At 38.3% G+C, this 122,597-nt stretch overlaps 2 protein-coding genes across 3 annotated transcripts; both read left to right on the top strand.

Annotated features, from left to right (window-relative positions):
• The first annotated feature begins 7,677 nt into the window (after window positions 1–7,677).
• LOC124171642 (MAM and LDL-receptor class A domain-containing protein 1-like) lies at window positions 7,678–74,174 on the top strand. 2 transcript variants are annotated; one of them, XM_046550854.1, is made up of 18 exons: window positions 7,678–7,733; window positions 38,264–38,397; window positions 38,516–38,543; window positions 39,023–39,178; window positions 41,088–41,211; window positions 44,587–44,755; window positions 45,618–45,794; window positions 52,881–53,037; window positions 53,840–54,024; window positions 56,381–56,465; window positions 58,284–58,454; window positions 61,991–62,099; window positions 64,301–64,484; window positions 64,967–65,054; window positions 65,490–65,651; window positions 67,312–67,526; window positions 68,847–69,012; window positions 74,030–74,174. In XM_046550854.1, the coding sequence occupies exons 2-18, from the start codon at window positions 38,278–38,280 to the stop codon at window positions 74,071–74,073; spliced, it is 2,340 nt and encodes a 779-aa protein (XP_046406810.1). In that variant the 5' UTR covers window positions 7,678–7,733; window positions 38,264–38,277; the 3' UTR covers window positions 74,074–74,174. The 2 variants fall into 2 exon arrangements, with proteins under 2 accessions (XP_046406810.1, XP_046406809.1); XM_046550853.1 differs by lacking the exon at window positions 7,678–7,733 and adding an exon at window positions 29,870–30,478.
• Window positions 74,175–97,219: 23,045 nt separating this feature from the next.
• LOC124170573 (vitellogenin-like) lies at window positions 97,220–120,316 on the top strand. Its single transcript, XM_046549372.1, has 23 exons — window positions 97,220–97,302; window positions 101,828–101,851; window positions 102,153–102,298; window positions 103,095–103,232; window positions 103,884–104,051; window positions 105,694–105,930; window positions 108,029–108,900; window positions 110,703–110,871; window positions 110,979–111,589; window positions 111,701–111,920; window positions 112,018–112,285; window positions 112,375–112,627; window positions 112,717–113,011; window positions 113,096–113,327; window positions 113,992–114,147; window positions 114,256–114,419; window positions 114,499–114,645; window positions 114,743–114,913; window positions 115,003–115,288; window positions 116,737–116,918; window positions 117,005–117,277; window positions 117,374–117,817; window positions 120,047–120,316. The coding sequence occupies exons 1-23, from the start codon at window positions 97,269–97,271 to the stop codon at window positions 120,197–120,199; spliced, it is 5,643 nt and encodes a 1,880-aa protein (XP_046405328.1). The 5' UTR covers window positions 97,220–97,268; the 3' UTR covers window positions 120,200–120,316.
• Window positions 120,317–122,597: the final 2,281 nt, after the last annotated feature.

The following is a 122,597-nucleotide window of genomic DNA, read 5'->3' as shown; positions in this document are numbered from 1 at the left end:
CTATTCTTGCCCTATTTTGAAAGCTCTTGTTGTTATACTATCCGCAAGAGGATAGGACTTTACTTTAATAGGACTGATTAAAAGACATTCATTCAGCGTCGCCCGCGGCTGTGAAAAATATTTTTAACTAAATTGTTATAATTCTTAAAAATTATAATAAATTAACTTAACTCGCTGGTTTATTAATCAAATTAATAGTTTGATAAACTTATGTTGCATTATAAACATTCTTTAGTCTTCTTTCTACCATTTCAAAGTTTTTTATGCCCATATACAGGATAGTTCGCCTAATTGGGCCAGCCGCTTAATTGGGGCAAAGTGCACAAGTCCCAATATTTCCCAATTAACCGGAATATATTCTGTATTGACAATTTCCTATCTATGTTATATCTATTCCCAAGATAGATAAAGGAATGTGGTCATATCGCATCGCTCTATCGTCGGCGATGCGAATGGCGATTTTTATACCCAAGCGATGCGCAAATTAGAAATGAGAAGGAGAAAAATCTTATATGTTAATATCATCTCGAATAACTTGAGTGCTTGGCTGAACATGAACAGTGGTTCCTGTATCGATTTCCTACACAATGAAAGTATAGATCCAGATTGAAGTGCGTTGAAATATTCGTATTTTCATTTTAAAAGTAAAAAAATACTGTCTTGTGACGCACGTCGAGTCAACTTGCCGAGCGGTTCTCTCTTCTCTCCATAATCACGTTTATTATTTATTTCGTTTTGTACATATATTTTAGTTTTTTGTGCGCTTAGTTTCTAATTTCAATATATTCCGCCAAACGCAAGCAAAGGAAAGAAACGATCTACTATTGCAAAACCTGCAGTGATACGCCAGATACGAGGCAGATGTGGACAGGGGGCCCGGGGGTCTGGGGAACTCTCCCCTGCCGAAGGGCGATTCGGGGATATAAGCTGTTTGGTATTTTCAAGACTCGAAAACGGCGGTGTTTGGCGAATTATTTGGTAAAGAAAGACACTACGGTGCACATGTGGTTGGCCGTTTTGTTATTAAAAGTTTTATGGTGGGCATCTACGTCTGCATGCTACCCCGAAAGCTGTCTCAATTGGCGTGTGGCGGGGGATGTCAGGACACCCGCCGTATTCATAAAAATAGAAAATATTTTAACGAAATAGCGCCTAGCGTTTATCAAAGCCATTTGTCGTGCAGGGAAAAGAACTAATTCCTGCACCTATTCCTTCGCCTAAATATCTCTGTTGTTTTAACGTACCTGGAAATGTAGTGGGGTTCTAATATGAGGATCTCCGTGTCGCTCTTAAAGATATCCATTCTCAATTGCTGAAGCAATCTAAGCCTAACGTGCTGCTTCCGAGTCTCTAGCGGCTCCCAACCCAATTCGTTTAACAACTATGTAACGCTTTCTCTACGCCCGTAGCAGTTTTTGACGAAACGCGAATCTTGATAGGCTGGAGGGAATGAGGCCTTCAAGAGGAAGGACTTACGGAAACCTCTGTTGTCTACCTTAAAACTATCTCTGAAATAAAATGATCAAAAAAGGTAGGAAATTGATCTCCTGAAATATTCTTCTGGATTTTAAGCGGGCGCGTGGCTTCTGTTTCTTTGACGTATACATGTTCTCTGTGTTGATATTTCAAACCCCGGCTCATCAGCCAATTGAAGGGAGTTTTCGGATAGACTGCTGAATTCAAGTTCGGCTTCACGTAAAATATCAGCAATACTTAAAGAACTTCAATAGTGTAGAGTTGACTTAAATAGCTTATTTAGTATTTGCTACCTTAAGTGTGTAAAAGTTGTAAGTACTAATAAAGTTGTAATATTTATATTGTTAGTATTTTTTATGAGTCCCTGAACACATAATCACTCAGAAAGAAAGCAGAAAAAATATTTTAATTACTCAACGGGTCCATTAACATTTGAAAGTTACTGATAAAAAAAAACTTTTTAACATCAGCTTCTATATTATAAAATCAAAATAACTAAAAATATTAAAAATTTATCTTAACATTTTACCTGTTATTTTCTTCTCTACCCGACAGTTTAAATTGGTCAACTGATTTATGTGGACGAAAAAATTGTTAAAAATCATCCTTAAATAAATAGTTCAAGACATGTTTGTTAATTCAGGCTTCAATTTGTGTACAAAATTAGTACCTCAATTTTTGCTCAAGTTTACATCTACTCTTTGAAACAATAACCAACGAGTATTGATAAAAGCTACGTGCTTGTGACTATAACTAAATGCCATGCAAATATTAATCAGATATAGTTAATTTATAGCAACTAAAAGTCTTAATCTGGCCCCAAAATGTGCTTCGTAACATTTTAGATTTTTACTTTTGCTTTTTGGAAGGGTTTTTCGAATAGGTTATTTTGAAGGCTTATTATATTTCAGGGAATTTTAAAGGAACAAATTCGCTAAATAGATAATCGAACCATAATACATAATTAAATTTTTGAAGCGGTCGGGTTCTCACTTTTCATTATATTTTTTTCTAGCAAAATTTTATTTTTTAAATTATAACTTTTTTCTAAGAGCCGAAATAGCGTCAAAATCCATTTTCGGGCATATGAATTCCTAAAATTTCCGGGTGGGGGCGCTAATCTTCGGCTGAGGGGGGCCCCATCATCAGCTCCAGCCAACGGCCCCCAATCCCCCTCTGGCCATCACTCAGGGAAAACGAGAGGCCGTCAAAACCATTGAACTTGTTTCAACGCATACAGAAGTGTAGAGAATCAGTCGTACCATTGAAAGCGACCTTTGTACAGAGCTGCATCAGGTTGCGATGAAAGAGAACTCCCGCTTTTCAGACCTTATATTGGAAAGAGTCCAGGTCATCCTAATCCGACATGCTAGAACATCGATTACATCGCTTTCAAAGCAATTTCCTGTCCGAGTTTCTGGTCGCTTAGAAAACCGAAAATGGAAAAAAAAACTTTCGATGAAACAACATAACAGACTTCATTGTTATGCTCGGAGATAAAATGAGCCCTTTGACGTGAGCGGCTTTCGACAAATGGTACAAGGACGCTTTCCTTGTCAGCGGCTCTTCATTGCTTCGAAGCGGGTGCATCACCACTCACAGATTACGCTACATTTCCTAAAATTTTCCATAGATGCAGTCATATTCATTGCAAATTAAAATGTAGCAGAAAGAACAAACACGAAATCAAAGTGAATCGTCATGAATGAATGCTTTAATCCAGCACATGAGAAGCAACGATTACACTGTAATTACGTCATATAAACAGGTAAATAAAAAACGGTAAAGCGTAATATAAGATTAAATACGAAAAATTTGCACCAATGAAATTATTCGTCCGTTCTAATTTCTAGTGAATGGCGTGGTTTAGTTGTTTATCGCGCAATTAGTGAGAATAGTCATCCGTAGCCCCTCACTAGGAGCTATTCCCTTGCGTAACACCGTCTCCAGCAAATTTACGTAAGGTTTGCGCACGGGGATGCCAAGGTTGACTGCATTCTCCACTTTTCTGGCAATTAAGGAAGTCTATGAAAAATAGGCCAAAATAATAACAATAGTACGTCACAACTGTAGTTTTATTTTTTGATGCCAATAAAGTGAGCCTCATCAAAATGTATCTTCTTGTTGAATGAAAACATAATGGTAGCTCGAGTGGTTAAGTAAGATAATAAGATTTGAGAAAATGTCACCATGCCACCTATGGGGTCATGATCGGTCAACAGGGTTCACATATGCCTCTGACCTTGAAATGACCGCCCCTCATTATTCGAAGACGCGAACTGATCACGCGACACGGCCGCTTTCGCGACGTGAGCACAGCAACGAATCGCATTATCGGCCAGATATTTTTCAAGGTTTTCATACACAAAGCTCATAAGTACAGTGTCGACCAAGAGAAAGGCCTATACTTTTGTGTGGGTGAAGGAGCTGATATCACTGTTTTGACGACTCGATCGCGTGACTGCCTTTGCATGCTGGTCACTTCATGGTCGAGTTTCTCCAATCAGGCAGAGCAGCATTACCCCTTCTAGTATTACTTACATTCATCATCCTCTCTTCAAAATTGCAAACAACAATACCATGGATACAACTACTAAATGAGCCGATACGCGTACAAATCAGTTACTCTAACCAGCTTATTTATTGGTATTTAATGGCATACACTTATTAATCTTCAAGAGAGTATGTTTTTCACTTTTAACCATACGATAGTCAGCCGAATAAATATTGAAGGCGCCACTAGCATTTCAACGCTACATAGCATGTCGCATAGATATATCGCATGCATCTAAGGCGCATCAGCGAATATTCAGCGGATAAGAAACAGCATATGGAATCAACGTATGCCAGCGAGATAAATATATGTTTGAAAAAATTTCATGATACTGAAGGTAACTTAAGTGGCTCCACATTCACCATTATTAGAATCTTAGCATAATGGAATCACTTTAATTAAGCTAGCCAGAAATATGTTTCGAAAATATCTTACAATCACCGCTGCTACATGGTCAAAATTGGTAAATATATCGAATGCATTCAAACACGATGGAAGATAGGATTTACTAATGAATTAGGTAATGGAGAGCAATTGACAAGAGGCAATTGAGACAGTGACAATTCAGCTTTCACCAATAATATGTAAATAAAATTATCTCTGACAATGCTTCCAAATCTACAAATAATCAGCGCGCACAAATAATCATTTCTACGAATAACTGGCATTTTAAGTGAAAGGAGAGAAGGTCACGGCACTCATGAATATTTGATCCCACCATTCCGCTCCAAAAGCGCTCGGATCGCCATAAAAATTATCGATTGATGTTTTTAGGTTACCCACTGACTTATGCATACAAATATCAAGTATTCAGCCCTTCACTCCATCAACACGAAAATCTTGAAAAAATATTCCTCTTTTCACAGAAGTTAATTCAGGAGTATCATCAACCTAATATGGGTCTTACATTTGAACACCACCAAGAGGCTCGCCCCAACAAATCTATCCGTGGGAACTTCCTAGCCTATAGCATATTTAATTGTAAGTCATTAAACAAGCCAAATGTGGTCATACTTCTTTGGAAGCTGGAGAGTAGTAGTTGGAGTAATAGCACAGCAAATTTAACGCAAGGGCAACCTACGCCCAAAAGAGAATCATTTGGTCACATTATATTTCTAATTAGTAGAGGCGCCGAATTCCATGAGTTCAGCCAATCAATTTTTCTCTACACGATTGTGTAATTGGCTAACAGGAAACGTTAAATATTCTTCTCAGGTATAGTTCTTTCTCTTGGTCGCACCTATGAATACCAATATTGTTGAACATGTTGTACTTGCAATTGCTATTCGCAAGAACTCAGTTTCTCTACTGATAAGATATCAGATAGCAGCCAGCACTTGAAATATACTGGAGAACGCCGCATTCTTTTAAAATGTATGGACTAAAAAAGTCCTCTGAGACCGAAATGGAGATTTAAACTTCCCGTGGAAGTATCATTATATTAATCACATATAGTAGAGGGGGAATGTAAAGCATTGACAATGTCCATTCCAAAAATAAAAATATAAGAGTGAAATATAAATTCAGGACAGAGATGGCAATTAAATGAATTTCGTGAGATTCAAGGGGCTCAGAAATAAAAATGGAAGCATAATGGTTTTTCAAAGAACTTTGAATGTATTTGAATGCTGAAATTATTAATGAAATACAAAGCCATTATAGAAAAAAAGAATCTTTGAAACTTTTATTAGTTTTAAATGGAAATTTACCTTGCCACTGATGGTTAGAGGCGGCGGCAGTTGATAGTCTAGTTTCTTTTCTGCTATAAGCTGCTTCTTTCTGCATAAAAAAAGGTCCCAGACACGTTTTTTAACAGGCATTGCGTAGCCACAATACTTCTATGGTGGGGAATAAAGAGCTAACGCTCTGTAACGAAAGGAAGCGGTGACGCGAGCCTTTTCCACCAAACCCCAGGTGCACGTGGGTCAAGGGCGGCGGAGTGGAGAAGTCTCCGTGTGCATCGTTGGGCTGCATTCGCGCATGCTCTAAGCTGGACCTCGCCCACTTGCAGAACTCATCACAGGAGCGCCGAAGGGATTTTGAAAGAAAATCATCTTCATTCATAACGGTACGATGTGCTCGTTCACAGGGACCCGCATTGAGAATTTCCATAAAAGTATCCAGGGGATGGAAAGAAAAGGTAATTTATGGCCAAAAATCCCTATTTTCCATTATCATATAATTTCAAAAGAAAAATAACGCGAATGTTGCCGCCTACTTTTTATGAGTTGGCTACGTCATTATAGTTTCGCTTCATCAACTCGTTCAGTGAGAACCGCTCATTAATGGAAGGAATCGCTCTTAATGTTTCAGTAGTGTAGAAAACACTAGTTGTTTTTTCTCTTGTTTCAGTTTCATATAAAAAAGTAGCCCACTTTCATGAGTTGGTGATGTCATGAGAGTTCCGGTTCATTTACTCGTTCAGGGAAAAAATGTCTCCCAAAGACATAAACAGGTAAGAACCACGCGAAGCGATGCGCGAGGTGGAGGAGTAATGGAGAAACTGAACATAGTGGCTAGAGTTCGTGACGCCATCAACTTATGTGCGAACTGGTTGAAGCCATCGATTTGTCCTGAGTGTCGATCGAATGACTGGAGAAGAAACCGACGGACAGAAGTATGGATTAATATTGGTCACTTTATTTTTCAATCTCTATCACGATCGGGAGTGAACTAAAACAGTAAAAAAAAAGCAGTCGGCCTTTTTTCCCTTTTCCATTCTAAATTCTTTAGTTTCCTGATGCTCTTCTTCCTTATCACTCAGCTATAAGCACACATTTCTTTTTCTCCTTCAATTTTTCCCTCCATTTTAATGTTCGGGTCCATCACCGAATCTGATGACTCCTTTCTTGTGCATGGCGTTCCACAGTTTCTTCCCTTCTCCCAATCTTCGGTCGCTTCTCAATCCGTCCTTTCGATTTTCTCCGACCGTTACCAACACCAGATTACTCTCTGGGTCCCTAGCGATAAATGCATATCTGAATGTGTAACGATAGTTTTTCATGGAGACACTTTGCCCAAACCTTTGCGTCTCCATCCCGCCGTGAACTTTTCTCTTTGATTCTCACTCGGAGCAATTTCCTTAAATTCCATCCAAAAAATCCTATTTCCGTCCTCGCCTTTCATCGCTTACATGACATCCTTCTCTCCAACGCGGTAAAATGACTTTGAAGAATAAAATGAGTAGTAGCAAAGAAATATTTCCCTTCATAGCTGTAAATATGCCTCAAATAATTCAAAGTATTTATAATTTAGCATAAAAAGATGTAAATACAGGCAAAAAATCGCATGGGTCATTTCGGCCTTCCGTGGGGTAGGGAAAATCCGGGCCTTTTAGTATGGGTGTGCGGGAAAGATATAAAGTGACCAACAGTGAGAATAGTTCGCAAAATTTTTATTTTTGAAGTAGAATGCCGTTTTCTAGAGAAGCGTAGATAACTACGGTGATGATTTTTATGGCGATATTTCGACGGACACTTTTGGGAAAGGGTTGCGACGCCAAATATTCATCGTCCGAGCCCAGATAGGAGCAGAAATGGCGGCGGGAGGGAGGGGGCGGGCGTTGACCCGGCTTCGCGTCTCCTTGGCAACGCTCGGCCAAACAATGACGGCTCGGACGGCACAATACGTCCAGCGTCAGTGGGTCGCCACCAGCCCGCAAAGCGGCAGCGCGTCTCCGCCCGTCTCAACCGGCCGTCATCAGGTAAGAGGCTCTCCCCGCCCCGCGACTATCTATACTCCCTCACACGTGTAGCGGCTCCAGCCTCAACTTTCTAGTTCACTACATTCAATTATAATACATTCTAGCCGTCCCAGGTGTGACATGGTAGAATTTCCTTAAAATCTGTTACTGAAAAGTGACTTCGTAACTCCACAGAATGTCAATCGGCGCTGGGACTACAATTTGGAATATCGACATGTTAATGGGAGTAATGAGGACTTAGTAATTTTAAACAAAACGTTTATTTTATCCGACCGGTCCCGACACGTAATATGCCATTCCCAAGGGTATATATCCCTTGAAAATGGAGTTGTACCCTTAATAAAGACATATGAAGTGTCGAAACATCTAGAGTTGAATAAACGTTGTGTGGAAAAGTGCTAAGCCGTCATTGATTCCATTATGTGCGCATAATTTATCTAACCGACCTTAACTTCGACATTGAGCGCCATAATTAGGTGCAAAAACACAATCATATATGTACACACTTAAGGGTTTGCTACCTCATGTCTATACTAAGGGTGACATTCTACGACGAAATCATGGTCGATTATATGAATACGTGGATTTTATTCCCTATCTTCAATCACGACATTTGTAGTCTTCTACAACGTTTTATTTTCCGGACAAGTACCGTCAACTTGCGATATCTTTATAGTATTACATGATATATTTGCAGCATTTAGCCACTAGTAACCTGCTATATGTGCAGCGACATCAAGATATCACATGATGTATAGTGTGGCCAAGGTGATATATGTGCATGAAATATTAATTAGGGGATAAAATTATTTTGTAGCACAAGAATTGGAGATCGTGCGGAATGTCCACTGTGCCGTGAAATTCCAAGAATAAGCCTGTTATAACGATATGTACATTCAATTGGTAGGGCTACTAAGAGATTGAGATATATTTTAATTAAGGCATACACGTAAAGGCATATTAGGTATTAAGTCACGGTAAATTAATGAATCAAGTTATTGGGGATAAATGGTGATTTAAGTGGTAAAATACGACTTTTTCTAATCTTCAAGTTACACATTTGGCGAGAAACTAATAATTACTAAATTTTGTACAAAGAAATTTTTTTTCTTCGAAGATTGTGCAGAAAATAAATATCTTATTTACTAGGAATAAAACAGTGAAGTTATTTGTGTTTGCTGAAAATATTACCGATTTTTTTTTCAAAAAAGTTAACCTACGGCATCATTAAAAAACATAACACATTCCGAATCGTCTGTTAATATCATTGTGTCTTTATGTGTAACGCGAAAAGGAAATTTCACTCATGTCAATGGCGTCCAAATTTCATCACTACTTTGAATCGCGGAACCTAGGGTAACTGTATGAAGAGGGAGCAAGGCTGGAGAGGGATTGCGCGGAAGGATGGAAACGCTCTGGTCAGCACAGAGCCGCGAACTCAACTTGCGCGCCAAAGATTCGCCCGCTCGGGTAACTCGAGTTGAAGGATGTCATGGCCTTCCTTGCCTAGCGCTGCCACCTCATGCATTCGTGAAAATTTTATCGAATCGCTCCCTTTCTCACCCAAGTGACAAGTGGTAATCCTGAACACAAGGGAAGTGCCAAGATCGATAACTTCAGTCAATGACCGTAACGGAATATGGATCGTTATTCCCTTAATTTAAACAGGGACGGATCTTTGTAAAAAGATTAATGGCAACTCTCACTTAACCTTTGGATTCCGATTATCCTCACCCTTAATTCCAATTTCACTTCCCATACATATCGTTGCTGAAAGATTGTATTTCAGCATAAATTAATAATTATGAAAAAGTCTCAATTCTTTAAAAAATATAAATAGTACTCATTGAATGAAAAATGATCAAGTTCCGCTCATTCATCGCTAGTTTTCTTGAAATGAGAAATTTCTTGCATCATATTGATATTCATGGGATCAATTTAAACATAGGCTGCTTCTTTGTTTATTTCCTCATTTAAATGATGTTAGTGCCCCTCGAGTGTAAAACTGAGCTTCTTGGCCTTCTGGCATATTCAAATGATTTTTATTATCTATCATCATGAAAGAGATAAAATTGATGTCTTAGAACCAGTGTTTTTTTATTCTGCCGTCTTAATTTGTGAATTCTTATACTACTAAGGCTTTCTGTTACTGCATAATTACACTCCAGATAACTATTGGTTATATGAGGGATAGCGTTTGGATTTTTCTCGTAAAATTTGCTTCACGTAAACAAAATGTAAAATCACGTAAAAAGGCACAGGTGCCGGTTTCCGTCGAAGAAAGAATTATTTTTTCAATGCATGTATGAACCGCATTCATGTTAACATGGAACCAATTAACTTATATTTAAAAATATGTAAATGTGCTCTCGACGGTATTTTCTTAGATGATACACATTTTTATTTTTTCGGAACTATTCAAATGCTTGCAATGAAATTATGATCTAAAACAAAATGACGAAAATACTATGTGATTTGAACACTGGATACTACTTCTATAACTAATAATTCGTTTACTTTTAACTGAAAATGTTTTATCCCATTAGGAGGTTATTTTGCAATGGCCAAAATGACAGTCTTCAGCCTTTTCTATTGCCATCTGCCCAATCGGTTGACTCATTATTTCAAGAAAGGAAGTGTATTTTCTCATTTTTTTGTGGAAAAAGTACAATCAATTTAAAAAGTCGGTCTGCAAACCCGGCGCAGCCGTCTCCGTTATTTTCCGAAGTCCACCTTCGCGTATTGCTTACGCGGTCCTAGTCCACCGAGGATCGAATTGACTCAAACGGGTCGTGCAAATGGTGTAACTTGACTACTTTAACCCTCGCCTAGTACCCCAAGTACGATTTCAGAGGTAGGAAGGCCCCGTAAACCCTCCCCTCACCTAACTAAACAATGTCATCATCGAAGAAAGCGGAAAAGAATTAGAGGTTTTTGCAAGTAACCCATCGTGCGAGGAAGAGAGAGGAATATCAGAGCTGAGAGAATTGGGTAAACTTTGTACAGCACATATAGCAGAAATAAAATTTTAAAGCTTTTTGAGCATAAGTCTCCAATATGTTTCTCCACATCGTCTTGTGAAAAATACATAAATACGTACGCCAATGCTAATATTGTCGTTTCCGTCGCGGTTACCATCCGTGATCGGGTTCACCTGTGTCGGCGGCGAAGGGTTTTCAGCTATTTTCAACATTTATAAGTGAAATAGCAGTTACTCCACAAGTTTAATTTTATTCGGAATACAAATAGTGCATACATTTTCAATACCACAACTTATTCCCATCCTACAAATAAAAAATAAGAAGTGTTTTAGTTTTTTACCTGGCAAAAACTACCGGTAAGGCAATTTTTTTACGAGAGAATAGAATTTTTGCATTATATTTTTCAGATGAGCTATCGGAATGGCTTGAATTGCTTTTAGGATAAATATAATTTTTCACTGAAAGAAGTAGCGGGATATTTATGGGCATTGAGTAAATAGCACGCTTTTAGACCACAATGCGTAGTGCTTTTCTTTTAATGAGTTGTCCTTTTCTTTCTCAGGAATATTCTTACATAAGTATTTTTTAGTGTTTTTTAAAGAAAAATGGTGCAAGCAACATCAGCGTTGCATCATGGTTGCGAGTTAACCATTTTATGTCAGACATGGAAAAAACAAAATTTGCCTGATCTTCTGAAATGAAAAAGGCAGTATATTTGATTATAATTAAAGGTATCCTAATACTTTTGGATTACATGGAAGATTTAACGAATCACCCCGCCTGCGCCCCTCCCATCTCGAACTTACCACTTTAATTAACAGTAACGCCCATTCGCATTAGGCCCTTTAATTCTATCCATATCCTTACCTTCATCCTTCCCCTCCCCCTTTACCTCAAATCTTTCCACTATGGATAGAACTTCATCTCTTTTCCTCTCCGTCCATCTAACTTTCTCCGTTCTTAGTTATACTCATGTCTAGGATGCCTTCATTCTTTTCTTGTCCCTCATTCTTCGGTGTCTAGGTTTCCGCACCGTAAAGCGCTACATCCAAAATATTAGCATAGTTAGCATATTAGTATATTTGGCCGCTAATAAATATAGATTGTATCAATTGCGTAGAAATAGTCATCAGGTACCCAACACGGTATATTTTTATCGAATGAATATCATGCATGTGTAGTTTGTGTTCGCAGTAATATGATTAGCATTTGTTCACCTGCAACACTGACACAGGTTAATAACACATGCATTGACATGCCTGTCACAAGGTGCCAATTACGACTGATTCTAGCACAAAAAAAGAAATAAAAAAGGGGAAAGACTTAGTTTTACCTCTCAATGAAAGGGGAAAAAAGTAAAAGAAATGTTCCTTAAAATGGTAAGAAATTGGCAAATAAATCGTGTAATTAATGCTTCCAATGGCTTGTTAATTATCAAAAATATATTTATAACAGTAACTTGGGTATTAGTACTTTTGATGAGGGTTGATTACTTTTATCTGGAATATATTATTCAAATATTTGCTGAGGGAAATGTTACAATTGGAATGAACATGCCGAAGTAAACATGATAATTTAGCGCACATTAGTACTTTTTATTCCTCTTTCCTTACCTCTGAGTTTATTTGTATGTTTGCGCTTAAGGCGTCGCGTGAATGAATGAAGTAGTGTATCGGCCATATTGGCTTATTTCACTTGGGCTCAGCGTGCCCCGAAACGTATGTTCCTGTCTCTTTCCTGCTATCACATGAGTGTGTATCTTTCCCTTTATCCTTGTGTCCTCGTCCATTTCGTCCGTGCCTAACAGAGTGCCGTGAAAGAGTGTCTAAAATAATTAAAAACAGAGCAGTATGCATTGATGGTGTTTGGTAATCATGTGCTTAAAGCATAATCGAGAAGGCTATTTGTCGACAACTTTTGGAATCCTCTTTCAGACGTAAGTTCCGATTTTCATTTCTTCCTTATTTGTGCGTTGTGGTGACGACTTGATATTTTTAGTACAAGCCAGACTACTCAAACTATCTATCTCAGAATACTATCAAGGTGAGAATCGCATGACTGAGAACTTATGCTTCGCCTTGTGTTCTGCCACTGGGAGTCGGGAAAGTCGCGAAGAATTTAGGAATAGTGAAGAATGCCTCGGTAGGACTTAACGCGGCCGGTGAGAGTAATTCAAACTGGTCCTTTCAAGACACAGAAGGCATAGGCAATACACGAAGCTCTAGCTCAGCGAAAACATAGTTGTTCGCGCTGGCCGTGGGGACCGGCTATTGAAATTGATTGTACATAGGCCATCATAATTGCCCTTATTATTATTCTTTAACTGCTCCCAATACTTTTAATTAAACTTTTTGACATTGAAATCACTTTATGCTGTCCATTGTTTAAAATTTATCTTTGCATGTAATTACAAAGAAATAATAATTCAAAAAAAATATTTCTAGATCACTCTTGGCTATAGAATTAACAGCAGCTTCGTTTTAGAATGAGGGAAAATATATCTCTAGTGGTCCCATTGAAATGAAAACAATACATAAAACGCGTCTTACGTATACCTTTAAAATTAAGAAATATTGATCGGTAAGAGTTTTACTGGTTAGGTAATAATATTGGCGTGAAGGAATAAATAAAAACATTAGAGGTTAAGGAAGGTTGCCCATGAACGAACGCGGAGTAAAACGCGAAAGATATTCTGGTTAAAATCTAATTAAACTTATCTATGGATTGAGAGGGACTTCACGGCTAATAACTGCACTAACCTTACGTAAATACACGGTTAATATATTTTAAGAATGATCTCTGTGCCCCAAAAAAAACGATCCTCTAGCACAATTTAATGTAACCATAGTATATATCCCCGGAAAAAAACCGAAATCACGAAAATAGCAAGATCCGAAAAGAATGTGCAATTTTTCTTCCCATTTCTGCACAATTTCATGGCTTACATTTCTTTCCCGCTCAAGAATTCTTTAACTCTATGACAGAATACAGGAGTGGATAAACTAGCTGTCACTAACGAACGATTGAACTGTTCTCCAATCACGTAGTTCGATCACGCTCTTAGAGATAGCTATTACAATGATCCTGCTATGGGTGTCTTTCCTGGAGTTCAGCATACTTCTCCTTGAAAGCAAGGTCAACGGCTGAGAATTGCTTTCCATTGGATAAAAACGTTGGCCATTTTTTGCACGATTATTCCATGCTTCAGCACGTTTCCTTAGACTCCTCCAATCGCGACGTGCGAAATCAGGGCATGCGCCGAGTTCTTGTCCATGGCATTGGTTTTGCGGGTGCACAAATCTGCCGCTTCCGCGAGCGACCGGCCGACCGCAAGACAAATCAGGCAGCCTTGAAATCCAATCATGCATGGAAGAATCTCAAAGAGCCAGCACCCCATCACCCCATGGCTACTTCCAAAAAGCACCACGTAAATTTATTTTTTAGGGATGAGCGAGTACTCAAATTTCGAGTCGAGTCGAGTAGTTGATACTCCACTCGAGTGTTTCGAGTAGCAATACGAATGCTGAGTCAAGTAGTGTCGGTTACAGAGCTGTCGAGGGAGTAAGTTCCAAAGTTTGCCGACAGGAAGTCATGAAATCCAAGTAATGAAATCGCTTTTGAAGTCCATACGCCGTTGTAATGCCTTGGCCCGGAAATTTCAGCTTGCTGGATACGTAGCAGTCAGCCTCTATAGTCGTCGACGTGGGCGCCAAATACCTTTTCGTTGGCCGCGGCGGCCTACTGTCTTCCGACCCGGCGGCGTATTCGGAGTAATCCGAGTGGACTGCTGCATCGCTGATACTTTCTTATGTGATACTTTTGTACCTTACCCTACTTTCTTTATTCAAACGGAGAGAGAATAGGCTCAAATCGTTATGATATCTGAGAGAAAGAAAAAAAAACTTAAAAGCATAGGCAGACAATACCGGTTTCTCCCGATTTTGAGACAGTTACCATCAACGTTCATGATTATCATTTCCTTGTTACATCAGGCTAAGGATTCAGAACAGAAAATTCTCAATGGGATGGGAATAATTAGAATGAGTTGGAGAATGCATTGTTGTATTGCCTGTAGGGGCTTTCTCTAACTCGATAGCAAGTCTTATCGACGTTGCTACGTCGTTAGCTTATCGAAAATCTCAACCAATGGCAATTGGTTTTCTCTACGCTTGCTTAACGATATTTTCTCGGTGGCACTAACGAAAAATGTCGATAGCTTATCCGGGTGCTTGAGGGCACGTCTTAAGCTTATCGACTCCCGCCATAATGCTTTTCGGTATCGGTTTTAAAGTTTTAATTCTGCTACAACACAGCGATTAAGGTATTTTTACTTGAAAAATTATAGGAACACTTTTGCGAAGGAGGTGGAAAGCATTAAAACGTTTTGCAGTAATCAATGATTATCAAAAGTGGCAATAGAGATATTAGTTTTTTCGGGGGAGTAAACATGCTGTTTGAAGTAGATAATTTGTGTAAAAATAATATTTACACATTCCAATTATGGTGCTTCGATTATTTATAGTCGGTAGTTTCTTTCGGCTCGATTGATGGGACTTCACTTTTTAGGTAGGGAGCCAATCACTCTTGAGGAAAGAGCAAATGTAATCAAGCATCTAGTGCAGAGAAGACGACTTAGGAATACTCAGAATCCTAATTTTCGAAGGATATTTAATTCGGAACAACCTGTTGAATAACCCCCGATATGGCCCTAACACTGACGGATCTTTGACGCCTTTCTAAAGCCACCGTTCACGAAAAAAATAACGGTTTCCCTCTTTTACTCATTAGTCGTCACTTTTAACTTTTGCAATGCAGATAAACTAAGTCCCATCGAAAAATATGCCCGTGTTTTGATGGGTACATGCATACACTTATTTTAGTATCATTTGCAGTTGCTGATTGCAGTGATTTTCTATGCCTAATTGTGGCTACCAACGATTAACCTTTGCTACGTTTTGCTTTTGTGCGAGTTCAATCAGTAAAGCGATGCCTCAACATGGTGAGTGACTCTGAAAATATTTATATTATTTCCTTAAATGCACATTTTTTCTATGTTTACTTTAATGTGCTTATCTTCGCTTTGCGTAGAATATAATTATAAGTAGCAACAACACCAACAACATTAACACTTCCGTAATCTTTACTCAAGACACGAGTAAGTGACACGAGTTCACAATCATAACACTCGCGATGATTCCTTCCATGGCATCCGCGTAATCTCGGCATTTTTTATCAACGAATTGATTTCAAACATCCCGAAATATGATGAAAGCGTCAATAAGTTTTTCTAATTGAATAACTACCACTGCGGAAGTTGTGGACTCATAGCGGAAATAAGGCAAACGATGTAAACAAGCCGTGGCTGAAGATGCACTCCGAAATTTACATTGTTACAATACTAATAAAAATAATTTTGTCACTAGTATTATCACGAGAGTAAAATTATTATAGGCATAGGTGAACGAGTAAGTAGCTGACAAAGTCCTCTTCAAGATAATTGTACTTGAAAATTACGATACAAAATGCACCAAAAGTTGCCGATATTCTTCCATCGACGAATGTTGAATCCTTGAATATACATGCTTATTTACACTAATTTCCCCCATATTTTATTTTATTTCGTTCTTCATGGAAATATATTACGACACATCATAAAAACAGTAAATGAATCCACTACTAAAATAATACTCATCAGTTTTCTCCATCATTTATTATTCTTTTCCGAATCCACCGTTCTTTAGCAGCTTCTTGTTTATTTATGGTGACTATTTATCGTTTATTAGTTACCGTAGTTAGGCACTGCTTCTTGATGCTACCAAACGAATAAATCTAGGCATTGTGATTGGTTGAAAATTCTAGCCTCACTCGCAGGCGCCGACGGTGTATTGTTTGCTATCGACAAGCCGTGGTCTTGCTTTGCAACGACGAGCTGTCGTTAATGTGAGATACAGAAACACACTTTCGATAAGAGGGTGTCGTTGCAAGAGAGGACTTTCGTTAACAATCCGTTAACAACAATTCGTTAACGAGTTAGAGAAAGCCCCTACTGGTCCAAAATTTACCATGCTGGACTCGATACTCGAGAGTAGTTTTCAACCCAACTCGATACTCGACCCGAGATCAAAATATGCCACTCGTACGTCCCAATATTTTCTTTTTAAAAAGACTTGCAAACCACCCAATGTTGCTCGGGAAGGATGGTACCCAGGGGAGTGGGAAGCTTGGAACTTGGATTGATGGTCTTTTAGCAGGATTTTTAGGTAAACGAACAAACCAGGTATGATGATGGTTAACATATATAACAGCAAAAATTCGGAAACATGATTTCCGTCTACCACGCATGAGAGCGGCATGTACCTCTCTCCAAAACAGTGATCGTAATGCGTGTCCGTACGTGCGTAGGCCACAAACGTCGTGTGAACGCATACCCCAGCAAAAAGGTTAGCATGAAGAGTTATAAGCCGTTATAGAAGTTATAAGAGAAGCAAAAAGGTTAGCATAAGTTAAGAATAGATTCGTTTGAGTTATGTTTTCCTTTTGGGCATGTGAAGAGGTGTTCCTACCCGGCAGGATGTCCAACCACAGAAGTTGTTGGACGTACCTAGCGTGAAAATCGGTAATGATAAAACGACGCAAAGGAAGCGTCAGGCACAACCAGAAGTAGCACTACGGACTTTGGGAGCATGAGATGCACCTACGTAATAGCTTTGGTTGCAATCTGTGCAGCTGTATGGAAATGAATAGCGGACTTACAAACAAGCATCCTATTTTATACACACATATATATATAGATCTCTTGCCTGCGAGCATTTTAAAGTGTACTTTGTTACATTTGAAGTTTTATAACTGACTCAAAGACTCATTGATATAGGGTAATCATGTTTGGATGAAATTGATATGGATGAAATGTCCACGGTAATTTCATATTAGCATTTTGACTAAGGAGTAAATGAAATGTATAAAGAAGAGCCATGTTGCATTCTATACGAAATTAATGTTCTTAATTTGAGGCAGTGGAGAAAGGAAAAGTTTCTGTGGAAACACTATCCTCGAGATAATTAACATGTAAAATATTTGAGATGCTTCTTAGGCTTTACCTTATTTAAAGGGTGAATTTAATTTGTACCAACGAGTGCCTTGAATCAATCGGAACCACTGCGGAACAACCAATTTGTTATCTTAGATATGAGACTTGTTTTTGACAAATTTTGGGCTCTGGATAAAAAAATTAACCTCAGTTTTTATCTATCACGTCAATTTTTCAAGCTACAGGATATCTTCCTCTGGTCTCATGTGTCATACAAAATTTGCATATAAAGGAATTTAAAGGGAAATCTGACCTTCTATGCTGCTATTAGAGAATGATTGAATTTATACAAGGGTAATACACAATAACTGTAAGTAAAAATTGTGATCAATCAAAAAGTGATTTTCTTATCAAACATACGCAGACTTAAATACATATTATCTAAAAGCAAAAATATTAAGGTAAATATTTTTGCTTTTAGATATTTTCTGGAGTGCTAAATCTGTGGACGTTTATCTGTGACAATTTATTAGAGAGAGACTCAACTCTCGTACCAAATCATTCCACTCGTACTGATCAAATCCCTTACGAAAGGAATCATCTTCAATATCATTATCTTCGTTATTGGGGTCACTTAGACCTTCACCAGATTCGTATTCTAGCGTTTGCAAAAAGATACTTTGATAACAGGCTCAGGAATTTAAGCTAAATGAAGCACTGAACGTACATATGATGATTAAATAGGATACTATATTTTATATTTGATTTTTTTGTGTATAGACTTTTTTCTATTTAAAGCAACAAGATGAATGATCTTTGGGCTCTTACCAAATCAGGGGCGTACCAAGTAGAAACGAATCGTGTTCTCTTCCTCTAGGTTCGTTAACTCTTAACGTACCGCATTTTCACATTTCGAGGGGCCCTGAAGAGTGAAATGCCGTTTGTCTTTTGACGCTGGCTAGCCCAGGCAGGAAATCCGAAGATCCAAGCGTAATGGAGCGGCATTTTTCCATATTGGAGCTAACAAATTGAAGACAGGAAAATTTTCAGTAGTTCATATGGATGTATATGAAAACTTGAAAACGAAACTCGCAATCCACGTAAGAATCTAGTCTAGGAACCTCTGCCCTTCAATTTTGATATAGTTACATTTCATAATGCCTGACAATAACCAACGATGAATATCATTTTTAGCAATATTCAACCGAAATTTAAAGGCGATCTAATAAAAGGTTTACCGATGCGTATGAATTGACAACAAAATATTAGTGTATGCCACACGCTCAACACTGAAGCTCACTTTTGAGCAAACTTTGGACTAACTGCCTGCGTCTCAATAAAATATCTCCTTCATAACTAGACAACTATGCACCTTTCTCTGGAGCTCCTACGGAGACTGTCACTCGGCAATAGTCGCATAAGGTTAATGTCAGCCAATTGGAGAGCAATGATACTTCGTGTGGCCGACGCAGTGGTCACAATTGCACAAGGAATAGTGACAAGATTTGACGTGGTGGAAGAAACTACAGTTTTGAAACCAGCATGCCTATTTTACCGTAAACTAGCTCAAAAATTGAATTCAACAGAACATAAGTCACAAAATTTTCCCCAGTGTAATGAACCGTGGGGAAAAACAGATATCAAATTGTCAACCTTTCCATACTGTTACCCTAGCTACGTATTGATTGATACCCAGCCTTAGAAATAAAGGTAATGCAGGCACACTGGGCTAAATGATACCAATCTTAGGAATCCAGTACTATGAACGATGAATAAATTTAATGTTGGTGGCAAGCTTTTTAATGAATTTTTGAATTACTTAAATCCTTCGCGCTTTCTCTCTTCAAATTGCAGTCCGTAGCTGTGCGCACGACCCTCTATCCACACTTCGTCAATATCATGCTCCAAGTCACTCGTCACAACCTTTTAAAATGCCATTTCCTGACAAAACTCGAATTTTTATATAATAAGAAACCACAGAAGAAATTTAGAATAAAAAATGTATGCCGTAGAAAATAATATGATTTGTTACATAAATGCATTACTTATGATAACCCCATAGGTCTCGATGTCATGTCAAATGCTGTTATAAATGGATCAATTTGAAGAAAGACTCAGGAGCTCTCCGTTATTATCTCAGGAACTAAGAATATAATTTGAATAATTCATAAGAAAGGTGAGGTCCCAAATCCTGAATATTTTGAGGGAGACAAGCATAAAGTACAAAACACGGAAATTTTACACTCCACAGCCTTCACAAAGGTCTTTAGGGTCTTCAAAACTGAATTTATACTCCATGCAGCTGTCCTAACTATATAAAAAAAGTCAAAACTACGTTATTGCATTATTTTTTAAGTTTCGATTGGCCTAATTGATAGGAATAAAGGCTTTTAAGTTTAGTTATGGAGTAATTTATATTAAATTTTTGAAAATGTGAACATTTGCAAAACGCAGAACTAATTTTTAGCGCAGTTTCTTGGAATATGTATCTTCATCAGCCAGTTTATCACAAAACCGTCATGACAAGCGATTGGGAAATGAAATCGGGCGGCATATATTCTGTTGCCAAAATTTAGAAGAAAAAGATTATTACGCGGACCGTGATTGACAAAATCGTTGATTGCCTTCTCTCGCCTCAAAAGGTAAAACAAAATGGTGGATAGGCCATTCTTTCCTAAGACAGTAATTGGAGATATTAAACTACCCATTGAGTAATGTTTTAGTAAATTTTAGTAACTTAAAATTTATCCTGAAAATTTTAGAAGCTTTTGAATTTAGAAACATTAATACCTAAACTTATTACTGACAGTATAATGAATGAAATGAAAATCTAAGAAAATAATTCCTATGATTTTCGGAGAAAGTATTTTGCATTTTTTTCTAAGCAAATAAACGATGTACTTCTATACAGAATTACCATTACATTGTTAGGACTACCATCCCGTGCTCTTTTCTCAGCATTTGGTTGATTGAGCCTCGCAAAGTTTTCCTCGAATTTTTTATAATTATAATTATGATGTTACTTGAAAGCCATTGGCCTGGTGGTAACATGAAAATACGAGTAAAACATTTGACAACATTATAACAAACCTTTGAAACATAATTCTTTAACATATTTTTATTTTATTTGATTTTTAAAAATACATAACTTTTACGGGAAGGGCTCTAATATATTTGGTATGGCCCTGTTCAATAAGGAGAACTACTTGTCCTTAGTGATCATTTTTTCCAACTAAATTTTGTTTTACATGTCTTTCCAATTTGATCCTATGCTTTTCCTCATTCACTATTTTGAGCATCTCAAGTAGACGGCAGCTTTTTTCTCCTCCCCCGTAAATTCTCGTTTTAGCCAAACAATGTGGGCTGAATTGAAAATTTTCTAAGCTAATTGTTTGAAAACTCACTTTACCCAAACAAAAGAGAAAAATATGAACGTGTTTAGATCAATCTCTGCAAATTATTGCTCCTTAAATCATCGTAAATATCCACAGTGCAGAGATTGGCTATCTAGTTTTAGAAGCATGGTATCCCCCATTATTTTTATGAGAAAGTAATGTGTCCACTCAAGTTCATGCGAGGCATAAATCCTGGTTACATATCCTGGTTATGCTTGTAATTTTACAGAAACTTTTTTAACTGAAATCATAAATATATGAAAGCAGTCAAATCCAGAAACTCCCTGGAAAAATATCGTTTGGAAAGCATACAAGGTACTTCAGAGTGATTTTGAAAATATTATTCGGGTTATATGAATTTCTGTAGAAAACTGTTGCTCTCAGTAACTTGCAAAATAATTGTAAGGCTACTGATCCAACCTCGGTGATTATATGCTTTCAGTGGACTTTGGCCTGTGTCAGGAAGGCATTTGCATAATCATTTGGATACTCTGAGCTAAAGAGCCAAAAAAAACATGCAAATACCCGGAATGATGAGTAATTTGCTCTAAGGAGGGAGGAAGTAAAGAAAAATCGGTTGTTTTTCCAGTTGATTTTGGTTCAAGATGCGATCTTTTAGTAAATCAACTTGGTATCCTTTGCGCATGAGTAATTTTCATCAAAGTTTCGCCCAAATCCCCGAGCCCCAAAGGGACCCCATGAAAGCCAGGTGTGAGAATTTGGGTCAGTGTAATTCAACAGCACAGACGCGACGAGGGGAGGGGAGGCCCAGAGGGAAGAAATAAGCGCGGGAAGGGAATTCGACAAGAATGACCCAGTTACAATTGCGCCACTCAGCTCAGGTAGAGTTAAGCATTGACAACATCAGACGCCGTGACTAAGGTGACAGGAAGACCACAAATATTGAGTGGCATATGTTTTATCTAGTGTGCACGAAAAGTTCAGTGCAGTGAAGCGTTTATGGCCCGAATACATTGCTATTGGATCCACTTTGGACAGTCAAGATGACTGAATTTTTTAACAGAAACTAAAAGACAAACATTTTCTTGCCTTAAACATAAACCTTGCTAAATAACATGAAAAAAGTAATTCACAGTAATTTTACATAGACCAGGTATATAGAACCATAATTTACACGAACGCAATGAACAGTAATTTTATGGAATATCATGGCAAATGTACAAAAGATCGATTTTCCTCCTCTGCGCATAATACCAAAATTGAAATGGCAAAATCCGAGGTCATGTTATCCACAATGGGTATGATTGGATGATTCCAGTGATACCAATTGTTTTCATGTTGTTTATACCACCTCGAAATTTTATTTCCATTTAATTCGAAACCCAGGACTAAGGAGAAAATTAAGGATTTTAATACATCAATGTATTTAAAGCATCCAACTTGCTAGCTTTTTACATTTCCAATAATGATATCGAAGTTTAGGGATTCAATATTGTCCCGAGCTTTTTAATACTACGAAGCCACGTTGAGTGCACCTGCTTATTTTTACTTTGAGGTTACAACACAAATGATCATGCTGTACGTTAATCTATGGCTTCCGCGATAGTTTGCGAAGAGCGCCCAAATTGATCGCTGGACTTGTTCGTGCGAACTGATGGTGCGATCGAGGCTATTGTCAGGGTTGGGCGACGCCAGGAGTCTCCGCTTGACATTGCATCTTCCCCGAGGGCACGCCCCCTCCTGAATAATTCATTGGCCACGCGAGCATGAAGATGCTTCCGTCGAAGGTCCGCGCGCCATGACGCCGTTCGCTACGGACGAGTGCGCGCTAGCCGTGACGTCACCGTCCGCCCCCCCCCCCCACGTGCCCGCCGGCCGCAGTCCCGCAGCGCGAAATGCGAGCGGCAAATTTTGGGACTCGGCTCGGAGTCGAAATATCTACGAGAGCGCACAAGGTGACCGCACGGTAACCGGAAGCTGGGTATAACATCGAAACCCCAGAACCAGTGGTTATGGAAAGAGTTTGCTTGTTTATGGTAACAATACATAAATAGTTGCTTAGGTTCTCCGACATGTCAGGTCTCCCTTAGGCGACGTATCGATGCTCGACTCGCACATAGGAACGAGGACTATGGAAAATGTGATGCAGTGGAGAAGAATCATATTGTCACGCCAAACGATGCGGTCAGACATTAATGGTCACATTTTTTATTAAATGTTGGGAATTGATTGTTATATTATACCCATTATTTAGATCAAATAAAAGACCCGAGAAGAATTTCTGCGACTAGTCCTCCGGGAAAGCCTACGATCCTATTACAGTATCTAAATAGATTTGATTAAACCCTGACGAATCGCCTGATTCCCGAGCATTAAATTTAATGAAAAAATAAATCATCCGAAGAAAGTGAATGAAAACAAACGTTAGGTCGGATTCAGCCCCGCAGAGCCATCGCGTGAGCTCCGGTTGTGCCATTTCAGTCTTGGTCCAATGTGCCGGAGCAAGGAGGTTATTATCCTAGCATTATTCTGAGAGTTCATGTACCCGAGTGACCGGAAAGGTAGTCAACTGTACCCTCATGGTTTACTCAGACGAGTAACAATCGGCAGTGATGTATTTGCCGAGATGATTGAGATATCTGGCTCACATCCTCTCGGGTAAGCATCACTCTCTTCTCAGGAAGAGTTCACATTCGTACCGCATCGCATTGGCCCATTGACCGCCAATGTGAGAATTCGATACAGTGGTAAAAACATGATATCAATGGAACAAAATTCGAAGGAAACGATTGCACGTGATTGAGCCCATCCATATCCCAAAAGCTTCATATTTTTCCCCAAAATATGAAGCTTTTGGGATATAGATGTAAAGTGTAATTTTTATGAATAAAATTTAATTAAACCATAAAATAATTTCTCCTGGTCAACAAGATACGTTTTACTTAGATAATTTTGCCCATTATTTCAGCAATCAAAATAATATATTGAGTAAAAACTCGTTAGAGCTATTACTTTGATCAAATGAAATAATGAAATTTATCTTGTAAAGCCAATGAAAATACATAAAATATTTTAATTTGCTTTCTGCGATGCAACCTCCTGAAATATGAATATTCCCGAAGTAAAGTGTTGTGGATATCTACGAAAGCCAATTAAAAGTAATAAATATAATAATTGGCTTTAGGAGTTATATACTTAATTTCCAAGAATATATGTACTCAAAATGAAAATATTAATGAGCATGAGATCTGCAGAGGGATATCAAAATAGAGACTAACAATGGCATAGAGTTTTTGCCTCTGGGCAGCCTCAGATAGAAGACGAGAGAATGAAGATGATCCATTAAATGACGAAGAATACGGATTTTCAGCTGTTATAATTTTAGCTGATGGACAAAACTAACGTCTAAGTATATACTGTAATATTTTAACAGCATTTTGTGACAACAGCTTTAATTTTTCCATAAAAGACGCAAAAATATTTAATGATGTATATCTCGCCCACAAGCCCACTTTGCATACTTAATTAAAAATTTTATTTTACCTTGAGGTGATGACTTATGGTCTTACGCGTCTCAGATATGCATAACGCAAACTAACTTTAAACTATCTTAGTCATAAAATTCGTATGTTAGCAATAAAACTCGGAATAGGATTAACCTTTGATATGAAAATTGATGCTCAAATATCGTTGTTTAAAGCGAATTTTTCAAATTAAAAACAATTACTATGATATAATTACAAAATTAGCGACTTTAAAACATTGGTAAATAATTTTCAGCTAGGTTTTTTTCAGAAAAAGTATTTGCATAAAAATGAATTCCCTGAAATATATTGAAATAACTCTTCTTGAAATACATTTCATCTCGATTAAAGCCAATGTAACTCAGTGGGCACAAGTGTAAAGAAATTTCACTTTAACATCCGAGCTCTCGTCGCTAATACCTCCTCATATAAACTCTCCTTCTACTTGAGTGATAAATGCGTTATCAGGGTTGCACGCAGTAAAGACTGATTCGGAAGCTAAAATCTGCCAATTACAAATTTCATGCCTACCACATTTTTCTTGTAGAATCATGAACTGAATCAATTATGTTCATGCGCTGCGACAAATGCATGCAAAAATGAATAAATATCTACTGGTTATGATGCAAAATGTAAAATACTCGATTACTATCAATTTCTTTCAATTTAAACCATATTTACAAACATATGGCACTACAAGGAAAGAGTTATTTCATTTTCATCGTTTTCGTCCTTAAATTCGAATTGATACTCTTAGCTCGAGGTTTAAGGTCGAAGAATTGTTTGGTTCCCATCCTTATCCTCACTTCATTAGAAACGAGGGCAAACCAACTAGAAAGATTCGGAAATGCTCTCAAACCGACATCTTGGAAAATTTTCTCTCATTTATGCTTTAGTTTTGCGTGTTATCGTTCCTCAGTTTGAAAGTGGCGTGTATATCGTCTGTTTCGCAATTTAGCCAAAGATATTTCTGATATGCTGATTTCATTTTTTCATCCTGTTTGGTCTACTCGTATCTACTCCACTATTAGGGGCACAAAATTTTTTTATATCCTCACCTTCCATTATTGCAAATTTTAGTCTGATACAGTTCACACCAGACACAATTAAAAGATGGGATCAACCAGATCGAAGTTTGTTCATTCTGTTTGTAAGAGAGTAATAATTCATATTGAATGCGTACAATAAATGAAGTTCTAAATGCAAATTTTAAATTGGATTTTATACACAGGATAATATGTATTTCTTTCGAGATTTTGAAATCCAGATTAAATGTATGTATAAACCCTAAGGAGAGCCTATTTAATCCCATTCTCCTAGTTTGTAGGGGTAAGGCGACTTAAAGCATTGCCGCTAAATTAGTCTATGAAACATTCTAAAACTAAATTAAGGGCAGAATAAAACTGAAAAAAGGGGCCCGAGGCTATGGAATTCTTGGTCATGGTTTTTATTGTACTATCTATCAACCTATAGATCATTTAAATCCTAGGAATTATTTCCATAAAGTTAGTAATAATAGCCGTAAACCAATTTAAAAAAGATAGTAAAAAAGACCTTATGACCTCCAAAAACCTTATGACCTCGAGAATGAACACCTAGCTTCGAGGGAAATCTTTCAAGGTCAGTGTTTAAAGGTTAAACAAGTTTTTTTCATCGGGTAAAAAATTAAATTTAACACCTGGTCAGCCTACATTCTCTATCAGTTTATAGCTACTCGCATTAGCTCGTACTACTCAAACTCGCTAACATACAGACTGTCCCAAGGGTCGTGTGTCATTTTTGACCTGTAATTTTAGTAACTTTGCATGGAGCAATATTCATGAAAATTGTAACACTTATGGGGAAGGGTCCTAAGTTTTGTTGAGTGTAAGCAAAATTTTACAATTTTGACCTTTTGGCCTCACAAAGTGGGTCCAAACCAAAAATTTGAATTTGCCTTATGGGGTTTCAATGTTAAAAAAATCGAGATAGACAAAAGTGTGAATTTCATTGACCAATATGTCAATTCTTAGGTTTTCGGACACGAGAAACCCGAAAATAACACTTTTATTTACGAATATTCAACCGTTGACCCAGTAAGGTCACCGTCAAGGTCATAAGGGTGGCAAAAGGAATAGCATACCAACAAAGGTGTCGATCCATGGGTTTTGTAGGGTGCCCAAGTCATTGGTATTGTCCAAATACCCGTATTATTCACTAATTGACCTCCGAGGGTCACCACGGGGGTCAAAGGTCATAGAGTTAAAAGTCGGGCAATCATGAAAACCAAGGGGTCAAACCATAGGTTTTGAAGGGTGCCAAAGTCGGTTAGGCTGTTCGTAGATCCGTATTGTTGATATTTTGACCTCCGAAGGTCATAATGGGGGTCAAGGGTCATAGAGTTAAATCGGCCCACCATGACAGCAAAAGAGTGTAACAATGTGTTTTAAAGGGTGCCCAAGTCAGTTTTGCTGTTTTTAAATCCATATTGTCGACTTTTTATTACCAGCGAGGGTCACAATGAGGATTCGAGGTCATAGAGGTATGTTTTGAAATAATAGGAAACAAACAATAAAACAACCTTTGGTTGGGGACATTAGTTTTCCTGTATAATTTTATTATGAGTTAAATCTCAACTGGTCTCGATTTGCTGATTGTCTATCATTGCACAGCCATTTCCGCCGGGAAATATAATTTTTAAGTTGTGCATGACAGTTTTCCGCCACGAGGAACTTAACCTGTACAAGTTTGTCCATTAGGCCTTAGTTTGCATGAATATTATACACAGAACGCTGAAACTTGTAAATACAAATCCGCAACGATGACGGACTTTAGTGAGAAATAAAACATAAGTCTATTCCTAATCGGTGATGTGATGCCAACTATGAGTACTTAAAGAAAGATTAGAGTTTATAAAATAAATTACGCGTATCCATGGAAATCCTAACATTCCATCTCTAAATTCATTCATCAATATTTTCTCGAATAAAAAATAATATAATAATTATTTTTCTTCGTGGTAGCAACCTGGCGAGCATGTGTTTTGTTCCAGAGACGTCATCAAACTCAAGGCACAGACAAAGTGAATGAAAGAAGATGATTTCATTTGAAAGACTTCCACATGCTTGAAAAGAAGTGAGCGTCAAGCAGGCGGGGGTTTCGTTGGCTGGGAGCGCAGATTCTTATCCCGCGGCGCGCGCTTTCCCAGCCGCATTTGGGCGAAGGGATGCCGCAACACTCCCGCAGTCAGACGCACGCATCACAAATGAAGCAAGGTCGCCCACGGCCTCTGATCCTAAAATTCATGTTATTCTCTTGAATGCATGGAACGTGAAAATGAGTTCAATCCCATATATTATGGATTGCAAAACATTTGACCAGAAAAGAGGTAATCCACTCACGACCCTAAAAAAATATCACGGGTTAGCAAAAAAAAATTAATTAGAAAAATGGAAATGAAAGAGCAAAATATGCGTAGTTGAATTATTTGCGAGACTCCTTGCCTTGTATTGCCCTCACATTATTTCAGCGTTTTCGCTAAAATCCAGCATGAATAGCTAGGTCACGAAATTCTTGCGGTAAACGAGGTTATACCATAGGATGGATAAATTTCCATTTTCTTCTTCTATTAATATGTAATTTAGAAAAGTTGTCCGTATGGACTTAGGTTTATTTAAATTGCAGAGGTTTTGTTTACAAGAAAGAAACAAAGACGATGAAACTGCTGATGAACAAATGAGAATAACTTGAAAATAGAGATATTTTTGTTTGCAACGAACCACTACTTTACGATCTAATTCTTCTTAAGAGACCTGCAATCCAACGTCAGTTCCACACATCAGAAACACTCTGATAATTTAAGCTTGCAGCTCAAAGATTTTACACGTAAAAGCGATTTTATTCGTTTGAATTATTATTGTCTGTACGTAGTTTTCACGTAATTTATTGTTTCCTCTACTCTTTCGGTAATATCTTGAACAATTTGGAGTTTTTTCACATGTAATACTCACGACGCGTCGCACGAATTAACTCACTGAATCTTACTCCACTGAATGTTAAAATTAGTAACAGAAAAGTACTCCCTCCAATTCTAAAATCTTATTTTACGTAATCTATTATTTTTAAAGCAAAAGCCTATTCTTTTGATTTTAATTTGGCAATTTTCATTCTTTTTAGAGTAGTGAAATTTCCTCTCTGAAGGCGGAACAATTCTGCGTGGATGCAGAGCACGGTGAAAAATACGATGGGACAGCAATAACGGTTGATTGCAATTGCTTAAAGCATATTCCTCCAAAGCAACCTCTGGGGCTGCGACATATCGACTTGTTGAAGAGCTTCAGGTGTGAATACTGCTACTTGTAGAGCTAAATAAGATTGGCTTTGCCGAACGGGTAGGTTAAGGAATTCGTAATTCCCCCGAGAGCAATAAATAGCTTTAATGTTTGCTTTTTGAAATTCATTCGTCAATTATCTCCAATGTCCACCTTCTTTTTTTATTTTTAAATGGCTGGTGTTCTAAAACAAGCCCCTATAGAGACGACTTGCGGCGTCGTATGTGAATGTAGATGTAGAATATGTACAACTGAGAATGGTTTGACGAAGGTCTCATCTCAACTGGGAGATCATCTCATCTCCTGGGAGATCGCATTTTCAAATGCAGTTCATCCCGTTCAAATCCTCGATCGCCCTTTAGATACAATTAAAACCTTCCTTCGCATGAATGTAGTGCGGCAAGCTAAGACCAAATGGCTTGATGGGGTGTAATTCCCATTGTAGTCATCGACTTTCGAGGTGGAAGATGCTCGCTAGCTAGTGAGCCAATGTCGACGGATGGAAACCCTTAACACGTATTCCTCGTGTTCCACTACATCCCACATCTAAATCCTTCCGTTTTAGGATTTCGGGCCTCACCCAAAGAATGCCTCTCTCATCAGCAAGTATTTTTCTACGCACAATCCTCGACGGATTCTTCGACGGTCTATTCTTCCAGGGTTGGTCTAGGAATCCGCCGGGACAGTTGATTTGTTTTCGCTAGAGCGTTGCCGACACCTCTTCACGACGCCACATTGCATTCTCCTCCCGCTCCATCCCTTCCACGGAAAAATTCCTCGCCAGCTGAGCGTCGCACATCTTTGGGCGCACCTCAACACCACAGCCCAATTAACAGCGAGCGATTCAACTCGTTACGGGCCCGCTCGTGAGTATAAAGGTGTTGCAACGGAAGCCGTGGGAACTAGTCACACGCAACCATTGTGTGCGCCCTCTCGCAGCGCGGACAGTGAGCAGACACCGAGCGACCCGACAGTATTGCGCGCCTCCTCCACCGCCGCCGCTGCCTCCGTCGCCGCCTCCACAGCCTCCGCAGTCTGCGCGCTGACACTACAGCCTTCACCGCCGTCCGCGCCACCACCTCCAATACTTCTGACACCTCCACTGACGCCTCCAACGCCTCCACATCCCCAGCTCCACAGCCTCTACCACCTCCTCCCCTGCCAAATAACATCTGTAAAGCTTCTATCGCCGCCGCAATGCTGAGGGAGCAATGTGTTATTCAGTAGAGGAGAGGTTCTGCTTGAAGTTCGCTCAGTGCTAAGACCTGAAGGTTGGTTAGGGTTGATGAGGCCCACCCAAAATGTGCCAGAGTTGAACCAAAGACTAACGAACTCAGTGCTTCAAAACGAAAGTTGCTTCGGATAGGGGAGTGTAGAGCTCACCCAAAACTGCGTGTGCAAACGATAGGTGTGTAAATACCCAGGGTAAGGAGGTCAGATCTTTTCCCTGGTCCCCGTCGCACGGCGAGGACATCGACTCTTCAGCTCTGGGACTTATATCGCAAGTCTGAAATATTCGAAGGAGGCCAGGCTCTGCGGGTGGCAAAGTAAGTAGAACGCAAAATTTACCCTCCCGACCCTTTAATCGAGTCTCTTGAAGAAAGATCCTGAGAATTACGTAACTAATAAAACGAGCCTTAACACTGGTTCAACATTTAATAGTAGACGTAGATCTCTGAAACAAGTATTTTATTTAGTTTTTCGCAACTTCTGTTTGATATGACACCGAGCACTGCGGGAATCAGTTAAATTTTACTCATTTCAAGTGACACCATTTCAGTGCACACTGTGCATCACAGTGCAATCCCTAATTTGTGGAAGGCATTTTATCTGCCGACAAACCAATTTTCTGTAGCTTACTGAAAGTGGCCTTTATTTTGGTTCATATTTAATTACTTATGTGACTGAGAACAATGAATATAAATTGAATCTACTTGGTTGACTTTGTAGTATTGTCAAGTTAAACCTTTTCGATGAAATCTCAAGCCTTCAGACGCTGGCTCTTAGACACTCTGATCTTTACTCTGTTGGGGGAGGATAGGGGAGGTATCTACCAGCGGAGGTAAGTGGTGCAGGCCGTACTTGGGCGGCGCCGTGGTGCGGGGTGCTTGCGCTATGGGGATTACTCGCTTACAAGATGCATCATAACAAACGAAATTTCAACACTCAAGAGTTCTACTGGCACGATTACATCGGAATATTTTTTTCAGCCAAAGAAATAAGAATTTAGGATCCGTAGTACTTAGGACCCTTGAATCCCGGATTCACGTAATTGACGAAATTTTAGCGTGTGAATAAACACTCCGTCATTTTGACACTATGGAAATACAACTTCTTTAAAATTTTGAAATCAAATGGCCGGCCAGAAGCGCGGAGAATAATTGGAGGAAAAGTGCACTGAGAATGGCGATGGAATGTGACCTCTGGAGTTGTAGACAGGGATTATATTAGGGTTAGAAGAGTATCCAAATGTCTACTTCTTGAAAGATAGAGTTTAGGTGATAAATAAAGGGCTTCGAGAGAAATTAAAATGAGAGGAACGATCGTACAAGTACATTTTTCCAGCCGTGACCTACACACACGCACATGTTTGAAGTATCCCGATGCTGAGGTGCGAAGGTAGATGCTGGTCCTGGCTCACCGTTTTTGGATCTTCACGTAGAAACGCGTTATCGTGCTGGCAGAGGGTACTTGTGATTTTGGGAGTCCTCCCTGATGCTGGCGCAAGAACGTTGAAAGAGGTTCGTGATCACTTACTAAATTGAGTGGAAAATAGAATTAGTTCATCCACTGAGCATATGAGCGAAGATAATTGATTACTATAACAAAACAAGGCGGATTAAGGGGCGGAGAGGGAGTAACCCGCTCTCCCTCCATATTTTCAATAATTTGCATGCGGCAGCATCAAATATCGCATGAGTAAGAATTCTGATATATTCGGAATATTGATTCGGAATAATTTGCAAAGAAAAGCTGAAATAACCTACACTTTCTATCAGAAATCGAAGAGATTTATTGACGTTTCCAACCATTGAATATTTTATGGCATTATTTGATTCTGTCTGGCAACCGGGTATAATATTTCACCAGAACAATTCAAATAATACATCACGGTGTCTATAAATTCTAACCATGGTTAATAAGTATCAGGTATGAAACAGACTTCAAAATTTAGTTAAAAAAGATACCGTTATTTCTGAAAGTTATAAATATAATCATCTTTCAGGTTATTTTATGAAAGTTAATTTTCACTTGCTCAACATGAATTGCTTTAAAATAAAGATGGATATATAAAAGCCATTTGCTTCTATATGTCATATGCATATCAGATCTAAGACGCATTATCGCAGAGTTACTGCATACTACCAAAGCGCCGCGGAAAGTAATGAACCCGATTCCCCCTAAGCAACGACCTTAATCTGCTCCCGGTGTGAAACGGCTTCTCTTTAATCTGATCATTAAACCCTTTGATCTGAAGCCAATCAAAGAAAAAATTAAATTGAATGAAAGTAAATTCTCGGATACATTCTCCGGTCCTTCATCATTCTTGGTCATTCGTCTGCGGTGTTCATTAGGGTGTGCCGAAAAATTACCTTTTTTGGGATCAAACTTGCGCTGGGCGGGAAAGTTGTCCACTGAAATAAGAATCTCAAATTTTTTTATTGTGTTTGAAGCCGAATTAGCGGGCAATTACCAACTCTATCCGAATATTATCCCATTTTTAATACCTCAATAATCCTTAGTAGGGAAATAACTCCCTCAATGAAGACTAAACAGCCGATTATTTTTTAATAATTTGATGCGGAAAGATGTGCTCTGAAAAATATTTGAAGGATTGAAATTCTTATTACACTCTGTCCCATAAATGATTAGCGGTAATTTTCACGTGTATTGAGAGCCCATAGGGGGACATTAATATATTAAGGGGGTCAGGTGGTGAACTTTTGGAGACGATGATGATGATTGCATTAGATCTGGCGCGATTGTGAATGTTTTTTAAAGAACATAGAAAAACTACAAGACGATTTTACTCGAGTGCTAGATTTGATACACCAAAGAAAATATCACAAATGTTGTTTTGAAATCTTTTTTTTGAAATACTGACATATTTTGGCATCTTTTTTAACTAAATTTTAAAGTCTGTTTCATACCTGATGCTTATTAACCATGGTCAGAAGTTATAGACATCGTGATATATTATTTGAATTGTTCTGGTAAAATATTATACCCGATTGCCAGACAGAATCAAATAACGCCATCAAATATTCAATGGTTGGAAACGTCAATAAATCTCTTCGATTTCTGATAGAAAGTGTAGGTTATTTCAGCTTTTCTTTGCAAATTATTCCGCATCAATATTCCGAATATATCAGAATTCTTACTCATGCGATATTTGATGCTGCTGCATGCAAATTATTGAAAATATGGAGTATTAGTGGCATATGTAACTCTCTTTGGGTAAACTGAATGAATCCTCAGAAGAAAGTGACCGATTTTCAGTGAAGTTAGATTAATTATATGTGGTAGTATCTGTATTTTTCTTCATGGAAGACATTCTACAGTAGCTGGAATATTGCAAATTTCTTTGTAATTTCATTTAATCGGTTCCTATATTCCCCTCGTTGCATTATGGGCGGTGGTCCTTTGTTTCTTATGCTTGTCATCTAACTAGTGGTATTCAGCTAAAATCATCCAAAAAGTCTACAGTTCTCTAAGTTCTATGAGTAAATGTAACTGATTTTTCAGTCGCTCTATTATTAAAAAAGACTCGGGTTTTGGTAATCAGCACTCGGACAGTGTTATTCAAGACCAGAAAAGTGATTAAAAATATCTTCGTGATAAAACCCACAAATTAAGTTGAACAGTATCACGAAACCCTCCAGCAGGAATAAAATTTATTATTCATGGATTATTTATGGAAAATAAATTGTTTATTTCTGATGGTTCACAATCAAATTTTACCCTGTTTTCGATTTATTTTCGACATGAAAGTTGGATAAAGAAAAACTGGATTTTCTGAAAAGTTCCTGGTAAAGTTATCAAAATATATGCAGGTATGTATTTCATATAATAATTGAGGCTACAGTACTAAAATTTCAAATTCCTTCTTCATCCTACATATATAATATACTTTGCTTATATCGTGTGAGGTTCGTGGCATATCCTGCATTGCGAATGTCATTAGTTCTTCATGCTGCCATTCAAAGGAAAGTTATTTTTCCGCCCAAGAAAATAGACTGCTGCCCATGCTAGAGGAGGATTTTAGGCGAATTACGGTTAATTAGAATGAGTTAATCAAGGTTTATTAGATGAACTATAGATATTTCAAGTTAACCAACTTAGAATAATTAACCTATTAACTTTTTAAAGGCGTTTGAGTGGGAAAATGGATGACAAATTAAAAGTTTAATCCAAAGTATCGAAGTATATGTTTTGCGATGTTATTTTGAGAAAGAGGCTTTTCTTGAATATCATAAACTCCCCTTCCAAGCATTGCCAATGGTTATAGCTTGATAGAGATAACAGTTGCCGGCATGGGAAGAATTGTTCGGGCGGACAAACACTAATAACCAATCAACTATTTCTTCGTTCTCATTTTTGGGAAATCTCACCATTTATCAGATAAAGAGACAATAAGAAATGCAAGAGTTGTTGAAGCTTTTTTGTAATTTACGATCCTAGCAGAAAAATATTTTCTTACTTGGAGTAAATCAGGAAATATGCATTTGTACTCCAAAGCTAACATTTATTTCGAAACACAATATTGTTTAGGCTTTATTGAGGGAGTTATTTCGCTATAATGGGTTATTGAGGCATTCAATAAGGAACGATATTTGGAAAATTAGGTAATTTCCCGCTATTTTCGTTTCTAATAGTATAAATGTGAAGTGATGTCACACGCAGCCAGACATTAAGGGTGGTGTGCGGGTTGCCTAAACTCATAAATGTTTTATTATTCTCACCTATCACAATCCCATAAAATTCTTTAGATAAACTTTAAACTTGTAAATATAATGCTGAAAGTTATACTCACCCTTAGTCATTGCCAAAATGGATTAAGTTGCAGATATATAAAGATTTTTCTCTCCAAAATCAGCCAGCATTTTCGCAAAATTTTAAACCGTAGGGCTCGGGCAGCTGTGGTTTTATCAAGCGATTAAAAAAAAAATTCGGATCTCAGATTGATTTAAGTAAACAACTTTTCCGTGTAGGGCAAATTTTATCCAGAAAAAAAGTCATTTATCGGAACACCCTAAGTGTTCACGTCGCCTTCGTATGATCGAAAAAAGAAATTTCTGTTTCCATAAAAAATAACCATCAGTATTATATACATGAAGACATCACACGAGAATTATTAATTTTCACCGTTACGTTATGTTTTGACGACCTTGAAATTGTTTCAAGATTCAACTAACGGCAAAAAAAAGTATAATGGATGTGAATTTCACCTCATTTTTTATTATTATGCTTAGTTATAGTTTTTAGCTGGTCGTATCGTTCCTTTGACATAATGAGCGGACCTGATAAGATCCCGCAGTGGAAATATGTCTGCGTGAGTTCACAACTGAAGAGTACAGTTCTATCGCAACTCATTGAGCCTAAAAGTACCACCTGTGGTATGAGTGACGAAAGTGGCGAACGCTTCGGGAATATTGTGCACATTGATTTACTCCTTCGCCTTCCTTCTACCTTTCCAATCTCCTTTATCTTCCTCTCAAAGGGGCATATATTTGGGAAATTCATTTTATGCAACGACACCACGGCCGTCGAGCATTTCGTAATTAACACTGAGCTACTGGCATGCTCTTGAAAAGCAATGCCATGAATACTGGCGCCCGAAGCAAAGTCGCAATCATCGACGGAGTTTCATCGAGGGTCATTGCCATGCACATTTTTTCGAAACTTTACGTTAAGATCAATCGGTGCAATAGCATAATTGCTCACACACCACACTGAGAAAATTTTTCGGAAACTATGATAACAGTAATCATTGGCACTATAATTGCCAATTATTTTTATCGCATTGATCCAATAATACTGTAAATCAAATAATGATTTATGCTAATGAATTATTGAATCGATATCACGAAAGTCATTGGTAACTTTGGTGGAAATAATTCTTATTCTATTTTGCTCAAACTTTATATGGTGTATCAAAACAGCATATTATGAAACAATAAAGTGATCTTAAAACGTCTTGCGCATTCCAAAGCGTCCAGAGAACGAAGCAACAATGGGCTATTCACTCAATTGCCGTTTGATTCGGAAGATGTTAGAGACCTAGGGCTTCCTCCCATCTCAAAGCATCATTTAAAACCTAACGAAATGGTGACTTAATGTGGAAAGGGCGTTCGGCTTTATCGGATATACAGATCTAGTAAATAATAATTTTTTTAACTGAACGAGCCCGTCATCGAGCCGAAACTTCTCTCGTTGGATGAACAAAGCGAGTCACTTCCTCTGATGAACACGATAACACGCATTCCGGAATTAGGGTTTACCTTCAGTCACAAGGTCGTGTTTTATCGAGGAATCTCATCAGAATGGAATTTTTATGTACGCGTAGCCTCCGAAGTCCATTGACTGCATGCTCTCATGCCGATTGTTAAAAATCCATGAGTTAACAATTTAATAATCAGATCCGGCACACCTAGTGCAATTCATTCAGGTCTACAATGTGACCTATTTTCTGACTTTAAACTGAATTTACCCGATATAAAATGTTTATAAATTTCTTAAAACATTTTTCTCTCCTTATTTCTACTTAATTTTGATTAGACGATGAAACTTTCTTTGGAACCTTGTGGAACGGCTGAGCACACAAAGTATCGTAAAAGTAATATACGCAATAAGTTTACTCTTGCTACTTTTCTGATAATAACTATAGCATACTACTCGTGTTAAGGCAAATTGACGAACAGGTCAGCGTGTAACCTCATGGAAAAAGTTGCTTGTCGCGATTAGGCTTCAAAAAAGACTATAAGTAAAAGTGTACTACACCTGAAAATTCATTCAAATCGAGAGAAAATAGTATACCTACAAGTTAATTTTTTTGGGCCATATATAACGACTTATTTTTTTGATTTTGGGAAAAACATATATGATTAAGATTTTACCAATGTTTTACTGTATTTTTGTGTTCAATACATCTCAAAAGGTCTATTAACAATGCGAGGCAATTTTATTAAACCGTTCTGTGCCTGTTTTTTATGTTTTGAACTCAATACCTCATTCCATGTTGTATCAAAAGGTACTAGAAATTGCGTGATTTGAGCAAATGAAAATCCAAAGGAAATGACGGAATAGTTTTCAATTAATGTAATAATTAATTAGGAATAGATAAATAATCATCCAGTCAATTTATCTATAATTTTCAGCAACTGGCTGCCTTTTAACCCTTAATTTCAAGGCCGTTTCGGTTACAAATGTAATTTTTTTATAAATTTACCTCCTTCAGAAATAAATCAGCACGAATTTTTGTAGTTTCCACCTACATATAATTAATAAAATGTAAATCACCATCAATCACCAAATGCTCATCTATATGTAAAATAGGATAATTTTACCCTAATTGGGTAATTCATGGGTAGATGTACATAAACACATGTAGCACCATAATATCTTTGTATCAATTCGTTGGTCCAATACCCAGCAACATAATTCTGTTGCTTTACCATCTATATTTCAAATTTAAAGTGTTTATAGCAGTTATCCACCAATAAAAAGCCTTTAACCGCATTGAATTTTTATTATCATTGGATACATAAAATAATCTCTTTGAAATCAGTCTTCATTATAATCCCAGGACGCAGTTATCAAGACGGTGCGTTTTTATTGAATTTTGAGCAAAATGAGTGATCGTGACGTGAAAAATGGAATGATCACGGAAGTAATCATGGATAAATAATCGTCAATGTATATCAGCTGATTGATTAATAGAGGATACCCGTTCCTCCCTCTTAAAAATGTCAAAAATTGCAATCAATATCTCAAGTGTTAGATAACTTCAACAAATAAAATTAAAAAATTCGGAACTACACTTCTCTTATTTATGGGGACATAGCTCTAATTGGGGCCTTTCGGGACCCTTGGGGAATTGTATACTATATGATACGCAGACTGATTTTCCTCATTCGATGAATGATTGGAGCAAAGTGGGATCAAAATTTGAGCATTTATTTCGGCCAATGCAGGGACCTAGAGAAAACATTAAACCGATATAATGCATAATACCTGTATAAAAACTAACTCCATCATCGCTAACTTTGAACTTTTATTAGGATGAAAAACGTCTGTTGATATTTTGCTAAAATCATCTCATTCTTTTGCAGTTTCAAAAGGGAAAATGGATAGCTGGCGATACGAACTAACTGGAGCATGGGTAGTTTTAATTTTTGTTAACGCTCTAACAGCAGCTCCTAACGTTGTACAAGACGCAACACCCGACTTACTTCAAAGCAGTCTGGTGAGATCAATAGCAACCATACTCGCCTCTATTAACGTGGCAGTTTTCAATACAGATTATTTGTTATCCCCTTGCGAGAACTATATTAATATTTATTTCTTTTTAATTTTCAATTCAGGTGCGCGCAAGAAGACAAGAACCAGCAGGTTTGTAAAATTTTTACATTTTTTATCAACCTATTATGTAAGTTTCGCAAACCCCGTACAGCATCACTTCCCAATCATATTAGAAAATAAAAGTGGCATATATATTTTAGTTTAAAATTCTGACAATGTTATAACAAGGTGTGGCAATGTTATAACATGGTGTTCAACTAAATGTCAACTTTACGGTCAATAGCCATTTGGAAATTACTAGAAAACTGACAGTTAATTTTATGGCTTGGCAGAGAATTAAGTATAAATAGATCGCATTTCCATTGCAATCAATTTTCCTTTTAGTAATTGCAGCCACTCAGCCTAATGCCTTATTAATTTCTAATAAATTTCATGAAAAAATTTGGTTTTGACTGCCTATCTCCTGAAATAATTCCACAAAACTCAGTGATTATTTTAAACACCCTCGTCTTAGTTTAAAAATATAAAAATGTACCTTTTATTCAAATGAAAATTATGCTAATTTTCAGAAATCTGTGACTTTGGGACGGAGAATGATCTCACGACGTGTGATTGGACCAATAGGAACGGCACGGCGTTGCGATGGGAGGCTGGCGCCGGCCCCTTCTCCAATTGGCTGGGCGGACCCGCCAGGGACGCCACCGGCTCCGAAGACTCCGATAAAGGTCTCGCCACGACATTCCATCATTTTTACTGGGGTTACGGGTTCACCTCAGTCTTTCTCTGCTTACAGCATTACTGCTCGCGATATCCCGTTGGTCTCTCCCTTGAGGCACAGATACAGAAGCGAACGGCTAGAGTTACGCAAACTACCAGGATGTATTCATCAGAATTACTCACGCCAAGAATTTGCCGATGACATAGCCTAAATAAGACCATTTTTGTAATGGAGTCGTTCACTCTGACATTAAATCACAATTCATTAAAGGTATTTAGCAGTTGAAAGAGGAAGATAAGGTTCAAGAAAAAAAATAATAATTCTTACACTCTCTCGGAAAATATAGAATGATAACACATGTTAATGCCCTCCTTTCATGACTTTTTAACGTCATTAAATTACGTTTTCATTAGCTCCTTATGGGAGAACTGCTCATAGAGGGAAAGAGTCGCTCATAAGAGTGTGGACATTTGTTATTATCAGAAATATTATTCCGAAGAGAGGAGTAGCTGAGAACAAAGACCCCCCCGGCAGGATTTTATAACGTCAACAACTTATCTACCTTGTTCGACTGGTTATTTCCCATGGCGTGTAACTCTTTCAAAACTTCAGATATCATCTTGAAATCCTCTGAACAAATTGAGTGGACTATAGTCAAAATTTACTGCGCGATAAATTTGAATATTTCCCCAAAGTTTATCAAGAACTCTAGAAATGAAATATTTATAAAATGACAAAACATCTTGCTCGCCCAACGTTTCATTTCATTTACAAGGTAACCTCTGCGCATAGGCTCTGCAATGCACCTCAGTTGATCACTATCTTCTGGCCTAACCCTATAGAATACTTTAAGGCCACCGACATTCACTCAAGTGCCACAGAGAAACAAATTTCATAGCTTGATATGAATACCTGAAATTACGGTCTCTGATACTTTCTTTCTTAAAGGCGCAATTTTTTACACTGCCTCATTGTTTAGAAGCGCGAGAAGTAAAACGAACAAGAGGGATTATCACTTCTACTTATACCACCAAGATTGACGAGGCAACTGTAAGATCACATGATTGGATTGGTTGGTATGATTGGCTAGCAATGATGATCGCGTTTAGATATAATTGGTTTAAATTTGACACAAAATTTCTACTGCATTTAATTCTCACGAAAAATAATACTTATCAGGATTTTAATTGCCCCCAACTAAAGGTATTTAAATTTCTAACCTATTCTAATCCCCGTAATAATATTGAAGTTGAGTGTTTGAATGATGGCCTTATATTTTGGTAATCGTGCTTACAACATGAGCGCTCTTGTCAGGGCCGGAACGAGGAGTTTTGTTGCCGCCCCTCCTTCCTTGATCCCCCCTAACCCTCCCCCACCACTAAAATGTAATACATACGTTAGCTATTTTTTGAGATTCGGTAGTTGAGATTATACACCTTTGCTAGCAATGGCGGCGATAAGGGCCCCTCAGACCCCGCGGCCTGGCGGGATCCCGGCCAAAGGGGGCCCCCGTGACGAGCAGGGAAAATATAGTAACCAGTAAAAAATTCCGTAAAGCACACTTTCTTAATCATAAAATCATATTTAGGCTGTTATATGGATTAGGAACCTTTAATTCATTTCCATTTATAGAAACATAGCTTAAATAGGCCCCACAAAAATTTTCGCGTGGGAAGGCCCCGTATCCTTAGCGCCGCCACTGCTTGCCATAAATATGTTTTATTGATATTATTATTTACTGATTTATAAATTGAAAATTATTGTGAAATAATTTAATTATAAAAAAAACTTGAGACCGCCCCCTGACATCTGCCTCCCGGGGTACGTGCCCCCCCTGCTGCGCCCTAGTCCCGAGCTTGGCTCTTGTTCAAATTTCCTCTTCGAGAGTAAATAATTTGAGAGACATTTCCCGGCAGGTGGCTACATCTACTGCGAGATGTCTCAGGTGGTGAACATGCCGCCGGACGGGAGGCCGAGCGCTTTCATCGAGAGCCCCATGCTGGAGACGACAGGCCCTGAGGGAAAGTGCGTCTCTTTCAGGTGGGTTCGCACGTCAATGAAAATCGTTTCAAAATGAAATGATGAAATGATTATCGATGAAAATTTTAAATTATGACATGTGGTTTGAGGTTGAGATAAATTATACAAATAATAATAATAATAACGCAAATGCTTACAAAAAAATATAATAAACTTGAAACGACGTATTAGTATATTTATGGAAAAAGAATTATGCTTCCAAGTTTCCACGGTGGCGACAGATTATCAGAAGTTCCTTAGCATCGTGTGAACACCATCTAGCGGCAAATCACCCCAAGTTACGTTGTTCCCACTCTTTAAGATTCAAACGCAATAGTTGGTCGTCACATTGATGCAAAAATATGTTCTCGGTAGAGGAAAAAGTACAGAAATAGAAAGTGTATCACCAGTGATCCATGTGCAATAACCGCGCTATTTCGAATTCTTCGAAAAATGCGGCAAAATCCCCGCTTAGCGTGCATCTCTGGGTTAAACTTTGCATGGGCTCATTTAACGGATCATTTTCGTCACTACACGAAATCATGAAGTAGAATGCAAGGAACATAAAAATAAACGGGTCGCATTGACATTATTTGTATGATTCAACAGTGGGTGTCTTGGCACCCACACGCGATCCCCAAGTGCAATCGAATAGAAAAAGTAGTCTTGAAATTCCAAAAAAACTAATATAAAATTATGCAAGAAGTTTTGATTATTTTTTTTCATTGGATTCATGGCTATATCCGGAAGTTAAAGCATTCGAAGTTATGAGTGGTCCAGAACATCTGGCAACAGAGCGAACTCGCCGCCAATCGGAGCGCTTGGCTCTTTCTTTTTTCTGTAGTTTCTATAGTTTAAAAAAGTTGCATGTTCGACCTATACATCATCAGCAATATTGACTTTTATTGCAATCAGCTATTCAGGTTTAAAATTTCGTGACAAAATTTTTCTCCACCCAGTATTTTTTTTCGATCACTCAAAACGTCAAAAAGATTTTTTAGTTATTAGTTACACTCGGTTATTTTTTAATTTTTCATATATTTATCATTTTCATGTGTCCTTAATATATTCTTGTTACACTATAATCAAAAATATACGGATAATTACATAAAACCAGATAAATTAAATACTCGATTCATTTTACAATATCTTCCGACCGTGCAAAAGATCCAAAAGATGGATGAATATCGTTTTTTAAAGTGATTTTCTTCAAATTTATCACTTTAATTTTATGGAATTCCTCATAACTGTTCAACTGAAATTAGCTAAATAAACTTTACTGATTAAGTAAAGATTTTTACAATATTTATAGTTAATCAATGAATCCTAAATTAACCTTTAGATACACAGCTCAGCTCTTGGCTTGTTTCTAAATATGGAAACAACTCATTTTTTTCGTTAATTAGAGTATTCACCTGTCATTACTTTTCCTCCACTGAAGGGCTCTAAATCTAACGATTTGATCGTTGGATCATTCTTCCTCATAGAATGGTCCTCCAAGATTGTTAGAACATTAATTGCGCTCGCTTGGTTTCGTTAGTAGTAGGACCCGCCCGCCTCTGTGACGGTGCGGGATTCCTCGTCCCCTCCCTTCCTTTCCTATCCTTCCCCTGGAGGTGTCGTCGGGCTCTCATCGCGGCGATGCCTCCCATACTCATCCTTCCCCTGTCCTCCCCCTCTCGAAGTGGCACGGGCGTGTAATTCTCGGAACTTGGTTCCCGGGCCTCGAGAGCGTATCCTTTGCGGGGCCCGCCCTGGAACCCCCGAATCCACTGAAGGGCTCTTAAGGTATGCCCTTCCACTCTAAGATATGCTCTTAACCGCGCTTAACGGCGGGAGAATTCTGATACTGCAGCTTTTATATAGTTGCCTCGATATTTAGGTCAGGAATTTACTAAACAAAGTATGTGATCCAGATGAATTGCCTTGAGAAAACCTTCCTGGAGCAGGAATGTAACCAAGGACCTCGAAATCAGGAATCTGGATAGCTTAGTGGTCCGAAAAGCTAAGGTAGATGGTTCGATTCCTGATCCAGGTGATTTTTTTCCCGCGGCAATTCGTGTGAATTTCACCACCGTTCATGCAGCAGGATTGAAATGTGTAATGTGATGCCAGCATATTCCATATTTCAAGTATTTGTGATTTCATGCGACATGGCTAAAAGCATAAAATGTGTCATGTGGGCATCGAGTGAGCCAAAACCGAACAGTATTTAATTTAAAAACAAAGTTAAAGATTTATAATTACTAACGGTTTTTTTCCCTCCTACTTATTCTTTTTCTTTATAAGAATTTTGCAACATAAATGGAAGCCGGCACTTCGCTCTATAATATGGTATAAATAACTTCGTCGAATAGGAATTGATTACACATTTTAACTAATAGCTTTGTGGTGAAAGTGTGTAAATATACACATTGTAACTCTTTCATTATACTTTCCGAATTATTTTTTAAAGCAAAAAAGACAAAAAAATTATTTTTTATAAATAAATACGATAAATACCTTGAAAATCATCTTTTTACCTATAAATAGCATGAAAAATCGTACTCTATCGCACCCTCCGCAGAAGTAGAAAGAAGCTGGTAACAAGTTTTGGTCTGTTTTTACGAATTTTCGCCGGTCTACTAGAGTTAAAAATCATCATTCATGTTTTTGTCGTTATAAGAAAGTGAAATATAAAATAATTTCTTCCCGATTTCCAAGCGGTTATAATGCCATCTTTGGTAATTTATTTATTTCACTATTTTGCATATGTATTGTGAGATGATACTCATGGCAAGTTGCTTTGATGCCTGACTTATTTCTAACTATTGGGAAAAATTGGAAACAAATGGTTGTTACCCATATTCTCCAATTTACTAAAATTATTAAATTTAGGTCGTATCAAATTGTAAGATTTACAATTCCCGGCAAACAGAATATTTAAACTTTTCTCAGGATTTTGCCTGGGTAATATTTTGTAAGTGTGACGATGTTTCGGTTACCGACTCACTTCCCATTCTCACGGCTACTGAATGAATATTTGAAGTGACAGTTGAAGCTCAGCATTAGGAGGGGTGGGTTTGGTCGAGTCCCAATTGTTGTAGCGGAGGATTGTGGACCAGCATAGACTTAGCTCTGGCAACCATAATTCTTTTAAGAGTTCTATTCCAATAGCTGCTGATCAAATATCCGGTGCCTCTGTTAAGATTATTATTTTCCAGTCTTATCTCTTTAGCCTCTTTAGTTAAACTATCCCAAAATTGATATTGATAGATCAAATTTATATTTCTAAGTCATAGTAAGCCCATAAATGTAGAAATATCTCAAATAAAAGGAGGAAAAATTGCCCAGTCCAATATTTTTTAACATGATAATAATAATAAGATATAGTTCTTCCACTCTTCTTCTGCACAGTTATTCAATGGATGGCTTAAGTGCAGCAGGACTTCGTGTACTCCTACACCCAGTAGTTGAGGAGGGAGGAGTGGAAATGTATGATAGAGTATTGTGGGGTACGAAAGACTCTACTCAGGGAAAATGGATGGAAGCTGAGGTATTATACACCTACAATCAAGCTCACCAAGTAAGTGTCACATATAATCCTTCAAAAGTACCTGGCCTAATTTTTTTTTAGATTTTTCACATCGATTAGATGTATGTACCAGTGTTATCCACTTTAGGGCTTTACTGCTGCATCAATTGAACTTTCATTTCTCAATGGTCCCAGCAGGAGGAATGAGAGGTTGAGCGATAAAAGTTCATTCCAAACAGACATAAACCCAAAAATGGATTACGCTGATGTAGGTACCTAGCTAAAATTTTCTGCCGAATTTATTTTATGCGTGTACTTTGTGTAAGTGTACAACTATCATAATAAGACCTATCGTAGGTTGACCAAATCAAAGTTTTATATTGAATGAATATTGACTGATGAACAAATTCAATGAAAAATAGGTATGCAAATGCATCCCGCAACATAGAGTTTTTTTTTGAGAAGATAGGTAGGTAGTGGAGTAAGAAATAATTTATACCTTTGCCTTATCATTATTTGGAAAAAAAACACCTGCAGATAATCAGGTCAAGCATTATGCAGTGACGTTTCTTGCTGGCTGAGATTAAAGCAATCATGCATCATACTGTTGGCTAAATTTGAAATACAGGCAAAGAATAATATTTAATATGCTGGCAAATTGCATTTTTTTTCAGCCCTTAAATGAGCCAAAAAATTATATTTTTTTAAAGTCAAGGAATATGTCGTAGATCAGAACAAATATATTTTTTTAAAGTATGGTGAATGACTGTACTTCATAATTATTATTAATTACTGCATACTGCAAGATTACATGGAGGATCACTAGGTTTGCACAGCTTATTATCATAAAAATAGTTTTAATTAATTTAAAAGCCAAATAAAATTATGTCTTTATCTTCTTTTACTCCCTCAGGTGGTATTTGAGTCAATCGCTAAAGAGCAAACGGAATCATTCAGGAAGTACAGGGGTTTTGTGGCTGTGGATAATGTGGCTTTAAAACCAGGTTTGGATTGCAGAGGCCATTGTACATTTGAGGGAGGATTATGCAGCTGGACCGATGATGAAGATGACGACTTTGATTGGAGTTTGGTGAGCAGCTCACTTTAAACCACATCAATTTTTTTTTACAGCTTCATTGACAGAAAACAAATTGCTCCTGGTGTCTGAATTATAATTAAGTACTTACATGAGAAGCATGGAAGCCAAATGGAATGGTGCAGCAAAGCATTTTGCTGCACACCAAAGGCTCTTAGGTTCAAATCCCAGCAAAGACTTAACAGCAGCTCAAACAAAACTCCTTACTGCACAAGGTGGACCAAGGAAAGATATTGAGCCTCCTAATCGAACGCAGTATTGCTGGGAGGCATTGAAAAACACCAAGGAGCCATGGAAAGTGATGAATAAAAACAATGACATTGAAGAGAAAAAAACACTTGTCTTATTCCCATGAAAATAGACATGGTGTTTGTATCTTGTCTTTTAGTCAAGAGACCTATTGAAGTTTTTACATGAAGGGTTAAAGGGAAAAAATATAAAAAGGCATGAGGTAAAATAACCAGAAATTTTCATGTTGAATGGGTGTGCTAAGTAGTAAATGCTTGGTAACAAAGCAAGAAAATGATTATATATTTATGAAATAATTCACCACCTATTGCCACAGTATTTTTTCTCATACAGATGATGAGGGGTGACACAAAGCAATCTTGCTTGGGTGGAAAAAATTCCTGAAGATTTCCTTCCCTCCCCATCGCACTAAATGATTTAAAAAGTTGAATGTGATAAATCTGCCCATGATATGAAACCATTACAATGAACTTAAGGCAATGGTTTGGGCCCATAAAAATTATCACAGGAAACTTTGTAAATCTAAAAATGTTTGTCATATTGCCAAACATTGGACCATGTGGAATAGTTTCACTCTTTGGATTGCTGGGGCAAATAAAGGGGGAAGGAGGCCAACATAATTTCTGTACAAGTTGAAAAGACTGTGTCATTGGAAGTGGTTCTCCAATGGAAGATTTTATTTTGTCAGTTTTATATCCAATGTTTAAAAATAATTGATGAATAGGTATCTAAAAGCATCCTCAGACCTCAGACTCATCAATGGTGAGAGGTATTGCTTAACAGTTACCTAGGGGCCACTTGAAGTAATGAAATACCCCCACCCCCCCAACCAGTGACTTTTATCCATCCCTATCAAACTACCCCTATTCTTTAAAAAACTGGCAATTTGGACTCTGCAACTGAATTAACCTATTTGTTTGCCGTAGATCATGAATAATTATGAGGTGAATGGCTTAGCTAGGGGTAAGCTAGCTCATCATCTACCGTATCAACCCTTGGATAGTAACACTGAGGGAGAGCAAAGTCCTCGAATTCAAATTTCTAATTGAAGTGGCAAGGAAAATAAACTCCAATGCTCAAATAATGTCCAGCTTGACAGCTATATATATATATATATTTCAAATTCCTTTCCTTGTCCTTTATGTAGTGTACAAATGGGGGTAAAAACTATCCAAACAAAATTTGCGCTGTCACTCCCGCTCTGCCAGAAAATTGGTTTACTCCCTGACAGTACATATACAGACTGTCCCAAGTGTCGTATCTACCGATTTGATCGATAGATTTTTCTTCCTCATAGGAAAATCTACTAAAATTGGTAGAATATTAATTGCGCAAGCTTGGTTTCGTTAGTAGTAGGACCTGCCCGCCTTTGTGACGGTGCAGGATTCCTCGTCCCTTCCTTCCTTCCCCGTCCTTTCCCTGGAGGCGTCGTCGGGCTCCCATCGCGGCGGCGCCTCCTTTCCTTGTTCCTTCCTGTCATTCCCCTTCTGGTGGCAGAGGAGAAAAGCTGATCGCTTATAGTCCCTGCTCCAGGAGTGTATCCTGCGAAACCCGACCCAAGGGTTTCTTTCCTATTGTCCCAAGTGTCGTGTGTCATTTTTGACCTGTAATTTTAGTAACTTTCCATAGAGCAATGTTCATGAAAATTGGCACACTTATGGGGAAAGGTCCTAAGTTTTGTTGAGTGTAAGCAAAATTTTATAATTTTGACCTTTTGACCTCACAATTTGGGTCCAAACCAAAATTTTGAATCTGCCTTATGGGGTTCAATGTTAAAAAAATCGAGATAGAAAAATGTCTGAATTTCATTGACCAAGATGTCAATTCTTAGGGTTTCGGACCCGAGAAACCCGAAAATAACACTTTTATTGACGAAAATTCAACCGATGATCCAGTAAGGTCACCGTCAAGGTCATAAGGGTGACAAAAAGAATGGCATACCAACAAAGGTGTCGATCCATGGGTTTTATAGGGTGCCCAAGTCATTGGTATTGTGCAAATACCCGTATTATTCACTAATTGACCTCCAAGGGTCACAATAGGGGTCAAAAAGGTCATAGAGTTAAACGTCGGGCCATCATGGCAACCAACGTGTCAAACCATAGGTTTTGAAGGGTGCCAAAGTCGGTTAGGCAGTTCATCGATCCGTATTGTTGGTTTTTTGACCTCTGAGGGTCACAATGGGGGTCAAAGGTCATAGACTTAAACGTCGGGCCATAATGGCAACCAACGTGTCAAACCATAGGTTTTGAAGTGTGCCAAAGTTGGTTAGGCAGTTCATAAGTCTGTGTTGTTGGTTTTTTGACCTCCGAGGGTCACAATGGGGGTCAAAGGTCATAGACTTAAACGTCGGGCCATTATGACAGCCCAAGTGTGGAACATGGGTTTTAAAGGGTTCCCAAGTCAGTTTTGCAGTTCGTAGATCCATATTGTCGATTTTTTTTACCATCGAGGGTCATAATGGTGGTCAGAGGTCATAGATGTATGTTTTGAAATAATAGGAAAACTAATATCCCCAATCAAAGGTTTTGAAGGGTGAATAAGTGAGTGGCGTAGTACACATATCCACTGTCTTTTCTGACAAGCCTCCCTTGCCCTCTTAGTTTCACGTCGTTGTTGATTATTTGCTTCTCAAGACATCCTTTTGCCCGACTCTGTGTCCACATTCTTCCTCACATCTCTCTTCAAAGAAGGTTCTAAGGAGGTTTTACGCCACATAGGACTTTCTTGATAACTATGCTGAAATCCCATTGGTTTTAAAGATTAACAAGCAAATAGCAAAACCCATTTATGCCGCTTTTCATTTAAGTATTAGACCTCCATTGGTAACGCTCAAGTTAAGGGTTGCGAGTTTATCCCATTAAAGTCCTAAAGATATGTTAAATATGTAGTTAAGAAAAAGTCCCAGTTTGACTGTAAAGACCGCAATACCCCATTCCTCTCCCTCGTCCTGCAAACATTACCGGCTGCAAATTTATCAGGACCTCTTTTCACATTCAAACTAGCAAATTGGTTGGGTATGTCTCTGCTTTGATGAGATTTTTGAACACCCAACAATCTCATCAAAGCAGAGATATGCAGTTGTGGCTACGTCTTGGCATTTCCATTAAGATGCATTTGCCGCTGAGCACTATTGTCCGTGCAGCGTGTACTGAACAATTCCAGGTGTGCGTTGTAACAAAATTCAAATATTCCAAACTTGAAGCCCGAGAAAGTGTAATGGTGCAGCTTCGAGAATAAGAGCATGGCATTCAAAACCTTTTTCTGCAATTGGAATGTTAACTAGCACAATGCTTGAAAATCACAACAACTAGAAAACTCCATGTTCACATTTCAGTTTATAATCCTATTAATTTTGTCGTTTTATGATATTTCTCTTTAATGGTTAAATATTTATCACATTGCATGATTCAATCAAAATAAAAGCTGGATTTAACCATTTCTTTAATGTTTTAACTTATTGCTTGGGACATAGCTAATATCTTTTTAAAATGAGTTCTGTCTTTCACTTTGAGCGGTAAATCAAAAGAATGTCTAGAGAAATAAATGATCAACTGTGGCGTGAAACTAATAGGGCATGGGAGGCCAGTCCGAAAAGACTGCGAGGAAATGGAAAAATTTTGGAAGGAAGGGGGGGTAAGCACATTGCATACTTTCTCTATGACCTTTGACCCCCACTATGACTTTAGAGGATCAAAAAACCAACAACACAGACTTATGAACTGCCTAACCAACTTTGGCACACTTCAAAACCTATGGTTTGACACGTTGGTTGCCATTATGGCCCGACGTTTAAGTCTATGACCTTTGACCCCCATTGTGACCCTCAGAGGTCAAAAAACCAACAATACGGATCGATGAACTGCCTAACCGACTTTGGCACCCTTCAAAACCTATGGTTTGACACGTTGGTTGCCATGATGGCCCGACGTTTAACTCTATGACCTTTTTGACCCCTATTGTGACCCTTGGAGGTCAATTAGTGAATAATACGGGTATTTGCACAATACCAATGACTTGGGCACCCTATAAAACCCATGGATCGACACCTTTGTTGGTATGCCATTCTTTTTGTCACCCTTATGACCTTGACGGTGACCTTACTGGATCATCGGTTGAATTTTCGTCAATAAAAGTGTTATTTTCGGGTTTCTCGGGTCCGAAACCCTAAGAATTGACATCTTGGTCAATGAAATTCAGACATTTTTCTATCTCGATTTTTTTAACATTGAACCCCATAAGGCAGATTCAAAATTTTGGTTTGGACCCAAATTGTGAGGTCAAAAGGTCAAAATTATAAAATTTTGCTTACACTCAACAAAACTTAGGACCTTTCCCCATAAGTGTGCCAATTTTCATGAACATTGCTCTATGGAAAGTTACTAAAATTACAGGTCAAAAATGACACACGACATTAGGGACAGTCTGTACACTAAAACCTCTGTGTAGTGAACCTCTTTACATCATAAACCTCCATACTTCATACAACCCCTTCGGTCCCATCAGATTTACATGTAAATTTATCGGCAAACCTCTTTGTAGTGAACCTCTTTATCTCGTAAAACCTCCACTTATCATACCAAGGAGACACCCCGAGACGGCCTAACTACCTCTGCAAATTGTACTGAGAGAACTAGAGGGAATGATTATATATGATGATATTCAATAGGATTGAAAATATTTTCTCAAAAGCGTTTGAAAAAAAACTAAGCAAACCAAAATAACTAAAAAGGTCACTTGAGCAAGTCACTTTTTCTCTTGTGTAGTCATTAATTTGCAAATAGATGTTCACTGATGCATGGATGTATGTTTAAACACATAAATATAATGGTTTAAAAGAGAGTAGTGCCTTTCATTTCCAAAGAATATGAAAAAATGGTGCATATCACGACAACCTCTCTATAGTGAACCTCAATGCATCAAATAGCGCAAATTTTGGTCCCCTCCATTACGATGTCAGGAGGTTTTACTGAATCACTCTTAGGAACAAGATGAGGGAAATTCTATCACAGTCTCTTTTCAGCAACCAAGGTTGCGAGGGAATATTGCTTGCCCACCAGCCACAAGCATAATTCACGCTGGACACAACAATGTTGGTGCATTCGATATCCTTTAAAATTGATGTTCTATATACATAACTCTCGCTCCTTCTTTTCCCTGCCATCACCGCCTCACCCTCTTTTCCGTCAATGCTTTGGAGCTACTCTTTCAGTTGCATAATTTGCGAAATGCACTCCAAGCTCATCCCCACTCCTTTACTCTCTCCTCTCTGAAGCTTTGAGGACAATAGTCTAGATGGAGAGCAGTGATAGCAGCAAGTTCCTTTCAGCATTAGAAAGGATGAAGTATATTGGAATTTTCAAAAATTAAAACGTATCATATCTTAGGGAAAATTTTTGTTAAAAGTTTCACAGTGAGTTGGCATCATGGCTTGTGTGAAAAATTATTTAAATTTTAACATTCTCCTACCTAACTCTGAGGCAGTGGCGCCGACTCCATGGGGCTTGAGGGGGACCGAGCCCCCTCAAAAATTCGTTATGGGTGTGAGGAAAAAATAAGTCAGGCTTGTCGATTTTCCCTGGAGTGTCCAGATATCGAGACTCGAGTTATCAGGGTTCTAATGTTGATTATACGACTCTTCTAAAATGCTTAAAAAACTGAAAACTCACTTCTTATAAAATCTCCCTGGGAAAGATCCCCAGTTTGGGCCCCCCCAATATTTTTTGTAATTGCTGTTTCCAGTTGCTGATAATCCTGCTTCAATTAACCCTACTACTTTTTCCTGCTTGCTAAAAGTCAACATTATCTCAAAAGAAGGAGCGATGTCTTTCTCAATACAAATAAGAAGTGTTCTTGGAACGACTTCATCAGTCCTCCTAGTAAAGCTATTACATCTTCAAAGTTAACTACCTACATTCAAATGTGTAACCCATCAAATCTACAAGTTGAATATTTTTTTTCTTTCAGAAGAAATCTTTCTATGATCTTCCTTAGGGTATTTTGAAAAGGAAATCCATTTGGTGCTGTTGTTTTGTTAAGAAATGTGAAATAAAATTGAAAGGAATGCTTCCAATACAGAGATGATGCCATCTAATGCACCTCCATTTCACTGAGTTGGCGCATTTGTGAGACATAATTAGGTAGAGGAACCGCAGCTAATCCATCACGCATTACTACTATCACACTACGATAAAATGTAGATGATTTGATTTGTTTGAATTTCCATCGTCAGCCAAAGAGTAGGAATTCAATCTTAGAGAAATCCATTTTTCCACAGAGCAATAGTAGAGGTACAAATTTTTTTGGTATGCATACTTTTTTCCCCACTGTACATATAATGAAGTAGTTCTCTCTTCCCCAAGTTGTGCATCAATCAAGCATACAATTTATAGGTAAATCATTTCTAGTTTGAAAAATGAAATTTTGCTTTCATTCCTGAGCAAAGGCATAGTTACTTATATGCGATAGGAACATGGAGAAAAGCCTGAAAATGCACTCCAATATGACACTTTTGATAGATTCTAGAACTACAATATTTAGAATCCAAAACATTCCAACCATATGAATGTAGCTGAAAGACACCACAATGGGTCTCAAGATAATATCTAGCTGTGCTATTCACAAATGCTTCATGTCTTTATTCTATTGATCCAGGTATTCCTTTATCATTATTTTTAACACTTTAACAATGCAAGTCTTTCCCTTGAGCACTATGTCTACCAAATCATACCTCTGATTTTACTCAGATTGAGATATATGCTATGCCTAAATTCAGCCATGCATTTAAAAAAAATTAGGAAAAATTAATGCTAAATTACTGTATTTCAACAGGGTAGAGGTAGCAGAAATCCTTCCACTGGCCCAGCAACTGACCGATCAAGTTTCATGCACGGAGGAATGGAAGGAGGCTATGCTTACATTGATTCATCATTTCCTCGAAAACCAGGAGATCGAGCTCGTCTCTCGAGCACAGAATTAGAGCCTACAGGTGAATAGCACGGTCTTGAAGGTACTCCTTGGCAGATTTGAATATTATGCATTCCAAGATGTCGAGCTTTCCTGGGGTGTATGGGCAAAGTTTTCTCGGATACCCCACCAGGTGCATTGGCTATAGACATCGCTGATGTTTTCATGACTAACTCCGCTATGCCTAACCAGCTCAACAATAAACAAAAAATAAAAAAATGGCACAATTTAAGTTCATAAGACTTGCAGTGTAGATAGTGTTTCAGCAAAATTATATGGATGAAAAAAAAATGAAAAAAAAATTGTGGTAACCAAATTTCCACAATAAACCCAAGATTTATGGTATGTAGTGTAAATCTATTCTGAAGGACTGATCATAAAGTGAAATCTATCGCATGTTGAGTCTGTATCATCAGATATTTTTATTGAGTGAGTACAAAATCTGGGGAATTAGAGATTTTAAAAAGCGCACCCAAAATTAGCTCAGATCACATGCTGAAACCATCATAAGCCTAACCCAATGTGAAGCAGGGGTCTACTATAACGCCAGATTCAATCCAATTTATTCTTATATGTATATAAAACCATTCCGTTTCATGGCAAGCTTCATCCTTGGTGCATATAAATTTGAAACCATGTGATTGACTGCGTGTAAAGTAACTTGATTCATGAAATGCTTTAATTTATTCTTGCTGCATTTGGAGCCTTTTAGAGACAAGCAAATCACAAAAAGAAGCACTTGCCCTACTCATTTCAGATATGGCAATCATCATGCGGCATCAGTGCAACAGAAATATTCTAAAATCATGTTTCCTATTTTATAGATCCTGACAGTCCCCTATGTTTAAGGTTCTGGACACACTTGTATGGGAACGGCATTGGCACACTGAGCATCATCCTTAGGGATGAGAGGGAGGAGAAGGAGAGAGAGATTTGGAGCCTATCTGGTGAGGCTGGTAATGCATGGTACCAGGCCGAAGTGCCTGTCTCCTCTTCAAATCCCTTCAAGGTATGCTTCAATGTTACGCTAGTTCTACCCAGCCTCTTTTCTTGCATGTCAATATAATTAGTGATAAAGTTTTCGTGCATCTTATAAGGTTTGTGCTGATCAACCACCTAGACAACTGAGGTTTAGCCCCTAACTAGTGGTGAGAAAATTTTATTATGCAACCAGTGACATCTGGGAGAGACAGCAACAAACGATATGCATTTTCTTAAAATGTTACTCTTCCATATTTATTGTATTAAAAAAATATTGCTTATTTTAATTTTTCTCTAAGTTACTAATCTAAAGCATACATTTAATTTCACATTTGCATACAAAATTGCTTTTTTACATTCTGCTGCACTTGTGCGACAACATTTAAAAAAATCTCCCTTAGCTACATTAGAATCTTTTGCCTCCCTGGACTCCTTGATCCATTGTGTTATGAGCATCAAGTCTGGCTGCTTACGCTTAGGCTGCATGGGAATGATTCCCAGAATAAAGCCATTCATTCCACATTTAACGCATCAGTGACTTGAACTGATGGTTACAACTGACATCCATAACCTATAACTGGCTTGTCATCTCACTAGAAATAATTATGAAATCTATGCTATAAATGAAGTAATATTTTCTTTATGTATGGCATCAGCATGTGTCGAGAACTAGCATTCAACACCAATTGGTGTTGAATGGTGTGTCCTTAAGGAATGAAATCCTTGCATGACACTTCACACACTCAATCTTTCATCAAATTTCAATCTATCAGACTTTTTTATTAACTTGTAAAGTCATACTCTGTGCCCAAAACACATTCCTTGGGAGAATATTTCTTCTAGCAGTAGGAAAAGTACACACACATGTGTACTAGTGACAGCAGGAAAACTGTTGTAAAACATATGGTGATCTCTTCTGACCTGCTCTCCCAGGCAGTCTCATCTTTATGACCTCTTTCTTTCATGAGTGAGACAATTGATAACCCTCCCTTCTTTCCCAAAATTGTCCCTTTTGCACTCATTGGCAGTCAGGTATCCTCCCTTACATACCCTCACCTACCCATTCCCTTGCTGCACTAGCCTGGCCTTCCTCTCTATGCGCAATGCTCCTCTCAATGCGCCATGGAGAATGGAATTGAGAAGTTAGATTCACCGAAGAATTTTAAACATTGTGGATTAAGAGGAACTAATTTCCTTGATGTTTGGTTTCAAATTAAACAGAAAATTATGAGCAAGCCTCTTCTTATATTTGTCTTGAAAATTTTGACCAATGAATTCATTTCACTGAATTATCCAAAGTTTCACCTATCTGTCCCTTCGTGAGTCCCTCTTATACTGCCTTGGGCCCTGGGAAAAAGGGTCAGGAGAGGATAACCTGCTCTGCCCCTCCCAGCAGAAAAAATTGCTATGCACTCACTCCTATGCAAAATCTCTCGCTCAGAGTGGAACACTTACAAACATCCAAATCAGCTGAAGGATTAAACACCATGCATGATGCATTTTGCTAGGTACCATCCCAAAAAGCTATGACCATGATAGAAAACCGCTTCTTTCATTACCTGTTATCCTATGTGCAAGATTTGACCGATTCTTCTTCTAAAGTGTCTTTTTGGATGGTTCGTAGGTTGGTATAGAGACTGTTGACTTTAATCCTTCTAAAGGCAAAATTGCTTAATTGAAAGCAATATAAGGCAATTCATTCATTAGTTAAAACAGAGTAAACTATCAGTCTACTCAGATTTAACTGGCTTCATTGTAATGTAACTTTGGGAATTGACTAGTGATAAATGCAAGGCAAAAAAGACTTCTTGTTATCCTACAGTTCTCTTAATCCAAGCGGTCCCCCCATGTTGCAGCCACAAGCAGGTGAGAGCAGGGGTGCAGCTAGGAATTAAGGCTGGGGGGGTTTAGGTGCAACTAATACTAGGGTGTGAGGGGGTATGGAATACCCACCAGGATAAGTGGTTGGTGCGAGATTAATAAATTGCGGAAATTTAAGATAAACGGTTCAAAATGGTGAGTTTTACGGCATTCTGAGGGATATTTTATTCATCCTTACACTATTATATTGGTAATATCAATCCAATTACGTAAAATGTATTAAACTTAAATATTTCTCTGAGCTCTGAGGGGGTGGGGGTTTAACCCCCAAAACCCTCCCTCGCTGCACCACTGGGTGAGGGCCCCCCTACGAGAGACCATTGCAAAAGTAGTATCAAAAACTAAACAATAATTTAATGGCAGGTGAAACAATGGCCACCAAACAAAACAACTTTTAAAACCAAAAATGCAGTACATACATCACAGTTTTCAAGTGTAATTTCTCAAGGAAAATTTATTAGTTGCTCGACTTAATGCTATTATTATATTTTTATTGTGCACAGATAATATTATCTGGAGAAGTGGGAAAGAATAACTTGGGAGACATCGCAGTGGATGACTTATCCTTCACTCATGGCAGCTGCCCAAGTAAGTGAATTTCATTGCTGTTTTTTTTTACATTTCAATATGATCATATCATAGTCTGGCATGAAGCCAGAAATTTGCTTGGAGGAGGGCTTAGGTGGTATGTAGGTAGTCTACAATGGCAATTTTCTGACAAATTACATGAATGGTAGTATGACCCATATACATATTTCATTATATAAGTTGTGAATATTTTTATATGATGCTGAATTTGTTGTTTGCTACTGCTTAAATGAACATAGTTATTATACATTGATCTGCAAAATTCACCTGACTTTTTGAAAAATTCAAAACTTTTGGGCTCTTTTGACAATTGCTAACAACCCAATTTAACCTAATGTATAAATTTATTTATTTATTTGCCCCAATTATTAATTTAAATAGTTTATTATGAAAAAATACCTTTGTGCATTATTTGACTGGAAAATAGTTTTGTACTGGAATGAGACCCCAGATAGCACAAAGTAAGTGAGTTAACCGTTTCTTATGGTTTTCTTACGGAAAAAATTGATAAGCAGCTTATCGTAAGCTAAGGGACTTATATAAGGCAAGGGTAAGACGTTAGGGACGTTTAGGTAAGGATTGCCGTCAAATATCCTCAGGCAATGTAAGTCACTTCTGTTGGAGCGCCAAAGGCGGCTGAACAGCGTACTAAACATGCTACGCGGCTCATCTTGACATGAATTTAAAGGCTATTGGGGAAATTTAGCGAGTTTTTATAAGGGCTGAACAACTGATAACAGATTTTCCCGTAAATAGAAAAAAATTAATAACTGCAAGCAACCGGCTAGTGAAGATATAAAGCATAGTACAAGTACTCTATCCATGCGGCGGAAAGAAAAAAAAAATCACACTAATGTGGATCCGAACGTACGATCTTCGGTACCGAAGCCCTACACGCTAATCACTGCACCACGGCAGTTTTTGAGTGTGGTGTAGTTACTAAGTATATATCCGATTACGTAAAAAAAACTTGTTTGGCATGTGCATGAAAAACTGAATTTATTCAAGGTCCATACATTTTAACATTTATGAATTTTAAATTATGGTTTGATAAACCGATGACTACAATACGTATATTAGATGTTCCTTCCGGCATTTTTATATTATTCTACGTTGGTATTCTTGTGAAATTGTGTTTTTCTTACGACCTTCGTTAAGCTATCAGTTCATAAATGTGAATGATTTTCAAATTATGGTGGTATGATGTTATTTCTCCTCATAATATAGAAGCGCCAATAATAAAAACATTGTTTTAATGCATAAAGGCCTTAATTAACACTCTGTAACGATGGGATAATAACAGCATCTACGGAAGTGCTGAAAGTTTGGCATCCATTTTGCCATTACTCTGGATGTTTGTCGCCCTGGCCGTAAGAAACCCATAACAAGCTTACTTGAGAAGCGACTTCCTTATTTCTTCCTTTCACCTTATCTCAATGACTTATAATGTGCTAGCTGGGACATAGCCATAATGTAGCCCCTGCTAGAAAATTCCGATGAGATCCTTAAAATATTTGTTTCCCTTCAGATTCAAACCACATGCATTCAACAGATATGCATTTTTTTATTGTACCTTAAACAAGATTGTGTGGTTCATGATCCAAGTATTGGTGCCTCTTGACTATTTGTTTCCATAGCGTATGTATCCTGGATAGGTTCCATAAGGGAAAAATTTTTTAGGGGGGCTGAAGCCCCCCAAATCCCCCTAAGGCCTACCTGCTTCCAGGCTTCCTTGGCTCACTCAGGCAGGGGTGTTTAGGTGAGAATTTGTCACTTTTGTAGGGCTCACAGCTATATTTTTTTCTCAATATTTTCCAGCAACCCCTCAAGTAGCTGCACCAATACCTGGAGACTGCTCTTTTGAAGTGGATGAATGTGGATGGAGCAATGTAGGTTCAAGAGAGCGGTATGATGACTTAGATTGGGAGCGTATCTCTGGTCAAGGTGTCAGAGTGCCCTCACAAGATCATACACAAGGCAATGAGAAAGGTAAAGTAAACAATAAATTTCTTGAATTTAAGGTAAAAATATTTCAATCAAAATTATTAATTTTTTCAAAGCAGCTATACCATCTCAATTCAACAAAATGACCGATCATTTGCTTAAAAAAATTGCTTTGTGATAGCAATGAGAGGAGGTATGAGGATGGTATAATTCTAGTTTTGCTTTCTCAGTACTAACATCGAATAATAAAAATGAACATGAAGAGCGCAAAAATTTACAGAAAATGGCCTTGTGAATTCTTTTTTAACAGAGTAAATTCCTATTAACAGTATTGGATCAATTTCCTATGTCTCAATGGTCATCATTTGTTACATTGATTTGGAATATATCCAAGTACAATTTTAATGTTATAAATTATACTAATGATTGCAAATGTTCCAAATTAAAAAAATCCCAATGTCAATAAAACCATGATCAGAATAATTACCATTAAAAAGTCTTTATCTTTTATAGTTAAAGCAGTTTTTTATTGTTTATCAACTGCGTTCAAAATGACTTTATTACGAGGTGGTCAGAAAAGATCTGGCGTGCTATTATTAGCACTCCGTTACAAATATTTTTATAAGTGAAGAGGTTGATTGGAGATAATATTGTGTCATTGTAGAAACAGTGGCAAGGGAATGATGGCTTCATATGAAAATTTCTTACTAGTAGTATTAACACTTTCAGTGCGGATGACATATATGTATATGCCATGAATGCTTTTCCACTCAGGCGTATGTCTTCGGGAGTTCGTTTTTCCGCTAGTCACTGGGGTGCTCCGAGCATGCGTAGCGTTACTTTTTCACCCTTCCGCAGTTTGGGAGTGACCTTACACCATTACGGAAGTGTCCGTTTCTTGTTCTACGAGTTCCTTCATTTTTAGTGTTTTTTTTGTTTACTTTAGTGCTATTTTTGGAACAATTTGGCAGGTTTGGATTTTTCTTTTCATTTCCTTCACCTCTTTTTCATTATTCTTATCGTAAATATCCCATCATGTCTTACAAATGGATTATTTTTTTAAATTAGTTTTTTTTACCTTTCTTTTAAATTTATTCATATTTTATCTGCTATCACAAAATTTATGATTAGACTAACTTTTTTATTAAAATATTTATCCCCGTTTCATAATCACTAAATTATAAAAAATGATCTTAGTGCGGTGCTTCAGTTAATTATGTTATATTTGAATTTCTTTTTCTAGGAAATTTTTTTATTATTGCAAATTGCGATTATCGTGGGTGATTTTTTTGGGTCTTTTTCCTACTTTTACGGCATATTTCCTCATTAGTTTCTCTAGGTCAATTACCAATCCTCTATTCATTCCGATTTTATTTCCTTTTTCTGAGTTATTCATAGGTCTTGGGGTTAGTTGCAGATTTTCTTTCTTTTCATAAAAAATAACATATTAACCGCGTATGCAACACTGCATTACAGTATTGGTCTGTATTTTTTTACTCTTGTATTTGTTTCCTTAGCTTTGTAAACCAAATTGCGGAAATGAATAGATAAACTCAGAGGCATTTTAAGCATTCCGGTATTTAACCATTATTTATTCCCTTGCATTAGTATTTTTATCTTATTTTTTTATTTATTCATATCTTATGTGCAACCACAAAAATTATGATCAGACTTAGTTTTTGTTAATAACGTATGTTCCCGTCTCAAAACTCACTATTTTATTCCAAAATGTTTCCAGTGCGGTCCATAAGTTTATATTTTATACTTTATTTATAATTTTTTACATCATTATTGCAAATTACGTTTTTTTTACATTTTTGGGTTTTTTTCCTAATTTTACGGCCTATTTTCTCAGTCATTTCTCCACATCAATTACTTGCCCTCTCTTCATTATGGTGTTTTCATTTTGTAGGTCACTAATACGTTCTAGTGTTAGGTACAGATACATTCTTACTTTTCGTAAAAACTAACAAATTAATCACTCATGCAACACTCCATTACAAACAAAATATTACAACAGATTGTAATATTTTGCTGGATAATTTTTAAGGCTCAAGGTTGGAGTCCCTCCCTACCAGCGGCACTCCCAGGGATTGTTTCAACTTACATATGAAATTTTCTTTGAAATAATCCTCTCGTAGACGGAGTAAAATGCAGAAAGCATTTTCCTCCGAACTCCAAGGGCCTTCACTAAGGGCATAATGGGTTGGAAGCCGTTGGGCAGGGAGAACTGGAAACTTGGCTGGGCCTTCTTCTCCACATGGGCGCAATTAGGGTTCATGCGATTTCTAACGATTGGAGGAGGTCAGAGTTAGTGCGAGTACCGATATTCGGGGAGATAATGTGCCGTCATAGGTTTTTAGGAATGATGCAGGCTCTTCATTTCTCCGCAAACCCTCGAGAAAATGAACCATTACCTAGCGATAGGCTGCATAACATTAGACCCCTGCTCGACTGTTTCCAGCAGTCCAAGAAAGACATTGTTTCTTCGGGTATGGAATTGTGCATTGGAGGGGTTGGCTGATATTTAGCCAATATTTATAGGGTTAGAGGCCTAAGTTTGGCACTAAAATTTACATACTTTGTGAGCCCTTTGGCCTTGTGTTGAGGCTCTTAGTGTATGCTGGAGCTAGTGATATTGATATTATTCATTGTGAGCAACTCTTGTCTTATTAGCCTTGTGAGCACAAATCCCTAAGGGGGTATAAGGAGCTGGCAATTAATCTAATTCAAATGATGGTTGTAAATAGTTTTATTTTGTATTATAACAAATTTAGTGGGGCTAAGAAAAGCCTGCACGAATTTAGGTTAGAGTTGATTGAATCCCTACTAAAAAAAGGGGTCGCAGCCGGCCCCTCCTATGCCCATAGCTACCTCCCATTTCCCTGCCGGAGAGAAACCGAAGAAGCAGAAAAGTTGCAGAGAGTGCCATAGTGAAGGCATCCATAAGACAGTGCTTAAGATTTGCCCAGAATGTGAAGGTCAACCAGGGCTTTGTCTATGGCCTGCTTTCAAATGTATCATAAAAATTTGTAAGAATTTTAATTGAAATGTTACAATTTTGCAATAACTCTGAGGTAACTTGCTTAGATAAAAAAAAATGTTCGTTCCATAAATTTATATTTTCATTGCCGTTCATTGTGTGTTCTACTTCTGTGACTTGAAAAAATTAAATCCACGGCCTTTGAAATAAAAAAATACACGTAAAGACTAATTCCAAGATATTTTCGTCATTAACCTAAGGCATCAAAGGCAGAAGAAGTATTATAAACGGAAATATGAAAAGTTTACTACTTCATAAATTACACGTGTGTAATGCGGGTTGTGTGAATTGTCAATTACTGGTGACGGGTGGCATACATGTATGTCATTAACGTTTTTTACAAATTGCGTGAAATAGAAGCAAAAGAAATTGCAAATTCTGTTGTATTACTTCCAGCACCATCGTTATGAAGGAAAGTCACCCATCCGTCACTGGAGGTTAGGGCAAAAATATCATCCGCATTGAATGTGTTAAGGTGTTAAAAATCAAATATGTCAAACTGGCAGCTTAATGAAGAGTTCTCTTTACAATTCCACAGGATTTTTCATGGCTCTTGCAAAAAATAATGTTCAGAGGCCCGGTAGCCGAGCTTGGATCATGTCTCGAGAATTCAAAGGCGGTTTAGGACCTCAATGCATATCATTCTGGTAAGGAGTCCTAGCACATGTTAACAATTAAATAAGCATAATTAAACTTAAGCTGTCATGTTTTGAAAATTCCAGGTTTTTACATAGTTCATAAGCATGCAATAATTGAAAACAGTGGTGATCCAAAATGGTAAATTTGAAAATTGCTTTAAAATTTGTGTGGAAAAGATGAATATACCAAATGACAGAAAACAAGATGTCTGAATGAATCACAGGTGCAATCCTACAAAAAACATTGATAAGCCTCATTAGACTGTTCCCACTTTGGAAAAGTCATGTGAGTTGTTAAAAATATGTAATGTCAAAGAACGCCTCACTTGTGCTCAAGAAAGTGCAGCGTAGAGGTTTCTGATGGTAGTCTTATAGTTTTACGCAGTAGCATTCACACTTTGTAAAGAGTGAAAATTCATTTCTTATCATCATCAAGAAGTGTCTCACGGGAACAACAAGTTAAGGAGGGACAACAGGGAAAATAGTGCCCACTGAGGGATAGACGAACTGCAGAAGCAATAGCAAAAGAAGTGAGGTTGTCCAAACCCCCAAAAATATCTGTAAAATTGAAATAAATGGCAATCTTTAAGGTGGCTCTCCAATTAATTCCATTATTCCACCATCTCATAAAAAAAAATGTTTAAAAATAATTGATGAACATCGAAAAACCACTTTTCTACGCATATCAGACATCAGACGCATTATCACGGAGAGGTATTTCATACCCCCAAGGCTCTGTGGAAAGTCAAAATCCCCCCAAAAGAATGACCTTCATCTGCTGCTGTGCAGAAGCAGCGGGGGAAAGGGCAGGACTGCGGAAGGTTGTGAGGATGTGGGAGTTGGTGTGCGACTTGCAAAGAGGTGATTTGAGTAAAGAGAGGATTGGGCTGAGGGAGATGGGTGCGGCCATAGGCAAGGAATTGGGTGGGGAGATGGACTGGGAGAGGGAAGATCCAATGGGAGGAAATGGACCAGTCTTGTGGATGGGGCTGCAGGGGCGTGCTTGGGCCAGGGGGAGGGGGAACCAAGGGGAATGGAGGTTCGTGGAAGAGCTGAGGATGTCCAAAGAGACTGGAGTAGTCTCACCAGTGTTCTGCAAGAATGTGAGGAAGTGAGGAATTTTAGGACCTTACAGAGGTTGATATATGACATCTGAGCTTTCCAATTATTTTGCTATCTTTGTAGGGATTATTGATTTGCATTCCTCAAATATAGAGGTACATTCAAAACTCCTCAGTTGAGCCTTGAATATGCCAACCATTGGCCTATTTCATAGAGCTATGTATTTCACAGGTAACCTGTTATGATTTTGTTGGTTTCTTATTTAAAAAACTGAAAGTTATGGGAATGAAAATACAAGATTCCCACTTTATATTACGAAATATGTATTATGCATAAAAAATTCTTATATTTTAATGATAAGAAGCTTAGTACATACAATAAATATAAAGGTGTAGACAATTTTTTTCAATTAAAAGCATGATAAAAATTGTCCCTTAACGTTCATTTCAGCAATGCAACTATTCCCTATAACCCTGGAATTATAAATGTGTATCCTACTCAAAATATGTCAGAAGAAAATTCACTGGTGACAGAATAGTTTTGGGGCAGATGGCTTGCCCTTGGCCAATCAGAGGACAGTGGTTGTGGCTTAGTGCTTCAGAAATTAAGTTGCAGTACCATTTTGTTAACAGCATGAATCCGTTAGCAGTTTTGCCAAATACAGTAGCTGACCATTTCTTTGGCCTCTGTGAAGATATGGCCCTCAATCCCCTCCAAATGAGTTGGTTCATGTATGCATTGCCTTGGTGCTGGGGCAAAAATACCTGTGGTCAACTATGACTCACACTTTTCTTTGTTCTGCATGTACGTTTAGTAATGTTAAATTTCTTCTACTATCCCCTTTCCCCATTAGTGAAACCCAATGACGGTGTCCTGGCTGTCGGGAAGGGAACTTTTCCCTACTCGCTTTGGCCACACTAACTCAGCCACAAAGATAGATTGAAATGGGTGTGGAAAAATAAAAACTCGCTGGCATGGATATTTTACACCTCTTTTTCCATCTAAATTCACGCATCGAAACTTTCACCCCCCACAATTACTGGTGTACATTTGACTAAGAGGCATATTTTCAGTAGGTTGCAAAACATGTCTCATAATTTGTATGGAAGTTGTGGGTAGGTACTCACATGGATTGATTGTATTTGCAGGTATATTCTTAATGAGCCTTTTATAGACAACACTGGGCCGAGCTTGGGAGTTTTAGCCATCCATGTGAAAACTCAGGACAAAATGGGAAATGTGAATGTGACATCAATATGGAAACTGTACAATCATCAGGGGCCAGAATGGAGACCTGGACAAGCCATGATCCTTGAGAATATGGACTATTCTGTATGTTTACTTATGTGTATCAGACAATTATCTCATCTGTATTTTCTCATCATGTAATACTGCCAAAGTTAAAATACTTAATATTGGTTTTCTGATAGTACATATACATTGATATGTATGCATCGGTGATATAGTGGCAGAATTAATAGTGCCGGAACGCACTTTCCTTAACTTTTTTTAGAAGTGAAATATTACTCTGTACTTATGTTTCTATGACAAATTAAGATTTACATTTTATTGCTAAATGTTTTGCTTTGGTTTCGAATGTATATATTGAAATTTTGAGGCAACAAAATTGGTAAAAATGTTATATTCACTATTATGTCGTTTGTCAACTGGTACCAGAACGGCTTGCCGGCCTGTTCCGGCACCATGACGCCCCTGGTATGCATGTATGACATTCAACATAATGAAACATGATTGGACATAAAAAAAACATTTAACATTTTTTCTGACCTATTTATGTTTCTTTTCGTTTTTAGATAATTATTGAGGGCACATGGGGCTCCAGTAGAGCAAATGGGTTCATTGGATTCGATGACATTACATTTTATGCTGGTGCATGCTCAAGTAAGTGTTTGTTAAAATATCAAAGCAGCTTAAGGAAAATTTGATGAATGGCAGAATGATTATGCCTTAGGTTTGGTTAATATGTTAAATGAAAATTTGAACACAAACAATTTCAATTAAATGAACATCCAATTTATATATAGTAGGGAAAATTTGCTAAGCCATAAATTGGAACCCAGGAAACATTCTCTTCTGAGACTATGACATGATTGATTCAAAGGTTTAAAGTTACTGAAGTCACCCTTTCAATTTTAATGGCTCAACTCTGGCATTGCAGCAGCATAGAGCCATGCATATCACTTTTCTGTTCATGCTCACCAAAATCACCATATGTTCCTGCATTGGTAGTGGACAATACCCATGTTCATTGACATTAATTTAATTAATATACTTAAATTACTTAAAATAACTATTGATTGAACTTTAACATTTCAGCAAAACCATCTGCAGCCACGGTGAGAACTGGTGACTGTCGCTTTGAGAGAGATATCTGTGCTTGGCAAAATGAAACACAAGAAAAGAACTCACCCTCATGGAGACTGGCCACTGTTTCTAGAAGGCCTGCTAATCTCCCAGATAAGACATTTGGAGCCCCAGGTAGAATACCATTTGCATAAGGAATACATATTTCTTGAATACCAGGACACATTCTTTATCAGTAGAATTTTGACTATCATGATATAATAAGTAGCTTTAGAAGAAATCTGCAGATACAGAAAAAGAAAATTTGCAATGGGTGACATAGAATAGTCATAGTGTCTCTCTTGATAGCTTTAAGTGTATTTTGAAGAGTCCCCTGCTGAATGTACATAGCAGACAAAATAAAGCAATCAAAACTATTAAGTGGAAATGTGTTGAGATTATTAAATCGGCAGTGGATTAATTTGGACTTGTCATGGAGGAAAAAAAGAACACACCAACTTTGTTATTTCTGAGTGTAATCGAGATTGAATAAGTTTTTTGAATTTTGGCGCACTTGCTAACATTGTACCGTTATGCTGTAATAAATGAGCGTCGTCTTCCGTTGATGGTTTCCTAAGTTGGTGTGTTCTTTTTTTCCTCCACGATAAGTCCAAATTAATCCACTGCCGATTTAATAATCTCAACAAAATGGAGAGGGAGAGATCACCCCGGCACAACAAGCGAACGAAAGGCACAGACATTTGGCAACGTAGCTAACTTACTCACAAAGTGTACAGGTCTGAAAGCAACTAAATTTACTGGTGGTTAGGATATGGCATTTTGGTTGGTTTTCTGGCAGTCAGGTGACCTCAGCCCTCTCACTTGGCCTGCCTCTTAGTCTCAAAGATATAAAATAAATTCTAGGAATGGGAAAGTCACTCAAAAATCAATTATTGTTATTCCCTGAAGCAGTCGCACAGCAAGGGGGGTTTTGGGGGAATAAAACCCTCCCCAGAGCTCACAGAAATTTTTAAGGTGAATCTATTTTACTTAATTGGATTAATATTACTTATGGAATACTGTGAGGATTAATAAAATATTCCTCAGATTGCCGTAAAACTAACCATTTTAAAACATTTATCTTAATTTTTTTCTGGCAGAGGGCCTCCTCACCTCTCGCTTATCCTGGTGGGTATGCCATGCCGCCAGGCCCCCCAGTATTAGTTGCACCTGAATCCCCCCCAGCCTTAATTCCTGGCTGCGCCCCTGCACTGAAGAAACATGACTACCAAACATGGCTTCCTTGTGACTAGTCCAACCTAGGGATCTTGATCAAGCAAAATCTTCTTCGCTCCCGATGACTAGGCAAAGCTAGTGAAATTATTTTTCAACTGCAGCCCAGCCCATTGATAAATCGTTAATACCTCCTCTCCTTCTTGCCAATGTCAAAGTGAAGTGGAGCAATAGTAAAAGAAAAAAGGGAATGAAAACTTGCCTGTACTTTGAACCAGAAATCAATTCGAATGAGAAAATATTATAATAACTTATTTATTACAGAATTTATATTTTTCATTCAGTAAAGAGTTAATCCAAGCGATGAAATGGATTGCCTCATAATGAATAAAAATATTTCTCCCCCTTATTCTCATAAAGCATTAATGGAAAGCAGTGGTAAGGCCTTCAAGGCCTTCGATCATGAAACAAGTATGTATGTAATTGTTTTGACCATTTGCCTCAGAAGAGCATCATTAGGTCAGCGGTGAAACCATTTTTGTATATATGTACATGCCCTGCCAATACCCTTTTAATATTCTTACAGCTACACGAATTGAATAATTTTCCCTCTCTCTTCCAGAGGGATACATATATTTTGATCTCTTCAACCAAAATGCGGGAAGCAACATGGTTCGTCTCATATCTCCTCAAATTACTGCAACCCAAGAAGAGCCCACATTTTTGTGCTTTTCCTTCTGGTTTGCTGCCTTTGGCAATGGGGATGCAGCTGAGCTGAGGATAGTTCGGCAAGATAACAGTTCCAACTCTAATGCTGAAGGAGTGGTACCAGAGAAGGTGAGTTGATGACTATGTGAGCGCAAAGGTATGAATGGCTCAATCCTGCAGTAGCCATGCTTCTATTTTATCTTTAAATTTTGAAGCATTTTCTTACTGAGTTTTTGATTGAAATTATGTTTTAGTAGGCTAGTTTTTTTTTATTCTCAGTAAAAACGTAAAAAGAAAAAAAGCAAATGGATTAGAAATCTATCATTATTTCATCCTAATCACAAAGCCTCATGAGTATAAATATTGTTGCAGTATAATAATGTCATGATTGCATGGAAAATTTAATATTTGACCCTTAAAAGTACCACCACAAGAGATCGTTTGTAAGAGACCAAATAGTGTTTGCCATATTACTGGGAGGAGGAAAAGCAGTCAGAATAGTAGCTAAAGTACACTCCCGATTATCCGGGCTAATGATGAGGAGAGACGGCACGAATAATCGGAAGATACGGATAATCCAATCTTTCTCTTAAATGTCTTGTAATGTTCATAATTTACGTAAAATAAACAATATATTATTATTTATGCAGTTATTCTGTTATTAAGGAGTTCCTGGACTCATTGAGAGCTTTCTTCGCCAGTTCGCGATCTTTTCAGCGACGATAACATGGTTGTACTCGTATTATTAATGCTCCATTTAAGGCCTGGTTTCGAAAACCATGCATCCGTGGCAGTGTGATCATCGATACAGAAAAGTGGTTTGCATAAATGCTTCAAAACCACTGCTCGACGTCGGAAACTACACTGTCAGGCACCACGCCACGTAGTCGCGTCTCGCACAAGTTGCCGGGTTGCAACTGCTGCGCGGCGTGTATCCGTGATCTAGGACCGCGGTCGCGCTCTACGAGGCTGGGAAAACAGGAACACGGTGATCCCGTGAATCGCTTCCGCTAGTGCGTGATCCTTTCCGTTTTACGAAGGGGATTCTAACGCAAATAATAAGCCCGGTGCATCCTAGAATTAATGCCGTAATTCCGATGATTTTTCGTCCAAGTTTTTTAAAAAGACCGCGGAAAAAATTGAGCGAGAGTGAAAATCATGCACGGATAATCCGCAACCCGGATAAATCGCAGCTGGATAATCGGGAGTCTGCTGTACTTGGATTCAGCCTGAATAAGCGCTGTCACTCATTGAATTAATTAGACCATATCTATTTGCAGGATAGAAATGTTTATGCTTACTGCTGTATGAAATTTTTTTAACTGTTTCAATAGTAAGAGTTCACTTCTTTTTATCTATGTGTCCGTCCTTGGACCTAGATTTTTTTAAATTCATATTGAATGAAATAAAATTTTCTAATCTATTCTATGTTTCCATCTTTATTTGAAGATCTGGCTTTTAATGGCTAAGGACATGGATACTTCACGACCAATGTGGACACCAGCGCAAGTTACAGTTGATTCCAGCACAGACTTTCACCTCGTGCTCGAAGGCCAAGCAACAAATGGAGGTTTTGCAATTGATGATGTAGCATTTACTCCTCGCTCATGTTCCAGTAAGTACAGTCATCATTATCTTAGAGTTCTATGAAATCCAAAACCTTTGGTATTTCATTTTTATAAAAAAAACGAAGTAGAGAGGTGCTTAATGGCAATAATCTTAAATGCCAAAAGGTCATCTTACTAAGGAGGTGATGAACTGTGCATAGTAGACTTTTAATGAGTATTGACACAATCATTGATGGTGACATAATATATATGGTTATATGTACACCTAATGAGTGGTTTCATATTATGCCCTAGCTTCTAGATACGTATTTGCAATCAAAGGATGAATTACATCAATTGCAGATCTTAAAATATTTGCTGCAGCATTAGCCATTGGTGGGTCACACCAGACTTCTTCCATGCATTACTGTAAATTAACTACATATTAAGTTTAAAGGCTTAAGCCATTTTGCAAAATGAGGAGTTAGAAAAAAAATTCATTTCATGAGTATTAAATTTACTATGGTTGCGTTTATACTGTATTTGGTTATCTATATCGTGCAACTGGAAGTAAAGTGTGTCGCACTGTTGAGTCTCACTGCCAAGGATGAAACTAGTTTAACGAGGGTGGATCATGACCTAAGGGTGGATCACACTCTTGCCAGGGTGGGTAGCCGCACTATAAAATAAAAATGAAATGGCTGACCATCTTATCCCACCACTCATGATCAGAGAAAACCAGTCATCTTGCTATTATTGGTGAAATGCATACATTCAGCCCGTCACATGACCCCACTCCCTATGGTCACCTCACATTGGAGTTTGATAACCAAAGAAAAAAACTTGATAACTAAAGTTGAAAAAATAGGATTGGCACCACCTAGGTAATGTCCAGGTTGCGATGACCTAGAAATTAGCAATGCTGAGTCCTGAAAATGGGCCTGTGCCTTATTCTTGAGGCACCGCACTGGGCCTCTGGCATGGCCCTCAGCTGCAATAGCTTGCAATTGCAGCTAAGGACCATGCCAGATGGGCGGCCAGCCCATTAATGGGCCCAAACGGTGAATGTCCCATGGTCCCCATTTTCCTTCCACCAGCTCCCTCTGGAAAAATTACGATTTTATTCATGAGATATACGACGTGGATCGATAAGTAACGCACAAATTTTTTTTAACAGAAAGTTTAATCAGTTAGGCAATATAAATTTTATAGCATTGAAGATACATATTTTACCAATTTTTCAACATAAGATCCAAGTCCCTCGATACATTTTTCCCACCGTGACACTAGTTTGGAAATATCCTGTTCGTAGAAGTCCGTTTTTTTGAGAATACAGCCATCTCCGCACAGTCGATTTGACTTCTTCATCAGCGTCGAAACGTTGCCCCCCCCCCCCAGGAATTTCTTCAAATGACCAAACAAATGAAAGTCCGAAAGTGCAAGGTGTTGACTGTAGGGTGGGTGTTGGAGTACCTCCCAGCCAAAGTTGTCAATTTTTTCACGAACAGAAGCAGCGATATGGGGACGAGCAAATTGTCGCGGAGCAGTATCACATTTGGCCTGTTGCCTTTGTCGCAAATGGCACGATGCAACTTTGACAATGTCTTCCCATATTTTTCAGCAGCGTGTGTCACTCGCGTTTAGTCCTTTAACCCCTCAAAAAACGAACTACACTTCGTTGCTCTTCGCGGGAGGACGATGCTAATACGCGCGCCATCTTAGCTCAGTAGTTCATGCTCCTGCAGCAAGAGCTATACCTTATCTAAATATGGCTGCTCTGACGCAAACCTTCAAACTAAATGTATGCAAAATTGCAACTCCTCAGTCGTAATAACATGGCGGAAAAAATATGTTGCGCGTTACTTATCCATCCATTCTCGGATATTACGGACTCAATGATTGAGCTGGCAAGTCAGAAGCTCGTCTCGGAAAGCGCGCGGCTGCAAAGAAATACTTTCTTATCCTCGGAGAACCCATTTCTGACCGCAATGCACCCGTATTTTGCTAACCACAGTCTCCTAGGTCTTTCATAGCTCCAATCAGTTCAAACATTGGCAAGGGCACAAGAGTGGCGGTGGGCACTACCCTGCCTACCGCGTTAATCCCTATTGTGCCCGTAATCCCTACCTCAGTCTTATGATTTTTAGCTAGCGTTTAAGAAGTTTGGCACTCAAAGCATAGCTGTCCGTTTGTAGAAATGCCAATTATTGCTGTATTGCCTCGTTATATGAAGGGTTTTTGCCATTTTGAGGATCGCGTCTCTTCGATACGGGTGATTTCTACAAGGTGGCTCGCACGGGTATTTCCACAAATGCTTCTTCCCAATTTATTGAAAAGCATTCCTTTCACGATTTTACCGAGCAAGTTAGTCAGCTTTTACAAGTGAATGCCAAAGGATCTCAGTGCTTGAGCTACGGAAGCGAAGAACCAAGGTTTATATCCCCTAGAGCGTGAGATTTCATCGTTGAAGACGAACTACCACTACTGGAGGATATCTCGCAATGATAAAAAGGTTCCTATGTTTCCCAAGATAAATATCTCACTGATTTTTTGTGTCGTATCATGCTGGGAATTTTATTCTTATTTCGATTTTCTTCTTCGGTGATTCAGATTGTTGATATTTCGGATAAGAAAAAAATTGAGCGCACGGAAAGAAATATATGACGTAATTGCTAATGGAAGGGGAAATTCGTTGTCCTCAAAACGTAAATTTGCCGTTCATTATCTTCTCAATAAGTTCAACTTGGAGAAGAAGTGAAGACGAAGGAAATAAAGCAGAATGTCATGAACAAATACTTTACCAATACGTATTTCCAGAAATTGGACGAATGCAAGAGAACTAGCGACAGGTTTGAAAAACGCGTCGATGTTGGTTAGAGAGGGATATACCCAGCTGACATGCAGAATAATCTCCTTGAGACCCATTGCTCAGGTTGTAGCCTATTATTGTTTAACGTATTTGAATTGGCTTTACTTTCCTCGAAGGCGAATTTATATCACTATTGCTATCTAATTCCTGTTTTTTCTGGGTAAAGCAGCGAAGAAAGGCATAAGAAAGACTAAGAGGTCTAGTGATAGGTCTAACAATAAGACCAGAAAAGTGACTGATAAGAGAAATCATCAGCAGCTGAGCTATCGCTAGCCACATCTATGACACAGCGCTCGCAAGGGGATGATGCAGTAGCGAAGATAATCACGGAAATGGCCACGACCACCCCCACCCGAGGGGAACTGATATTATAGAAATGGAGGGAAATACCTACAACTCAAAAATGAACTGACGCCAGAGGAAGCTCTTTCGCCTAATGTTGATAGCAATTTAACAAAGTTTCTATGCAAAATTATTCGTAAGACTGCCAAGATCTGTGGCCACCAGCTTTATCCTAGTTATGAAAGGGCTAGACGCAAAAAAATCTTCATACCCAGAGGGGACATAAGTGGAAGAAAAAAATTTAAAGTGGACCTTCAAGGGCTTCTGAACCTCACAGCCTCGCGCAACATAGCATCAATGCCAAGATGAAGAGATGATCACGGTGAAAATTTTTCCCTTGAATGCGAATGAAAACTAGTCGTAGAGTTGGTGAATTTATTTTTTTCGTTTTCTTATAATTTGAATATTTGAGTTAATTTATAATGGTTCATATATAATTTCATGTTTTCAATTGCATTTGTCAAAATATAAAATGCTTGTGAGGTGTTTTCTGATGAGTGTTATATCAGAAAAAATGATGACACAAAGTTCAACTTTTAATTAACTACTACTTATGTCTTGAGGCGCAGGTTTCGGCTCTCCCACAGAATTTTTTTCATCGTGTTCTGTTTTATTGCTTCTTTTCATCGGTGTTAATACAAAAATATTTCTAGCTGTAACTTTAGTAACCATTGTTTTTCGTATCCAAGTGCGACTTTCAAGCAAGCTAGCTGACATATATTGTTACATTTTATTAATAATTTATTATGTTAGTTGAATATAATTCGCGAATGTATATATCAAATGAGAAACCTCTCCATTTTTCGTTTGCTACCCGTTTTCCCCTTCCGTTTCGAAAACTGCGAGCGGTGATATCTTCATTGCGTAAAAATAATCTACATTCCGTCAAATTAACATCATATACTACAATTCAATAAATAAATTTTATTTTTTTATTCCCAAACCACCGAATACAGCTCATATTGAGCCATTTTATATTGGGTATCCAACAAATTTAACAATTAATTACACGGACTACCAAGCTCTTAAAAGGGGTAACCTACCCAGGCGGGACTCGAACCCGCGATTTCTTGTTTGGCAGGCGAGGACTTAACTCAGCCGCTACCGAAGTCAGCAACGTGTTTTTGACGAAACGCCTGCTCACACAATGAAGATAGCATTGTCAGCAATTTCGGATAAGGTCCTTCGCATTCACATGCCTATTTTTTCAGTGCATGAGAGAAGAACACGGCCCCCGTAAAGTTGGCTTCTACGGCTTCTACTATCTGTAATTGGCTCGCCTTAATTTAGGTGTCACATATCAACTCCGACTGCGACCCCTGTTCCAGCGACCCGTATCAAATTTATCATGAGTATCAAATTTCTCCTCGGAGTCGTCGCGGGCGAAGTTGGGAGGGGAGATACCTTTCCCCCTTTTCTCTCCCTCGAGGCGCTTAGGATTCGGTCTCCATTTCCCGGCTCTGCGGCTTGAGGGCTTCTTACATTTTATCCTCACACCAGGCCAAACAATATGAGATATTTTGCAAAAAATTTTTGGTTCGGCCATTCGCGATTTTTTGTCACTTTTTGAAGGATTATTCATACAACGAGCATAAATAAATAAAAATTAGTTAATATATTTGGGTATCTAGGCATTCTAGAACAATACTATGCAACTTTTGGATCAATACAAAATGGTTAAAAATTAGGTTTTGGAAATTGGAAAAAAAACTTTTTTCGATTCCCGCCCACTGTGCATAATACCCATATTAGAAAGCAAGCAACGCAACGTCCAATCAGAGATGTATTTATGATAAATACTGTGTAAAATTTTATGTGTTGTTTGTTGACTCCCTTATGTGAAGCATCTAACTTAAAATTTTTCATTTTTTCAGTCCGACCAGCAAAAGCAGAGATTGTGGAAGAAGAACAACCATAATTCCAAGAGGAATCAAAATATGAAACATAATGCTTTAACCCTTTCTAATTTATTGAAAATACATGATGTAGCCTTCCTGGATAATAAATATAATTTTGAAAAAGCAATAATTTTTCATAACTAAAGCTAAATTTCAAAATTTATTTAGCAATATAATACTCTAGACTGTGTCTAGTGTGACCTAGACTGTTTAATACCATACTCTAGACTGTGGGGTATTTTTCCAGAATTTTTGTTAGTACCTCTTCAAACATGTTATGGAAATTTGAATGAATATCTTTAAAAAAACCAGGTAGAGTGTTGAATATGTAGTGGTCTCTCAAGAGGCCTTAATGCAATAACAATTTACTGACTCACAATGGCAAACGAATCCCAAAGGAGAAGTACTAGGTAAGTATTGGTCCTGCAGGTAGCAAGATATTTGCTTCAAGGGATACTATGGATGTATGAAGGCTACCAGCATATTGCAGAATCATAAATTTCATTGAGTAAGCAAAAACTTTTGTTTGCATAATGCTGAAGGTTTTGTCATTTTTGGTTATTGCCAAAATATCTACAGTTATTAAGGCTTGGTCATTGTAGGCCTATGTTTTCCAAATCGGCCTGAGTTTCCAAAAAATATTTTCAATCTTAGGGCTGTGACAGTAGTAGCAAATATTATCAGATTTTGAGAAAAATCCAGGTATGAGACACTAATTGCAGTCCACAACTAAGAACAGGTAAGAGAAAGTCAGAGAATAAGCGCCACTGGGCTAGTTGTCTCCTAAAGGGATGTATCTCGCAACACGGGGGGGAGGCGGGGGGGTGCTTAAGCCTCCATAGTCCTCGGCTGGTGAAAGGACTGGATATGACGTAGCATGGAAATAATTTTATGTAAATATCATTCATTCAAAACCAATCTCATAGATAGAAGGGAAACCAACTTCATGATCATACGGCTAATAAGCTATAGTTTTATATTGTCCTAAGTATTTGACATAGCCTCTTACTTGAGATTCCTGAAATTCATCCTAGCCAAGCTAGCCAGCCTAGCATTTTGAATGCTGTTTTCATATCTTGAAGTTGTAAGATATAGGAATAACTTAAATCATTGTTTTTAGTCCAAGAAGTTACTTAACAAAATAGTCTTGTATGTTACCATTCTTTACATTTGGCCAACTGGATGTCTAGCAGAGAAAGTGGAGCTAGTTGAATGGAATAGTCCGCTGCAAAGAGTGGAGAATCAAAGAATTTTAGCCAAGTCTTTGTAACATGGCGACAATGGATGAGTGGGGATTGGAAAAAAGTAGATGGAAGAACATAAGAAAAAAATCTCTGTTATTGCATGTCATGTGTTTCATCAAATCCATAATTTGAAAGATGCGAACGCCAACTCTCAGTTGTGACAAAGAAACTCTTCTGTTCAAAAAGAGTCAGTCCATTTCTTGACTTCTACCTAAACTATTACATGAGTAATATCTGCTTATTCTTTTCATCGTTTAAAATTTCATGAAATGTGTTTTTTGGACAACTTAGATTACATTTGATAGCAAAATTCTCCCTCCCAATTTGAAAGATATTTAATTCCAAATTGGTACCATTTACTAGCCAAAGTGGTCGACATTGACCCCAAAGGAGAAAATAATTATTTTTCAAGCGAAAATGAAAACGAAATGAAAGTTTCTTCCACGTTGGATACAGGAGGTAGTGTCACTTGAATGAAAAATTATGAAATCGATGAAAATTTGTTTACCAACAAAAATGTAATGAAAGGTGTGTGTGGAGTCATATTTAACCCCACTTAATGGTTATATGCTTGAGAAGTGTCTCAACGATCTCACATGACTGACCACGATGTTAACTTGGCAAATGCAGAAAATGATCTGAGCTGTACTCTTCCCAAGCTGCCTTCTGTTACCATTCAAGGGTGCAATATAGAGAATGATTGATCAATCTATTGTCCTGACAAATATTTCAATTTATATCAAACGTATTAAACAATAAGCCGCGGACATTTTTGTCCCTTTTGAAAATTCGAAGTGTTGTCTCTCCTTCTCGGGTGAAATCTTTCGACACCTCAATCAAAGATCATCTAAGTGCGAAGTCTATGGAAAGGAACTGGCGTCCTACTCTGACTGTGCGATCATCACACGCCTGTGGCTAAGACTGAGACGTGATGGATTGGTAAAGACAATTTTGGTAGGTGCCGTGGAAGGAATGAACAGCAGAGGAAGACCGAGGTTGATTTACTTCACCCAAGTATTGAAAGGCAGAGGCTGCTATTACTTGGAGCTGAAAATGCTGGCGGAAGACAGGCAACGATGGAAGATTACTGCAAACCAACCCGAGGGTTGATGAGGAAGAAGTGGCTAAGACAGAAGTGAGGTCTACCCTCACCTATCCTACCAACCTACGGGTTGAATCGCCGAGTGAATGTGAGCGAGTCTTTCCTTCAATATTTTTCACTAGGTGATGGGATTTCGTTACTTTAAATTAATTTTAGAGTAATCTACTTCAATGAAAAAACTGTGGTACAACTAATATTTTGGTTTTTGAAAAAATATTTAATAAGACCAAAAACGTGAGCATAAGTTTTGGTCCTATTCAGCAATTTTTTCATAAGAATGCACAATAAGCTGTATTTGCGGATTTTTTTTGCAAATTTTTTACACCTTGGCTTTGTTCAATCACTTTAGTCAAATTGAGGTTTTAACTTTAATTTTTTTCGCCGCACTGCTAAAAGTAGGTTATACGAATAGGTTTAATGATATTAGATATTGAAAAATAAATTTTGAGATTGCTAATTATTTGCAAAAATATCAGAAAATCTCGAGGATTTGTTAGTAAAACCTAGCCTTCCGGGTATCGCGTACCGCAAAGCTGGTAAAAATTGGCATATTTCGATGCATAAATCGAATTCGGAAGTGTCGTAAGCCATGAATGGTGTGAAGTCACTCAAGTCACTCACGATGCCTGCCTAGAACAAGCAACAATAAAGTCTGTCTATGGATCTCCGATGTTAATTTTTAAAACCGAACGCAAATAGAATTAACGCGATTTCAAAATTTCAATCCACTCCTGAATTTGAGCGGTAATGAATGAGTTTTTGGTATGCAACCCGCACCACGATCAGCATTTTCACCTCACCCCCTTACCTCCCAAGCAGTGGCCGATCTTGGTTTAGTCCAATGGGGAGGGGAGTCTGGGGAATTCCTCCCAGCCGAAAGGAGGTTCAGGAATTCTGGAAGTTTGGAATTTTCAAGGCTCAAAAACAGCTATGAGTATTTTAGGCTAACTCTTTAGCAAGAAAAGACAAGACTATGCCTTAGGTTTCAAACAAATTTGTAATTTATTTCGTAATAGCAGGCAAATTTACCGGAAAATTTAACTAAATATGTTTTTTTACAAATTGGTTAACTCCAAAAATTTCGATTTTATCTAGTGCAGGGCTCTTGAACTCACGGCCCCGGGCCGCATGCGGCCCAACCGTTAATTTATTAGGGCCGTTAGAGGCTAAATAAAACATTGCATCGCGTCACACAATATAAAATATATATCGACTCATTCGTCAATAATAAACAATGTCAAAATCGCATTGATTGATTGAAATTTTTAACCAATAAAGATTATTGCATTTTGAAATTAGTATGTCTTTTTATTTTATTGATGTGGTGGTAAAGTGACGAGGAGCATTATGGGCCGCCGGACGATGTGAAATCCATTTCTTGGCCCTTGCCTTAAAAAAAGTGAAAGACCCCTGATCTCGTGTATGTTTCCATCCAATGGGGGGGAGGCTTCAGTCCCCCCTGTCCCCCGTAGATCCTCTTCTGCTCACAAGTATAACGCGCAGTACACCCGCAGACCGTTGACTATTGAAATTCATATTCTTGTTACCATCAACATTCGTAATCAATATCACCATTTCACTGATTTGAATGCTTGATGATATTTTTATGAAGTACCTACCAATTAATTCCAATGCATAACGTGCACTCGTTCACCGTATTTGTAACACGCATCAAGTCTCTTCAAAAATGTAACAAAGAAAAGATGCAGAACGTGAGTTTAGCTTTCAAATCGAGGCTAAATCTACCCTGAAAACTCTACTGCATTCTATTCTCCTTCAAAATATTCCTGAATTCATTCTTGGGCGTATAGTCGTTAAGTTGTGTAGCCATTGTCAAGTTGCTTAGGCCTATCAAGTCAAAGAGACTCTCGGTTAACACAGGCAGCATAAGCAAGACTAGCGCGTTGATTACGAATATAATACGGAAACGGCTGCGTCTGTCTAGTTGACCAAATTTTGATAATGAAAGTTACTATTTTTTGCTTATTCAAATATATATATATGAATGAATACACTATTTCTATTCATCTAAATGAGTTATTTTTGTTCCACAACGATGCTCGCATATATGTTCCCGAGCAATGCGTGATTTTCATTGAGTGGCAATCCGAAATCGAGGCGGTATCTGAGGTGATTCTTCCCCTGGTTTTTCATTATCAAATGGACAATCTCACGGCTACCGCCTCCTCCCCCATCTGCCACCAATCCGCTAGCCCAAAACTTGTCAGTCTAGCCTGTGGAATTGAAAAAAGTAACATTCTGTCCTCCGCTCGACGTAAAAAAATTGAAGAGATTTATCCATTCACTCCGGAAATGAAGTCTCCTCTTCTCCCTTGGACTCCTTCTCCTGCGTACCCAAACGGCCTTTTTAGCTTTCGCTATTCAAAAATATGCGCGGATTAGCCGTGTTGGGAGTTGTGGGAGGCTGGGGAAAAAAATTGAAGGAATCCTGAGCACGACCCAAGCTTGGGGAAAGAAAAAAATTGCACATCGTCTCATTTCTCGTGAAATTCCACGGCTGTAAAAGGAGGTTTGGCGGGGCGGGGGCAAGATAGAACGCTTTGCGTTTTTCCCGCGGGGCCAGGCGGCCTCTCTTACCGCACCCAACAGCTGTCGGGGCGGAACGAGGCCCATAAATTGTGCGGCCCGCGACGGGACGAAATTTGCACTGAATGGAGATCCATTGATAGATAACCCCTCGTTCCTCGAAGACGTACGAGCGCAGCCGGCGAGGGAGCTTCATCCCAGAGCGGTGAAAGCCGGGACAGACGCCGCAGCCACAAGACTGCTGAACAATGCTCATGTTACCATGGAAACGGGAAAAATTATCACGTCAAACCCTTAATGAAAGATCCAATTAAAGTACTGATTTATCTGCTTTTGTCATGAGTGCTAAATTCCATAGAAATAAAATTTTCATTCGAAAAATTAAAACTCACAGTATTACTAATTAACAAACCCTTTTTCAAGCAATACCATTGACGGAATCAGCCAATCAGCACACTTTCCTACGAAGAATCAGTGGAGTGGGTGGGGTTTGGCAGGAGATCGCATATCTCCCACCTCATTCCATAACTCGCTCTTTTCCGTCCTCACAGAGGGGTTACGCAGCGTCGTCATGTTGGCGACACCCACCATGTTGGGAGTGACCTTCCCTTTGCGTGGTGTGGACGTGCGGCGGTGGACCTTGGTTCGTGGCCCGTCGTTCGAGGGAATTTATCACCGAGAATGTCGTTTGGGTGTTGGGAGGGCGTCCCAGAGGGCTGAGTCGTCGCTATAATTCTTCGAAAAGGCCTCGAATAGGAATGGAAGAATGATGGCGCTCGGAACCGCACACAGTAGCTATTACCACGCGAATGGACAGGGATTGAGTCCCCGCTGCCCTGGGTGAGCGTCCCTGTTGGAAAAAGCATATATCGTACCGTTCGTTCCTGAGCGAGCTTAATAGTGGTCAGCATTCCGTTTTCCGTAACTAGTAAATTAGGGAGGCAAAATTCCTGCGTCCAACTTAGCCTTTTTATGACGCTACCCTAGAACGGTTATACGACGGTGGTGGTCAACGCTGAGCAACTTGAGATGAATATGGAACCAATGGGATGTATAATTGACGGAAAGAGTCAGCGGAATGACAGAAATGGATTACAAGTGAGTCAAGAAGTGATAATTGCTCGGTGGAATAATGTATACCTTTGTTTTATCTTCTTTATACTAGACAAACGTGAGCACTACATTATATTTTTTGTCACGAACATTGAATCAAAATTGAAGTTTCAAATCTCTTTATCCTATGGAAAATTGCTATACACGCGAAAATACTTATAACTTACATCTTTATTATAATAATGATAAGTTCATTTTTCTATATTACAGGCAGCTGACCATACGAAGTAATTAACAATTACAAACATGGCATTCCTTAATCCTAATTTTGGTATTCGTCATATAGCACATAGTAGATTAATGGTGAGTTACCACCTTCCCCTCGTCAAATAAAGTAGTATCCCTCCCACTTTCAATGTCATGAAATTTGCGAAGCACTCCTCAAAGGTTACCGTAAAAAAGGAAAAGCGAAAAATGACCACCTGTGTTAAATGGGATGTGTTATGAGTGCTGGAGGACACCGACTTACTTGCATCTTGTGCTACGGATGATAAGAAATCACGTCTCATGTATTTTGTGCCAATCATTCAACTTTTCCGCACATGCATACCAAGAGACATAAGTGTATGGTTCATGTGGACAGTAAAATCATCTCTTCCTTCTCGATGTTCATTCTCTGAAATTCTTGAGCCTATTTGCCCTATGAGTTCCTCAACAATGGTAGCTAAATTGTAAAGTCTTACAATCGGGAGGATGCACATTTTTTTAAACCACCAGAATGAGAAGGTCTCTACCTCAAACGTTCTCGTCGAAAATTTTGCGAATTAATAAAGATTTTTAAATGATATATGGGTTTTAATAAATAACTCTTCATCGGTTACTTTTGAAAACGCGACGTCATAGGAGCGGCCCGGTATCCGCAGCTGACAGAGCTAAGAAGTGGGTAACAATTTGTGGACGTAAGACGTCAAACACAAATTAGACGAAAATATTTGCTGTTGTGACGTCAGACTGCAGATGGTCTATATGTTGGGTTGCCAAGGGCTTGTTGAAAGAAAGAAAGGGGATTGTTTGGGAAGATTTGGAAAGACGTCTATTAAAATAATGAATGCATTGACTAGCAGGCATAAATTATTCTCAAAGAAGGAGCCTTGTCATCTACACTACAGTTTTATTCTTTGTTTAATGCGATAAGAGTATTAGTATTCATCAAAGCAGCATGGATCTTCAAGAGGAAAACGTATAAACCGTTTACAGTGTCCCGTTACTCAAGTACCTCTATAACCACGCCGGGGAAGGTTTTTGCAGTGTCCCAAAGGACAAAAATATGAAAAGAAAGTGGTTGATGGCCTACGGAATGGAGTGAAATAATTACTTTACATTTTCAACGGGCTATTTCTGTTAGGATAATTTTGACGTAAGTGCCTACACTTATACATCAGCGTTGTGATAGGGTTTTATCGAATCACCAGTTTCTGTCCGATGGGCCCCAAATTTAGCATTTATCACTTATTTCACATTGTAAACAATTCTAGAAATGTACCAATTAGTCTATCCAATATAGGATTAAATATGATGGAATTTAGCTGTAGGCTGCTTTTCACGATAATAAATAATGATAACAATTATACTACGGATTATAATACGGAGGAAAGACAAGGAATATACGAGAAATGTGAGGCTTCGGGCAGGGTAAACTCAATACTTTGGTTTTGGGATTCCCATAACGTTCGCTGCATGTCAGCCCAAAGCTTAAAATTTCGACTCGTTTTTGCTGTGGGTGTCGGTTCAAAAAAACAGGAACTCAAAAAATACAGCGTAAAGAGCACTGGAATATTATTTCTTAATTTATCAACTGCTTTGACGATTACTTATTACCTTTTCAACGATTTTTTGGCTCTTAACTCCGGCCAATTGGAGAAAACTATCTAAGTTACTAAGTAATTACATAAGATAGATTTTCGTCTAGAAATTGATCAGTTAAATCTCACTGGGCTATAAATAAATGTTACAAAACGTTTGCAATATATTTTTTATTGATCGAATATTTATTCACCAGTTCGGTTTTACTCCATTCATCGCGGCAGTGACGAAGCAATTACAGCTTTTCAAGAAATTAGCCGCCATTGGGTAGTCTATCACAGGTAAGCTGCCGGATTGTACCTCCTTTAATCCCTATTAAGTCAATATGTCCCTAAAGGAACTACTTTAAAGCCCGAAGGTGATTATTTGCTCTGATCTCTTTCAATCAAGGCTCTATATTCCATAGCGAAGTGAGTGGTGATCTGTGCGATGACGTCGAACCAATGAAAGGTGTTTCAAGTCATGTGACGTCAAGCGATGCTCCAGAACTTTTACTTAGCATTTAATGACGTTTTTAGCGTGCTGAGTTTAGACTCATATATTTGGACTCGTGAAAAAATTGTCTATTCAATGAGACAGTACCAGGCTGAACAAGTTTCATAAACATTCACCGTTAAAATATTGCTTTATGCTTCTCTTAAATCTTGTCACATCCTTACTCCTAACTGTAATAAATATCCCATAAATACCAGCTTATTTCCCTGTCTCAAATAACAAATTTGCATTAGCAATAATATCTCCTGGTTAGTTGATATAATGCGGCATAAATAGTACTAGTAAAATTGTGCTTCGGGAAAGGAAAAGTTATTTCATCATAGAAACTTTCTGCTACTATAGGACAGTATCAGTTGACAGTATGGGTTCTTATGGAGATTCGTTTCACACGTGAATCTCCATACGGCCGGGAGCGCGGTGTTGTCAATAGCAGCATAAAAATTAATATTGCGCTATGCACTGCTTAAAACTGTATTCGATGTAGAAAGAGACGCTGCATTTATTGGCGTCAATAATTTTTACACAGAAATTATAGTAAAGGCTATAAAAAACATTTCCTTAAATTTACATTACAATCGTGTATTTTTTTTACTTTATTTCCTTCTCACAATTGTCGTTAACCGTTAACTATATTGAATGGAATCCACTGCATAAAATTCGTCATACTATTTTATCTTTGAAGATTTTCACCAATTTTACAATAATTGAGAAAAATGTAGTTATACCGATGTAACACCCTTTAGGACAAGAACATTTGGCTTTTTGTAAGTTAAAAAGTAGTCGCCTACTAACTTACGTTTCTTACGTTGTAGGTCCCTATATGCTGCGAATGAAATTTGAAAAAACTACAAAGTTATTTCTAGTGAAAAAATCATTTACTTATCTTAATTTTGAAGGGAGTGTAAAGGTTTTGATCTTGAGAAAAAATATTATGGCGCCGGGCATCTCGCCTCACCTTGCCAACTCCTTGCGCACGGAGGGAAAAATCTCGGGCGGAAAAGGAGATTTTTGTCCATCCATACCAGGAAACATATACTCCTCCGTTACATATCCCGGATAGAGAATACTCATACGTTGTAACAGCAATGCTTTTATTTCAATACATTGGTACATGAAAGCAAGCAAATTTTGACGTCTTGGATATAAGACGCAAATTTCGCCTTGGGTCTTTCGGTCTGTTCACGGACACCAAGGCAGGAAATATCTCATAATCCGTATAAAGGACTACCCCTTCCAGTGCATGCCTTTCAGAAAAGGGCGCTCTGAGTTTATCCTCAAGTTCCATTCATAGGGTACCATAAAACATCTGCATGAGGAGCGACCCCAGCCAAGGGGGCAGGGGAAGAATTATCGAAGGGGTTCACTTTGTCTTTGCATTTTTTGGAGTGAACGAGTGTTGTGTGGTAAGTTTGAGATCTGTAGAGTGCTTTTATACCAATCTCTACGGTAATGTGCCCCATCACTATGTCCGATACGAAGAGGAAAAGAAAAGGTGAGAAGCTCAGAAGCTGCGAAAGTGAGTCAGTGCTCAACGTTTTCTCGTACTTCACAAAATCTCTCAGCATCACTTAAACCTCCCGAGAAACTTCGAGAAAGGCCACTGAGTGCTTGGAGTCCACTGTTCACACAGTGAGAAGGGAAGGTTTCCTTGGACTATGTATGACACCTTTAAAAATTAGTCACCCTTACAGAAATTCGAGAACAGTGATTTTCGATGATTTTATGAGATCAGTAGTTAAAAGGAAGGTAAATGAATCTTTCCTGGAAGATACTCCTCCCACATTAAAACCGATATCAAGCTCGGCCAATGTGGACAGTGATCTTTCACTTTTCAAAAGGACAACATTATATTGTCGTCTTGAGGACATAGGCTTAGGGTACGATCGTAGAAGAAAAAGAAGCATCCTTATCGACAGAAATGATATTATTCGTTGGCGGCTAATTATTTTAGACAGCTAAAAATATCGTCGCGAACAGAAGATCATTGTAGTCACATATGAAACCTGAATTAATGTTGGAAAAGTGGTGGAAAAAGTAGACCTGCCGCGTCAAAAAATAGAAACTCCGCGTCAGCATTTCCTTGCTGGACTTACAATTAATGCTGGGCATTCTGTCCCCACTTCCTGAGAAGGACGATTTGCAATTGAACATACACGGACAGAAAAAGGGCTTATAAAAGGAGCATCGCATGCGTTTCTATGTAAGAATGTTACGACAAGAATGTTACGACAGCTGGTTTGAGTACTCACGTCTTGCAAACCTAACCGAAGGCTCTGTTGTATTGGTAGATCATCATAGCATTTTTCCAAGCATTTTAAGCCGTCCAAAAAGTAACATTTCGGGAACTCCTCAAAATAGGCATTATTTTGGGCTATGACTTACTCCTTAGACATAAACCTTTGTGCCCCAAGCTATTTATTGAAGTTAGAAAATGAGATAAAGTCATTGGAGGCCAAATCTTTCCCACACGGAAAGTTTTGTAACGATTGGAACATAAATTCCATCAGCATGTCAAGGAAGTGGACATAGACATTACGATTGGAGTTGGTTTTCATGATAACATTGAAAAGCCAATTATCCGTCTGATATAACCATCTTTCTCTTATGCGACATTGCCTTTCATGGACAATAGCCAGAGCCAAATAATATTGCATAACATGGAAGGAATAGAAATTTTGTTGCATTCAAAAGTGGCGATATATTTTATTATCCTTCACTTAATTGTTATTTTTCACATTACAGATTATTCAGTATTCAACTTGTGCATATTGAATAACAGGAACTCATGAGAGCTCAAGGGGAGGGAGCACTTCTAGGTTACAACCACCGGGGCCCGGAACCAAGCCCGAGGCTTATACGCCAGGACACCCGGGGAGGGGCTGGAGGGGAAGGAAAAAGGATGGAGACGGCGCGCCGTCGCGATCGGAGCCCGCCGACGCCTCCAGGGAAAGGAAAAGGGTTGGAAGGGAGGGGAATAGGGTTAAAACACTCCAATGCAATTGAAGCAGAGGAGGCCCTACCTAGCGAAACCATGCGTGCGCAATTTTTCTACCACCATCCCGGGGAGATTTTTCTATGAGGAAGAAAAATCCCAGATAGGGACAGTGGGAAGCATATTGAATAAGTACATACATAACATAAAAATAGATTTTTCCTTTTATATTGGAGCAAAGGTATTTTAGTTTACGCTTATAAATTTCTTAATTTACGCCGTCTTTCGAGCGATCCAATACTCCTTTTTGAATTACACCATTTTGGCGCTTTATTATGTGTAGTTGCATACGCTGGCAGGATGCCTGCCGGCAGAGCGGAAGCTTGGCAAAACTGTTCTCCATAAGGCCCGTACAGTCAACTAAACGTGAAACGCTCTATAGTTAACTTAAGCGAAATCTTCATGTAAAAGGAACGTGTTCACAAACCATTTACACGCATGACAATGCCATCCTCGACTGTACTAATAAAAGTTACATTTTACCACCTTGAGGTTCTCATTGTCAGAAGTATGCTAACAATACATTAGTGTTAGACGAACAGGGATACGTCGTAAAAGTGGGACCATCAAGGCTCGCGGTTACGGCCATGAGAGAATGGCTTTCGGTCGGGAGATCGAGAGTCGAGAAGCCTTCGGCTGGTACACAAAGACCCCCTCAGTCGCCACCGACCAGTGGCTAGGCCTGGATGAGGGAAGAATTACAAATGTGTCTCCATGCTCCTGGGTTTCACCTCGTGGATGTCCATCGACCTGAAGACGCCGGTTGGAATACCGGAGAAACTATCGTTGCAAAGAAAATCCACGCGGTGAAACCCAGAAGCATGGAGATGTCATCTAAACAACGCCGCGGAAAACTACGCATCAATCACAAATGTACTCGCGAGATCTAAGTTAAACGCAAAAGGAAGTAAGGTTTTTTGGACTAATAGTAAAATAGAATACACACCCTTAACTTTGCATCAGCTTAAAAGGGTAACCTGTCCCAGTTCAATCAGTCCGCATGAGTAGTTTCAGGACTGCATCGATTAACCCGATTTCTATACTTCAGTGTTATGCGTTAGAAATACAATTTCACACCTTGCACATTTTAATTCACCAACGGTTGAGCGAGTATCACGTTAACACTCTCAAATCATCAGCAAAGGTATTTGCACTTAAAAGTTGTCGTATCACTCAGATTCACAATTTAACAATAACTCAAAAGTAAACGTGCATAACAACACTTTGAGCATTTTCATACGCAGTCCCCCGCAACAGTCTTCATCGTTGACGAGGCAACACTGAACAACGCTAAATGCGAGGGTCTCCGACCATCGAAGAAAAACATCCTTTCCTCCACCAGCCTCAAGCGCCACTCACTTCATATTCGCGTCATCGCCCGGGACATGGCGTCAACGTGGCCGCTCTGGGTTTCAATTACAGTACTTTATCCTAACAAAGCTAGCCTTGAACAGAGGCAGACAACCCACAGACCTGGAAAAAAATCAGTTTTACCGAGAAAATTCCTTTCACATTCAAGTACACGCATTCAAGTCCCTCAGTCGGCTATCCGATGCGTTGTTTAGTAGTACTCAATTAAATAGATTAATTCATTCGACCCTCGCGACTCTGACGGCAGAATAACTCCAATTTTTAGAAGAATGGGCCTATGAAGAGGCATTTATATTTGTCAAAATAAGGCTTAACGAATTCCCAAATTTCCCAATCTATTCCTGGGCAGTGCAAATACACAATTTCTAGCATGGATAAATAACGTATTGCTCAACACTCATCGCCATGAAGGTTTATTTTTAACCGATGAAAATGCTACCTAAGAGACAACGTCAATCACGTGTCTGCAGGACTTACTGATGCCAAATCATCACTGCGAGGTACTTTACCACCCGTGATCCTCTCTTACTGACATCATCAACGCACAAAAATGGGCAACTTGAATTTACGTCAACATGATCTTTTCGTCTAAAATACCGTCATGGAAGACCGCAGCTCACGTTGAACAGGGGAAAATTACAAACAGACCCCAGCTCTCGATACGAAAAATACATCTCTAGTTCTCACGATGAGGATACAAATAAATATCAATTTCTTATGATTAACATGAAAGCCAACGCGTCTCTACAATGAGTGCAAAGAAAAAAATGCTCAAAAAATATTCCATGCCCACAAGATCCGAATGAAAATATTACGTTTTAATTGAATTAAATAACTCGCTCTGTCTAAATTGAAATTTATCATCTTTATTTCTTAAGTATGGCAAGATGGATTGCATACTAATGCTGGGAAAATTAAATCAATTTTGTAATTCATATAAATTAAAACATTTTCATTGTTATCATATGTATTTAAGGCAAAATTAGTAGCATTCCTGAATACCACGCGAGAAATATTGGAAGCACGCTTTTGCATGAAAGAGTAACCGGTAGTATACTTATAGTATACTAGCAGTTATAATATCTACCTCTAATAATTCTTAAATTTAGGAAATTTATTACCAATATTGTTCAGTTTGCAAAATTAATGCCAAACTGACCGAACAATTTCGTTCCAAACCAAAAACATTTTATAATATTAGCTCGTAGTTTCACTCGGAAAGAAATTTTTTGATGGCTCGGATAAATTTAGGGTGCAAGGGAACTTTTTCCTGTTCACGTTAATGTGCATAATGGAAAATATGAAAAATCTTTGAGTCGTGATTTCGGAGAAAAATTATTTATTATGGATATTCACCGAATAGGTATAGGCGACGTAAAAATATATATGTGTCTTCCAAAGCAGTTGTTAGAGGGAGTGGGGAGGAGGCGTCGGACGTATTTTGTGGAAAAATTGAGGATATATTTAAGGTAGCACTAAAACGAAATTTTTGATTTTACCATCTCAGCAATCAATATTTAGAAATAATTGGAAAACGCATGAGAGCTGTTTGTGTACGCATATCAGACCTCAAGACATACTCACTGAGAGTTATTGCATTCAATCACCGTGGAAAAACTAGTGTTGTGGCGATAATGAAGACGCGACCGCTTTTTCACGAGACGAGACGATACCACTTCCACGAGACTTTTGATAGTCTCAAAATACAGTTTTATGAGATTAATTCGTATTTAGTGTAGTAACGACCTTATAACTATGAGTCTTTTGTGCTAGGAAATAAATACCACGTTTTTATAAATTTTTAATTGTCCTATAGTCCCCGAAATCCTAGGATTTCGTCATGCTTAACAATGTAATCTAAACATTTTTCATATGAACAGCCTCCAAAACTTTTCTCCGAGTCAGAGGACCTCGGCCTCCCGTTTCTTTCGTGCCATTTACCTCAAAGTCCATTCCCCAGTTTAGAAACCTTAATCTCTTGCCTCCAAGAGGCGGTGATTTACCTTATTTATGTATCTTAAGTTTTTTTAACACTTAAAGGGTTGAAAAAAATAAGTAAAAAATGAAAGGGAGAACTCTGTATTTATTTTTTCAGAAAATGATTCTGAATACTAATTTCATTCGAAACTTGCTCGTTCTCATTTTTGTTTAACATCGCCTTATTAGATATCCGCCGGGTAACTTCTTTTCTGCTTATTGCCGCTGCCAGATGAAAAGTTATCTGCCGCTAACTGCATAGGCATACTTTAATTTTTATGCATGTTAATGCTGAGGTCGATATTATTTCCACCATCCTCAGAGAGTCTAGATATATCCCTCTGTGTTTATTCACGCAGATGGTTTGAAGGGCGCTTATGCGTGGCAACTTCTTCCTGTGGAGTCAGGAGTTCCCAAAAGTATGAGATTTTCTTGCCTTGGCAACTATTCTCGAGAAGAGGTTACTTCCTCAATGGGTGGACATCCAATGCCTGAAAACCGTGCTACTGAATAACGACCCACTTCATCGCCTCCTCAGTCCTGGCGTATTGTATACAACACATCGACGTTTGAATTTTTTACCGCTTGGCTAAGGAAAATGTCGTTTTTGCAACTTGGCCAATGCTTCCTGAAAGAATCGTACAGAAGCACATAAATCGCTAATGTTTTTTGTTATCATTTAATTAACCAGAAAATATGAAATTCACATAAAAAATAACGGCATGTTTCATTGTGGGACTTAAGAGGATAGACGAGAAGTAGGAGTATCAATCTCTTTTTATTAACTTCGCTCATTTCAACGGTAACCACAAAGAAAGGGATATAGGAAAAGTTGTTATGCTCATTCTGAAATTATTTGAGCGTGAGCAAAAGCTGTTAGCGTCCAGCAATTACGTGAGGTGAATTGAGCGATTTTTTAACCCCTGTTCTCCCTTAAGTGAGATATCGTGAGATTGTTCACAACGCGTATTTTCAGTATAAATACGTTAATCTACGCTTCATTGCGTTGAATTTATCACAAGAAACAACTTGTTTAACTGAAATTAAATAATCTGATGCCATGTCACAACAGAATGTCGTAAATGTGGACCCACCTTTTGGCTGGACGGTAGCTAAACAAATGAAGAGCTACAGTTCTACTTTGCGGCGTTCGCATAGCCGCGATAAATAATATTGTGTAGAATGTTTTCATATTTTAATAGAGAAACACGTTTTTATTAATTCAACCTAGTTTTCTCGCAATTTTACAGTTTCTTGTGGAAAAATTGTGACGACCACTCTCCCCACCTCCCCCACGTGAGATTGGGTGAGAATCAGCTTGACCCCCGCCCCCCTAAACGCCTAACGTAATTAATGGATGCTCCCTAAGGAGTCACCATTGGCAACGGCTCCGCGAATGGAAGATCCGTTGAGGAACTGAGCAAGACACTACCAATTTTTAGTTGCACTGGTAGGCAATTACAATTTTAGGTGCATGGCTCTTAGGGCAGGCGCTTACTAGCGCGACCACGACCACGACCTGCGGCACACGACCAGTTTTAGCATTGCAACTAATGGAGCGACGCGCACTCGGCCAAGTGCGACTCGTTGGTCGGACCCGAGTCGTCCGACCAAAATTTTTGAATTTGGTCGTCCCCGACTCAGCGGTCGTTGCGGCCAGAAATTACACACATTCTTATGGCGCGCCGCGCACTGACTCCGACTTCACTCCGACCCGACCATACGAACTGAGCAAGTGGACGGTGAACGTGTTTTGCTATCGTGGGTGTGGTCGTGGTCGTGCTCTGGTCGGAAGGTGTGCGACGGAGATCTGTCGTGGTCGTGATCGTGGCCGCGCTAGTGCGCGCCTGCCCTTATATCCTGAATTTCGCAGTACAAGAGTTTTTAGAACTTCGTGTTTTAATTTCCAAAGAATAGCATTTATTAATTGACTATGATGATTTTAATTAGAGGTTGAGAATAAATATTCAGTTACTAAAATTAGATCGATATATCATAAAGTTGAAAACAGTGAGGAGTTGCGAAATAAATTCCGCGGCGCCTGAGAAGCTTCTGGGGAACCCTGTAATAGAAGTCCCAGCTTGGTGGGATTCGACAGATGATGTGATTGGAGCATCGTTTAATATGAAGGGAATAATTTCAATAGTAACTGATAGTATCATAGACCTGAAACGCCATAAAATTAGTGAATCAGATGAGGCGCTGCGAGAAAATGTGTACGGAGTTATGAAAAAATCTGATGTTTTAAATCATAAATTAGGAGGACAAAGTTACGAACACTGCCACTAGTTACCGTTCCATTTAAGTTTTAGTTGGGCACATGAGTAGGAAAAAACGGTAGAAACACTGAAAAACAAGCCAGAAATAAATCAAGGCTATGAAAAACTGATGTTTCCTTATCAAGCTGCCTGGGACAAGATATTTAAGCACTACCGCCCAACGAAATGGATTTACTGCACAGCTTTAACGTTTGACCCTCGCCATAAATTTGGCACATTATTCATTACATCATGGGAAATAGAGATCCATGTTAAATCTCCAATGAAATTTGAAGAAAATTTTATAGTATATCATGACACGTATTTTACTCAAATACAGCCCACTCAGTCAACAAGAAAAGAGAATCTACAAAGGTCTGCTTGGTTGGAAGTGCGGAGGATGACTGCCACGAGGGATACTCACTGTACAAGATAAGATCATCGTTTTCAAGCATACTTTAAAAAAGAAAACACTATAAATTAGTATAACATGAAATATGAATTTTAAAACCAAATCCAAGTTTTGATCGAAGCAACGGGAAATTATCGCTGAGCGACAGGTCTCATTAAAGGCAAATAATACTGCCTAGTTTAATTACAAAAAATAGAGAGAAAAGTGAACTGAGAGACACCTATTTATTCATCTGACTACAATTTTGGACATCTGTCTTTTGGGAGCATAAAAATGACCATTTTTATTCATAAGATTTGTTCCTCCGATAGTTCACTTCTACATCCATTAATCATTTTTTACGTAATGAGCGGTTCTAACCTCATCATATTTTTTAAAGAAATAATGCTAAGAATACACCCTCGAAATGACCACCAAAGCATATCCCCTCCATAAAAACATCCCATAAATTTTTCTCTGGCAAAGGCTCTGAATGCAAATGCAACTAACAGAATTTTGACATAAAATTCCACGCAAGAAATGAGTAAACAGGAGGTCATCAAAAATAATAAAAAATCGTCTGCTCGTTTTCTCCAGCCTTTTTTTTCAATTCCAAGGGTAAATACACAGTTTTGTAATAATTTGTAGCTAACATTCTTAGGATTGATTTCACGCGGATCTCCATTAAAATATTCTATCATTTAACGTTTTGATCATATTTTTATGATTGGGTTATTTTTTGTGCATAATTTTCCCCTAATGTTATAAAATCAAGTGTTTTATTCAATATTTCGCTCAATTCATAACATATTCATTTATTCTTCAATGTTTACGAATGAGTAGCGACTCGTGCACATCGAATATATGCATGTTCGGTGTACGTTAAAACATCTATATTTATAAGAAAATTATTGTTGGTACTGCTATGCATTCTACTGACGTTGATGTGGAGAGAGGGAACTACTGCAGACATTTCTTAGTTTTTGTAAAAGAGCTGATATTCGTCCTTCATTCCAAAAAAGCTGAGAATCAAGGATCGCAATATTAAAAACGAACATGATATTTCACTTACACAAGGTAAATAGTCTACCTTGATTTAATTGATTCAAATAATCTGCCCGCTTTTTACTGTTTTACGGGGCTCAAAGATTTTGCTTCACTCAAGGCAAGTTTAATAAGATTTTTGCATGATCCAGCTACTTTCGCCGCAACGCCACGCGCCGCAAAGTCACTCCAATGATAGCAAAATTAATCAATTATCTTAAGTTGCCGCTTTTTTCTGCAGCCATTGGCGCCTTTACATTTCAGAAATACCACAAGAATGCCTCCAAGCCCACTGTAAGGGCTTGGCGTACGTTGCCAAAGTCATCATGGCGGGGTAACAAAGTTTGCTCAATTCGGAATAAGATTGTTTAAAGCCTTCTATAACCTCTTAATTTGTATTGGAATACCTAGTGCCTACCCGGCAGATGTTAGGCACACCTCTTGACCGCATCCAACCGCAGAGGTTGAATGATGTGAACTAACAAACAGTAATGATAAAACGACTCATCGGGCCCATCCTAAAGTGGCACTATGGGGTTCGGGAACATGAGGTATGCACTAAATTTGGCTGCGATCTGTGCAGCCGTATGGTAACTCTTAGCGTACAGACAAACAGAAATCCTCCTTTACACATATAATAATATAGAATATTTACGTATTCTGCAGCTATAGCACCGTCAAAGCTGTGGAAGCTTCCTAGTGATAGGTTCTTTTTCCGTCTCCACCAACTAAACAATGCCATCTAACTTGATCTAACAAGCGGCGGAAAGGCGCGCGGAGGGTGGAAATAGTTGAGTGACATCTGAAAGATGTGAAGTGAGTGAAATGAAACGCTTACTTTCATCACTCCCTCGCGACCAACAAAGAGATTTATTTATATTCGTGGATGTGGGATGGATAGGTCTTGTCTGGACGTGTCTACGCGTCCGTTGGACCCCCCAGGGGTGAGATCCGTCGCTGGGGGGTCCGCGCTCGCAGCCCGTGGCGGCCTTTCTATTCCTGTTGGCCCGAGACAAATCGTGCCAATCGATCATTGTCGCCTAGTGAGGACCTCCGGGAAGCTCAAACATCTTCGGAAGAGATTCAGCTTCCGCGACGGAATCTGGTTTTCGAGGAAGGGAATGTATGTGTTGAGGCTTTGTTTGCCACGTGGACTGCTCTCATCGAAAACAATCTCGATTTCTAGCGTGGAGCACGAGAACCTGTTGACGCACCACACGATTCACGTCGACGAAAACTGTTATCCTCGGAGAATTTTTGCGTTTCCAATATCATTTCCAAATTCCCGTAACTTCAGAAATCCATAAATGGCGTAAGTAACGCATGAAATAAATAATGTATCGGATTGTAAACTTACTGCAACAAGGAAAAGGGAAAAGGTCACTCTCCGGACAGTGGAATTGAGACATTGATTTTCGACTTTGAAGAATTATATGCGACAAGAATGAAGAGGTAATGGCTTTGAATAGAGAATTAGTCAAGGTGAAAAAGGAGTGAGTATTTTCTCGTATTTCAGTTCGTGCCCCATTTTTCGTTCATAGAGTTAGAGAAATCATTTTGCATGTCCTCACTCACTCAGTAATTCAACCCGAAGGTTGAATTGGCTGGGCCAGGGTACAGGTCACTCCAGTCTAAGCTGATATTTAGGGTAGGGGCAGCTGCTTTGCCTACACGACCTGACTCTTCGATTTTTTGTTTCGACACATTTTATTTGTGTGGGTGTCACCTAGATTTCATCAACAGTAAGTTTTTCAAACAAGTGTTGAGGAGTTCAACACTTAAAAAACTGGGCCGTGAATTAAAAAAACGTGGTAGCAGAGAGGATATGAGGAACTTAACGATAGTGAGTAAATACTGTAAAAAGTGTCCTGGAATTCCTATCCTTTCTTGGTTTGCTGCATTTGAAATTTTTAACAAATAAACGGTAAAGAATATTGTAAAGTAATTAGCTAAATAATATACAAAAGCGGCAACAGTGTCATATTCCTGATATATTTAATGTCCCTGAATTACTAAGACGTGGGTGACATAAAATAAATGTGTCAAAGGGGGGCATGGTATATCCTTAAACCGATTAGGATACCCTTAATGTGGCTACGTAGTAACATGAACAGGCTAAATTGATACCCAGGGACTCTAATTTAATGTCCCATTAATATCTACTTTAGTTGATAGACGGAAAATGTTGACATCCTTATGAATGTAGAAAATCTCTGGAAACGAATCCTTAAATGGGCAACTTCGAGGAAGAATATCCAATCGGTTCAAAAAGCACGTAAAACACCAATCAAATGGTCATTGCACAATTATAATAGTAATTGTGGGCAAGTGCAACTACCTTTAATTTTAATGTGTCCAAAATGCACTACACGACGGTTGAGCTTGTGTCCAAAATGCACAACACGACGGTGAATCGGTTGAGCTTCTTACGAATGCACCAAGAAAAGTGTTTCCAAGATAGCATTTAAAGGCACTATCGCTCTCTGCTTGTAACGCCGCACTATAGTTTGAAACTTACAAAAGGCGAGAATTTAACATTGAAAGTGGCTACTTTATGTCCCAAAAATATTTGAGCTACCTCAAAATCTTCATGATAATAATTTGTAATGAAAATTTCAAACTTATTTTTCCAGAAAGACAAAGAAGCTTGAGGAAGATTTAACAAATTTCATAGTGATCGATCCGGAACAATGTAATGTTGACTTCGATGAATAATGCCCAATCGGTTCCCAAAGAACCTAAAAACACCAACCATGCGGTCATGGCACAATTTAATTCACATAGCACTTTAGAAAATAATAAAATTTCAAGGTTCCGTCATCCTCACCGAGCGTGTCTACACGCAGGTAAATTTAAGATTACAGCTTTCCGCGACCAAAATTCCACATGCCGCTCCTCATTATCAATACTTACGGCAGGCTTATAACACGAGTGCATGGATATGATAACTGCTTCAAACCTTATTAATATGACCTATTGCTTCAATGAATAACTGACCGCTGCCAATATTAAGTTTTTATGTTATACCAATATGCTATTGACGACCCTTTTGTGAGAGGGGAACTTAAGATTTGGATCAGGCAATCCAATACTATGGCTCGATTTTCAAGTTTAAGTTTATCATCACCAAGTTATAGAAAAGCCCATGCGAAGATATCATATTGTTTTAACAAATGTCCATTGAAATATCGTCTTAAGGGATTCCGGAATACAAATTAGTTATTTTATTATGTGATCCGCTTTGACTTGATGAGAGGTTGACTTTTTGCAACGATAGAAATCACGCTTTTATTGATTTTGATTGGTAAAAAGCTTACCTCACAAAAATTTCAGAATCAATACGATTGCATGAGGGAGCGTGGTAACAGAGGGGATAGCTGCATCATTGCGCTGCTGGTCGAACGGCTCCGAGTTCAAATCCCAGGGAAACCCTTGGAGCACCCCTAACAAAAACCCTCGAAGTGAGAGGTGGGCCAAGGAAAGGAGCTGACCTGAATGTGTGACATTCATGCGCCTGTCGTTTAATATGGAGTGAGCTCTATCCTCTTCTAACCATGCCAACCCCCAAGTTGAATCACTGAATGAGTGATGCATGCACTCTTTTTATTTGTCTCAATTTCTCTTATATCTAGCAGATATTGTATAGAGATAGGAATATTTTCCTTCGTTCACAAATCCTTGTATTTATTTCACACTTAACTCGATACTTGAATATAAAGGAAAAAGTAAATAGATTTCCGTTTCATCATGCCCTTTCACCAAATGTCAATTGATGTTTTTGGATTAATCGTTTACTTTTAAAAGAACGACAAGTTGGAGTTTTCATTTATTACAAAATTAATGAGAATATATAGGATAAAAATTGTGGATGATTCCGAAGGATTATATTATGTGTAATACTTGCTGAAAAAGTTAGCCAATACATCGAATACATACGTTTCTATTCTTTACAGCTATTGATGTAAGTAATTATTGTTGGATGCGCACAAACGGTGGATAGTTTGAAATGATAGCACATAGCTACTAAAGAGCTCTTTGCAGAATGCATATGAGAGGAATATGAGCCAGGAGTTTGAAGGATGAGAATACACTGGTAACAAAGAGGTAGGAAAATAATAGTGCGAATATTGAGATCGAGCCTATCATGTCTCCACAAATACCTCTTTAGCGCAGCGTCGCAACCCGCAGCGCAGTGAGCGAGAAAACCACAACGAAGACGAGTGAATAACATTTAGTGCGTATGTTTATTTCTCTTTACAGAAATGCATAGTTTTTCGAAATGGTAGATTAGCAAGAGTTCCGAAAGTAGAATGTTTGAAGGGTAGAGTTTTTTTCCGATAGGGCGGGCAATAGGGCTCCATCACACGTGCCTTGGAGCGTGAAATAATCAATATTTCATGAAGTTGTTTCGCATATATATTTGAAAAGATGTACAAATTCATATAAACATTACAGATGTTCCGGGGAGGTGCTCGTTTATATGTGGGTCATTTCACCTTGTTTCAGTGCACGATTGTACCCTTGGGTCTCAAATTTTGATAAAAATTTCTGTAAGAGTATGTATTAACCACGAACTAAATAACCCCAGACCGTTTCGCTGAAAAAATATTATGTGAAAACGTGCCCATATAGTATTATTTTTAAGCAAACCTTGAATATGAAAGGAAATATTCATATGAACGTTCCATAATATTAAATTCCAAGCGATTGGAGCTATTAAACTGTTGACGATGAGGAACTTAAAGGCTGCGCACGAAACCTTAGCGGGTCAAAGATCAAGGAGGTTGGAATATTTGCTGAAACGGTGAATAATTATCACGATAGGACGTGCCAGCTGGATAGAGAGGAGTGGAGTTAGTTTCCCTTTGACTTGGTGACATGATGTGGCCTCCGCTCCTCGTCTGTCTCGCGGGTGAGTACCAATACCTCGAGAGGCTAATGCGTGTGCAACTGGCGCGTGGCTTGAAATTTGCTTCGGGGGAGATTTGGTGGTACGCTGGTGGCCTATTCCGACATTTATTGTTGATTCGCGGATAACGGTAAAACATAAATAGCATCAAACCAGCGTGTATTTAGTACATATGAATGTATGTAGTATGCTGAGTGTAAAATTCATTGTTGGTGTTATCTCGTAGTCTTCCGTGGCGTTCTTAGTTCATTGAAACTATTGTCAACCTATGACAACCAACGCGGCGAGAATCCGAAAGATTGAGAGTTAATTGCTGGCAATTTTCAGATATCATGAAATGTGACTTTATCGAAAAATTGAGTGTCGGAGAACAGATGCCACAAGGTCAGCGGTTGGTCTTCACACAAGCAGATGCATCGGAGGTTGCCGCCGAAAGGGAAAAGCTTTCGAGGGGTCGCTGAGCCTCCCTCTTGTCTACCTGTCTGGATCTGAATTACTGGGACTCCCACGGCCATCTCTACAGCGGTTGATATTCGGCCTCATCAATAATATCCCTCCATTTGATCTGTCCCTCTGCCTCCGTTGCACTTATCTGTTACACATTTCACTTTCTTAAAAGATTGTAAGCAGCAAATAGTTAACCATGAATCCCCTCGTTTATTGTTTTATTCTTTGTTTTTGTTTTTTAACTCCGCAGTAGTGACACAAGTGATTGCAGCATAATAAGTAATGTATTCAGACTCCCGAACCAATAGTATGCGCTATTTTTACCTATGAAAAAAGAATTTTCTTAATAGTCTAAAATAAAATGGTATCAAATAGTATTCAATAAAAACTTTAAAAAATAATATAAATCTTTCTCTTCGCGAAAGGTAGGTAGTTGATATTTTATTTATTAAATGCAAAAACTAACATCGCGGTAAAACGTGTTGTTTTACCATTATTATTGATAAAAAACAAAAAAAACACCAACTTTAAATTCTAAAGAAAAATATCATATTTTCACTGAATATCAGATATCATTTATAATGTACTTAGGACGTCATGATGCATAAATTAAAGACGATAGTAGTAACGCACGGTTTTTTGATGGAACGTGGCTCGACTAGTGCCAGCTCTTACAGAAAGTAAAATTCAAGCTCTTACAGGCATGCTGTTCTTCACCTGCACTATCAGAAACATCGTAATGCCATTCTTAGACACCAGTCGTCACTAATCTGGGGTTAAATACTTTTACTACTATTGATTTAAAATTGCTTAAAGCTTCGCGGTTCATGAATTACTTGGCAATGATTTGTGGGTTACCCGCGTCTTGGTGCCATAATAGTCCACGCTCCTTCTTTCTTGTCGGGATCTCTTCAGAGATCATGGATTGCACAACATTTCGGTATGCACGGATCCTGAAGAAAACTCCAGCGAGGGGAAAAAAAACGTCGGCTATTTTAGCATCGAGACATGGATAGTGTAAAAAGCATTACTTAGTCAAAAACTATTAACATTTTTGTAAACTATAAATTTCAAACGCAAAAATAAATAGTTAAACACGATTCAATAAACGCTGGTAGGTTCCACAGTGGCGTAAAACTAAGAATGTACTTTAAACCATTATAGTAGTATTTTTCATTTTTTCTATATTGTGCCAAATGTGGAGAAAAATATTCAGCCATCAGCAAATTCTCCATATACTCTTGATTCCTCCACCTCAGTCGTGGTCTTCCCTCAGGATAACTAGCATAGTCTGCCTAAGTCCAACTATTTCAACTGCCCTTAATCTCACATATTATGTCTAAATAATACTTATTTTACAGTACTTACTCCATTGTACTACTCCATTTGTCGCACCATATCTATCTATCGTTATACCCGTTTCTCAAATTTATTAACATTTTTTCTCTTCCTTTTGGGACAAATTTCACGCTCCGGAACTGTAAAGCAGTTTTGAAGACAAAATGTTCATGTATGAACTAATTTTGATGTCTAATGACAAGGATTTTGACATTAAAATTTTATTGCAAACGTAGATATCAAGGCGGTTATTTTCTGGTTAATCCGTATCCTCATTCGCCATAATCACTCCCAAGCATATTAGCAAGCAAGCTAAACCTGCTATACTTTATCTAAGTTGTACCCATTAGTACGGAGCGGATCCATATTATTATTTTTCGACGTAAAGAATTATAAATTTGATTTTTGAGTAATTTATCCTCAGCTTCTTGCTCCCTAATTCAGGTAGAAAGTCAAATTTCACTAAATTGGTTTTTTCATGATCACAGAATTAATGTCTTTCATCATGAAAATAATAAAATAGTAGTATTCTACACCAAAAACATTTTAAGTAACAGTAAAATTTAGTAAATAGAAGGAAGTATAAAAATATCCAATGCATTGTCGTACTTTGGGGCTATTCAAAACTCAGGCGTACTTTACCATTAAATCATTCTAAAAGGCGCAATAAGAAACGGATGTCATTTGAGAGTAATGCCCCTTCAAAATTTGGCACTTCTCTTTATTTTGGAATTCGTATATCTATTAATGATATTTGTGAAAAATAATAAGTTTCAGCTGGCATTTAAGCCCTGAATGTTTTTATTGCAAGGTGCACTGTATTTTTAGAGGACCTGTCTAGTTGCTCTAAAGTATTACGGGAGGATAGGAAATAATTTAAATGCTGAAAATGCTATCGTGGACAAAAGTAATGAGAAAAATTTTATCCCAGCCCTGTTCATCAAACTAATTTTTGGGTTGAAATACTCACAGACTGAAAACTTATAAAAAAGACTGGCTCATACAATTACAGAATAATAATATCCTTATTTTATATTTGTTTGGAGTGTTTTTGTAAGAATGTAAAAGTCATCACATATCTAGCCTAAAAACTCTCTTTTCGAAAGAACAGGTTCGACACGACTGGTATATTATTAAAGCGACGCCATGTTACGGAATTCAATGCATAGGCGTGCTACAAACGAAAGTTATTTGACATAAATTTGATTAATTTTACAAACTGATATCTTAATAATAAAAGACCGCAATGAGTCATTATGGATCATTCAGTTTTCACTTATACATTAAACCACAAATTTAGCTTCCTATTCATTAAAGATGCTGTACTCTGGTGCATTTTTCTCCATTCTATAGGACTATAGCAATAAAACCCTGCATTTTATTGCTATAGTCCTGCAATTTTGATAAAATGTTTGCATTATGATTCTAACACTTCTAGGGGCAATGTTTTTGTAATTGCGAATTTCCTTTGCATTAAGACTAATGTGAGGATTTTTTTCAAATCTAGTAGCATGCGATCCTAACGAAGTGCATTGACCTGTGGAAAAGTACACTATACGGAATCAATATTTTCGCCTTAGGCATAAAAAATCATATTATTGGGATTATTCTTAGTGACTAATTTTTGGACATATCCTGATACCAAAAAGTACAATTTTTAACAATGTCCTGCATTAATTAAAATGAAGTGTGATCCTAAAATAAATTTGAGGCCTTACGCGGCTCCTTAGAACGCGAATTTCAATATCGGAGCTATCAACATTCATACACTGCTTCACCGACGTTACGACACTTTTCTTTTTCTCTTTAAGTTGTAGAAAAATTGGAATAGCTCTCTCTAATATTTCTTAGAACGCGGATTTGTGAAACATGGTAAAGTCGCTCGCCATAACCTTCACGTTCGAGAAAGCATCAATGTATTTCCCAGGAAACCTTGGTTCAGTTAGCCGTTATTTACAGATGATTCACTGAGATGGGTCCAAATAGGTGATACATAGGAATACTAATTACATAGTTACGATTTATTATAAAATAACAAGATTTGCTGGTTTTACATTATGTATCATTTTTTGAGAGATTACAATGATTTTATACACTCTTAGCAAGATTTACTTCTTCATAAATATTTTATGAGAGGATTAATTTATAATTACCCTACATTTCTACCTAAGGGTTCACTTTGAGTGAATGGGTCCTTTTAGAACAAACTAGACGTTCTTGGGATAAAGATGAAAGGGTTCGATTAACTGCTTGAAAAGTTGCGATGTACATAAAATATATAGCGTAAATAAAATAGCTTCTCTAAAACAACGAGATCTTTTGAGCTAATCATAATGGATCAAGTGGTTTGGTAGGAGTACAGATAAAAATTACGCATTCTATTGATGATATAGTAAGTATTGATGGTAGTACGAGAAGCATGAACTTGGTAAGGAAATGTGTTTCATTTTAATAAAATATTCTTATATTTCTCTCTCCTAGAAATATTTTTGTGTTGCACCATCGCCCGAATAAGTACGTAATTCCATGACTAATAAAAGTATGGGAGTGGATTCGAAACCAAGATTGGTCATAAACAGCAGTATCATAGCTGTGCATTAAGTTCTAGAAAATTTAAACTCCATCTATGTAAAATGATTCCTCGGGATGATATTTCATTTAATAAAAATAAAATATTAATTGTACAACATTTATAAAATCATTATTTATTTCTGACTACGACAATTTTTTCTTTATTTTTCAGTTGGCCTCGCATCCGCCGAGTATGGTACGTTCCTTCGACGTTATCTCATGAATTTCTGCGCTTACATACGTAATAAACCCATATAATTAGCATAATCCTTGATGGATTTATAATGTAACTTCATGAAACTAACATGTAGAAATAACTTCATGTTTAGAGAAATAAAAAAAAAATTTTGAGAGAAAATTCCCGAAAAACGCAATTCAATGTTTATCTTCTTATATGATAAGCAGGAAACCATTTTAGGTTAAAGAATCAAAACTGCGCTTGCAATGAAATATATTATCGAGAAACTAATCCATGACCCACTTCCTTTTATAAGCAGCGTGGAAACCCAACACCGAGTACAAGTACGTGGTCGAGGGAAGGACCCTGGTCGCCCTGCATCAGGTTGCCAACGATTTCGTGGGAGTGCTCAGCCGCGCCACCCTCACCCTGCAGCCAACAACTGCCAACGACGTCTTCGCCTGGGTATGCATATCACTCTTAAGCGTCCCTTCAAGGAGGTTCCACAGAGTAACCAAGTCAATATCAATTCCATGGAAATTGCAAAACATGTTCATCTAACTCCTCTTTAATGATCATTGCCAAAGATAAATAGGTTTTATACGCTGTCCTTTATGGTAATCTCAAAAACTTACATTTTTCTATAGGTTCTTGTGAAGATGCTAATTTATGGGTATTAAAAATTTAGGTTACAAGTTCATCACAGTGATCACTTTTTTGTCAAGAAATTGGTAAACGGATCATTGTATTTAAATGATAACACAAATAAATTTCTGGTACTTTAAAAAACAATTGGTTCTTATATTTTTAGCAAATTAATGATGCTACGATAGCCTACACACGATTAAAAATGAAAAAGAGATGCTAGAGTGGCTTAGTGTTTTAATTACGTATCATATGACTAGTCTATGCTCTAGTTAAAGCAAACGAAGTCACATGTAAAAACAGTGATTTAAAAATATTTTTATCGAAAGTTGGAGTTAAATATTTATTTTGAGCCACGTCATCGCTGTAATGGAATCACATCAATTCGAGGAAATAGTAATAATGGAAATAAGGGAGGGCTTGATGGGAATTTATACGAAATACTTTAATAAGGAACTATGCTTTGCTCTTCATCTTAGCATCCTTTACCTTTTAGCTTCGATGAAACGAGTGAGTTATTTTCACAAATCAGGTTTTTAAATGCTGGCCTCCGTACTGAAGGCAGTCTTTTAAGCAGCCACGCATGTGATCAACCAGTTTCATTATCTGTCCACAGCTCTCCGATTCCCAATACTCTCCGGTGCAATTAACTCTTCCTGGAGGATGGACATCCCGCATTCCGGAGAAGGCACTCAACTACAAGTCACTCCCGCTCTCCAGCAAACCGTTCCAGATTAAGTTCAAGAACGGAGTCGTGAGTAACCGCGGTCTTTAAGCACTGATCGTCCGACTCCGGCTCGATGGTGCTGCCAAAAAGTTCGCGTATCCAATTTAACGAAAGTACGCTACTGAACTACTCGTACTTTTGCTGTGCCTAGTAAAACATGGACAAATAGTGCAGATAGTCGAATCCATGCATCGAGTGCATTTTATGAATATGCAAGTCAGCTCTAAATTTTACCAAATTTAATTTATGTTGACGAACGCCGAGAGGGCGGGTACAGCAGTCTTTTCCAACGTGGAAAACATCCCGCATTTGAGGTACTAGGTCCAATTTTCACGATTTACTGACTTAGATAAATGGAATGATTGATTTATAAATGGATAATGCCATCATCTAAGTCCACATTAAGTCAAAGTCCACGTTTAACTGTTAGCTTGTTACAAGACCTCGACATAAAAGCTAATGTAGTGCAGTTATCTGTGGTGTGGTAATAAATAAATTAATGCATTGCGTACCGTGTCAAATCGAATAACTGATGCTTTTGGTAACATCAAGGAGGCCAAAACATATTTAAATTCGGAAGACCAGTGCCTAGGGACATAATGAGTCCCATAAACACTCAGCAATGCCAATTCCATGCAAATGACATGAAAGCGCACGCTGAAACTGGTGTTTTTACAGGTGGATGGGCTAGTAGTGAATAAGGATCTCTCCACCCCGGAGGTGAACTTCATCAAGAGCGTCGTGAGTCAACTTCAAGTGGACACCCAAGGAACCAACGGAATAAAATGGGAAAAAGAGGGCCAGGCACCACAGAGGACCAGGAATAATGTATTCCGTACCATGGAGGTAGTTATTAAAAAAATAAGTCCAGCTATAACTACTAGAGCCTTGTTAAACTGAGGGTTCGTTAGTAGTATAAAAGGAGCATAACAAAAAAGTTATTTAGATTAGTAATTGTAAGTACTTTATATGCATACATGAATCCATTTGAGTCAAGGTTATATTTTGCCAATCACTATGGAAGACGGAGTTTTTAAGTTGAGGTACTGATTGTCTAAAGTAAATATGCCCAAAGGCAGGTAATCCAAAACCATATACGCATACATGAGTCCGTTTGAGTTAGGGTTTTATTTTTTCATTCACTATGGAAAACAAAGTTATTAATTAAAATTTTATTGGCTTAAGTTAATACTCCCAAGAACAGGTAATCCGAATTCCTATTTAATTTTGGAGGGTAAATCTATCTCTGAAACTGGTTACTTGATTTTCATAGGCATTAGTTGCGTGTGCCGTTGTCCCAATGGCAACGTGGCTATTCCCTATCTCACCCTTCCATCCCTATCCCTTCCCCGGAGGCATCGATGGGCTCCTATCGCGCCAGCGCCTCCCTCCTTTCTTCGTTCCAATCCATTCCCCTCCAATCAATCGGCGTATCAATTGAATTATTGGGTCCCGGCCCCTGTGTGTTGTTTGTTTCAAAGGGCCCTTATTCGCTGTCATAGGCAATCATCAATGTAGATGAGAAGAGGTATTAACCTGTCGACGGATAGGCTGAGGAAGTCTATATCTAGCCACTCTGGGCCTAGCCTCGGTGGGGTAACACTTGTTCTCCTCCCCGAGCATGGATGCCTAAGGCAATCGAAAAATGGTGTCGGAGATATTTCTCTTTCCAACTTTAATTGAAATTTAGTTTCCTGTCTTCAGACGCATTCACTATGGAAGGCAATTAAATTCGTATACCACATTGCTTAATGAACCACTCATAAATCTCACTTGAAGAAAGTTACTAGTTGCAGTGAACTGATTCCGTTATATGCCAATTATAGCGATGATACTAAATGAAAATACGTATAAAAAAGTAACTCTTCGTTGCAGTTTCTAGTTGACATTCGTATTCAGAAGTGCCAATTAAAATTTCAATGAACAAAGTGTCTAGATACAGTAGTAGGTACAGCTGAACTTATATGACACATTTTTTTTATTCTTAACGTTATTAAATTCCGGAGGTATTATGACAATTAGCGTGGACCCCCACTTAAGTTACTTTGTCGGCTCTGTTATCCTATTAACCGTAGTCCAAGTTGGGCCCAATTTTGACCAGAAATAGGAGCAGTTTCGGACAAAAAAATTGGACTTATTCGGAGGGATCTAGAAAAATGTCCTGAACATGTAAATGTTCGAGTGTTATCACAGGAAAAATTTTTAAGGGAAAATTTCACACGATTCACGAAGTTGTAGAGCATGATGGATGCATGTTACTTATTACTCCTTGGTGTATAGTTACCAGTGATTCGTAAGCATAAGTTGTTGTGGAGAACCTTACACATTCTCAAAACGTATTTGGCTTACACCAGTTGACATTACAGCGTGTCGAAAGTAACGATTATTATTAAAATACATCGGGTATCTTATTCTTAAATTATATTTAAAGAAATTACTTTATTGGCAACGAACTATCTTTCTCATTTACTATCCATCTCTACTTTAGGACACCATCACTGGTCAGTGTGAAGTGATGTATGACATCTCTGCACTTCCAATGTATGCAGTTCAAATCAACCCGGAACTCGTGCCGATGCCGAATCTCATCGGAGGTGGTCGCGTCTACGACATTGTGAAGACAAAGAACTTCAGCAACTGCGACAAGAAGGTTGCCTATCATTTCGGATTCACTGGTCTTAGCAACTGGGAACCTGGCGCCAATCAGATGGGCCATTTCTTTTCTGTAAGTATCTCATTATACTTTAAGCTAGAACGCACCGGCCACTTTTCTAAAGGCTTAATGGATCTGATTACAAGGAAGTGGGAGGCGTTGTATAAATACTTAGGAGCACTATAGTAAGAAAGTAGTGGGCAATTACCTGCAGATTGTACATTCAGATATAGGTGACAACAGGAATGAGGCGCGTTCCTTCAGCAGGAGATGAGTACTGCTTAATGACTCCCTTCTGAAATTAAGGAAATAAGAGTGAATTTTAATGATCCCTATTCGGTCCCGGGTAGTTTTGCGTAAAAAACTACAAAAATTTACATGCATACTTGGAAGGCACAAAAACGCTAAAACGAAGGCACGCGGAACAATGCGGCAAATGAATTACTGCCCAATGCAAATTCTTCAACTTCTTTTTTTCCATTCCTCTTAAGTTATTCTTCTAATAAAAATTCGCTAAAAAGGAAGAAATCAATTTTGATTATCATAGGCGAAGAGGGCGTTCCACAAAAAAGAATCTGCTAACAGCTGAAAACACAAGGAGAGAAGTAAGGAAACAAGTAATCAGGTACTGCGTGTGGAGCATGTTTCGATATGGAAGTGAGGCTTTGAGGTTGACAGCAGCACAGAAGTCAAGACAGGAAGCATACCCAATGTGGTACTATCGCCGGGACATGCACGAATTTAGCAAGTTTATTTCGCTCTTAGCTAAAACCTTCTGAGTAATTACTTAATGTTATTTTATTCACATAATCATCATCACAAGTCTCACCACGATTTTCTTCACCAGGCCATATTGTTTCAGAATGTGGCCAACTTAGTATCCTTAGGGTTTTCAGAAGAATTATTTTCATACACTCTTCTTAGCACTTCCTCATGACTTACCCCGTCGATCTTTTTTTACTTTATCATTCTTCGGTACGATCGCATTCAAATGCTTCCATAATTGACTTCTCTGCTGCTATCTATGTTTAAACCTCGCCTCTTTAGAGAAACATATTCCATATGTAGCACTTGATGACTTGTTTCCTAACTTCTATGCTTGTATTTTCAGCTTTAGGTAGATTCTTTTTTTAAATGCCCTCTTACCGGACTTCATTAGTGATCCATGACTTTTTCTAAGCAACTTTTCTTCTTTTCAGTACTTCCTTTGCGGCCTCCTTTAGTCCTCTTAAAATATTATCCTAGCTATTCTCCACTCACGTCTAACAATTAGGGAGATCGACTCCTATTTTACCCTCAACTGCTTCTGGAAATGCACGTTGATTTTGTGGCTACATTAGTTTTGCAAGTTGTTATTTTACTGATTTCTTTAGTGTCTTGAATTTTAGGTGGCATTTCATCATCAAAAGACTATGATCACTGTTGAATTCGGCCCGGGGTATTTTTTGCAGTTCTAAATTCGGTTCCTAAACCTCTGCTTCAGTGAAATGTAGTCTAATTTAAACCTTCTTTTGCCTCCTGGGATTTTTCATGTGTGTCTTCTTTGCTAGTGATTCTTAAACAGTATAAAGGCAACCATATATTTGTGCTCCGTGCAGAATTTCAGGAATTTTAATCACGCGAATCATAATCTTCTTCAGTAATAAGTTTATTACCCCCTCCTTGGTCATTTTATGATAAGCACATATGAATTACATTCGTCGACATGTTTTTCTATTTCATTTATCATGTTAAGATCAATCCCGCCTCATTGCAGTTGCATCCAGAAATTTTTCTAATTAGGCATGCAATTTTAATCCTTTTATCTGAAATGCAAATACGATAATCACGCTAATCAAAATATTTTCACAGTTGATATTGTTAACAACAGTCACACTCCAATTGAAGATATTTGGGATTCGCTAATAAAAATAAAATATAAATCAGCTTATGAGAAATGGTGAACAATTGAGGCTAATATTATAAAAAATACTTAAAAATTATTCAAATATCCAAATATATTTCAAATAAATATTTAATATTCAAATAAGTCCAACATTCACCACGTGATTTTTCATAACTCGCTTATCAATTATATCTCTTCAATTGCGAGGACAAAATTACAGTTACAAATAAAATGTTATGTGAGGCTGAAATAAGTCCCCTCTGAAACATCTCTTTTTAATTTCAGCGCAGTGGGATCAGCAGAATAGCGATTTCTGGTTCACTCGAGAAATATACGATTCAATCTTCCGTAACAGTGAACAAAATTGTCCTCAGTCCTGCAATGTACAATGCACAAAAGGGAATGGTAAGCAGCCGAATGAACGTAACTCTGATTTCCGTGCAGTCCACTGCAAACTCTCCACCATCCCTGCCAAATCCCAAATACATCAAGGACCTCGTGTACGAATACAACGATCCATTCCCCAGCAGCACTGCATCCGGAAGGAACTCTTCGGAAGAGGACAGATCCTTGGATCTATCCGGTGACTCCAGCAGTGAAAACGACCAAAGGATCGGCAGCCAAGAGGATGACTTAAGCGGTATTGACAGCGGCGAGAGGCTCGGACACAAGCGCCAGAACCCAAAGAGATCTTCCCGCTCCGCACTCCAGGAGAACACGAGCAGTGGAAGCAGAGAAGACGAGAGTAGCGCTGAAGGCAGCAACGAAATGGAAAGTGGGTGTGGAGACAGTTCAGGCGATGTGTGCTCTGGAGGTGGCTCAACTAGCAATGAAGGACGCCCCTTGAATGATGGAAGTAATTATAACTCGAGACCCGAAATGGACAAGGCCCCAAAGATTCCTCTCCTACCTTATTTCATCGGATATCAAGGAAGTTCAGTACATAGTGCTAAAAATCTTGACCCAGTATCTGCAATCAAGAAACTATGCTCACAAATAGCATCTGAACTACAGGATCCTGGAAGCATTCCTCAGAAGGCCACACTTGCAAAATTCTCCGTTGTCGAACGTTTAATCCGTACTATGAGCACTGAACAGCTGCGAAAGGCTACTTCGGAAATATATGCACCAATTAAGTCTGCTGGAGAAAACCCATGGTTAGTATTGAATTTATTTCTCGATTTACTGCTATATAACACAACAAAATAACTCAGACCATATCTGTAACTTATTCCACAATGAAGAAAAATATTAGAACAAGCAATGGCATTGATATGGCATGCAGATGGTGCCATTGCCTTAAAGGTTATCAAGTTATTACGAATCAAGAGCCCATACATTGCTTTATACCATGTAACTAAGATATATACGAACTTAAAATCAAGGGAATGGAAAAAAATATTTATGAACATTTCCTATTTCAGGACTGCTAAAAATGATGAATCAAAATTAACCAAAAAGTACAATAGCATAATTAAATCAGTTACTTCGGTCCTTATTTTGAGCCCAATTTTTCCTTCTCTTTTAACGAATTTATTTCTTGACCGAACCGCAGGTGAAGTACTGTACAATTTTTCTGATACATTGGTATAAAGAATATTAGTCAGAGAAGAAATTTGTGAGGCAGGCTTTTTTGTAAGTTATTAAGGATGTTTCAATTCTGGTTCCAAGTCCTCAATGTCTCTGATTCTTGCGGGTTTTTATGAAAAATTAATCGCTAATATTCTACAACGATCCCTGCAACACCAGCGAGAAACATGACTATTAAAATCTGAAGTAGGCCGACTGCCATGGGATAGCCATATTTTGTTCAAAACAAATCCAAGTTAAAGATTTTTCTCGAACAATGAATTGTTTCATGGTCAATTTCTCCTTCTGGTAATGTTTTCAATCGATTTATTTAACAAACTCATTCACTGAAATGAGTAAGAAACTCTTTTTTCTTTTTCAATAACATGAAAACTAACGAGAAACAAGGCTTATGTTCAACATCGTGGAAGATGTCAACGAATTATATAGAGCCCGTCAATGGTCTCAAAATTAGACATAACTACTCAAGTGGGAATGTTAGCTGAAGACACGAATTTTGTTAATTACTATAATGCCTTTATGATAAAAACTCTCATGCAAAGTACTTCTTCATATTTCAATAAGTGTAAATGTTTTTACTCCCCCGGGGTAGTTATAATTTTCGATACAGCAAAATGGAAAAATGTGGCCAACACATACCGTTACACTTGAAGCATCATGTTTTGAGAATCAAAGAAAGTGAGAGAATAAACCTAGTTCTCCCACTTTTATATTTTTAGTCAAAACTTGATTTTGTACAGGAGAGTTTTTAGTCGGCCTAAAAACTTATCGGCATCGCATGTGAGCCTCGAAAAGCACCTATTTTACCTTCCTGTATCATTACGTAAGAACGTATTACATATAGTAATTGGTGGAATACTTTATTAACATCCATTTAAACAGAAAGATATCGAACTTAAATTCCAGCCTATAAAGAGGTTAAATGTTTTTCAAGACAAAACACAAAATCTGTGCAATGAAATACTTATTATTTCCAAAAACATAATCAGGTTTTAATGCAAAAACATATGATAAAATATATTTCCTTAATTTAAGTGCATATTCTAATTTTTTTTAATTTGGACCTTATTTTGGTATTGACCCATACATATTAGTTATATTGCTGTCAAAATAGCAGATATTCAATTTAACTTTACGACATAAAAGATAGCAAGAACCGAAATGCACTGGGATCAAAAGAGCATAAGAATTACTATGGGGCGATATTACTTTTCCCGTCTCTAATGTTTATGTCCTTATATATCATTCTTACATCCTCTCTTTCTGCATTTTTCACTGCTTGGTAAACTAATTACATATTCGGTCCATTTTTTGACATACATTTGAATCACTCCTTTGATTCGTAGTATTAAGAGAGTTTTTTGGGCAGGCCAGTGTTTCGTGATGCCGTGGCCACTGCCGGAACAGGACCTTGCCTATCTATAACCATGGAGTGGATAAAGGCGAAGAAAATTTCCCAAGGAGAGGCGGCAGAGGTAGTGGCCACAATTGCTGCAAAGGCTAGAACACCCACTGCAGAGTACATAAAGGCCTTTTTCGTGAGTACTACACATGCTCATATATTTATTTAGCATTTTAAAAAGATATGTCTATCATCTGTGAATGTCTAAAGTGAGTCCATTAAATTGTATCATTTGAATTATAGGCTTTGGCTACGAGCCCCGAAGTCACCAAACAGCCTCTTTTAAATTCTACAGCCATGCTCTCTTTTGCGAACTTAGCCTGTAAAGCTCAAGTAAGCAAAACCAGTGCTCGAAGATCCTTCCCGGTCTATGCTTTTGGACTGCTTTCCCCGATCAATCCCAGAGAAATCACAGAGGAATACATTCCCTATATGGCCAAGCAATTGCGTCTTGCCGTCAAGGACGGAGATAGCCACAAAATGCAGGTGTACATCCAAGCTCTCGGAAATCTGGCCCATCCAATGATCCTTGGTGCCTTTGAGCCCTACCTCGAAGGCAAGGTGCCCATGTCTACCTTCCAAAGAACTCTTATGGTGGCATCCCTGAATAAGCTCTCAAAAGTGTGCCCCCATATTGCCCGCCGTGTCCTTTTCAACATGTACCGCAACGTCGAGGAGAGCCACGAGGTCCGCTCCGCCGCCGCCATCGTCCTCATGAGAGCCGCGCCACCCGCACCCATGCTCCACAGAATGGCGGAGTTCAGCAACAGGGATCCTAGCACCCAAGTGGGATCCTTAGTTCAGTCCCTCATTAGATCCGCAGCCGACCTTCAAGGACCAGACTTTTTCGTATTGTAAGTTTCAGAAACAGTTTCGTAGCCACCGGAAATTTGGCATGTGAGCGTCAGCGCAGACCTTTCAATGGCATGATGCGCTTTCAATGGCATGATTTTACCTATTTTCAGGAAAAAAAATGCTCAAGCAGCAGTTCATCTCTTGGGCCCGAGGCAAACCGGTCCTTTTCATCAGTCGGACGCATACATAAGGACCTATATGGTAAAAGAAATGGGACTTGCATACAGAAAAGAACTAAGCTGGATCGGTAGCTCAGATGGAATCATGCCATCGAGTGCATTCCTCTCAATACGCCAAAATATTGGTGGATGGAAAGCGCAAGGCATGATGGTTTGTATTACATTCACTCTTAAATTTTTAAATAAACTGCGTGATTGTTATCAGACCTGAGTATCATATACACACGTAAAACTTTCCTTTCTTTCAGATGAGCGTCATGACGTCTAATATAAATGACTTGGTTGACGCTTTGAGTGAAAAGTTTGCAGCGAGTGATTTGCCTGGAGATAACAATAAAAAATATGAAGATAAATATGAAGAAAGTCAAAGTCATTTTCCTACAGGAAATATCGAAGAAATGCTTAACATAGTACCTAGAGATAAAAAGCAGGTGGAAGGAAACATATTCTTCAGCCATTTGGATTCCAATAGACTTTTGACCTTTGACCAGGCCATGCTGAATAACCTTCCAACACGTAAGAGAACTTACTTATAAATAACTTGGATGTATTAATCTTCCTTGGCGATTGAGAATCATATTATTCATGAATTGTTAATAAAATAGTATTGCAGGAAGCCGGTGAAGTTCTTCGTTCAGGATACCAATATAATTATAATAAGCTCTACGATAAGGCTTCCATAACTTTAGCATTCCCTACCGAGACCAGTTTGCCATTTGTATATACATTGAAGGTACCTGCATTTATGTCATTAAGGGGAGAAGTTCAAGCCAGGGTGCAACCTGATTTGGCCGCTGGACATCAAGATTACATCAAAATACCAGAGAGTATCAACGCCAGCGCTAAGTTACACTTCGCGTAAGTTTCAAATAGCTTTTTTTTTCAAAATTGCTCCTAAAAAGAAATATCATATATTTCATTTAAAAAATATTGTTCCCATGATTATGGTGGTCCTCACGCATGAGTGCTAAGCTCAGTTTTGTGGCTCCGATGACAACCCTACTCTTTGCAGCAGGAATTGAAAAAGATATTCTCATCAACCTTCCGATAAAAGCATCTTTAAATTTGGAAACCGAGAGCAAGAAAGCATCAATGACGTTGCAGCCCTTGTACCCCGACCGTGATTCCTCCCTATTCCAATATAGCAACAGACCCTACACAGCAATACACGACATTCTGGACCTCAAGCCTATTTGCCAAGGAAAGTATTACAAGGAAATCCATATTCGTGAACCCCAAACGGTAAGTTGATCAAAGAATTTATGAACCATTCACTGTAGTTGAGTTCAAGCAGGATTTCAATGTAATTTTCTTTTCGGATAACAGTTGGAAACGACTGTTGGTCAAGATACCACTGGATTCAGTTTCCACGCCAAATACACTTCGGAGAAAGAATACCTCGACATCAAGTCAGTGCTAGGAAAATTTGAACGACATGATGCAACTTCCTTTCTCCTGTACCCATGGGCTGAGAGGTATATCAACTACAATAACATCACCCTCTCCTACGACTCACATAAGAGTTCCAGCGAGAGCGCAACAATTTCATTCTCATACGGTACGCCTCACTGTATTTGTTCTAGTATTTATTCATTAGTAACTGTAGTTTAAAATTATTTCTACAACACATAAAATGGAGATATTTACCAACGTTAACTTGATATTTTCCTTAGAGATATTGCTTGGGACATGACATAGTCCCTGAATAACGAACGAAACTATAAATAAAAGCGATAAGATTAACACTTTCTGCATCAGAAGAATAGTATTATTGCTACATTTATTTTGCATTGATTTCCTGGGTGCCACCCCACGGTCACCAACAACCTCTCATAGCCTCAAACCTACGTCGTCACACAACAGACCACGTGGGGGCCCTCAGAAAATTCATTATAACTCCATTACGGTGTTACATAATTGGATAACATCTTATAGTACATTTATAGTGATCAATTGATAAGTTCTATAGTTTGCATAAAAGCAATTGAGACTTGGCAAAAATTTAATTTAGTGCAAAACGACAGGATAGTTTCAGGATTTTATGAAAGTATGAAATAAATATATCACTATAAGGAAAATATATTAACGATGATTACCCTCTGATGTATTTTTACTGATTACTTTTAAGACACATAAGTGCCGTAAATGTGATTATTGAAGTATTGTATTAAGAGGTAGGAATATATCTATAAATCAATAATTTATCTGCTCATAATTCCAAGGTAAAACCTCAAGTGGAAGTTCGGAATCAAAGATAAACGACGCTACAGAGCCAGTTTCCAACCCCAGTGTCTCTGTGAGAAGTCCTTCCTCGTCCAAACCCATGAGTGCCGAGAGAGAACAGGAGTTTATTCAAAATGTTTCCTCTGGAATTCATGGTAGGTGACTGAATGGAAGAAATAGTTCGTGTTTAAAACATTTTGTTCTGGACTTAGATTTTTTCATAAAATATATTAACAAAATAATTTATTTTACATCATTAAAAGGCAGTAAAGCTTCAGTCCTAGATTTCGCCGCTGAATTCGATGGGCGCAAAAAAATGTCGTACGTGGCAACTATTGCTTATGCTTCTAGCGATGTCGACGAGACCACGCGTGCTCAACTATACTTATACAAGTCACCATCAGAGACCAAACCAAAACAATTTGAGGTGAATCCAACAAATATATTTCAATAATGGACAACTGGTGAAAAGGATAACGGTCATAAAACGTGATCTCATTTTCCAGGTCTGCGTATCTATGTCAGGGAAATGGCCAAAGGTTCCGTTCATGAACTTTACCAAAGCTCTAGAGGCTAACATAGCGTCTTATGTCTCTTCTGAGATCAGATTCGGTGAAAAATGCAGTTCTGAATCCTCGCGAATCAGCATATCGGTGAGTACCACATGCGTTTTTAGGTAGCATGTTTGCAAGTCTATTTCGTCGCCTTGTCGCCCGTGTGAATTACATTTTACACATTTATTTATCCTAGGCTAGGGGAAAACAGAGCCAGGGGAGGAAAACATACCTCCGTCGGAGTACTACGGGACAGCAATGCATGTCCCAAATGCAGTCAGGGAGCTATCTCCAACCCGCCTGCCGCAACATCACCGCCAGGGCCAACTTCCTGGACTCCTATAGCATCAAGATCTACTACGAGAAGGTAGGCACATCTTAACTCTCTCTACTCCCATATTCGCGCACAACTCAATTACTCGCGAAATCCTTCGTGATGACCATCTCTCATTTCAGCTACCCATCGCACTGAAGAATTTCACATACAAGGCATTTGCCATGACCAGGTATCTCGGCTACCCATACTTCAGCGAGAAAACAGTCGACGCACGCAGCCAAGAAGGGGAGATGTCCGTTGATGTGGACTTCCAGCCTGATCTGAGTGCCGTCAACCTATCCCTCTCCGCTCCATCCCACGAGGTTGGCTTCAACCTTGTGCCCGTCCACCGGCGCGTCACATCCTTGGTCGAGCAACAATCGACCTCAGGCGCCGAAGGCCGTTCTCTATTCGACCTATCGACCTGTAAGAATCCAGCACTCAGGCTTATAACTAGCACTTAACGTACCCAGCTAATCATACCCCCGATAACCATCGTGTACTACCACAATTGAGCCCTGTGAGCTGCTCTGCCACCTAGGCGAAGTTGGCTTTTGCTGGCTTCTCGTAGAGACATGAGGGCCAATTAAGGGCCATCAAGCTACGAGCCCGCTATTACTTACGGACTATTTCTCGACAATAGTGGAGTGTGAGAATACTTTGAGGGAGAAACTATATTGGTGAGCAATATTTAAAAGTTCCATCAAGTCTGCAAAATACAGATTGTAAATTAAGCTCCCGACTGATGTCTGCGGCCCAGTCTATACACCCGCACGATCTAGGCTCCATCCCATGAGAAAAATACGCATAGCGTCTGTGAGGATATTTTTAATAAAGGTATGAATTACTTCCCGAGAAATTTTAATGCTGCACTCACCACCAATTTTTCACTAACAACCATTTTCTTATAGAGCTGCTCTTCACGGGATGAGAGCTGGGCCATCGTCCAAGAATCGTGTCCATTGTTTTTTTCAATTATGATACAGGGTGATTCATAAGTGAATTAAAGCGCATTGAATATATCTTGTGTGAAAGACATCCGGTGAACGAATGCATAGGGATATCGAATAATATTTTATACTTTAGATAATCAAATTAGGTTATTATATTTTATGTTAAATGATTACTCGTTGAACTACATTTACCAGGCACAGCGAAATAAAAAAATAGAGTAAGCATTAATTTTATTTTTCAGTTACTCATTAGAGAAAATGTTAAAAACCAACAGCTATCGAAACCAATTGATAAATTTGCAAAAATCAACTGATATGAATGACCCTTCGTCGCCAATCTAAAACAATGTTAACACCGACGCTGAGATTTTATGCGCCCTTCATCGGCAGGTTACGGTTACCCTCTTTTTGCAAATCCCAAACCTTTAAAATGTACTAGCCATTCATAGAAATTATACGTCTAACCCTATTCAATTAATAAATTCTATAGGACTTATTATCGTTGAAAATTTCATAAAGCTGTTGCGGCGAATTTAAAATGACTTGACACATGTAAAGAATTTCAAAACGAGAGAACGATCTAAAAATAAAAGGCATGAGCAGTGGTCGGGGATTTCACACCGGGAATTCGATCTCACAATCTCCAGCATCACACAGCGCCACTAACTTTGTACTAAAACTTTTGAAAGTCACTGTACCTCCATATTAAACATGGCTATTGTAAAAAAGAGTAATTTAAAATGGTAATCCATGGCAGTCCTAGGTGTGAGTCTATTGCCCGGCCAATTCGCTGGATTCCTCATTTACCCACCAGCCTCGACCGTTACTATTGTCCCCGCATGCAATGGGCTTCGATGAAATCTCCCGCACTCACACTGCTATGCTAGCATATGTTCACTTTTCCCATGCCTCTCTCTGCAGCCTCTTGCGGCTTGGACCGGAACTCCATCTCAACCTTTGACAACAAGACCTATCCCATCCACCTCGAAAAATGCTGGCATGTTTTGATGATCACTCAGCCTGGACAAAATGAATCCTCTAGTAGTATTGATCCCACCTCCATGATCACCATTCTCGCCCGAGACTACTCTGCTCATGAGAAGGTTAGTGATATATCTACAGTTTTGCACATATTATCAACGACCAGTTTACTATTACGATCACCTAACGATTTCTATGACCTGTGCAGGAAATGAAGGTTATCCTTGGCAATGAGGAATTTAACCTGATGCCATCCGCATCAATGAGCTCGGACAAGTTACCCGAGGGAGACACAGCGAAGGGATTTGTGATCTACAACCATAACCCACGAGCGGAGCCCCCGCAACCGATTGACCAAGTCACGGGTCAAAATGGTCAAATACTTGCCTCCTGGCACACCCTGCCCACTGGCACAGTCACGTTCGAAGCTCCACAGCATGATTTTACAGTCATGTACAACGGAGAAGCCGCTTGGATTAGGGTACGTATTTCGCAGTACGACATAAAGAACTTGAGTTCCTTTCGCTTATCTTATGTTTCAATATCCCTCAATGCTTTACTTTTATACTTCACTTAGGCCGGCAGCTCTTACCGAGGTAAGGTATTTGGTTTATGTGGAACGTACAGCAGGGAAACCGCTGATGATTTCACCTCGCCGAAGAACTGCATCCTGGCCGAACCGAAGCTGTTTGCAGCCTCATGGGCTGTTCCGGATGAGTCTTGTCAGGGTGGAGCTAAGGATTTACAGCAACAAGCTGCCTCTGCCCCGTGCCACGCACAAACCATTTCGCCTCAAGATGTGATCGACCAGGAAGACTACGCAACGTCTCCTTCTTCCACCTGCACTCCAAAAGTAAAAATCCCATCCCAATTTGAAAATGGGAAGTTAGACGACTCAACTTCCGGCTGCACTCAACATCGCACTATGGTTGTCGAGGAAGAAAGCCAAATTTGCTTTTCAAAAACACCAATCCTTGCCTGTGCCGACCAATGCCATGCCGCTGGCAAGGTGGCAAAAAATGTAAGTTAATAATTGACTGATTATAAAACTCATGTCCTTACAGCATGATGCTCAAAGGGCTCACAATATTCAACAAGGGCTAAAATGTTAACCTCACGCCAAATTTCTACATCCTAAACTCCCTGTTAACAGTAATTTAAATTACAATTACCTCTGGGAAGGCTATAAAGAATGAGCCTTTATCCAAAACAGTCCAACGCCAATACGAACTGTTTGAGAGGCGGCGTCCTTGCCGGCGGATAGGTACTAATATAGTTATTTAATTCTGTTGAATCCTTCCTAAAACATCAAACCGTAACAAAAAAGATTTGATTGTATGCAATACTTCAGCAATAGAAAACTGAATTAAAAAAGAAAAAGGCAATATTTATTGCTTGATGAAATATTAGATGTTAGTTATAAATATATTTCTCTGATATCAGATATTTCCACCTTACGTGATTCCGCACTATAAAAAATCAGTGATTTTTGAAGTTTCTCTTGGTCAATTGACACCAAAGCTACCAACTACAGGGCATAAGTTCAATTTCATATGGTAAGGGAGTGTTTTCGCAGCCAACTTATTAGAGGTGGGTTTAACAGTTCATTTTGATGAACCGTTCAATTTGATCCTGTTTTGTAAAAAGAGCATTCCAAAGAATCTGTCCATGGCGAACAGTCGGGGACATTGCGGTAGAAAATACTCTTTATCGGGCGTTGAGAGTATATAGAAGATTTATGTGGTATCATATGGTTTGTGCAGCTTTTCATGGTAATTTCAACCGAATTCTGTCCCGGGCCTTTACTTTGTTATCTGTTTGCAGGAAAATATTTGCTGTCCAATTGAAGTATAAGCCAGAATTAATATTTATCAACTCAGCCTCTGATGTTATTCGCGTACTTAGCTCCACAAAAGTTTTTGAATGCTCCTCTTATGTGCAACTAAGACTTTCATGTAAAGATAACTGTTCTTTATTAGATTTTTTAGCATAAACGTAATTTGAGAATCTCTGTTTTAGACTCCTCGGTAAGATATCAATTTTTTCTCTTCGTGCTAGCCTGTGTCTGGTATCTATCCACTCCAACGATGCAATTGACCGGCCATAAATAAAAGCACGCGTAAGATGGTAAGAAATAATAAGTTTCATTACCGAATTATCACTGTTGGTAGAATGAAAAAAATGGTAAAATATGTTACAGCCATGGAATTCTGTAACACATTTAAATATGAAACTTGGAAAACAAAGGAAGAGATAACGCTTTGGGATGCATTTATATGCAAATAAGCGAAGTGGTCACAATATAAAAGTACATAAAATGTCGCGACGTGAAAAACTTAATGCCATAAAATAAAATCGCCGTAGATAACATATTTTTTCATTCCTTCAAACATTATGGATATATGCCTCCGTAGACTCCGAATGAGCACGTAGTCCTTCCCCTGCGATGTCTAATCACACTACAAACAACTAATTTGTGGAAAGTTGGAGGCAAATTGTGTTTACCAAAATCATCAGTTCAGACCTCTTAAAGCAACGCAGAGTAAAATATAGCTTAACCCTGTTGAAAGTTGATAAATAAAAGAAAGAAATAACAAATTAATGGTGGATATAATGTGATCTAACAATTTCTGTTTAACTTTTCTGTTTGCTGAAAAATTTTTTCATTGATATAACTAATCAAAATAAAGTTTTAACCTAATGCTTAAATTAACTTTGAACAATAGCAAAAATTACGAACAGATAATCGACCCGCGAACCTGAACCATCGCATCCTGTTCATGGAACGCAAATGTTCAAATTAACGCGAAATCAAAATGAACGTGAGATCCCAAGTGAACGGCCGGAGGAAACGAACAGCCTCTGCAAAATGAACGACGAGGGGAAACAAACAGCCTTCGTGAAATGAACGCCTTGGGGAAACGAACGGCTAAATTAAATAAAATATTTTGAAAACCCATTCAAAATATTAGAGTGTTCGAGCCGTTCGGTTGCTGAACTGTTCGTGCTCGTGGACGGAGGGGAAATCATTGTAATTATATCAACGCGGCAAGTTAGAGCTTACTCGAGTTCACTATCACCACTCGAATCTAAAACTCACCAACCATTGATGCAAAGCCTAGCTAATTACCAAATTATCAAATCAAACTGTTTTCGCTCATTTCAAAACCTCTATCTTATATGCAGAAGCTTTATTTTTTTGGTTATTGAAATACTTTATAATAGAATAACTTAATATTTTATCTTACAGATACAAGTCCACTGCGTGTCAAAATCACCAGCTGCACGCCTGTACATGGATAAGGTGAAGAAGGGATCCACGCCTGACTTCAGCCGTAAAGAAACCACAAAGGTCATCAATGTTAATGTCGCTGAAGGCTGTTCAGCAAATAATTTTTCATAAGTTAATTTGAACTACGCCTTAAATGCTTGAAGGCACACAATGTAGCGAAATGTTAAAAGATTTTCGATTGTCGTGGTGCATATTTAAATAAAGAAGCAAGAAGCTCTTAAGTTTTAATTTTCACCAGTTTCTAACTTTGACAAAGCCAATTCCTGAGGGTATGTAGGAAGCTCAAGCACGTGAAATTTATGCTGTGATATGTTTGATGCTATAGGTATGCTAAGGCTGTAACGAGGATTTAATGAGGGTATTTTCTGGTAAAGAGACAAGGCGGTTTTCTCTTTTCGTTTATTGTGATGATTTCTGTTTTCTCTATTGGTGCAAATGAACTGTCGCCTTTTATTTCAGAGAAAAAATTGCATGAAACAGTTATAGAAGGACAACAGTAATTTTGGAGGCGCTTAGATCCCACTACATTTAAATTTGCATTGCTTTCGATGGATTACATTTCAAGCTGCACTTATGCGTCCAAGTTGACTACCTCAGCGGTACACTCCTTGAACTCCTACACTCGAGTCTTTCGCGTGGGCCGCGAATGCGAAGCTATCCGAAAAGGGAATGAATTGACTGTGGATATAGTCGATCTTCATTCGAACTATAGTCGAAGCTGAAGCAGGTCAACATAGAAGGTGGTAGGAATCAATGATCAAGAATACATATGCCAAGTGGTTGCGCTCATTTGATAATTATGGACTTCAAGATGCCATCGAATTGGATATTGATTACCCTAACGAAATTTTGGGAGCACACGCAAGGCACCGGTGCATATACTAGAAGGGAATCCTAAGCATAAAACTGTGGTTGATTAAAATTGATAGGACAAACACCGAAGGTTAGAGAGGTTGGGGTGACAATTAATGCGCGAAAGCTCTTAATACAGCATCCAACTTAGTTATTTCCAGTGAGTGTGAAATATAATTTGAAATATATATTAGATCATAATTAAATTCAACTCGTGTATGGCTGGGGTATGAATTTTAATGATGAAAATGAATGATTGAGCCAACCATCGAAAAACTCGCAAAAATAAAATGATTTGAAAAAAAACGGTGATAAATCTAAGGACGCAGACACAAGTATTATTTTAAATTTATGAAACCTCTTTTTAATATATATTTTGGATCCTTATTAACGATTGGTTTCTACAGATATTATCTATTGCTGATATGGAAAAATTGATAAATTTGAATCCGAAAATTAAATAATCATAAAAACAGTGTGCAGCATATTGGAAAAAGCATTAGATTCATTTTCATGCAGAATAAAATAAATTTCTCATCAATTCTGCGAACGGAAGTTATTTCATAAAATGAAAGGAAAAAGCCTGCTTCGAATTCAATGCTTAATTATGGGAGTCGAATATTAGTACAGACATCCGGGATTACGATCCAAGAATACACACTGTCACATTCAGTCATTCTTCTGTGAGGTTGTCCCATGCCTGACCTCCTTCAAATCATAGGTTAGTTGTTATTATACTATAAAAAAGAAATGTGTTGCATTCCAATTAAAAAGCGAACGTGATAGTTGGTGAAATAATAAAATTTATATTAAAAAAAATATAAATAAGAATAAAATATTAAAAATTATGAATTGCCAATTGTCGGTGATTTTTTTCTTCTAATGCTATGGGAAATTGTCTAATAAATGTCAAAATTATGTTATTGGTAACTTTTTTCTCACCTACCACACTCAGTAGCCACATCACAAAAGGATGCGCATAAAGATCTATCCTCCATAACCTGGCCGATTGGGATGGGTTACTGGGCTCACAAGGACCTCCAGGGGCGGATCCAGGATTTTTTTCTGGGTGGGGCACAAGGGCCTGACAGGCAAACGATCATCTCATAATTAAGTTTAAAAATAAGATATAACAGATATTGTACGAAGTATTCTCTTTATTTTAATATCAAAGTTATAAATATGAAATACGGAGCCTCGATCATTTAGATAGAGGCTACATAATATACGACACAAAGCGGACTTAATGAAAATCGTATTATAAATTTTGTCTATTATTAAGCGTCTGGGGGGGGTTTACACCTGTCCCCGTGCCACCTTCCTGAATCCACCCATGAGGACAGCAATAGCATTCGCATTTTCGATGTGGCCAACAAAAGCGCCTATTCAGACACTTTGTCCTTGAAAATGACACAGAATGGTTGTAATCGGTTGGGCAATAAATAATCGTGGAAAAATATAGTGTAATTTTTTTTCAATAGAATGGACTTCGACTACTATTGGCGGTCGAAGCTCTCGGCAAAACTGACGGTGATTGCCAGGTGTTGCTCCTTTCTATTGGCTCTCTCCTTCGGACACAGCCGATCCAAATCATATCGAACGTATTTCGCGATTGCATTCCCCTCTCTATCAGGCTGCCTCATATCTCGACTTTGCT

This window comes from Ischnura elegans, chromosome X (assembly GCF_921293095.1).
Source record: "Ischnura elegans chromosome X, ioIscEleg1.1, whole genome shotgun sequence".
Taxonomy (NCBI): Eukaryota; Metazoa; Arthropoda; class Insecta; order Odonata; family Coenagrionidae; genus Ischnura; species Ischnura elegans.
This window is presented reverse-complemented; position numbering and strand designations above follow the sequence as displayed.

Coding starts and splice junctions, on each gene's coding strand:
- LOC124171642 (XM_046550854.1), top strand. CDS start 38,278: ATGGATAGCTGGCGATACGAACTAACTGGAGCATGGGTAGTTTTAATT. Junction 44,756..45,617: donor CCTACAATCAAGCTCACCAA/GTAAGTGTCACA, acceptor TTACTCCCTCAG/GTGGTATTTGAGTCAATCGC. Junction 64,485..64,966: donor TTGAGAATATGGACTATTCT/GTATGTTTACTT, acceptor TTTCGTTTTTAG/ATAATTATTGAGGGCACATG.
- LOC124170573 (XM_046549372.1), top strand. CDS start 97,269: ATGATGTGGCCTCCGCTCCTCGTCTGTCTCGCGG. Junction 112,286..112,374: donor GCTGAATAACCTTCCAACAC/GTAAGAGAACTT, acceptor TTAATAAAATAG/TATTGCAGGAAGCCGGTGAA. Junction 112,628..112,716: donor AGCGCTAAGTTACACTTCGC/GTAAGTTTCAAA, acceptor CCCATGATTATG/GTGGTCCTCACGCATGAGTG.